The sequence below is a fragment of the Eulemur rufifrons genome, chromosome 15 (assembly GCF_041146395.1).
Source record: "Eulemur rufifrons isolate Redbay chromosome 15, OSU_ERuf_1, whole genome shotgun sequence".
In the NCBI taxonomy this organism is placed as follows: domain Eukaryota; kingdom Metazoa; phylum Chordata; class Mammalia; order Primates; family Lemuridae; genus Eulemur; species Eulemur rufifrons.
The window spans coordinates 109,101,928-109,243,933 of record NC_090997.1 but is presented as its reverse complement, the minus strand read 5'-3'; the positions used below and the strand labels follow the sequence as shown (position 1 = coordinate 109,243,933).

Here is a 142,006-nt window from a genome sequence, read left to right as displayed (position 1 = left end):
CCACTGCCCACCCCTGGTCTCCAAGCGGGTCTGAGGCCACACCTGGTTCTGGCGAGCAGTGGGGTCCCGGGGTGTGCTCCCTGGTGAGGGCTGTCGTTGGGCGTGTGCAGACGTCCTGGGGACACCTGCTTGGGACACCAGCTCCGCCCTTTCCCTCTCACTTCCTCGGGAACAGTGAAGGAGACCTGCGGGGCTTCGTCCCTTCCAGCCTCCAGGTTGCCCGAAGGAAGGGCAGGCACACCCGGCACCCTCGCAGGGCTGGGGCCTCACTGGGGTCCGAGACCCCATCCCAGCAACCTTCTGAGCCAGGGAGCAGCCGGAGGTGCGTGTTAGTGTGGCTGCAGGAGGCTCCCAGGGGGACGTGCAGCTGCGAGGGGTCTGGCCCCACGGTGCTGGGACGGGTGGTGCCATGTGGCTCAGACACGCAATGTCGGAATGAAGAAAGGGCTCCCCGAGGCCCTGCGGTGATCGTGTCGCCCCTGAGTGGGGTCAGAGAGCAGCCCCCAGCTCCACGGGGCAGAGGGCCTTGCCGCCAGTGGAGCCCCTCACGTGCTCCAGCCACCCCCAGCCCAGGCCTGGCCCCTCCTAGGCCACCATGGCCTCCCCAACACCCCCGTCCCTCCTGGTGGGTGTGACAGGCCGTGTGCAGAGTCACACGGCTGTGGGGACCCGCCCCCCACTGGCACAGCCGCCTGGGTCCTGCCCAGCCCCTCCACGGGGCCCTGGCTCAGGCTGCACCGCCGCATGCCCAGCGGGCACCAGGCGGGCTCCGCGGGAAGCCAGTGCGGCCGTGGCTGGGCCTCGGCTGGGGCGTGGGGAGCCCAGGGTCCTCGCCCTCGGCCCGGGCAGGGCTGTGGCGGAGCCGCCCCAGGATCCTCCCTGGTCTCACCTCTCGCAGTCATCCAGCACTTTCCAGACATCTCTGATTTCCTTCCTAAGCAAGAGGGGTCACTTCAGACACCTCATTTGCCCAAGCCAGGTGCCCGGTGGGGACGGCCACGCATCGGTCCTGGCCACACGCACCCTGGCATGGCTCACTCGCCACTTGGGCCGGCCTGGCCACGGGCACTGAGGCTGGCTGCCCCTTGCCCCCTCGGAGCCGTGACTGCTCCATGAGTGGTCCCCACGCTGCCCCGAGGCAGTAGAGGGACCGGTAGTAGCCGTGGCAGCTGCAGCCTCTTTCCTGTCACCACGCGCTGGGGGCCAAGCCCAGCCGGCGTCGCGGGGAAAGGAGTCAAGAGAGCACAGCCGGGACTGACACCGCAGGGCTGGGCCAGCACCTGGGGCCAGCGGGGGACAGGACTGGGGTGGACAGGAAGGTCACCTTGCTGCGCCTCGGGCAGGTGTCTCAGGTCTTGGTCTTGGTCGGTGCCTCCCCGGGAGGAGGCCGCTTTCCCAGGCGGCTGGAGGAGCCGGCGGGGCCACGGGGGCAGCGGGGTCTGCTCCGCTCTGACCGTCACTCCGGCACCAGCACACACCAGGGCTCGGGTCTGCAGCAGCTTCAGCCTGCGATTCCTCCTGCACCTCGGTTTCCCCACGTGTAAATCCGGGACCACGGCAGAGCCAGGTGCAGTCTGGGGGTGAAGTGGGCAGGTGTGGGCTCTTTGTCCCTCCCGGGACCCGCAGCTGTGGGCAGGAAATGCCACCACTGGTCACATGGGCCGAGATGGGGGCTCCTCTTCTCCTGTGTGCCAGAGAGCACATGTGAGTAGGTGAGGGTAAGCGTGAAAGGGTGTGAGCACGCGTGGGCGGTGTGCGTGTGTTTGAACACGCGTGGGCGGTGTGCGTGTGAGTGAGCACGCGTGGGCGGTGTGAATGTGGGGGGGGCGGTGTGCATGTGTGTGTGAGGACAAAGGACAAAGGTTAGGGGCGGGGTCCTCGGGGGCTGGGTCCCTTCCCCTAGGGTTACCTGCCCCACACTCCCTGACCTGAGGGGCCTTGCGGGACCCCAGCTGTGCAGTGACAGCTGTTATCTGGTCTGCTCCTCAGAAGAGTGCCCACCTGGCATACCTGCCCCGTCAGGGGTCAGTCACTGCAGCCCTGAGTGGCCGGCAGAGCCCCTGCCCCCCACACCCCTGCGGCTCCTGTTCCTGTGGGGGGAGGTGCTGCCCACACTCGTGAGTGTGTCCACGAGGCAGCGTCCTTGGCGGGAGAGCAGCCACCACCACATCCTCATGAAGGGGGCTGGGATCGTGAGGCCCCGTTGCCCTCACAGGAGCGCGATGGCCCTGCTGACGACTCCCTTCCCCAGGGTCCCAGCTCTGAGCTTGTCCTGAACGCAGGGCAGAGGCTGGGCCCTGAGCCTACCACGAGGACCCACTGCCTCCAGGTTGGGGTCTTCATCCAGCCCCCCGTTGGCCCCCCAGAGCAGAGCAGACGGGCCCAGGGCAGGGCACCGAAGGGGCAGGGCCCAGGTGGGCAGAGCTAGGACGTGCGGGGTTGGGCCCTGCACAGCCCTCTCTGGGGGCCTGGAGCCTAGAGGGGAGGGGGAGGCTCCTGGGGAAACAGGGTTGGGGACAAGCCCTGAGCCTCGGGTCTCAATGAAGTCGAAGGAGAGTGCCCGCCCCGAGGGCCCTGGCGCAGGGTCCGCCCAGGATGCTACCGGGCTGAGGGAAGTGGGGGGTCTCCCCGGCTGCCCAGCCCCTCCGTCATGCTGGGCTCTGCTCCCTCTCCACCCCTCAGACGCCCCCGCCCCCGACAGGCCCCTCAGCTTCTCCCCCGCCCGGCTCTCGGTGCCCGAGGGGGCCAACGCCACCGTCACCTGCAGCTTCGCCAACACGTCGGAGAGCTTCGTGCTGAACTGGTACCGCATGAGCCCCAGCAACCAGACCGACAAGCTGGCCGCCTTCCCCAAGGACCGCAGTCAGCCTGGCCAGGACCCCCGCTTCCCCCTCACGCAGCTGCCCAAAGGAGGCGACTTCCAGATGAGCGTGGTGGCCGCCCAGCGCAATGACAGTGGCATCTACCTCTGTGGCGCCATCTTCCTGACCCCCAAGACGCAGATCAAAGAAAGCCCCCGCACAGGGCTCACGGTGACAGGTGCGGCCCCCGAGACAGGGCCGCGGGTGGGCAGCACCTCCCCCCGCAGGAACAGGAGCCGCAGGGGTGTGGGGGGCAGGGGCTCTGCCGGCCATTCAGGGCTGCAGCGACTGACCCCTGACGGGGCAGGTATGCCAGGTGGGCACTCTTCTGAGGAGCAGACCAGGTAACAGCTGTCACTGCACAGCTGGGGTCCCGCAAGGCCCCTCAGGCCAGGGAGTGTGGGGCAGGTAACCCTAGGGGAAGAGAGCACGCAGAGGGTGCCCCCGAGGACCCCGCCCCCGAGGACCCAGCCCCCGAGGACCCCGCCCCTAACCTTTGTCCTTTGTGCCCTTCCAGAGAGAGCTGCGGAATCTCCCACACCGCACCCCAGTGCCCGCCCAAGCCTGGGGGCCAGTTCCAAAGCCTGGTGGTCAGTGTCACCAGCGTCCTGGTGGGTGTCCTGGTGCTGCTGCTACTGGCCTGGGTCCTGACCGCTGCCTGCCCCAGGGTCCCTCGAGGTAACAACTGCCACAGCCCTGCCTGAAGCATCAGTGCACAGTGGTGGCGTAGGAGAACAGTGATGGGTGGCCCTGGAAGCAAGCACCTGCAGCCCTGTGTCCCCAGCATGGAGGGACAGACCAGGGACAGCAAGCCAGCCTGGAGCCTGCTGCTGCCGTTCTGGACATGGGTGATGAGTTCACAGGGACACATACCGTGAGATGGGAGGACCGTCAGGGACTCCACCCAGCAGGGCTCAGTGGCCGGGGGGTGGGGGTCCAGGTGAGGGTGGGCAGGCTGGCGTGGGGCCCGCTCCCCCTGGAGACGGAGAACAGCCCAGTCAGGGCAGCACACACTGATGTCAGGGTGTTTGGACATCGAAGAATAGATTTCCAGGACAAAGTTGATATATTATTTAGTTACTGTTAGTTGCAGTAAAACTGCCCCAAAATGTAGCCGCTTAAAACTACACCTGTTCATTCCTCAGCAGTTTGCGTGGTCAGGAGTCCAGCACCGTGGAGCGGGGCCTTCCACACAGGGTCCCTTACGAGGCTTCCACCAGGTGCCCGTGCGGTCACCTTCTCACCTGTGGGTGGGGATCTGACCCTGAGTCCCCTCAAGGTGGGGCCAGTGCAGGTCCTCGTGGGCCGCTGGCCAGGCGCCACCTTCTCCTTCCACTCCGAGCCGCGGGGGCTCTCCTGGGGTGAGAGGCACCAGGGCGACAGCCCATCGGAGGGAGCGAGCGGGAGGCCAGAGAGCTCCAGCCAGGGCAGTGCGAGTCGGTCTCCTGGGCTACTCTCCCTCTAGTCCCAGCACCGCCTCTGTGTCCTGTTCCTGGGGCTGCAGTCGCTAGGCCCTGCCCCCACTCCAGGGTGTGGGACCACAAGGCCATAGCACCCAGGGTGGGCTGTTGGGAGTCACTGAAGCTTGGGGGACAGTCACCCCAGTGAGTCCTCAGCTCGACATGGTGAGGACCCAATCCTGTGGGATGGTGTGTGCCACCCCGGGTGTGTGCCCACCAGAGGAGAAAACCCGCTGGCTGAGTCGGGTAAACCCAGGGTTTCCCAGTTGCTGGAGCCAGAGTGAGCATCCAGTCACACTGGGGGACAGTCGCCCGGCTCAGCAGCGCTCTGGCCTCAGGTTCCTGCTGGAAGGTCTGCAGTTTTGCGGCTCTCTCTCACCCTCTGCCTAATCAGGTCAAGACACTGACTGCCATGTGAATTGTATTTAACTCAGGCTAGTTTTGAGCCCAGGTCTGTGTGAAGCAAAACCCTGCAGTTGGTTCACGAAAATCTTTTTTTCTTTTTTTTCTTTTTTTTTTTTTTTTTTGAGACAGAGTTTCACTCTGTTGCCCAGGCTAGAGTGAGTGCCGTGGCGTCAGCCTAGCTCACAGCAACCTCAAACTCCTGAGCTCAAGTGATCCTACTGTCTCAGCCTCCCGAGTAGCTGGGACTACAGGCATGCACCACCATGCCCGGCTAATTTTTTCTATATATATATATTTTTTAGCTGTCCATATAGTTTCTTTCTATTTTTAGTAGAGATGGGGTCTCGCTCTTGCTCAGGCTGGTCTCGAACTCCTGAGCTCAAACGATCCGCCCACCTCGGCCTCCCAGAGTGCTAGGATTACAGGCGTGAGCCACCACGCCCGGCCTACGAAAATCTTGATGTTCTCATTGTTACAACTAATACTGACAATTTAATTCAAAAAATGTGGGTTGAGTTGCATATAACCCATGCACAGAAAACAATAAAAAATAAGAAATTAGAATGGATCGTTTAGTTTTAATAAAACACCATGGCCCCAGGGAAATTTTTTTTTTAGTGTGGCAGTCAGGTGTTAAATGTTTCACATGGAACTTACCAGGCAGAGCACAGCATCCAGGAGGTTCCAGGGCGTCCTTACCATCTGGGTTTGATGGTATTTGTGCAAATCCAGGCACAAGAACGAATATTTTAAACAGAATATAAACAAGTGCAAGCTTACGTGCTCAAGCCATGACACAGGTTCTGAGGGGCTGTGGAAGAAATGAGAGCCCGGGAGTTAATCAAGACAGACAAATCAGGCCCAAGAACAAACCTTTGCAGAAACCCTCCAGGCCCAGGCTGAGCTGCTGGCCGGGCCAGGGCAGCGCAGGGCCACCTCCATCTGCTCCCTGAGCTGCAAATAGGCTTCCATGGCTGGCCCTCTTCACTATCTAGAAAAAATTATAAACCATCTGTTCTCACATTCGTTGGTGTTTAGGGGAAGAAAAAAGTTTGGCTTGTCCAAGGAAGCACATGGCTGCAATAGGCACAGGCCCATTTTTACCAACATTGCTCCTTTATTTATAAACACGTCTCACGCCCTGGGGTTCTTCTGCCCCTGCGGGACGCAGAGACCGAGCTGATGGCACTTTCCAGGGTCCAGACTCACCTCACGGGCCTGCGTCTGCTCTGCCACCAAACCCAGGGGGTCGGCCTGGCCTGTGCTGTCCACACAGAGAGCCGAAGAGTGGGGCCAGGAGCACTGCCGGGGGGGGAGGAAGGAAGATTTGATGCGAGTGATGTCAGCCGGAGCCGGGAGGGGAGGGGAGGGCGAGGGCATCTGCAGCGGGCCACGTTTCGTGGGGCTGGAAGGCGTGGGGTCTGCGGGCGTCCTGTTGGAGAGTGGGCTGCTGGTGACGGTGGCGAGTCGCCGGGGTCCTGTGCAGAAGTTGGTCAAGTCTGCTCTTTGGGCTGCCCCGTCTGAAAGGCTGAGGTACTGGGGAGAGAACAAAAAGTGCCTTAGGGAGGGGTCACTGTGCAAGGCCGAGTACACGAGCACCCGCAGGGGTGTGTGACCCGAGGACCCAGCGGTGTGGCCTCAGGCTGGTGGCAGCACCTGTGCAGCCAGCCCCACCCACACTCCTCTGTCCGCGCATCCCCGGTGCACAGCACGTAGTGTCCAGACGTGAGGACCCCCCACCGGCTGCCCAGACCCTCGGACAGAGGGGGGCCTTCCGAAGCTGCCCTCCAGTGCTGCCCCCCACACTGGCAATGCCCGTCAGGCGTGGCCCTGCGTGGGGCGGCAGGCACAGAAGAGCCCCTGCCCCAGGCCGCCCGTGTGCCCACTTGCCTACACAGATCGCAGCCAGCAGGGACCACAAGGCACTTGCACCCTGTCCTGGCCTCGAGGGGCCTTGCGGGGCCGCATGGCGGGCAGAGCTGAGCTGTCGTGTGGGTGCTGTACACACGGTTGATGACCCTGCCCCGTCCTCCTTCCCCTGTCTCGTGTCCAGGAAGTTGAGCACATTCGACTGTATCACCCAGAACAGCAGAAAAAAGCAACTGGAGAGCAGCAGTGCACGTGGAGGAAGGACTTCACCAGGTACTGCTGTCCCTCGGCCTCAAGTCTGTCAAGGGCTGGGGACCCCACAGCCACTGTCCTTTGCTTCTCTCCTGGTATGGCCCTAGGACTCTGTGATGTGTGTGCACCTGTCTCTGTGTGAGGCTGCGTGTGTGTCTGTGTGGTGTGTGTGGTGTGTGTTGTATGTGTGGTGTGTGAGGTTATGTGTGTGGCTATAGCAGTTTGCTGTGTGGTCACAGGGAAGACTGAACACTTCTCCTGGGACTGGGGACAGCGAGAGTGTGCCCTCCCACCACTTTTGATGTTGCACTAACCTTCCAGCCAGCACAACAGAGCAGGAAAAATGAAGGCATACAGAACACAAAGTAAAACTATGCTTATTTTCAGGCAATAAAATCCTGAAAAATAAATTTGAAAACTAGTTGAAATAATACATTAGATTAATAAGGTGCAGGGCATAATATCATGATACAACACTTAGTCATTTCTATACACTGGCAATGAAAAATCTAAGTTCTATTTAAAAGCTGTTCTATTCATAATATTACCAAAAGAATAAATTTAACAGCATTGGTGGAAATATATACCCTCAAAGCTGTAAACCATGGCTAAGAGAAGTTGAAGACAGTCTATTAAATGGAAAGATCTACAGTATTGTTAAGGAGCAGTTTTCCCCTAAACTGATCTACAGACTAACCAGGATCCTTACTGAACCCTCGCAGCGCCTTTTCTTAGTGGAAATCACAAGCTGATCCTAACGTGTGTATGGAAATTCAGAGCATCTAGACAATATACCAGCCGAAACAATTTTGAAAAAGAACAAAATTGAAGAACTTACACAACCAGACATCCAATTTTACTACAAAGCTATGGCAATAAAGACAGTGTGATACTGACATAAAAATGGACCTACAGACAAGTGGAACAGAATAGAGGTCCAGACTTAAACCTTTCATTTATGGTCAATCAATTTTAAACAAGGATATCAAGATAATTGGATGGGGAGAAATGACAGCTTCAACAAATGGGACTGTCTACAAAGGTCTGTTTGTATATCGTCCATAGTACCAAATTGGCTTATAAATAAATGAGTATTCATAAATTATGCAAATAAGCCAGGTGCTTTTCAAATGCACAGGACTTAGTAATCTTTTGGCAGATGATACTGGTCTAATATTGGTTTGATGGGAATGGCCAGGTCTTCAGCTAAATATGCATATATTTAACTTTAAGTTTCTTACTTTTATGATGCTTTCCTGGCATGAAAATTTAGCCTGGGATGATGGCTATATTTGTCTGATGTCTCATGAAATTTTCCAGGCATAATTGTTAAGAATGAATAAATTGGGTAGATGTGGCTAGGGAAAAAGTTTGTAAATAAATTTTTGATGATGGTTATATTTTGTAATATGTTTACTTGGGGAGGTTTCTCAAATATTTTAAGTAAATATACCCTTAGAGTTTTACTAAGTGAAGTTAAATGATGAATATTCATTGAATATATAGATATTACCCAATTAAGATAATTCTAAAACAGTAATTGAACATTAATTGAATAAGAGTTTAGACTCATATATTTTTGACTTCTTATTTCAAAGAAACAAAAGTTATCTGAGTCTGTTAGTGACCCATGACTCTGTTTAGTGAAGTACCTCAAACCTTATAACATCTTTGGCAGGTTTTCCTGGGATCAAAATCCTAAATTAAATCTTTTTGACCTAAAATTAACTTTGGGATTTTCCAGTTGGACCCCAGGAGAGCATCAAAGAATGTATATCTCTTCTTGTGGAGATATTAAACTATTAGGCTAATTTGGTAAATCATACAGGAAGCATTGCCAAATAAAAATGATATGTAACTTAGTCATATTTGTGTAAATGTGTTATTAAAATGTATTCCAAAAATATGTGATTCTGAAAATTCTAATGTGTTGTGTTATGTGCTATCAGTCATTATGATTACTATGTTAAACTGTTATATGCCACAGAAATACCTAAATTTTCTTGCCAATTGTAAACTCTCATTAGACTTTTGACCATGGCTGTTCTGGGTTTCCACAGTTATTATTTTAAATTCTTTGATGGAAGCATTTTCAATCAGCTATAGTCCAAAATTGTTAATCAAGATTGAGAAAAACAATCTTGATTACATGAAACTAAGTAATTGATAAGAATACTGCTTTTATGCCTTTATTTAAAATGTTGGTTCTTTACCTAAATGTTTTCCAGAGCCAAGGAAATTTTCTTTCATAAGCTCTGTATAGTCTGCAAGAATTTTGTAAAGTATCCTTTTGTGAACAAAGATGAAAGCTTTTGCTTCTTCTCCCTACTTGATTCCCTCAAAATTCCGGAAGTATTTGTGAATATCCTTATCTTTATTTATATAAGTTCAATAAAAATATGCTGTCTCTTTACAAGCAGGATACAATTGGAAACACTGGCCATATTGCCAAGGATTTGACTGAAGTGTCATATTTAAGAATATGCACAAAATGCCAGTGTTCCCAGCCTTACAGTGAATGAGTAAAAATTGTCACTTCCTGGCAGGTCCGAGAACCTTAAGACTATAAGTAAAACCTAAAGCCTGCCTTGGTTTGGCTTCCTCCTCTCAAGAAGTTCTAAAATCCAAGATTCCTGTATGATCAACGTGGACAGAGAAAATCATGCTTCTAAGGAAAACTAAAGCATACCTGCTAGTAGATTGAAGCCCTGTGCACTGAGTTCAAGTCCTTGTATCTACCTGTGGCCTGGAATGGATCCTAAATCCCCTGATTTCCTCCAATATTTGGCTACAACTAAATCCTGCTAAAGTCCCCAGGATCTTGCCCACCAGCAAAGCAGGGATACTCCAGGGCCATTCATGGAACACGACCCCTATCCAGATTAACCAACTAAGAGAATTAAATATTCAGATTGGAGAGGAGTTAGATATGAAGATTGGAGGTGTGGGTGACACTGGGGCTATGCTGTCTATCCTTAGCCCCGACACACTGTCTCTGTGCCCTCCCTGGGGTTCTGAATTCATCTAGATGGTTGGAGTGGCCAACGAATCTATGACAGTTCCTAAATCTCAACCTATCCTCCAACTAGGACCCCTTGTGACAGCCCCCATACATCTCCTGGACAGGGACTTCTTAAAAACCTACCAGGCCCATACTTCCTTCTCCCAACTAGGGGAAATAACGCTTGAGTTATTTTCACCAGGAGACTTTGCCACACAACGGCTTTTACCCAAATTCCCATCTATTCAGTTAGCCTCGCCACCACTACCCACCCTGCTCCGTAAGAGCTACGTGGGAGTCTGGGCACAATCCAACACCGAGGAAAACCCTCAGGTTGTGAAGATGACAGTTGTGTACACTCCCCAGGACGCGATTCACCCCAGGAGTCGACCCCAGTGAAGAAGCGAGATGGGGAAGGTTTCTGCGGTCCTGCATTGGACGAGGTTCTGCTTGGGATGACCGTGTGGTCAGAAATCTTTCCCATGCGGTGAACAGAGCTGCCGAAGCCACCAGGGCGCAGCGGCGGTTCCCAGATGCCCTCGCGGGTTGTCGCAGCCCCGCTGCCAGGTGACATCGCTGCCGCTGCCCACACTCCCGCCGCACCTGGGTCACGTGACAAACCTAAGATCTTGTGGCAGCGACGCTCTGACACACGCGTCTTCAGAAAGCCTCCCGGCCCTGGTCCGACGCACTGGACTCAATTTCCCGTCCTCAGCTGTTTCCAGGTCCTGTCCGTGTCCCACCCCTTGGGCCCTAATGAGTCTCCTGGCATCCGGGCTGGGCTCGGCGTCCTCCCCACCCTGCCTCAGCCGTTCTCACAGGCCTCTGCCGGAGGCCCCCGACCGCGCCGGCCAACTCTCCACAGCCGACCCACAGTGGACGCCACCCAGAACCGATCCGTATTTCACAGGCTCTTGGGCGCTTCCCAGGCACATGGCTCATGGCGCTTCCCGGCCCCCTCTGCTGCCCCTGGGGTCCCCCGTGGACTAGGGGGACTAGGCCGGCTGCAGCCGCTGCTCCGGACGGGTCCGGCTCAGAGGCAGAATGTGGACAAATTTGTGCCTGAAAGCCCATCCTTCAAGACGGACCCCAAGCAACTGCAGGGTCTGATTTTAACATGGAGTCCCAAGGCCATTTGCTGACTGGAGGCCGCGTCCGCTCTGTGCCCGCACCGTACCCAGAAACCTGAGCCTAGGATCAGCTTTAGCATGTCTGGAGCTCAGCTGCATTAAGCAATTAGAACTCAGCTGCACTGACCAATCAGACTCAGCCACACTGACCAATCACACTCAACTGCATTAACCAATCAGACTCAGCTGCATTGAGCAATAAGAAATAAGTCATACTGACCAATCAGACTCAGCTGCATTGACCAATCAGGACTCAGCTGAAAGGACAAATCAGGACTCAGCTCCATTGACCAATCGAACTGACCAATCATATTCAGCCACAATGACTAATCAGACGCAGCCACTTTGAGCAATCAGACTCAGCCACTTTGACCAATCAGGACTCAGCCGCACAGACCAATCAGATTCAGCTACGTTGACCAATCACATTCAGCCACACATACTACTCAGGAATCAGCCACACTGACCAATAAGATTCAGCCACACTGACTAATCACGACACAGCTGCATTGAGCAATCAGACTCAGCCGGATTGACCAATCAGGTTCAGCCGCACTGACCAATCAGATTCAGCTACACTGACTAATCAGGACTCAGATGCATTGAGCAATCAGACTGAGCCGGATGGACTAATAAGGTTCAGCTGCACTGACCAATCAGATTCAGCCACACTGACTAGTCAGGACTCAGCGACACTGACCAATCAGATTCAGCCACACTGATTACTCTGACTCAGCCTCATGGAGCAATCAGACTGAGCGACGTTGACCAATCAAGACGCAGCCATGTTGACCAATGAGATTCAGCCACACTGACCAATCAGATTCAGCAACACTGACTAATCAGGACTGAGTCGCGTTGAGCAATCAGACTCAGCCACATTGACCAATAAGGACTTAGCTACACTGACCGATGACATTCAGCCACACTGACCAATCAGAATTGAGCCGCACTGACCAATCAGACTCAGCCACGCTGACAGAGCACACTTGGCCAATTTGACCTGTCAGAAGTAAGCCCAATTGTCCAATCAGACTCAGCCACACTGACCCATCAGGGCTCAGCCTCACTGACCAATCAGGACTCAGCCACCCTAACCAATCAGGTTTAGCTGCATTGACCAATCAGACTCAGCTACATTGAGCAATTAGAAGTAACCCACAGCGACCAGCAGACTCAGCTGCATAGACTAATCAGACTCATCTGTATTGACCAATCAGACTCAGCCACACGGACCAATCAGCACTCAGCTTCACCAATCAGACTCAGCTGCATTATCCAATCAGACTCAGCCGCAATGACCAATGAGGACTCAGCCTCACTGACCAATCAGACTCAGCCGCAATGACCAATGAGACTAAGCCACGTTTACCAATCAGGACTCAGGCACACTGACCAATGACACTCAGCCAAATTTACCAATCAGACTCAGCTGCCCTGGCCAGTCAGAACTCAGCTGCACTGCCCAAACAGATTCAGCTGCACTGACCAATGAGACTCAGCTGCATTGACCAATATTACTCAGCTGCACGGACCTATCAGGTCTCAGTTTCACCAATCAGACTCAGCTGCATTAACCAGTCAGACTCAGCTGCATTATCCAATCAGACTCAGCTGCACTGACCAATGAGGACTCAGCCACACTGACCAATCAGGACTCACCAGCACTGACCAATCAGATTGAGCCACACTGACTAATCAGACTCAGCAGTACTGAGCAATCAGATTCAACGACACTTACTACTCAGGACTCCGCCACACTGTCCAATCAGATTTAGCCACTCTAACTAATCGGGACTAAGCCACAATGACGAATCAGACTCAGCCACATTGACCAATCAGGATTCAGCAGCGCTGACCAATTAGATTCAGCCATATTGTCCATTCAGGATTCAGCCACAGTGACCAATAAGATTCAGCCGCATTAGTCAATCAGGTTCAGCTGCACTGACCAATCAGATTCAACCACACTGACTAATCAGACACATCTGCATTGAGCATTCAGACTCAGCCACGTTGAGCAATCAGGACTCAGCAGCACTGAACAATCAGTTTGAGCCACACTGACTAGTCAGGATTCAGCCTCCCTGACCAATCAGATTCAGCCACACTCACTAGTCAGGACTCATCGACACTGACCAATCAGGTTCAGTCAAACTTACTAATCAGACGCAGCCGCATTTACCATTCAGACTCAGCCACGTTGACCAATGAGGACTCAGCAGCACTGACCAATCAGATTCAGCCACATTCAGTAGTCCGGACTCAGTCACAATGAACAATCAGATTAAGCGAAATTCACTGATCAGACGCAGCCACGTTGACCAACCAGGACTCATCCAATGTGACTAATCAGATTCAGCAACACTAACTAATCAGACGCAGCCGCATTGTGCATTCAGACTCAGCCATGTTGATCAATGAGTACTCGGCAGCACGGACCAATCAGATTTAGCCACACTGACTAGTCAGGACTCAGCCACACTGACCAATGAGATACAGCAACACTGACTAAACAGACGCAGCCGCATTGAGCATTCAGACTCAGCCACGTTCACCAATGAGGAGTCAGCACCACTCACGAATCAGATTCAGCCACACTGAGTAGTCAGGACTCAGCCACACTGACCAATCACATTCAGCCACACTAAATAATCAGACTCTGCCGCATTGAGCACTCAGACTCAGCCACGTTGACCAATCAGGACTCACCGCACTCACCAGTCAGATTCACCCAAACTGACTAGTCAAGACTCAGGCACACTGACCAATCAGATTCAGCCACACTAAATAATCAGACTCTGCCGCATTGAGCACTCAGACTCAGCCACGTTGACCAATCAGGACTCACCCGCACTCACCAATCAGATTCAGCCACACTTACCAATCAGATTCAGCCACACTGACTCATCAGGTTCAGCCGCACTCACGAATCAGATTCAGCCACACTGACTAGTCACGACTCGACTACACTGACAAATCAGATTCAGCTGCATTGAGCAATCAGACTCAGCCATGTTGACCAATGAGGACTCACCCGCACTCACCAATCAGATTCAGCCACACTGAGTAATCAGACGTAGCCGCACTGAGCATACAGACTGAGCCACGTTGACCATTGAGGACCGAGCAGTACTGACCAATCAGATTCAGCCACACTGACTAGTCAGGACTCAGCCACACCTACCAATCAATTCAGCCACACTGACTAATCAGACGCAGCCACATTGAGCTTTCAGACTCAGCCTCTTTGACCAATCAGAACTCAGCAGCACTGACCAATCAGACTTAGCCAAATTGACGAATCAGCTTCAGCCTCACGGGCCAATCAGGACTCAGCCAAATAAACCAATCAGACTCAGCTGAATTAGCCAACCTGACTCAGATGCATGGAGCGTTCATACTCAGTCACGTTGACCAATGAGGACTCAGTCTCACAGACCATTTAGAACTCCTTCGCAGTGACCAATCAGATTCAGCCACACTGACCAATCAGATTCAGCCACACTGACGAATCAGACACAGCCGCATTGAGCACGCAGACTCAGCCACGTTAACCAATGAGGACTCGGCAGCACTGAGCAATCAGATTCAGCCACACAGAGTAGTCAGGACTCAGCCACACCGACCAATCAGATTCAGCCACACAGAGTAGTCAGGACTCAGCCACACCGACCAATGAGATTCAGCCACACTGACTAATCTGACGCAGCCGCATTGAGCACTCAGACTCAGCCACATTGACCAATGAGGACTCCGCAGCCCTGACCAATCAGAATCAGCCACATTTACTTGTCAGGACTGAGCCACACTGACAAATGAGATTCAACGACACTCACTAATCAGATGCAGCCACGTTGACCAATCAGGACTCATCTAAATTGACCAATCTGATTCAGCTACACTGACTTATCAGGACTCATCCAAATTGACCAATCAAACACAGCCACATTGAGCATTCAGACTCACCCACATTGACCAATGAGGACTGAGAAGCACTGTCCAATGAGATTCAGCCACACTGACTAGTCAGGACTCAGTCACACCGACCTATCAGATTCTGCCACACTGATTAATGAGACGAAGCCATATTCAGTATTCAGATTCAGCTACGTTGACCAATGAGGAGTCAGCAGCGCTGACCAATCAGATTCAGCCACACTGACCAATCAGAATCAGCCACACTGACTAATCAGACGCAGCCGCATTGAGCATGCAGACTCAGCCACGTTAACCAATGAGGACTCGGCATCACTGACCAATCAGATTCAGACACACTTACTTGTCAGGACTCAGCCGCACTGACTAATCAGATTCAGCCACTCTCACTAATGAGATGCAGCTGCATTGCGCACTCAGCCTCAGCCACGTTGACCAATGAGGACTGAGCATCACTGACCAATCAGATTCAGCCACATTGACTAGTCAGGACTCAGCTGTACCAACCAATCAGATTCAGCCACACTGACTAATGAGACGCAGCCGCATTCAGCATTCAGACTCAGTCACGTTGACCAATGAGGACTCAGCAGCACTGACCAATCAGATTCAGCCACACTGACTAGTCAGGACTCAGCCACACTGACTAATAAGACACAGCCGCATTAAGCATTCAGACTCAGCCACGTTCACCAAGATGGAGTTGGCATCACTGACCAATCAGATTCGGCCACAGTGACTAATCAGAGGCAGCCGCACTGAACATTCAGACTCGCCACGTTAACCAATGAGGACTCGGCAGCACTGACCAATCAGATTCAGCCACACTGACCAATCAGATTCACCCTCACTGAATAATCAGACGCAGCCGCATTGAGCATTCAGAGTCAGCCACCTTGACCAATGAGGACTCAGCAGCACTGACCAATCAGATTCAGCCACACTTAGTAGTCAGGACTCAGCCACACTGACCAATGAGCTTCAACCACATTGACCAATCAGGATGCAGCCACACTGACCAATCAGACTCAGCTGCACTGATCAATCCGACCAAGCCAGTGAATCCCTGCTTTGTATAATGAACCTGATCGAAGCCTGGGTGGGAACTTCTGCTGTGTGACCTGAGCCTTCCCTGTGCTCTAGGAACGGCCACCCTATCACACGGAAGGCGGGGTCTCTGGAATGAGTCTCTTTCCTCCAAACTCCTTTTTAGGGAACTTCTGTTCCCGACACGCAGGGGTCCCACAGGTTTTCCCCCAGCTGTCCACACCCTCAGGCCCGCCCAGCCCCGCTCTTCACCCTCCCCAGGCCTCCCGCTCAGGCTGCAGATCATCCTTGGCCGGGCCCCACAGGAGCTACTGGAGCCCTGAGGGCACGGAACTCTCTCGCTCCGCAGTGGGCTGCACGGTAGCGGTGCCCGGCAGAGGCTGCTCAGCTCCCGCTCATCAAAGGGCCCATCCTCTGGCCCCCTGGGACACTGGGGAGCCAACACACTCCAGCTGAGTATACTTGCTCAAGGCCAGGGACCCTGAGTCCCCACTGGGACCCCTGCTGGTGGCCTTTTGAGATGCAGCTTGAAAGCTGCCAGCTGTGCCAGCTTCCTCTGCCACGTGGCGCCCCTGCCTGCAACCCGCACAGCTCCCCACTGCCTCCTGCCAGTGTCCTTGGCTGGACTTTGGAACGTCCCAGTGGCCACTTCCCCTTGCTCCCCAGCACCTCTGCTACTTCCCACCAGGACCCTGCTTGGCCAGGCCGGCGCTCTAGCATAGGTAGCTTCCTCTCCAGGGGCCTAGGCATCTTGAGGCTGGCAGGCATCAGGCCAGCTCGCAGTCCCAGCACGTGGGGGGCTGTTGGCCTGCTGTGAGCCTACTGCATGTACTCTGAGCCTTTCAATGTTGAGGGTCAGCTGTCTGCCCTGCTGCCAGCCAATTCTCACTAAGTCCCCGCCTGCCAGGGTCAGAGGCCCCCACGTGTGTCTCGAGCGTCTCCTGAGTTTGGCTTTTGTGTCCCTGGTGGATTTTGAGGTGCTTCGCAAGGTGCTCACAAGTGCTCACAAGCAGGAGCTTTGATCGCTGCCATATTGCCTCAGCTCCCCGACCCCCAGCAGCTGCCCACTCCAAACAAAATGATGGGGCATGTTGGGGAGACCCAGGAACACAGGCAGGGCTGGAACCAGGCAGGCGAGGTGCTGAGCTGGGTGGTCTGTGCCCAAAACATGAACTAGGTCGAGAGACCCCTGTTGTGGCATCTGGCTGCTCGATCCCCACGTGGCTCCAGTGAGAGGGCCCTGACACTGCCGCTTGAGGACAGAGCCTGCCCTGGGCCAGGACCCTGGGAGGGGCTCAGCAGGCCCCAGGCTGCGGGACGCCAAACCCCAGGGCCAGGGGCCAGGTGTGCTGTGGGCTGGGTGGTGTCCGATGGGCTGGTCCTGCCTTGGCTCTGCGGAAGGGGAGGGTGTGAATGGTGCTGCCTCTCCAGGGAGAGGCTGAACAGACGTCCAGGCGTTGCTGTGGCCAAGCATGACCGACCGCCCACTGCCAGCAGCCCCAGGCCACCTGGAATGAAACTCCAAACCCCGGAGCCCCCCGGTGGGGGAGGGGGGTGAACACTGAGGGAGGAGTCAGACCCTGCAGAAGGGACAGAGAGGGGCCTGCAGGGCCTGGGGGGTGGGCAGGAGCCCCTTAGCCCCTGCACAGTCCCATATCTGTGGATTGGGCACAGGGAGCTGCCCAGGAGCCCTGTGTCCCCGAGACTCCTGCACCCCACAGCCACACCCCACCCGCGCTGCCAAGTCAGCGTCCTGACACCCTCCTGGCCGAAAGCAGTAGCCCAGTGCCCGGTCAGCCAGAGAGGCTTCCAGGAGGGAGAGCTGCCCCCTCTCCACCCCACTGCTGCAGAGGGTGGAAGAGTAGGACAGGTGTGGACACAGGTCCCCCAGCTCTCCTCTCTGGGCTTCCCTGGGAGGCTTGGTCCCACCAGGGCCTGCCGCACACCTGGCTGTGTAGATCCTGCTGGTTCAGGAAGGCCCTGGGACTTTCTACCAGGTTCACATGGTTGGGGAGGACAGTGGGGCTCCGTGACCATCCTTTGGTCAAACTGAGTCAGTTCCATCCACGGAGCTCCAGGGCAGGTGGCACTCCCAAGATGTCGTGTGGTGTCTCTGTGCCACCCAGGTGGCCACACCTCCTACTTGCCCCCTCCCTCCTCTGCGTGTGTGTCCATCTCCGCCTCTTTGTCTCCCCTGCTCTCTGTCTCTCCCTGCTCTCTGTCTCTCTCACTCTCTTGTCTCTGTCTCTCTCAGGAGGTGCAAGGCCAGCCGCAGAGTCCAGAACCTGACAGGCGGGGAGTGGGCCCGGCCCAGCCAGCTCAGGTGTGAGCAGAGGGCAGGGGAATGGGCACCCTCGAGAGCCGGCCTCCTGCGGGGACCTCTGAGCTCCCAGCTGTGCACAGGGACCCTGGGCAGGGAGCTGAGCAGGGCAGTTGGGGACCTGGCCCTCCGATGAACACCCCTGGCAACTACTCGTGCCACTGGTAGAGCTGGTGTCATAGCATCCCCCAAATTCGCCTCCATAGGAACCTCAGGATAGGAACTTATTTTAAAATAGGGTCTTTGTAGAAGTAATTAAGTTAATCATCTTGAGATGGGGGCCCCTAAATCCAGTGACAAGTGTCCTTATAACAGACACCCAGGAGGAGGCCCCATGAGGACAGAGCAGAGGAGGAGCTGGCGGCCACAAGCCCAGGATGCAGGGAGCCACCAGACGCTGGAGACAAGGAAGGGTCCTTCCCTGGAGCCTCCAGGGGGCACATGGCCCTGGACGTCTGGCCTGCTGGCTGGAAGACAGGAAGCTCCTGTTGTTTAAGCCACCCGGTTTTCCAAACACAACTTCTGTGAAGAAGTTTGTTCACTGATGGCGAATCAGTCCTTAAAAACTGGAAGGTAAATCCGTGGACGTTGTCCAGGTCTTGTCAATGGACCAAGAGCCCAGAGCAGAGTCAAAGGGCGCACTGGTCCGGTGGCCATGGCTGGTGAAGGGCCACTAATTCCCAAACCAGGATCTAATTTTCCTAGCTGAGCAAGGCCCTATGCCACTATTTTAGGTGATTTTCTAAGTGCAGACTGAGCTGACTGCCTGCTAGGAAATGACACACCTGCCATCTAAAATCAATTCTGTTCCCAGATAGTCAGGACTGGTCTTCATGAGCTGGCTGCTCCTGGCGTGACACCGGGGCCCCGTCCGGGAGCGGGGCCGGGCTTTCCGGTGGTGCTGCATGGCTGGCCTGGTTCTCCTCTGGGCAGGGGACTCGCTTAGCTCCCTGGATGGCGACTGTCTGCCTGCCCTGGAATAATTCTGCTCCCGAAGCCAAGGCCACCTCTAGCTGTGATTCTACTGATAAAATCACTGAATTTATGTCAAGAGCATTTGTACTCGTTTTGAAAAATGGACCACTGAGTCACCTTTTGACTAAAATGGTAAAAGGAACACAACCAGGGTGATCTTTTCACTACCTGGTTTATAGTGTCAATACTAACTTCCAGAAGGCAGGTGCCCAGGGCTCCGTGGGCCATAAAGAAAGCGCAGCCAGCCACAACGGATGTAAAAAGAAACTGAGTCACAGGACTGGCCCGGTGTGACCCCACCCTCGCGTGCGCTCCTGCTCTGTGCCTTGCCTGCGCTCTGGAGGGGACTTCTCAGAACAGCAAGAGTTAGGGTCAGTCTGGGCGGCGGCTGCAGAAGTGACCCCAGAGGGGCTGAGAGGAAGCTGAGGCCCGGCCACTGTGGGGGCCATGCTGCCCCCAGGTTCCCGAGGCGTCAGTGCTGGTCCTCGCAGGCGGCACGGCCTGTTGGACGCCAGCACCCCTCACCCCTTCTCCGGTTCAGCATCCGATGTCCTCTGCTGCCTTTGTGGGTCTCTGAGCGTGGGGTCTGGGGCCGCGGTGCCACCTGCAGACAGGTCTTCGCGCTCTCTTGCTGCTCCGTCCCATCTCTGTGGCCGCCTAGTGATGTTAACTGGTGCTCCTGGGCGTCCCGGGTGCCCGGGCATCCGTGGGCTGGATAACAGGCCAGTGAGGACAACCTTGGTGGGTGACTCAAGTGCTGGAACGTTCCACCTTCCCATCCTGATGCTCCCTCACAGGGACAGGGCATTGCCATGTGACCTGGCAGGGTCTCCTCTCGGCCCCCACAACCTGAGAAGGAGCGGCTGTCCTTGCTTTCTCACCTTAGGTCTGGGTGCAGGTGGCTCCACCGGTCACCCCTGCCGTGAGCCTGTTCTCAGCCCCAAGTGCGGTTCCTGGGGACTGAGGGCGCCCAGGCGGCTGGGTACCGGGAGGCCTCTGTGGGCCAGGGAAGCCCTGCGCATCCATATCTCCTTCCGAGGGGCTGGGGGTGGAAGATGCCCACCAGCCGCCCCTGCCACAGGCCTGCCTTCCTGCCTTCCTCAGTTTCCCTTCCTGGAAGGCTCCTTGCCCGGACTCCTCTCTCCCACCTATCCTGTCCCGTCCATTACCCACCTCTGGTCTCCAATCAGGTCCGAGGCCACACCTGGTTCTGGCGAGCAGAGGGGTCCCTGGGTGTGCTCCCTGGCGAGGGCTGTCCTTGGGCGTGTGCAGATGTCCTGGGGACACCTGCTCGGGACACCAGCTCCTCCCTTCTCCTCTCACTTCCTCGGGAACAGTGAAGGAGACCTGCGGGACTTCGTCCCTTCCAGCCTCCAGGTTGCCCGAATGAAGGGCCAGCACACCCGGCACCCTCGCAGGGCTGGGGCCTCACTGGGGTCCGAGACCCCGTCCCAGCGACCTTCTGGGCCAGTGAGCAGCCTGATGCTGGGCTCCTGGGCTGGGCTAGAGCTCAGCAGCCTGGCCATGCCCGGCTCCTGAGTGGCCTGTGCCCGCAGGGTGCGGGGACAGCACTGTGGCTCCTGCTGGGTGTGCGGGGGAGGCACAGACAGCCAGTCCCACTTGGTGTCACCCTGGGAAGCTCTCCCTGTCTGGGGCAGCGGCCATAGCCATGACAAGTGGCCACTCACATGGAGTGTCCTGAGGAGAGGTGGAGGAGTGGCCTGCTGTGACGGAAACACAAACAATCGCCCCAGGCCCACTGTGCTCAGCTGGGCTCGGACAGAAGAGCTGAGAACACCCGGTGTGGGGAGCTTGGTGCCACCCGGGGCACCCACAGCCTCTGAATGGCCTTTGTTCCCCTGGGCCTGTTCACTCGGGCCCTGGGGACCCGGGAAGCGCTGGGCTCGGGGACGCAGCACGGGGAGGCGAGTTCTTCAGGGACGCCGGCCACTTCCTCCCACCAAGGGCAGTAGGGAGCCTCCCTTCCCTGACTCCAGACTGCTGTGGTCTTTGCATTTCACTGTCCCCAGGCCTCACTGTGATCACCAGGGTTCTCTAGAGCCCAGAGCAGCTGGGGCCCAAGCGGCTGGCAGGTGCCTCGGTGAGCAGAAGGACCTCCCCTTGCCCCAGGGCCCAGCCTCCCTCTCGGTGCTGAAGCTGGCTTTGGACTTAGCTGGGGGCTGTTCCCCTCCTGTCCCATCTCCTCTCCTCAGCCCCCTGTCAGCTTCCAGACCCCGCCTTAAGCCGCCACCGCCCACAGGGGGAAGTCCTGCCAGACCATCACCTTGGAGCTGTTCCAGGAGGCGCTGGAGGAGCTCGGAAAGAAGAGATTCAAAGACAGGAGCGCCCGGGAGGCGGTCTGCGAGGTGCACCGGCTGGTCGAGGGCAAGGCGCCGGTCAAAACACAGATCACTGCCACCTTGAACTTCCAGGCTGGAGAGATCCTCAGCCTCCCAAGTAGCTGCGACTACAGGCATGAGCCACCACTGCCAAATAATTTTTTGTGTGTGTGTACAGATGGGTCCTTGCTACATTGCCTCGGCTAGTCTTGAACTCCTGGGCTCCAGGGAGCCTCCTGCCTTGGCCTCCCAAAGTGTTGGGATCATAGGCATGAGCCAACATGCCCAGCCCAGCATAAGGATTATTTTGAGCTGATTATTTTGAGACACTGCAGACACAGGAGAAGCTCTGAAAACAGGCCAGAAGTTACCTTTTTGTCAGGGAAATTTACGTCTGTGAAGGAGACCTACTTCCATTTGTAAAGGTGTCTCCCTCTCATACCAAGAAGAGAAGGATGACTAAATCATGAGGGATTCTTAGCAATGCGGAAGGCACCACGTAAGTCTGAACAACAATGCTTGCTCTTGCTTACCTTGCTTTTCCTGGTTACCTCCCCACTGCCGACCCCCACCACACCCATTCTTTCTTTGTTTCACTTGAAGGTAGTATGTAAGCCTGAACTCAGAGCCACCTCTTGGAGATTTACTCATTTTTCCTGGCTGTTTCCTCCCATGCATACATAAGGAAAGCATTACTAAATTATACTAGTGAAAGCATGGTAATGTAAATTAAAATAAAACCCTAAGCCCCATGCCAACTGAATGGACCCCTCTTGGCCAAGCAAACCTCAGAGAAACCTTACAACTGAGTTTCAGGAGTTTAGATATTATTGACGAGTATCTGTGTTTAAAAACAAACCAAAAAAAAAAAACAAAAAAAACACCAGAGATCATAAGACTAACAAAACAGAATTCTTGTGACCATAAGATACCAAATTATTAGCAGGACACAATCCCAACTCTAACAGCAACCCTAACTCTAAAACCCTAACCCCTAACCACAGCTTTTGCCACTAAGATCAGGGACAAAGCAAACATGCTCACTTTCACCTCTGCATGCAACATTATACTCAACAACAAATCTGGAGGTATGACATTACCTGACTTCAAATTATACTACAAGGCCATAGTAACCAAAACACCGTAGTCCTGGTGTAAAAAACTGTGACTAATCCAAGGGAACAAAATAGAGAATCTAGACATAAAACCATCTACCTAGCACCAACTGATTTTTGACAAAGCACAAAACATACACTGAGGAAAGGAAGCCCTATTCAATCAATAGTGCTGGAAAAATTGGATATCCATATGAAGAAGAAAGAAACAGGATCCCTCTCTCACTATATACAAAAATCAATTCAAGATGAATTGAAGATTTAAATGAAAAGCATGAAACCATAAAAATTCTAGAAAAAAAGGAGGAAAAACATTTTAGGCATCAGCCAAGTCAAAGAATTTATGACTAGGACCCCAAAAACAAACATAGCAACAACAAAAATAAATCAATGGGAATAATTAAATTAGAAAACTTCTGCACAGCAAAGGAAATAATCAACACAGTGAATACACAACCTACAGAATTGGACAAAATATTTGCAACTATGCACCTGACAAAAGATGATATTCAGAATATGCAAAGACCCAAACAAATCAGCAAGAAAAAAATAACACCCTCATCAAAAAGTGGGCAAAAGACCAGAACAGAAGTTTCTGAGAAGAAGATAGACAAATTGCCAAAAAACATGCAAAACTGCTAAACATCGTTAATCACAGAAATGCAAATTAAAACTACAATAAGATACCATCTCACCCCAATCAGAATAGCCATTATTAAAAAGACAAAAAACAACAGATGCTGCCACAGAAGCATAGAGAAAGGAGTGCTGATACTCTGCTGGGTCTGCAAACTAGTAGAACCTCTATGGAAAACATTATGGGCAATCCTCAAAGAAAGAAATGTAGACCTACCATTCAATCCAGCAATCCCACTCCTGGGTAACTACCCAAAGGAAATGAAGCCATTTTATTCAAAAGACACATGCACTAGAATGTTTAGCACAGCACACTTCACAATTGCAAAGATGTGGAATCAACCTAAGTGCCATTCAATTCATAAGGGGAAAAAATCTGTGTGTGTGTGTGTGTGTGTGTGTGTGTGTAGACACATACATGTATAAATATCACGGTGTACTACTTGGCCATAAAAAGGAATGAAATACCAGCCTGAGCAAAAGCGAGATCCAGTCTCTAAAAAAATAAAAAAATTAGCCAGTCATGGTGGGACATACCTGTAGTCCCAGCTACTCAGGAGGCTGAGACAGGAGGATCACTTGAGCCCAGAGTGTGAGGTTGGAGTGAGCTATGATCATGCCACTGCACTCTATCCCGGCCACCAGACGGAGACTCTGTCTCTAAAAACAAAAGGGAATGAAATAATGTCATTTGCAGCAATGTGGGGGGAACTGGAGACCATTTCCCTAAGTGAACTATCTCGGGAATGGAAAACCAAACACCATATGTTCTCACAAATAAGTGGGAGCTACTGCATGGATACACAGAGGCATATGGCAATATAAAGGACATGAAAACCTAGAAGGGGGAGGAATGGACAGTGGGTGTAGGATAAAAACTTGCCCACATGAACACTATATTCTGATGATGGACACACCAACACCTCTGACTTCAGCACGACATAAGACAGCCATGTAACAAAAATACCTGTACCACCTTAATTAGTATTTTGAAAGAAAAAAATAAGATTGCACTGAAAGTTCTATACAGAACAATTAAAGAAGAACGGGAAATAAAAGGCATCCATACGTGAAAGGAAAGTAAATCTATTCACAGATTCCAAATCACATCACCTTAAATATAGAAAATCCCAAAGAATTCAAAAACATTATTTGAACCAGCAAACAACAACGGATAAGTAACAGAACAACATTTCAATACACAGAAATCCATTTTATTTCTGTACTCTGGTAATCAAGAACGTGGAAATAAAATGAAGACAAAAATTCCATTTGAATTATATCAACAAAAATAACCCACTCGGGAAAACAATTAACAAAGGTGCAAGACCTGTATGTGGAAAATTACAAAACATTATTGAAAAAAGCTAAAGCAAACCTAAACAAATATCGAGACACTCCACGTTCATCAACTGGAGACTTAATATGTTTTAAGATGGCCATACTACACAGGTGATCTCAAACCCAATGCAATCCCTACAAAAATCCAAAAAGGCCTCTCGGCAGAATATGGGCAAACTGATCCTAACATTCAGATGGAATTTTTTTTTTTTTTTTTAAGACAGCGTGTCACTTTGTTGCCCTGGCTTGCGTGAGTGAGTGCTGTGGCATCAGCCTAGCTCACAGCAACCTCAAACTCCTGGGCTCAAGCGATCCTACTGCCTCAGACTCCCGGGTAGCTGGGACTACAGGCATGCGCCACCATGCTCGGCTAATTTTTTCTATATATATTTTAGATGGCCAGATAATTTCTTTCTATTTTTAGTAGAGACCGGGTCTCGCTCTTGCTCAGGCTGGTCTCGAACTCCTGACCTCGAGCGATCCACCCGCCTCGGCCTCCCAGAGTGCTAGGATTACAGGCGTGAGCCACCGTGCCCAGCCTTCAAATGGAATTTTAAGGGAACACAAATAACCAAAACCTTCTTGAAAAAGAAAGACAAACTTGGAAGTTCACACTTCCCAATTTTAAATCTTAAATTGTACTACAAAGCAACAACAATCAAAACAGGATGATACTGGCATGAAGGTAAACATATACAACAACGAAGTTGAACTGAGGGTCCAGATATAAATTCATGCCTCTATGGTTAATTTATTGTGTGCCAGCCCCAAGGTCCCTAAATTCCACAAGTGACGTCAGACAACTATCCACATGCACAGGAATGAAACTGTACCCTGACATCATACCACACAGAAAAAGTGAACTCAAAATGGTCCACAGGCCAAAATGTAAGAGGTAAAAACACAAACCCTAGAAGAAAACATGGAGAAAAACCTTCATAACATTGGGTGTAAGAATGGTTTCCTAGAACTGACACCATAAGCACAGCCAGTAAAGAAAATTTCCTCAAAATTAAAAACTTTTGGAAATCCAAAGACACCACCAAGAAAGTAAGATGACAACCCACAGAGGCATGTTATATATCCGATGAGGGTCTGCTATCCAGAATATATAAGTAGCTTTGAAAACTGAACAGGAAAAAGACAAACAACCAAATAACAAAATGGATAAAGAGCTTAAAATACACACTACACACACACACACACACACACACACACACACATAAGCAATTGGCCAACAAGCACATAAGAAGATACTACACGTTATTAGTTATAATGGAAATTCAAATTCCAACCACAATGACATACCCACTCTCACACACTAGAAAGACTATTGTTAAAAAAAAAAAATTAAAGATATCTGTTGGCAAGGACACAGAAAACCTGGATACTCTTAAACACTGCTTGTAGAAATATAAAATGGTACAGGCTGTGTGTAAACTAGATGAATCTTCCCTCAAAAATTTACATGTAGAATTACCATAGCTCAACAATTCCATTCCAAGGTATATACTCCAAAGATTAGAAAACAAGTGTTCAAACAAGATCTTGTACATGAACATCTATAGCAGCCATGTTCACAATAGCTGAAAGGTGCTATCAACCCAAACCTCTGTCAACAGATGGATGGATAAGCAAAATTACATATATCATAACCTGATATATTATTCAGCCATAAAAAGGAAAGAGAAAACTGAAATGGAGCAGTTGTTATGGAACACAATATGGCAGTACCTCAAAAATTAAGCGTGGAATTCACTTACAACACGGTGATTCCACTCCTGGCTATATACTGAAAAGAACTGAAACCAGGGAATTGAACACCAGCGTTCATGGCAGCATTACTCACTGTGCCAAAAGGTGGAAGCAACACAAGTGTCCACTGACAGATGAGTAGATAAATAAAATGTGGTCCATCCACACAGTGAAATATAATTCAGCCTTAAAAATGAGGAAATTCTGACATACGTAACAACATCGTGCTAAGTGAAACAACCCAGGCACACAAGGACAAATAGAGTATGCTCTACTTATGAGGTACCTGGAGTAGTTTCCAGGGCTGGGGAAAGAGAAAATACAAAGTGGGTGTTTAACAAGTACAGGGTTCCACTTGGGGAAGATGAAAGAAATTCTGGAGACGGATGGTGGTGATGGTTACACAAAAACGTGTATGTGGTTAATGCCACTAAAGTGTGCACTTTAAAATGGTTAAAATGGTGAATGCTGTATGTCTTTAATCATGCAGAAAAAAGGAATGAAGCGCTGATGTATATTGCAACATGGATGAGCCTTGAAAACGTCCTAAGTGAAAGAAACCAGGCACAAAAGGCCACATATTATATGAATCCATTTGTATGAAATGTCCAGAGCACGCCAATCCACGGCAATGAAAAATAGATTAGTGCTTGCCAGGGGCTTGGGGGACCGGGAAAGGAGAGTGACTTTGTAATGGGCTCTGAGTTTCCTTCAGAGGAAGAAAAAAACATCTGGTACTATTAATAAATAGATGGTTGCACAACACGGCCAACGTATGACATTCCATTGAATTATATACTTACAAATGGTAAAAATGGTGAAATTTTAACAGGTGGTTTCCAATATTTATATACATCGTCATAGTATGGACTAGGACTTTGTCACATTGATTGGTGATGTAAACATAAGTGTGCAAACCTGAGGTACCTCGCAACCAGTGGACACACATGTGCACACACGGCTGGAGAACACAGCAAGGTAACGTGGCTCAGTAAATTCTTACGAAATTTCCATGACCAATTAGGCCACTTGCCTTTCATTTGGCAGTGAGATTTAATTTTTCTTTACTAATGATCTAAACTATAAACTGTTTTTAGCTACTATTTCCTTGGTCTACATATAAATCAAAGGTGAGTCTCACAAATGATACACTAAATAATGGATTTTTTTGTCTTTTGAAAAATCACATTATCAACTTTTCTACTGTTGGATACTACAAACTGCTGTGACTTTAAGGCTCTCGCTGGGCAAACCCTTGGAAAATTTGCTAAGGGTGTCCACTGGGTGGATGCGTTGAGGGAACCTGAATAAAAGCCCTGAGACACCAAAACCCGGCTGTGTCCCTGAAAGTGAGAGCAGGGTAGACTGCAGGCAGCTGGGGTAGAACGAGTGGGAGAGAGGAGCAGGCAGGACCGCTCAGGGTCTGGAGGCCATGGTCAGGCCTGTGTTGTCTCTCCAAGGCCAGTAGGAGACCACTGGCAAAGTTATAAATCAGGAGAGCGACATGACGAGACTTGAGTTTGTGAAGCGCTGTTTGCCTTTGTCAGGTTGAGACCCTCAGTGAGGGGGGATCTGCGCTCCCCCTGGGGGGCTGCGCTGAGAGAGCAGGGCATGAACAGTGGGTGCTCCTGCCGGGAATGTGGGGTCTGCGTCTGCTCAGGAGGAAACACTGCCCACACCCACCTTGGAGTCATCTCTGCTCTTTAGCTCTGCCAAGGCTGGGAAACTGAGGGACAATCTCAGAAATGGTTCCCGGAAAAGAAAACTGGAAAGGAAGGGAAAGACACATTTTTGTCCCAGTTCGGGAAGGCAGAGAAGCGGGCCTGGTGGATGGGACGGTCAGGGAGGAAGGTGTATTTCCTGATTTGGGGTCAACGGTGACGACCTGGGAGCGTGTGGCTGCTGCAAAACACACGTCAAACACACGGGAGGACTTACCGTGAAGCAGCGGACCTCACACGGCAAGGACGCTGGAGACTCTGAATGCGGGACACAGAGGACCTTGCGCGGCGACGCCACGTTCCCTGGAAGGACGAAATTGCTGTAAGGAAACTGTGTTCATGAGCAACCACCTGAACACCCTGCCAGTGACACAGAGAGGACAGTGACCTCCCTCACAGAGGCTGAGCCAGACCCACGTCCAGCTCAGAGGCTGCTACCCCATTGGGGCGGAGAGGCCACCGCGTGGACGTCACACCCGTGGCCACCACGTCCTGGGCGTGGGGGACCTCGGTGGGGTGGAGACTGCGGGTGCCCCGTTTCCACATGTCCCCACGGAGCCCCTCCCGGGTCTCTGAGGACCGGCCGCCCCTCAGCAGGCGGCTGCGCACGGGAAGGCGGTGCCCGAGGGGCTCAGACGGGAAGGTCGCACTCACCCTGGGGCCACAGGTCTGGGCACGGGAAGGTCGCAGTCACCCTGGGGCCACAGGTCTGGGCACGGGAAGGCCTCACTCACTGGCAGCCACGTCCTCTCACGCAGGGTGTGACGCCAGAGGGCAGGAGCAAACAGATGCTATATCTGATATACCATCAAAACAGAAATTAAAATAACTTTTTCAGACCAAAAAATGAAAGAAATTATCACCACCAGATTCTCATTACCAAAAAAAAATTAAAAGAAATTCTTCAAACAAAAGGAAAATTAACCAGCTGGGAAGCTGGATCTGCACAAAACAACGAGGATGACCAAGAACGACGCCCTGTCCCCATCCAGCGACCCTGCGTTTTCAGACCGACTCACAGATTCCCAGAGGCGACGGACCGGCTCGCCCACGCGCGCAAACACCCACCTGGGTGAAGGCTCCGCCTGGTCCCCCACGACACGGGGCCGACGCAGACTTGGCAGTCGTGGGTCAAGGCAGGGGCGGCAGTTCTGCCCGGGCACCTCAGCCCTTCCCACGGTCACAAGAACACGACCTCCCCGGAGCCCAGGGGGAGTCCGGGCTTCACGGTGTGTCCCCACACCTGCGGGGCCGCGGGCAACGCCGGCTGAGCCGTGGCCGCCTCCTCCCGGGACGCTGTCGCTGTGGCCCTCTGGGAAGCGACACCACAGCCACTGTGTGCAGAGCGCGAGAGCGGAGCACCGTCCGGCCACTGCTCCCCCCACGCCAAGCAGACAGGGAGACTGAGTCAGAAGCCAAGGAGGGCCTTGCTCGCCCCTGGTCACTCAGCAAGAGGGGACAGCTCCAGGGCAGGGACTTGTTGATCCAGCAGCTGAGGCCCCAGCGGCAACGCCCTCTGCCCCCAGCCTGGCGCCATCTGCCACCTCATGGCCAGGCCGCGGCATTCGCCCCCCCCCACTGCCCGCCATCGGGCAGACGTTACCCGCACTGCAAGGAGGGCAGAGGAGACCACAGCCTCTCAGCAGCCACTGCCGGCCGGTCACACACGGCTGTCCCACGAGTCCCCCCCCCATGCTGCCTGTGCCCGACGCCTCCAGACCAGAAAGCGGCCTCCCAGCTGAGCTGCAGGTTTGCTGTGCTGTTACCTTCAAACGCCAGGGAGAGGTTCACCCCCTCAGGTGCCTGTTTGTAAGAGGAGTTTGCGCAAACCTGGTGAGAAACTCCCCAGGTGACCCAGTAGTTCCCCCACAGGCTGCTCAGACCTGGGTGCCGGTTTCTGCTGCGTCCTCCTCGTCTACGGCCCAGGTGGAGCCGACAGGCACTGGAAGCTGCTGTGTGATCAGCAATCGGCTGGGAGAAGCCCCTGGCACTGGAGCTTAACAAGCCCCGGGACAGGCAGGGCCACACCAGGCCTGCCTCTTCAGGAGGATTCGGCACGGGCAGGGGCAGGGCCAGGTGCTCTGTCCAGCCCTGGCTCCCGCTTGCCAGGACCCCCAACACAGTGTGGAGGGCGCCCCCCTGCGCCCAGGGAGGGGAAGGAACCCACAGTGCAGCCGGTCAGGGTGGCCTCTGCGCACCGGGCTGAGGCATCAGCACCCAGACGGGCTCTGGGGAGGCTGAGGGAGGGTCCTGCCATACCCTGACCTTCGCCCCTATGTCACCAAGGCTGCAAAGGAAAGGAGCAGACACATGACGCCAGAGGTGAACAGGCAAGTCATCCTTCCAATGTCGCAGAGCACATGATGGGGACTCCTGGGACTGCAGGACACGGTCTGCCATAAGTGTCCAGGATGACAGGGTCAGACAATCGGGGGAAGGCATCTTATTTCCAAACGCCTTTTACTTCGGGGACCAGAGACCAGGCTGTCAAGAACCTGACACATTATTAAGAATGTGTCACCCACCAGGGGGCTGCCAGGGCCTTGAGAAGGGGTGGCAGGTCCTTCAGGCGTGGGGAGGCGGCGTGGGTGCCCATGTTCATGGCCCATTTGCTATTTTAAAAACTACCCGTGAGAGGAGCCCCCAGCGCAGAGCAGCACCCCTGCCGCCGCTCTCCTGCAGAGAGACTCGCCCAGGGCCCATGGGTGTCTGCAGGTGAGCCAGGGGCGGGGTCTGCCAGTCACCTCGCGCTGTCCTTGCAGGAACTGCTGCGGGACCCTGGTCCCCCTTCCCTGGGTGGGCTCTGGGTCTGGAAATCAGCTTGGGTTACAACTGGGTGTGAAAAAGTCATTTTCCACTTGCCCCCAGTAAGGCCACCTCGGGCAGAGGAGCGGTGATGTCCTTTTGCTGTCAGATGTGGGCCCCAGGGTGCCCTCACTCTCCCCAGCACTGCACCACCTTTTCTTCCTTGTCCACGGCCGTACCACCCTGAACACGCCCGGTCTTGGCTGATCTCGGATGCTAGGCAGGGTCAGGCCTGGTTAGCATTGGTGACCCCAGCAACCCCAGCCTGCTGTAAAGGCTGCAATTGCCCCACCCTGTGGGCGAAAGTCCTGTGCCAACCCCACATCCACAACCCTCGCTGCGCTCCCTGACTGCACCTGGACACACACACGGCTGGTCCTGGGGCAGGACCCCAGGCACAGGCTCTCTGAATCACCTCTCGGTGTCTGGAATAGCTTCTCTGCTCCGACCTGCAGGGCATTCACACTCTGCTTCCCGAGGTCCTGGGTGCTCATTGCCCACAGGACTGGCAAATAGTGGCAAAATACTAAAATTGTCACCAACAGTTACATCTGTAGTCAAGTGTAGGCGGTCAGCAGCTGATTCTAAGCGTGCTGCAGAACTTGGGGGAACAGGGGAAAGCCCCCAGTTTAGCACCAAAGGTCCCAGGCAAACTGGGACAGTTGCCATAACAGATGGAGACACTCCTCCAAGACCCAGGAAGCAGGCTGGGGGCGCCCGAGTCCCAGCCCCTCTTGGTCTCCTGCACACAGGTGCAGAGTCTCCAGGCCCCAAGCAGCCCGGGGAAGGAAATCCCTGCACCTCCGCTGCAGCCAGGCCTCTGGCCCAGGGGGTGTGACCCTCAGTTCTCTTAGGCAACAGACCTCCAGCCCGCCTGTGGCAGGGAGCAGGCCAAAGCTCTGCCCACCCCGCTCCCCGCAAGGACTTATTTGGCCTCCGTCCCCCTCAGCGAACGCTGCAGATGGAGCAGCCCCTACCAACCAGGGTGGGCTGCCCGCTCCCGGGAGGTGGGGGGCACTGTCCCAGGCCAGTGCCTGCCTCACCCCCTGAATGACCGCAGGGCCAGCACGGATCCCATCCCCAGGGTACAGGGGTACCAACCTGGCCCTGACTCCAGCCCTGCAACGGGCACACACGTGGTCATTTAGGGCTGCACTGGCTCTTGTCCCCAGCAGTGACAGAACCTGTGATCGAAGTTCTCGCCAGACGCGTCCAAGGCACCCAAAGCCCGGGCTCTGTCTCAAGCTCTGAATCGACTTGGCTGACCCTGAGCAGGCTGATCCCCCGTCACTAGGAAATTTACCTAAAATCAGGAGCTTGCTCACCACTTTGAGTCCCCTCAACGTTGGCTAAACTAATAGTAATTGCGTTTAAGAAACGTGTCTGCCTTTACTCTTACCTGAGACTTTGACATTCCAAGTGTCTGTCCGTTTGGTCGTCAACAGTAGTTATTGCTGCGTCACATTTAGGTGGGTCTAACCTGACATTCAGACCGGACGAGGGTCAGGCGAGGGCTGGGTGAGGGCTCAGGCCCAGCTTTGGTTTATGCTGTCCAGGCTTTGAGTCCCAGGCCTGCTTTGGCCTTTTCACTGGTTTCTGTGCCTCAGTTTGCCCACAAGGACGACCGGAATAGCCAGTGCGTGTTAGCGCTGTCCCCGCGGACCACGAGCACGCGCTGCATGATCTGTTTCGGCCAGCGACGTTCAGCGACTCATTACAACGACCGTCAGGATGCTGCTCGCGGGGAGTGTCAGGTTTCAGCCGAGTCGCCCATCGGGCGGAGAAGCCGGCAGCCCGCCCTGGACTGCGCGGTGCCCCGTCCCCGCCCGCACTCCCCTCCCGTGTCCGCCCCCGCCCCGCCCCCACCGCCGTTGACCAATCTACTCAGCCACGTTGACCAATCTGGACTCAGCCGCCCTGACCAATCAGATTCAGAGACACTGACCAATCAGGACTGAGCCACTTTGACCAGTCAGGACTCAGCCACCTTGGCCAAACAGGACTCCCCCCCCCCCCCCCCCCCGCCCTGACTAATGAGATTCAGCCACACCGACCAATCAGGACTCAGCCGCACTGTCCACATTCAGCCACACTGACCAATCAGGACTCAGCCGCCCTCACCGGTGGGATTCAGCCACACTGACCAATCAGGACTCAGCCACATTGACCAATCAGGGCACAGCCACCCTGACCAATCAGATTCAGCCACACTAACCAATCAGGACTCAGCAGTACGGACCGGAGTCAGCCACACTGACCAAGCAGGATTCAGCTGCACTGACAAATCAGGAAGCAGCCGCACTGACCAATCTGATTCAGCCGTACTGACCAATCAGTCGCAGCCAAATTGACCAATGAATTTCAGCCAAATTGACCAATCACACTCAGCCACGTGGACCAATCAGGACTCAGATACACTGACCAATCAGACTCAGCCGCGTGGACCAACCAGGACTCAGCCACACTCACCAATCAGACTCAGCCGCGAGGACCAATCAGGACTCAGCCGCCATGAACAATCACATTCAACCACACTGACCAATCAGGCCCCAGCCACATTGAACAATCAGGACTCCGCCGCCCTGACCAATCAGATTCGGCCACTCTGACCAATCAGGACTCAGGGGCGCTGACCAGTTTCAGCCACAATGACCAGTCAGGATACAGCTGCACTGACAAATCAGGACTCATCCGCACTGACCAATCAGATGCAGCTGCACTGACCAATCAAGACACAGCCGCCTTGACCAATCAGCTTCCGCCATATTGACCAAACAGGATTCTGCCGCACTGAGCAATCAAGCTCAGCCAAATTGACCAGTCAGACCCTGCCGCGTTGACCAATCAGGACTCAGCCACACTGAGCAATCAGACTCAGCTGCGTTGACCAATCAGGACTCAGCCGCCCTGACCGATAAGGTTCAGCCACACTGACCTATCAGGACCCAGCCACGTTGACCAATCAGGACTCAGCCACCTTGACCAAGCAGATTCAGCCACCCTCACTGATGAGTATTCAGCAGCACTGTCCAGATTCAGCCACACTGAGCAATCAGGATTCAGCTGCTCTGACAAATCAGGACTCAGCCGCAGTGACCAATCAACACTCAACCGCACTGACCAATCAGGACTCAGCCGCACTGACCAGATTCAGCCACACTGACCAATCAGGATTCAGCTGCACTGACAAACAGGACATTTCGTTGGATGCCAGACCGTGTGGATTTTACCTTGTTGGGTGCCAGGTGTTCTTATGAGGCTACGAGGACCCCTCAGTTTGCTCTGGGATGCAGCTGGGCTTCTTGGAAACAGTTGGATCCTTTGCGATATGTTAGGTGGGGCCCTCCCCTGGGGGGTTAATCGTCTCCACGCTCAGGCAGGGTCTTCTAGGCATGTCCGCAGCGCTGTGCATCACGTATTCTCCTCTGTCTGCCTGGTGAGCGTTGCCTCGTTACTGCTAATCCTTCCGGGTGGGTCTTTCGCCATCACGCCAGATGCTCAATAAATATCAGCCTAATAAATACCAAAGAATAAAGATTAGACACCATTTTTCTTAGGATCTTAAAGTCAAATTTCTTTTTTAGAATGACATTCTATCGAGAGCTTCCTCCTCCATCTGCCCTCTTTAACTTCAGGTATTTTGTCAAAAGTCCTGGTCACTAAACAAAGCTGAACATGAGCTATTTAATGACACATGAATCGCCGTGAGGTGGCCTCAGACGGCAGCGTAATGAAATGCCATCAGCGACCAGATGTGGCTCTTGCATCACCTGCGTTTTGGGGCCACGGAGGCATCTGTGGGACCTGTTATCTCTGCTCCCCAGCACGGGCGAGTGTGTGTGACCCCACACGCAGCGGGAGCAGGAGAGAGACCTGCCCGTGGCGGCAGCCCGGCCACGAGGCAGCCGTGCGCTGGGGATTCTTTTTCTGACTTTTGATTCTTTGTTTCTTCTTAGCTCCGTGCCTGACCAGGAGGCCAGTCAGCCCGGATGCCCCTCTTCAAAGAAGAAATCACAAGAAAAATTAGCAAATAGTTCAAATATCAGTCAAAATACATAAAATTTGTGGCATCATGTGAAAGGAAGATTTGTCACTTGAAATACAAAAGGGACTGCAAAAAGAAAGTATACAAATGGCCGATCAGCTCAGGAACAGCTGTTCAACTCAGTGGTCACTGAGGAAACGCAAACTGAAGCTGACAGGCTCCGGCTCCAGCACCGGGTGAGTCGCAGGCGGGCAGGGGCCTCTGTGGGGAGCCAGGGTCTGGATCAGAGGGGCTTCTGCGTATTTCCTGAGCAGCTGCTTCCAGCGCAGCTCCCTGGCGGAAAATAAACACAACTTCTCCAGGGCAGGCTATGATTGTGTCTTGTGTGGACCAAGCTCCCCTGCAAACGCTAAGTGGACATTAGCAGAAATAAGGAGGCTCTCGCGGCCCTGCGGGATCCCGTGGCCCTGGGCGATCCCGGCGGGCGGAGGAGGAGGGGTCAGATCCGGGGCGGTGTGCGGAGAGGGCCAGCCGAGCTGACGGGGCCACTGGCCCCCGGCCGGGGAGAGCCCAGCGGCGGCTTGCAGCCTCCAGCAGCCGCGTTCCGGGTCCTGGAAGCAGCCCTCCTCCCACCTGCCGGCCGAGGCTGAGACCCGCAGGCCGGCAGAGCAGGGGAGCCGGGAAGCGGCACCTGCTTCCTGCCACGGCTAGGCCTGGAGAAACCCGAGCGCCTCAGCTGAGGAGCAGCCCACTCAGGATGGTTCTGGGACCGTGTGGGACTGGGCTGCCGGCACCACCCAGCACCCGGGACTCTGCACCGCAGCTGGTCCCGCCTCAGCCCCCAGCCTGAAGGATCCACCTGTGCCTGCTGTGTGCAGCCTGGTCCCCTGCGGCCCGGGCGGGGGCGGGTCCAGGTGCTCTGTCCAGCCCTGTCTCCCGCCTGCCGGGACCCCCATCCTAGTGTGGAGGGCGCCCCCCTGCGCTTCGGGAGTGGAAGGGACCCGCAGTGCAGCCGGCCAGGGTGGCCTCTGCGCACCGGGCTGAGGCATCAGCACCCAGGCAGGCTCTGGGGAGGCTGAGGGAGGGTCCTGCCATACCCTGACCTTCGCCCCTATGTCACCGAGGCTGCAAAGGAAAGGAGCAGAAACGTGACGCCAGAGGTGAACAGGTGAGTCATCCTTCCAATGTCACAGAGCACATGATGGGGACTCCTGGGACTGCAGGACACGGTCTGCCATAAGTGTCCAGGATGACAGGGTCAGACAATCGGGGGAAGGCATCTTATTTCCAAACGCCTTTTACTTCGGGGACCAGAGACCAGGCTGTCAAGAGCCTGACACATTATGAAGAATGTGTCACCCCCACCAGGGGGCCGCCAGGGCCTTGAGAAGGGGTGGCAGGCCCTTCAGGCGTGGGGAGGCGGCGTGGGTGCCCATGTTCACGGCCCATTTGCTATTTTAAAAACTACCCGTGAGAGGAGCCCCCACAGCAGAGCGGCACCCCTGCCGCCGCTCTCCTGCAGAGAGACTCGCCCAGGGCCCATGGGTGTCTGCAGGTGAGCCAGGGGCGGGGTCTGCCAGTCACCTCGCGCTGTCCTTGCAGGAACTGCTGCGGGACCCTGGTCCCCCTTCCCTGGGTGGGCTCTGGGTCTGGAAATCAGCTTGGGTTACAACTGGGTGTGAAAAAGTCATTTTCCACTTGCCCCCAGTAAGGCCACCTCGGGCAGAGGAGCGGTGACGTCCTTTTGCTGTCAGATGTGGGCCCCAGGGTGCCCTCACTCTCCCCAGCACTGCACCACCTTTTCTTCCTTGTCCACGGCCGTACCACCCTGAACGCGCCCGGTCTTGGCTGATCTCGGACGCTAGGCAGGGTCAGGCCTGGTTAGCGTTGGTGACCCCAGCAACCCCAGCCTGCTGTAAAGGCTGCAGTTGCCCCACCCTGTGGGCGGAAGTCCTGTGCCAACCCCACATCCACAACCCTCGCTGATCTCCCTGACTGCACCTGGACACACACACGGCTGGTCCTGGGGCAGGACCCCAGGCACAGGCTCTCTGAATCACCTCTCGGTGTCTGGAATAGCTTCTCTGCTCCGACCTGCAGGGCATTCACACTCTGCTTCCCGAGGTCCTGGGTGCTCATTGCCCACAGGACTGGCAAATAGTGGCAAAATACTAAAATTGTCACCAACAGTTACATCTGTAGTCAAGTGTAGGCGGTCAGCAGCTGATTCTAAGCGTGCTGCAGAACTTGGGGGAACAGGGGAAAGCCCCCAGTTTAGCACCAAAGGTCCCAGGCAAACTGGGACAGTTGCCATAACAGATGGAGACACTCCTCCAAGATCCAGGAAGCAGGCTGGGGGCGCCCGAGTCCCAGCCCCTCTTGGTCTCCTGCACACAGGTGCAGAGTCTCCAGGCCCCAAGCAGCCCGGGGAAGGAAATCCCTGCACCTCCGCTGCAGCCAGGCCTCTGGCCCAGGGGGTGTGACCCCTCAGTTCTCTGAGGCAACGGACCTCCAGCCCGCCTGTGGCAGGGAGCAGGCCAAAGCTCTGCCCACCCCGCTCCCCGCAAGGACTTATTTGGCCTCCGTCCCCCTCAGCGAACGCTGCAGATGGAGCAGCCCCTACCAACCAGGGTGGGCTGCCCGCTCCCGGGAGGTGGGGGGCACTGTCCCAGGCCAGTGCCTGCCTCACCACCTGAATGACCGCAGGGCCAGCACGGATCCCATCCCCAGGGTACGGGGCTACCAACCTGGCCCTGACTCCAGCCCTGCAACGGGCACACACGTGGTCATTTAGGGCTGCACTGGCTCTTGTCCCCAGCAGTGACAGAACCTGTGATCGAAGTTCTCGCCAGACGCGTCCAAGGCACCCAAAGTCCGGGCTCTGTCTCAAGCTCTGGGTCGACTTGGCTGACCCTGAGCAGGCTGATCCCCCGTCACTAGGAAATTTACCTAAAATCAGGAGCTTGCTCACCACTTTGAGTCCCCTCAACGTTGGCTAAACTAATAGTAATTGCGTTTAAGAAACGTGTCTGCCTTTACTCTTACCTGAGACTTTGACATTCCAAGTGTCTGTCCGTTTGGTCGTCAACAGTAGTTATTGCTGCGTCACATTTAGGTGGGTCTAACCTGACATTCAGACCGGACGAGGGTCAGGCGAGGGCTGGGTGAGGGCTCAGGCCCAGCTTTGGTTTATGCTGTCCAGGCTTTGAGTCCCAGGCCTGCTTTGGCCTTTTCACTGGTTTCTGTGCCTCAGTTTGCCCACAAGGACGACCGGAATAGCCAGTCCGTGTTAGCGCTGTCCCCGCGGACCACGAGCACGCGCTGCATGATCTGTTTTGGTCAGCGACGTTCAGCGACTCATTACAACGACCGTCACGATGCTGCTCGCGGGGAGTGTCAGGTTTCAGCCGAGTCGCCCATCGGGCGGAGAAGCCGGCAGCCCACCCTGGACCGTGGGGTGCCCGGTCCCTGCCCGCACTTTCCTTCCTTGTCCTCCCCTGGCCCCGCCCCCGCCCCCATTGACCAATTAGACTCAGCCACGTAGACCAATCTAGACTCAGCAGCACTGACCAATCACATTCAGGTGCACTGAGCAATCAAGACTCAGCGGCACTGACCAATCAGCTTCAGCTACATTAACCAATCAGGATTCAATCGCACTGACCAATCAGGCTCAGCCAAATTGACCAATCAGACTCGGCCTCGTTGACTGATCTGGATTCTACCACACTGTCCAATGAGATGCAGCCGCATTGACCAATCAGGTCTCACCTGCCGTGACCAATCAGATTCAGCCACACTGACCAATCAAGACTGAGTGACACTGACCAGATTCAGCCACACTGACCAATCAGTATTCAGCTGCACCGACAATCATTAGTCAACCTCACTGACCAATTAAACTAGGGTGCACTGGCCAATCAGGACTCATCGTGACTAATTATACTCAGCCTCATTGACCAATCAGGACTCAGCAGCACTGACCAGTCAGGACTCAGCTGTACTGACCAATCTGTACTCAGCTTCACTGACCAATCACACTCAGCCAAATTCACCAATCGGAGTGAGCCTCATTGACCAATCAGGACTCCATCTAACTCACCAAAGTGGACTCAGCTGCACTGACTGGATTCCGCCGCACTTCCAAATCAGGATTCAGCTGCACTGACAAATCTGACTCAGCTGCATTGACCTATCATACTCAGCCACATTGACCAATCAGGATTCCGTCGACCTGACCAATCAGATTCAGTAACACTGACCAGTCAGGACTCAGCCACGTTGACCAATCAGGACTCATCCTCTCGAACCAATCCCATTCAGCCGCTCTCGCCAATCAGCACTCATCTTCCCTGACCAATCAGGACTCAGCCTCACTGACCAATCAGGACTCAGCCGCACTGACCAATCATAACTCAGCCACACTGACCAATCAGGACTCATCCTCTCGGACGAATCAGGACTCATCTGCACTGACCGATTAGACTCAGCCGCACTAACCAATCAGACTCAGCCGCACTGACCAATCAGGACTCAGCTGCCCTGACCAATCGGAACTCAGCCTCACTGACCAATCACACTCAGCCGCAATGACCAATTAGGACTCAGCCACACTGACCAATGAGACTCAGCCGAATTCACAAATGAGACTCAGCTGTGTTGACCAATCAGGACTCAGCCGCACTCACCAATCAGGACTCGGCCTCTGTGACCAATCAGGACTCAGCCTTACTGACCAATCATACTCAGCCTCACTGACCAATCAGGACTCAGCTCCACTGACCACTCAGACTCAGCCGCATTGACCAATCAGACTCAGTCGCATTGACCAGTCATGACTCAGCCGCACTGACCAATGAGAACTCAGCTTCACTGAACAATCAGACTCAGCTGAATTTGCCAAGCAGACTCAACCTCACTTTCCCATCAGGACTCTGCCGCACTGACCAATGTGACTCAGCCAAATTGACCAATTAGACTCAGCCGTATTGACCAATCAGACTCAGCCATATGACCAATCAGACGCAGCCTCACTGATCAATGAGATTCAGCCTCAGTCACCAATCAGGGCTCAGCAGCACAGATCAATTAGGACTCCGCCACTCTTGCCAATCAGATTCAGCTGCACTGACCAAAAAGGACGTAGCCTCACTGACCAATCAAACTCGGCTGCACTGGCCAATCAGGACTGAGCCTCACTGTCCAGTCAGACTTAGTTGCATTGACCCATCAGGACTCAGTCACGCTAACCAATCAGACTCAGCTGCATTGACCAATCAGAATCAGCTGTTGAGCAATTAGAAGTAAGCCACAGTGACCAATGGGACTCAGCTGCATTGACCAAGCAGACTCATCTGTATTGAGCAGTCAGGACTCCTCTGCAGTGACCAATCAGACCAAGCCAGTGAATCCCTCATTTGTATAATGAACCTGACTGGAGCCTGGGCGGGAACTTCTGCTGTGTTACCTTAGCCTTCCCTGTGCTCTCTGGAATGGCCACCCTATCACACGGAAGGTGGGGTCTCTGGAATGAGTCTCTTTCCTCCAGGCTCCTTTTTAGAGAACTTCTGTTCCCCTCACGCGTGTCCCGCACACTTTCCCCCAGCTGTCCATACCCGCCCTCCCCACACCTCCCGCTCAGGCTGCAGCTCATCCTTGCCCGGGCCGAGCACCGAGGGCACGGACCTCGCCCACTGGGCAGTGGGCTGCATGGTCGTGGTGCCCGGCAGAGCGACCTGCTGTGAGCCTACTGCATGTACTCGGCGCCTTCCGATGTCGAGGGTCAGCTGTCTGCCCTGAGACCAGCCAATTCCCACTAAGTCCCTGCCTGCCAGGGTCAGAGGCCCCCACATGTGTCTCGAGCATCTTGTGAGTTTGGCTTTTGTGTCCCTGGTGGATTTTGAGGTGATTCGCAAGGTGCTCACAAGTGCTCACAAGCAGGAGCTTTGATCGCTGCCATATTGCCTCAGCCCCCCGACCCCCAGCAGCTGCCCACTCCAAACAAAATGATGGGGCATGTTGGGGAGGCCCAGGAACATGGGCAGGGCAGGACCAGGCAGGTGAGGCACTGCGCTGGGTGGTTCTGTGCCCAAAACAGGAACCAGGTCGAGAGGCCCCTGTTCTGGCATCCGGCTGCTCGATCCCCACGTGGCTACAGTGAGAGGGCCCTGGCACTGCCGCTTGAGGAAAGAGCCTGCCCTGGGCCAGGACCCTGGGAGGGGCTCAGCAGGCCCCAGGCTGCGGGCAGCCAAACCCCAGGGCCAGGGGCCAGGTGTGCTGTGGGCCGGGTGGTGTCCAACGGGGCTGGTCCTCCCTTGGCTCTGCGGAAGGGGAGGGTGTGAATGGTGCTGCCTCTCCAGGGAGAGGCTGAACAGACGTCCAGGAGTTGCTTAGGCTGAGCATGACCGACCGCCCACTGCCAGCAGCCCCAGGCCACCTGGAATGAAACTCCAAACCCCAGAGCCCCCCAGCGGGGGAGGGGGGTGAACGCTGAGGGAGGAGTGAGACCATGCAGAAGGGACAGAGAGGGGCCTGCAGGGCCCGGGGGGCGGGCAGAAGCCCCTTAGCCCCTGCACAGTCGCATACCTGTGGACTGGGCACAGGGAGCTGCCCAGGAGCCCTGTGTCCCCCAGACTTCTGCACCCCACAGCCATACCCCACCCCGCTGCCAAGTCAGTGTCCTGACACCCTCCTGGCCCAAAGCAGTAGCCCAGTGCCCGGTCAGCCAGAAAGGCTTCCAGGAGGGAGAGCTGCCCCCCACACACACTGCGGCAGAGGGCAGAGGGGTAAGACAGGTGTGGACACAGGTCCCCCAGCTCCCCTCTCTGGGCTTCCCTGGGAGGCTTGGTCCCACCAGGGCCCGCCCCACACCTGGCTGTAGATCCCGCTGGTTCAGGAAGGCCCTGGGACTTTCTACCAGGTTCACATGGTTGGGGAGGACAGTGGGGCTCCGTGACCATCCTTTGGCAAAACTGAGTCAGTTCCATCCACGGAGCTCCAGGGCAGGTGGCACTCCCAAGATGTTATGTTGTATCGCTGTGCCACCCAGGTGGCCACACCTCCTACTTGCCCCCTCCCTCCTCTGCGTGTGTGTCCATCTCCGCCTCTTTGTCTCCCCTGCTCTCTGTCTCTGTCTCCCTCACTCTCTTGTCTCTGTCTCTCTCAGGAGGGGCAAGGCCAGCCGCAGAGTCCAGAACCTGACAGGCAGGGAGTGGGCCCGCCCCAGCCAGCTCAGGTGTGAGCAGAGGGCAGGGGAATGGACATCCTTGAGAGCCGGCCTCCTTGCGGGGACCTCTGAGCTCCCAGCTGTGCACAGGGACCCTGGGCAGGGAGCTGAGCAGGGCAATTGGGGACCTGGCCCTCCAGTGAACACCCCGGCAACTGCTCGTGCCGCTGGTAGAGCTGGTGTGATAGCGCCCCCCAAATTCACATCCACCAGGAACCTCAGAATAGGAACTTATTTTAAAATAGTGTCTTTGTAGAAGTAATGAAGTTAAGGATCTTGAGATGGGGGCCCCTAAATCCAGTGACAAGTGTCCTTATAACAGACACCCAGGAGGAGGCCCCATGAGGACAGAGCAGAGGAGGAGCTGGCGGCCACAAGCCCAGGATGCAGGGAGCCACCAGACACTGGAGCCAAGGAAGGGTCCTTCCCTGGAGCCTCCAGGGGGCACATGGCCCTGGACGTCTGGCCTGCTGGCCAGAAGACAGGAAGCTCCTGTTGTTTAAGCCACCCGCTTTTCCAAACACAACTTCTGTGAAGAAGTTCATTCACTGATGGCGAATCGGTCCTTAAAAACTGGAAGGTAAATCCGTGGACGTTGTCCAGGTCTTGTCAATGGACCAAGAGCCCAGAGCAGGGTCAAAGGGTGCACTGGTCAGGTGGCCATGGCTGGTGAAGGGCCACGAATTCCCAAACCAGGATCTCATTTTCCTAGCTCAGCAAGACTCTATGCCACTATTTTAGGTGATTTTCTAAGTGCAGACTGAGCTGACTGCTAGGAAATGACACACCTGCCATCTAAAATCAATTCCGTTCGCAGACAGTCAGGACTGGTCTTCATGAGCTGGCTGCTCCTGGTGTGGCACTGGGGCCCCGTCCGGGAGTGGGGTCAGGCTTTCCAGTGGTGCTGCACAGCCGGCCTGGTTCTCCTCTGGACAGGGGACTCGCTTAGCTCCCTGGACGGCGACTGTCTGCCTGCCTGTCCTGGAATAATTCTGCTCCCGAAGCCGAGGCCACCTCTAGCTGATTCTATTGATAACATCACTGAATTTATGTCAAGAGCATTTGTACTCGTTTAGAAAAATGGACCAGTGAGTCACCTTTTGCCTAAAATGGTAAAAGGAACACCACCAGGGTGATCTTTTCACTACCTGGTTTATATTGTCAGTAGTAACTTCCAGAAGGCAAGTGCCCAGGGCTCCGTGGGCCATAAAGAAAGCACAGCCAGCCAGAACGGACGTAAAAAGAAACTGAGTCCCAGGACAGGCCCGGTGTGACCCCACCCACTCGAGCTCTGCTGCTCTGTGCCTTGCCTGCGCTCTGGAGGGGACTTCTCAGAACAGCAAGAGTTAGGGTCAGTCTGGGCGGCGGCTGCAGAAGCGACCCCAGAGGGGCTCAGTGGAAGCTGAGGCCCAGCCACTGTGGGGTCCATGCTGCCCCCAGGTTCCCGAGGCGTCAGTGCTGGTCCTCACAGGCGGCATGGCCTGTTGGACGCCAGCACCCCTCACTCCTTGTCTGGTTCAGCATCCGGTGTCCTCTGCTGCCTTTGTGGGGCTCCCTGGCCGGGCTGCACTCCCGGGAGGGTTGGGGTCCTGCGGCCAGGAGACAGGGGCAGCGCCTGGGGCGGACTTGGGTCAGCTGGACCTGAACAACCGCAGCAAAGCTGGGAGTGACCTAAAGGTGACCTTCACCCCTGGGGGAGGGGCTGCACACCCCTCCCCCCCAGCAGCCTGGGGAGCCTCCTCCAGGGTGGGGGCCTGAGGCTGGAGGGGACCCTCTGTGCCCCACGTTCCAGCACCAACACCATAGTAGCTGCCTGTCACCACAGCCCCAGCACCTGCGGAGCAACCCGCGGTCAAAGGCCGGGCACGGGCAGCAGGTGTCCCCGAGAGAGGACAGAGGGGAAAGGTGGCAGAGGCCGCAGCAGTGACAGCCTTCAGCCTCGGGGAGGGGCCGCTGCGGGACGCTGGGCGGGGCCGGCGCAGACCTGCTCCCGGCCGCACCCTCCGCCGCCCCCCAAGGCCGCGGGCTTCGGGAGAGCAGGACTCGGGGGACGGTCGCCCGCGCACATCCGCCCGCCCCGAGGCCGCGGCCACGCTCGCGCATCCTCCCGCAGCGCCGCACACGCCCGCGCCTCCTGCGGGGCGCGGAGACCGAGGTCCAGGCGTCCCGGTGACCTCGGAGGGCCAGGTGCGGGCGCCACCTCCCGCCCGCCCCGCGCTCCCCGCCTCGTGGTCGGCCGCGCCCTGCGCTGAGCGGACCTCGTAAGGCAGAGGCGGCTCGGCTGCCGCGGAGCGGGGTGGCGGTGCGGGGCGGTGCGGGGCGGGACCGGCCGGGCCCGAGCTCCGCGGGACTCCGGATCGCGCGCGGCCGAGTCGCCGAGGCGCCGCCGCTGCATCTCCGACGTAAGCGCGCGTGGGGCTCGGTCCTGCGGGCGCGGCTCGCGCCGGCCCCCGCCCTGGGGCTGTGCCAGACACCTGCGCCGGGGCCGGCGGCGGCGGGGAGGCTGCGCTGGGGGCGCGGGCGGGAGCAGCTGCAGGGGCGCCACGGACAGGCTTGTAATTGGGCCCCACTGTGGCGCTTGGGCCTTTCTGGGCGACAAAGGACGCCCCCTGCAGCCTCTTCCCTCCGGGCCTCCCCACGCCCCTTTACCGGTGCCCAGGCCTAGGGGAGCCGCAGCCAGTGTGAGGCGGGACATTTGGCGCAGAGGGTTTGAAATGAAGCCCGTCTCCTACAGGCAGATTTGGGGAGCTCCATGGCCACAGAAAGAGCGTGACCCCCGGCAAGAGCTCGGATGCCCGTCTCGGGACCGCAAAACCGCAGTCCTCGCAAGCAAGAGCGTCACCCTCGCGCAGAGGCGGAAGCTCCCGGGTGGGAGTCGCTCCCCGGGTGGGAGTCGCTCCCCGGGTGGGAGTCGCTCCCCGCCGAGCCGAGAGCACCGCAGAGAGCCAGGAAAGCAGAGCTGCAGCTTTTAAATGTTCACTATCAGATGTGTCACCGTCATTGTTGTCATATTTACAAACTTGTAATGGAAAATAGGGAGGGATTAAATAGGTGTCTGTTGCTCACCTGCTGACTGCAGAAAGACAGAAGGGACTCGAGGATTAAGCACGGAGGCATCCCAAAGTCGGAAAAGGTTGAAGAGATGAAAAGGAACCAACAAAGGAGACTGAGAAGGAAGAATACGTGTAGCAGCGGACACCAGTAGATGCAGACGTGGAACAGTGGAGGACAACAGGAGAGGGTGTGGAGAGGAGGAGGGGATGGTGACTGCGGGGACTCGTCAGCGAATTCGGCGGCACAGGGGTCGTTATAACCCACAGAAACCGACTTGGTCAAATGATGGGAACGAACGCCTGTTGGGAGGAGATTCACAAGAACTGGAGACAGTGAGTGCACACAACCCATTCAAAATTTTTTGCTGTAAAGGGAAACAAAGAAATAAGGAGATGCCGGGTGGGGTGGCTCATGCCTGTTATCCTAGCACTCTGGGAGGCCAAGACAGGAGGATTAATTGAGCTCAGGAGTTCGAGACCAGCCTGAGCAAGAGAACCCCATCTCTACTAAACAACAAAATTAGCCAAGCATGGTGGCACCTGCCTGTAGTCTCAGCTACTCAGGAGGCTGAGGCAAGAGGATGGCTTGAGAAAAGGAATTTGAGGTTGCTGTGAACTATGATAACGCCACGGCACTCCCAGCAGCGGTGTCATTGTAGAAAAATACACAATGAAATATTCAAGGAGCAACTGCATGTTGTACGAGATGTATTTACAAATATTCAGGAATGTATGTGTATTTTCCGTGTGTGGGGTGGGGGAGAGAGGGACAGAGAAAGGGAAGGAGGGACGGAGAGGGACAGAGAGGAGAGAGATCACAAATGGGTCAAAATGTTAAAAATAGGTAAAGGGTACACTGTTGTTTACCATCCCTGCAACTTTTCTACAAGTTTAATTACTTTCAAATTTAATACATTTTAAAAATGGACCATTGACTATATTGTCTTGAGTTTTACATAACTGTTGAGATTTTTGGCTTTGATTCCCACAGTTGCCACACCCAGACCCCAGCAGTGTGAAGCCAACTTTACAACAATGGTCTCGGCTTCTGTCCCAGGCAAGAACCTGGGATCCTACTAGAAAAATTGAAAAATAAATTAAGTGATATTTTTAAAATATAAAATAGAAATGTACAGCATTTCACAAAAAACCTCAATGAATTATTTTATTTTTGACAATGACCACAAAAGCTCAAAAAAAATATTTTTAAAAATCAAGATATGTTCTTGCCATATAAACAGAAAAGGGAAGAGAAAGAAAAAAAAATCAAGATATGCATACCTCAATTTACTTTCCCACGTGTGTTTGTCACCTGGAGTAAACCATTCATGACTGTTCATCTCCATGAACGCAGCCCTCCACCACGCCACCGAGCTCCAAAAGACCAATAGGAGGGGGATATGCTGAGCAAGTGCTGATTTTTCCAATTCTATTGTTCCCTTTAAAAAGAGAAAAGGAAGAAAGAAAAACATAAATTGTATTTATATATTACAGGAAATAACATTTTAAGTTTGTTTTAGATTAAGTAACCCATTATAGGATTGTATACAGACATAAGCCAACAATGGCCCATCAGAGCAAGATGTAAAAGGACCTCACACACAGAACTAGGTACAAAAGTAGCTGTACAGAATGAACAAGTTCCCAAACTGACTAACCTACCCCTACATCTTGCAGTGAAACCCTTTCCTACCGTCCCTGGCTACATGCCACAAGGACTCAATTTCAAAGTGAGGATCCTCTGTTAAGAGAATTTTTTGAAAATGAGAACTAGCCAAAGATCCATAATCAACAGAAAATGCACCCACACATCAGAAATGCTTAGGGCAGGAGCAAGTTTGCAGGTGCTGAGGCTGCCAGGACATTCCCAGGCTGTTCTCTTCCCCTTCGCTGCAGACTCCTGCCATTTCCTCAGCTGTCCGGATCCTGTACCTTTTGCAAACCAGGGCGTTTTCTAGAATGAGGTTTGAATTTTAAAATACATTACCCACTTGTTATGTTTTATACTCAGAAAAATACCTATCAGTTTGAAGCCATTATATTCGAAATTTCCAAACAACTTTCAAACATTTAAAAAAGACTGATCATTTCAAAGCGGAGAGTTTACGAATAATTCATTCTAACATTTGGTAAACAGTAGCATACACGCACACATTATGATAGTGGAAAGGTGAAAAGGCAAAACACCAGCAAAAGCGCTGGCTGTTCACCATCAGCCGTCTAGGAAACTCTCAGGGAGGCTCCAAGCTGGCGGCACCGGGTCACCGCGGTTCCTTAGCTCGCTCTGGCGGGCTCCAAAGCACGTGACTGCTTCGGCCCATCCAGTACTTCGGCGTCCTTGTCTTCTCCCACGAACACGGAGCCTGACACCTGCAACTCGTAGACAAACGTTACCTAGTTTCAGGGCTTTAGAGTTTTGTAGTTATTATTGTTAAAGCCCACTGGGCACACATTCAGTTTTGTGTGTGGTGTGTGCGCAAGATTAACCTACGTCCTGCACGCACGGGGAACAACGCGCAATTCAAGCAGTTCCCTCTCCCGAGTAACTTTTTTATCATTTACTACTGAAATGACCATAAGGAACTTCAAACGCTGGCCTGGCAGCGCGCACACAGCACGGCCCGGCGCTGCCCGCCGCGGACCTGTGCGCTCCCGGCCGGCCCGGCTTGGCCCGAGCGCCCCTGCACCGCCGCCTTCGCCGCCCGGGGCCCGCGCCCCGTCCCGCCCGAGGGCAGGTTCCCGCAACCGCCCAAGAGCGTTTCCCCGCCCCCACCCGGGTCGCCCAACGCCTGCCCGGGCCCGCGCCCCGTCCGACCCCCGCCGGCCCCACGAGCCCGTCAGCGCCCGGAAGCGGGTGCGGCGCGGGCTGAGCCCGGGGTCCTCTCCTCCCGCCGCGGCCCCCAGCCTCCCTCCCCCCGCGTCAGGGGCGGGCGGACGGGGTCCGCCGTCGTCGTTTGGGCGTTGGAAGCGCAGCTCCCTCGCGTCTGTCCCTCGCGCCCCTTTAGGTCAACCTTTCCCGCGGGGCTCTGAGGGCAGCGGCTGTGCGCACGCGCGCCCACGGGTCAGGGGCCGGGCCTGCTCCCCACGCCTGAGGTCACTGCCGTGGCTGCCGCAGCTCCGCCCGCCCCCCAATTCCTGTCCCGCCCCCCGTGCGCGCTCTGGGGGTGCGCTGAGGGTGGAGGCGGCCCAGGGCAGTTGCGGGAACGTCAGGGCCGGTTATTTGCCTTCGGACTGGGCGCCACCGGCTGGACTCCAGCTCCTCCGTGTCTCCGGGTGACCGTGGGCGCCCCTTAAACACCGAACTGAATGTCCGGGTAAAGTGGGGCTGGTCGGTGAAACCCACCGCTGTGGTTCCAAGGATTGAAAGAGAGAAAGTGGAAAACGCACATGGTACATCCTAAATAGTTGGTTACTATGTGACAGGACAACCTTGCCAATAAACTAACACAAAAATTGGCTTGTCTCTGATAAATGGCTCCTTAGGTTAAAACATTCCAAGCCTTCAGACAAAGCTTCATGTCTTTAACCAATTACAAGCCAAAGAATCTTTAAACCCACCTATAACCTGCAAGCCCCCCCTCTTCCAGATGGCCCACCTTTTTGGGCCAAACCAACCTATGCCTCCCGCATATTGATTTACCTGTAACCCCTGTCTCCCTGAAATGTATAAAACCAAACTGTAACCCAGCCACGGTGAGTCCACCTGCTCAAGGCTTCTTTGGCGTGGCTCCAGATCATGGTCCTCAAATTTTAAAATTACTTTACAGAGTTTGGCTTTTTTTCTGTTAACAATCTGAACAGACAGGAGTGCGATGCTCCGGCCCCAGCTCTGGCCAGACCAAACTCCCAGGACCCTGATAAGCCCCTCACAGAGAAGAGGAAAAAGGGAGGGGTGGAACAGATGCAGCCATTTTCTGCTATGAGCTGGCAACAATCACTTTTTTCCTTCCTTTTCTTCCCCATACAGACTCTGAGCCCCTTAACCTCAAGGGCCGGCACTGCTTTCTTTCCTTCATGGCGAGCCCTTCACCCCCTTGGGAAGAAAATAAACTTTATTTAAAACTAATCTTTGGGCCAGGCGCGGTGGCTCACACCTGTAATCCTAGCACTCTGGGAGGCCGAGGTGGGCGGATCGTTTGAGCTCAGGAGTTCGAGACCAGCCTGAGCAAGAGCGAGACCCCCGTCTCTACTAAAAATAGAAAGAAATTATATGGACAACTAAAATATATATAGAAAAAATTAGCCGGGCATGGTGGCGCGTGCCTGTAGTCCCAGCTACTCGGGAGGCTGAGGCAGTAGGATCGCTTGAGCCCAGGAGTTTGAGGTTGCTGTGAGCTAGGCTGACGCCACGGCACTCACTCTAGCCTGGGCAACAAAGTGAGACTCTGTCTCAAAAAAAACCAAACAAACAAACAAAAAAAACTAATCTTTGTGTCAAGAATTCTTAGCCTGAGCTACATGATGGGGTCCTGGTTTTCAGTGGTCTTGGCTTCCCCAAGTTCATGCGCTGGAAACTGAATCCCCGAGGCCATGGCGTTGAGGGTGGGACTTTTCCAGAGGATGAGGCGGTCAGGGCGCTGTCCTCCGAAAGGGGTCAACACCCCTGCAAACGGCTTGGTCGGTGAAACAGCCCTTAAATAACAGGGTGCAAGACAAGAACCTTGGTAATGGCCTAGCTACAAATAATGCACAGGCCTAGCTACAAATAATTAGTAACTGTCCTGTTATTGCCACTCCAGAGCCACGCAGCTGGTGGGCATAAACACTCTTAACTTCTCCCCATAGCAGGTGTCCATAAAGATTCTTAACTTTCTCCATAGATGACATCACCTTTTTGAAACCTAAAGGTAGTTTTTAAGATATCTTCCAAGCCCAGCATTCTAGTGGATTGATTAACACACCCAGACCAGGGGCCCACAGCAAGAAACTGACTCAACTGGAATTAAGACCCCAGGGACTAAAACAACACAAGATGATTTCTACATCCCTATAATTTTGCCCTAATTTACGAACCTAATTGCCTAATCCCTTGTCTGCCAAACTATCCTTAAAAGCCCTGTCTCGGGAATCCTCAGGGAGGCGGATTGGAGAAATTTCTCCCGTCTCCCGCTTAGGTGCACGGACTAAAGACGCTTTCTCGGCCGTAAAACCTGCTGACTCAGGTCTCCTGGCCACCGGGCAAGTGAACCCGGACGGGCAGCAACACCCGCTCTCCCACCGCGGGATGACGCCCGGGAGACCCGACAGACGGCGGGCGCCGCCCACGCCTCTCCAGCCCGCGTCCTGACCCGGACCCCGACCGCGACCGCGACCCCGGCCCCGACCCGGCCCCGACCCCGTGCAGTGCGGCGGCTCCGCACGCGGCCCGCGGACAGGCCTCAGCTCCCCCGCCCGACAGCCTGTCTTCTCCCGCCGCCCGCTCCTCGCACACGACCACCCGGCTCCCGGCGTCCCCCGGCCCGGGGCGGAAGCGCCGGCGGGTTTGACCGGACCGCCCCTCTCGGCCCCCCGCCCAGCACTCGCCCCGCCCCCGGGAGGCACGCGGCGCGAACCGGAAGTAGCGGCGCGAGGGCCGGGCCGTGCCCCGTGGTGCCCTTTGTCCCCTCACCTCGTCCTCCAATCGCTTCTCGTGGACGCCTGGCCCGCCTCCCGCCCTCCTTTCCGGTGGCGACTTCCGCCTTCCGGCCGGGCGGTGGGCGGCGGCCCCATGGCGGCGGCGTCCTCGCGCGTGGAGCTGGGCTTCGCCGAGGAGGCGCCGGCGTGGCGGCTGCGCAGCGACCGGTTCCCCAGCAAGGTGGGCGGGCGGCCGGCGTGGCTGGGCGAGGCCGGGCTGCCCGGGCCCGGGGCCCTGGCCTGCGCGCGGTGCGACCGCCCGCTCGCCTTCCTGCTGCAGGTGTACGCGCCGCTGTCCGGCCGGGCCGACGCCTTCCACCGCGGCCTCTTCCTCTTCTGCTGCCGCGAGCCGCCGTGCTGCGCCGGCCTGCGAGGTGCGCCGCGGGCCGGCGGGGGCGGTGCTGCCCGACGCGTGCTCGGGGCGCGCGGAGCCGAGGCCCCCGCGGCGGGCGAGGGCGGGCGGCGGTGAGCACAGCTGCCGCCCTCCGCGCGTCCCTCCCCGCGGTCCCCGGGAGCGCTTCCTCCCGGGTCCTTGCGGGGATGCCCTCGGTTTCTGCTAAATAGGCTCCTAGCGATGCCCACGCTCCTTCGTAGCCTGCGGCGTTTTGATGAATCGATTGGTACTAGGTTTGGTTGGTACAGTCGGAGAATACAAATTCTTTTTTTAGAAAGAGAGGCCCCAATAGCATTTTTAAATTTTTTGCAGTCCGTCTTAACGATTATTCTTGTTTGATTACCTGGAACCAGGTCCAGGAGCCAGTTCAGTTGTGTGTTCCAGACAGAATCTAGTTTCTGGATTTTAAAAGCTTTTCTCCCTTCCGGAAAATAAGCTGCCTGAAAGCAAAAACTTTCGTTTCTTTCCTTTTTTTTTTTTTAATGGGTGTCTTTTCAGTCTTATGTGAAGTAGAAGCTGAAATATTTGAATTACTATTTTACTGCAGGTATTTATAGTTTTTCTCTTCGTTCTTAGTTTTTAGGAATCAGCTACCCAGGAAAAATGACTTTTACTCATATGAGCCACCTTCTGAGGATCCTCCCCCAGAAACAGGAGAATCTGTGTGTCTCCAGCTTAAGTCTGGCGCTCATCTCTGCAGGGTTTGTGGCTGTTTAGGCCCCAAAACATGCTCCCGATGCCACAGGGCGCGTTACTGCGGTAAGGTGCATCAGGCTCTGGACTGGAGGTCAGGACACAAGCAGGCGTGTTCACAGCCAGGTGAGTCGCTGTCTGATCGTCTTTCCTTAGTCGCAGCTCAGTTTCATAGCTTCTGTCAACCCAAACGTTTTATGTCCAGGTTAACTTTAAAGTTAAAATTAGGAAAGGTATAATACTTTTTGAAATTTTCCTAACTGGCTTTATGAATATCTTTATAAAAGCGAGGCTGTGAGGTCTGAATCACCCAGTTATGCCACCAGCCTTGCTTTAATATAGGCTTTTAATTTGATGCCATTTTTAAGTGCCAGAACTACATGTATTAATGATAGGGAAAACGGTTGCTGTATGGAATATACTACTTTCGAAATAGAAAATTATCAGCCCATCTTCACATCTAAATGATTACTAATGATGCCAGTAACTTTTTTTTGTTTTAGGTCATTTGGACCATGCAATTCCAGACCACAACTTCCTTTTTCCGGAATTTGAAATTGTAGTAGAAACAGAAGATGAGATTATGCCTGAAGTTGTGGAAAAGGAAGATCCTGCAGAGATTGTGGGCAGCATGGGTAAGCAGTTTCAGCACCTCATTCCCCGAGGGATTAAACACAATGCTTGGGAGAAAGGGCTCCTTGTGTTGAGAAGAGAGGGACTGAGAGGAAAGGGTTCTCACTTTGGAGGCTGTAGTTTTCAGATACTGCCTCAGGTGAAAACGTGCTTCCTGGCTCAAGTCAGGAACTCTGCTCCCTGCAAGGACTGGGGGAGGAATCCAGATGGTCCCGAGGGTGGGGCTGCACAAGACGCTGGGAACGTGGTGAGTTCCTCTGAGCCTCAGGCCTGTTTCTCAGCTCAGGGGAGTGAATGCCTAGCATGGTGTTTGGCGTGCAGCAGGGGCCCTTTAAAAGTTGCTCTTTTAACTTCTCTTTCAACTCAATCAACAGTTTGATTTTGCAGTTTACCTAGAATTTATACTCTAGGGTAGTACCTGTGCTGACCAAATACTTAAGAGACTTATTTTATAATAGCCAACATTTATCCAGCATTTACTTTATGCTGTTTAAGGACTATTTGTGCATTAGCTCATTAAAATCCTGACAGCAGCCCTTTAAGTCAGAAACTCTGCCCCATATTGCAGGTGAGAAAATTGAGGTTCTGGGTGTAACTTGCTTTGGTCACATAACTGTTAAGTTTTACAATTCAAGTTTGAGCCTAGATGTTGCTGACTCTAGAACTAGAGCTGTACACACACAACCACCACAAAATTAGATTTATAGAATCTAAATGAAAATGTCAACTTCCTGGTTTGTAGTTCGTAGCAGTCATACATTGCAAAACACAGATCTGAGAGTTTGCTTCGTGCCTGACTGTGCTTGATCAGGGAGACACAACGGGAAGCAGCGACACTCGGTGGTCAGGTGCTCACGGTCTCGTGGAGGAGCCCAGATGACACTTGGGGAAGTTAAAGTCCATGTGATGACGATAATACGGGTGCCAAGGGAAGATGTGTGACATCACTAAAAATCTCCTGGCAGGGGCTGTGCACGCATCTCCATGTGCGTACATTGTTGCTTGTTTTTAAAAAGGTCAAATAATGAAAATGCTCACCTTCAGGAGAAGGGAGAGCATAGAGTAGGAGGGTTGAGGATAAAAGCCGGACTTTGAACATGCCTTGTTTATGTGGATGTGACTGTGGAACCATGTGTGTGTTTTGTATGTGTTTTACAGAGTAAAATTAAGTTTTAAAAATCAGTTCTGAATCATCAAAAGTAAGTGAAATTGTATCGAATTAGTTGGATAACCACACAACTCTTCTAAATGACTTCAAAAAATAGGACAGTACATCCTTAGTGTAGTATACCTCAAGAACGAAAAGGACTGAAAGAAGATGTTAGTATTTTCAATAAACTTGTTGCTAGAATGTTGCTGTTGTTGCTTTGGGGTGGTTGTGTGTGTACTGGGTGCTAAGCAAAGGAGTAATTACGTTGGAGTTACTGAGAACTGAGGTGCTGGGTGTGGTAGACGATGTTGATGGATAAAATTAAATACAAACCTATAGGTCTGACTTTATACTGCAATTACCAGTTATGAACTTGCGATGTATTTAATCCACTGTAAAGGCATAGAAATAATGGCCACCTCAGTACCAGTTGGGTATCCCTGGTGGCCAGATGGTGGTGTCTGAATACCATTTCTCTCTAAATGGAACTCCAGGCTCTTTTGGGAGGTGGTGATTCCAGAACTGGGTCAGGAAATGTTCAAATAACATTGGAACGTGGTCATACCAGAGATCTGGGAAGCTACCAAAGGTTAATAGGCTCAGTCAGAAGGACTCAAGAACCAGTGTGAAAGGCTCTTATTGGCAAAAGATGGATAATTTGAACATCTACTAACTGCAGTGGATTGAAACATGTCGAATATATTTAATGGGTTTAAAATGATTAAAAAAAAAACCTCAGTGATCATCTTTGTAGGATACTGGGGAACAAACTCATTATTTTGAAAATTGGTAAATAAAGGGAAAGTTTGTCTTTTAGGAGTACATACCTCAATTATTCACAGATGAAGTAACCTGGGCTTTACTTCAGAGTAATTGAGTTGGGGGAAGCGGTAGAGACAAGAAACGCTGGACTTGATAGCGGTGACGCTAATTGGTACATGAAGGTTCATTACAGTATTTCTATATATATGCTCAGAATTTTCCAAAATGAAAATTACAAAGAAAACTCCTTCCTGGAGGTAGCTGTGTCCCGAGACTTAAGTTTGAGTCCCCAGGAGAAAGGTTGGCAGGAGGCCACATGGCCTAGGGAACCGCGTTCACAAAGCCCTGAAGGTCGCACTGAAACTGCTCATACGCGTGATGGAACATGAACCTGAGGCGTTTTCTGTTTCTGCCGTCAGACCTGGCAGGTGCCAGTGAGCAGCATGAATGCCTTCCCAATGCCATCAGAGCAGCGATTTCAGCTTATCTGACTCAGAGTCTGTCAGTTATATTTTGATCAGTGTTACAAAGACTAAAGGTTACACTGGGAAACACTGGCCTGTTGGGAACAGCAGTGGCCCAGGGTGGCAGGAATTCCAAGAGTTAAGGTGGAGATGGAAACATCTGATGACCAGGTGAATGCGTGTACTAGCTAGGAAAAGGAATGTATGAGACATGAAGAGACTGGAACTAAGTCCAGTAGCGTCAGGACAGCGTTCTGTTGGGTGTCCTGGGATGTGCTGGGCACGGTCCTAAGCCCTTGACTTGGCCATTCTGTTCTTTCGAAGCTTTAGGGCAAACTGCTGAATGGGAGCTTAAAAAGTGCTGCATGGAGCACCTGGAAATTCAGATGGTCCAACTCTAGTGAATAAGCAGGGAGAGCTATCTGATTAGCACAATGCTGGCTTCCCTCAGCATGTGTGGATCGTTAAGTTGTGGGGACTTTTCCTGTTTTCTATAATAGTTATGTTGATTTTTCAGGTGAAGCACTGGAGGAAGAACTAGATTCCATGGCAAGACATGAATCCAGGGAAGATAAAATTTTCCAGAAGTTTAAAACTCAAATAGTCCTTGAACCAGAACAGGTAAAGTAGAACTCATACCTCCCACTGTATTCTTTTCAGGCCATGTTTTATGAGTATAATCTCTGAGAGGAAGTAACTCGGGTGGGAGATGAATGAGATGTTGCCTGACATACACAAGAGCTTTGGCATCATTGACAAAACAAAAAAAGTTATTTTTGCCCATTTTCCAATAGGTACCTTTGGCTAGTAAAACCAATACGACGTGCTAACATTATTCCCATTAACTTCCCTTACCATAAGCATAAATCACTAAAGAAAACTCAGCTACATAAACTAGTCATTGGGATTAAATAAATACCCAGGGGCTTATAGGAAGACTAGATCTAGGTCCCAAACACTAAGAAGGCAGTTCTTAGCAATGCATACGCTTTTTAACAAAATACAAGAAAACCCTTCAGTTGTTATAGCAAGCTTATTACGATGAAATTTACCCATGTTTGTAATATTTGTCAAAACACCATGTTTCACTTGGCGTTTGTCCCTTTTAATTTTTAACTAAGTTTCCTTATAGGTGAGTGAAGGTGAGCAGATTCTGGGCATTTTGGATGCAGAACCTGGTGACGGGAAGCCTGGGCTTGTTCTTGGTCCCTTTGCCATATAGTCATAGGAGTAAAATTCTGATGTTAGGTAGTAAAAAGCATCATCTAGCAAATGTAATTTGATACTCTCTGAGTCGCTTTGGGAAACTGAGAAGGCATCAGTGGTGCTCACTGATAGAAGTGAGACGCCTTCCAGCTCAGTGTTCCGTCAGGCGTGGAACACGTGCGGGGTTTCCCTGCACGATCGTCAGCATGCCACCGATGGAAACGTGGGTAAGGCGCTCACAATTCCGGCACGATCCTTGTTGATTTTAGATTCTCAGATATGGCAGAGGTCTTGCACCCATCTGGATTTCTGGTGAAAATATCCCTCAAGAAAAGGATATTCCAGATTGCCCCTGTGGTGCCAAGAGGATATTTGAATTCCAGGTATGACCTTAAAAAAGGACTGTTTAGTGTGTAGTCACCATGATTTATGTTTTTAAACATTAAAAACTTTACCAAAGTAACACGTGCACATGGCAGCAAGGAAGGTGCCCTGTAATGAAAATCTGTTTTCTCTCCAACCTTGGGGATTGTTCCCTGGAGGGAATTGTCATTCACTGCTTTTTCTGGTAGTTTGTCTCTTTAGCTCCCTTTTTCTGATATCTGTCCGTTTCTTAGCGTTCGGGCTTTGTAGACTGACTCCTGTGATGCGGATTTAGATGGAGTCACCGTAGCCCTCTGCCTCCAGTGTGGTTATTTATAATCAGAGTCTTTGCCTTCATACTTCGTGAGAGGAGTATTTTAGGGCCTTTACTGTTTAATCTTGGTTTGTGGATTTGTTAGAACAATGGATATAAGCATTAAGGTAAGTGTTTTTTACAAAGGAGTTGTTAGCATTAAAGTCTATTTGGGGACTTGGGTGGACTTTCCACATTTGGTGGACATGCTCTTGAGCTTTGGCTTCACTAACCTTACACAGTTGTAGGTAATGTTTGTTTCTTTGGATTAAAGAAGAAAGAATCATGAGGACCACGGCCAAAACTGTTTACTTCTTAGTGCCAAAGCTTTTGGTGCCGAGGATGAGGTGACAGGGTTTGTATGAAGCAGTTTCGAACCATGGTGGCAGTTTTGCTGCTTCATGCTTTCAGATCAGACTACTTGACTTCAGAGAAATCCCTTCTAGTCTGTACAAATGTCAGCAGGCGTCTTTATGTATTCATGACTAGAAGTTAGGGCCAGGGTTTCTTGAGTCAGAGTCACAACATCTGCTCTTCAGGTTTTACACGATACAAAATAAGATTTGCCCAAGTAGAAGCTTCAGGAGTATTTTGTGGCATAGTGGTAATAGATAATTAGTAATAAAAACAGTTTAGCAGCCACTTGTGAACTTCTTTCTGAAATGGAAAAGAGACACTAAACAGAAGGCCAGATGAAGTAGAGAGGGGCTTTGAAGTTGCAAAATGTTTTTAGATTATTGCATATGTTAACTGTATAGTGTCGATAATCCTGTTGAGTAATGCCAGGATCCCAATAATCACCCTGGTGGAGACAGTCTATTGAAAGCAGATGGTGCTTCCCACCCTGAAGCAGCATTCTAACTTTGTCACCTTGCTCCCAGGTCATGCCTCAGCTGCTCAATTACCTGAAGGCCGACAGACTGGGCGCGAGTGTGGACTGGGGCGTCCTGGCTGTGTTCACCTGTGCCGAGAGCTGCAGCCTGGGGACTGGCTATGCAGAGGAGTTTGTGTGGAAGCAGGATGTAGCAGACACAGCTTAAAGGCATCTTACACCTGCAATTCCGTTTCTAGGACTTTATCCTAAGGGAATAATTATACCAGAAATAGAGGCGCAGAGATGCAGAGCTGTGGCTTGAGGTGGTGTTTATGGTGTCTAAATATTAACAATACAAAAATGTCCAACGACAGGGATTAAATGTTGGTGATCTGCGGTGGAAGGCTACACAGTCTCGATGCCACCCACCTATGTGCACACCAAATAAGATACAGATCTAAATTGACATTAGACGCCATCATGGGTGGTATTCATCGTATTACCATATTTTTGTAAAAATATGTATACATGTAGATGTGCACAGAAATCTGGAAAGACACTAAGTGTGAACTGGCTACCTGTGAATGGTGGGAATAAGTAAAATTATCTTTTTACTTACATGTGTATTTCTATAATAAAAATGGGTTATATGCCAAGTTAAGTCAAACCACTCTTTAGAGCATTTCCCCCTTTAAGTTTACAAAGCTAAAGAAAAACAGGTGACACCCCAGCAAACTGTTGTCTGATCGTCAGCTGGTGTCCCACTCTCTCCTACTCACTGGAAGCCAGAACATGAGAACAACGCCGCACTGCACCAACTAAGCCGGTGGGTCTGGTGAACAAGATTCCCGACAGTTCTGAAGTAGCAGTACCACAGTTGGCGGCATCAGGAAAAACGGTGGATTTGGGGTCGTAATACGTGAATCTGAAGAGGGTCTGCCTCAGTTGGTCAGCCCGTGGCCCTGCTGACAGGTGAGAGACTGAGCGGCAACAGACCATCTTCATCTTCCATCTCAGCGCTGCGCACCTGGCTTCCCGCCCTCACGGGCCGTGGGATGTGAGCAGAGGAAGGGCTGGCCCAGGAAGCGGCCCGGCCAGGGAGGGCAGGCCTGCCATCCGCTCTCAGTGTGGGACCTTCTGTTTCTCTTCAAGCAAGTGGCTCCTAAGTTGATGCTTCTGACCTCGCTAAGGTTTCTTCTGGCCCCTACCAGTTCACAATTGAGAATTCCCAGTTCCCTCAACACCAGTGACGACAGTTCGTTCTGGTAACTTTCTTATGCTTGTTTCTTTAATCTACGTGGACTCAAAATTCCCCCATGAAACGTCCCTGTTAACGTGAAATGCGTTGGCCACTATAAATCCTCTTTTCTTTTCAAAGGTAACATCACTTTCTAAAGTCATTGGCTACTTGGCTATTTCACTACATTTGTATATCAGAAAGTCCTGGCCCATTAGACTATACTGTGTGTGTGTGTGTGTATAATTTATATTAGTAGCAACGTGTATATAGGTACACATAGCAGCCTATGGGTGAGTGCAGTATGGCATTCCCATGGCTACTTTGTAATGAGTAATGAGTCCTGGCCCATTAGACTATACTGTGTGTGTGTGTGTGTGTGTGTGTATAATTTACATTAGTAGCAACGTGTATATAGGTACACAGCAGCCTATGGGTGAGTGCAGTATGGCATTCCCATGGCTACTTTGTAATGAGTAATGAGTCCTGGCCCATTAGACTATACTGTGTGTGTGTGTGTGTGTGTGTGTATAATTTACATTAGTAGCAACGTGCATATAGGTACACATAGCAGCCTATGGGTGAGTGCAGTATGGCATTCCCATGGCTACTTTGTAATGAGTGAATGGCATTAGTTTTGAACCTGGGGTGGCTGTCCATGGGAGTCACCCATAACTAGGGTATGTCACGGGTTATGGCTCCTGGAAGGGAATTTTTTATCATCGCCTAGTGGCAAGAGCTGGTCACAACACTCAGTGGGAAGCACAGCAGCTTTAAACTGGACCAGTGGGGCCTTCGTGTCCCAAATTATGAATAATTCCTTGTACGCAAAATGTGTACATTCTGCCCAGTGAGGGCTTCTAAAGCAAACACATCTGGGTCTTTCTATGGTAAAAGCTGTCATGGGGACATCGCAGGACGCCCGGGCATTCTTGCAGGCTTGTTGGAGCAGCCAGCCCAGCTGTCGGTGCCTGTTCCAGTCAGCTCCGGAGAGGACGGGCCTTTCTGCTTGGAACAGGTGGTATCAAAAGAGAGAGACAGGCTGGTCCCCATCGGCACCAACTTGGCAACTGTGTTAAAAAAAAAAAAAAATGGCAACTCTACTATTAGCAATACAACATAAAAAATACATTAAGCAACTCAGTTGCCTCTAGACATGTCGAGACACACTGCAAAGCACGAGACGATCAAGTCGGGAAGTCGCACCCACACAGCCATAGCTCCACAGCCGTGTCGGGGCCAGTCCTTGCGCTCCGCCCTGCACGGCTGCGGTCTGCTGGGCTCCCCGTAGGGAGCAACGGGCAGCTCTCTTCACTCCCGATACTGAGTGCTGTTCTCACCCTTTGACAATTTCAGAGATCACAGCAAAAAACTAATGTTTAAGTGTTTTTGGCAAATCACAACGGTGGTAGTATTTTGTCACTCTTAAGAATGTTGCATGTAGGCCCGGCGTGGTGGTTCACGCCTGTAATCCTAGCACTCTGGATCCACCACCGAGGATGGTGGATCACTCGAGGTCAATTTGAGACCAGCCTGAGCAAGAGCGAGACCCCGTCTCTACTAAAAATAGAAAGAAATTATATGGACAGCTAAAAATATATATAGAAAAAAAATTAGCCAGGCATGGTGGCGCATGCCTGTAGTCCCAGCTACTCGGGAGGCTGAGGCAGGAGGATCGCTTAAGCCCAGGAGTTTGAGGTTGCTGTGAGCTAGGCTGACGCCACGGCACTCTAGCCCAGGCAACAAAGCGAGACTCTTGTCTCAAAAAAAAAAAAAGAATGTTGCATGTATAATAGAGATTAAATTAGTGATTATGGGATATTCTAATTCATCCCCCATGTTCTCAAAAATTAAGTATTGTCAGTGTAAAAGTATATATGATATAGAATTGGCTAAATAAAAATCTTGTAGTTCTGAATTTGAATTAGGGAAAGAAGCAAACATTTGTGCCAACTTGCAGGAAGACACAGTCGAGGGACACACTGAACTGCACCGTGAGTTTGTAACTCTGAGAAGCTCCACCCACTCGGTGGCCTGCAGATTTGAAGGCAAAGAGATGGAGGGAACTTAAAGATTAAAACACGTAAAAACACCAGTTACCTTTAAATGGAAGACTAACCCAGGTCAGTGTGTGGCGAATCACTACAAAGGTTGGGGTGCTAGTTCCTTTCTGGGGGAGGGAGGTGTGGCGGCCGGCAGTCCAGGGGCTTCTGGGGCAGCAAGTCCTAGTTCTTGACCTGGTAACGCTGCAAGGGCATCCACCTTTGAGTCACACGTTTGCTGGGCTGCCTGCATGTGCTGTCTTTTACAACTCAAAGTTTAAGGAAAGATTTCCAAAAAGTTACACACATTAAAGTCCTACCCACTGAGATAAGAGAAAGGAATACTGGAAAGGAAAAAATAAAAATTACTATTTACAGATGATTACGTGCCAGAACTCTCAATACAGTCAACTAAATCAACAGCAGTAATGAGTTCAGTTAACTGGGAAAAAGACAGACAACAATAAATTTTAAAGTGAAAATTAATGAAAAAGTTCCACTAATAAACCATAATATACTTAGGAATTAAGGAATTAACTTTTACAAAATGTAAAAGCCTTGCATGAAACAAATATAGAACTTTACTGAGGAACATACACATATGGACCTGCATACATGAAAAGACACTTCCGGCCGGGCGCGGTGGCTCACGCCTGTAATCCTAGCACTCTGGGAGGCCGAGGTGGGCGGATCGTTTGAGCTCAGAAGTTCGAGACCAGCCTGAGCAAGAGCGAGACCCCATCTCTACTAAAAATAGAAAGAAATTATATGGACAGCTAAAAATATATATAGAAAAAATTAGCCGGGCATGGTGGCGCATGCCTGTAGTCCCAGCTACTCGGGAGGCTGAGACAGGAGGATCGCTTGAGCTCAGGAGTTTGAGGTTGCTGTGAGCTAGGCTAACGCCACGGCACTCACTCTAGCCTGGGCAACAGAGTGAGACTCTGTCTCAAAAAAAAAAAAAAAAAGAAAGAAAAGAAAAGAAAAGAAAAGACACTTCCTTCGGGGATAGCAAGAATACGGGAACATCTTTCCAAACCCACACGCTGCTGGCATCACTAATGCCTGGGAAATGCAAGAAAGGGCAGTCTGCATACCCTGCTCTTTGGACCGCAATGTGGTTATCGACATACCAAAACCTAGAATGCATAGTCTTTAGTACGGCAATTCCTCTTCTAGAAAAGTTTACTACAGAAATACCAGTACTTATCCACAAAAATACACATACAAGCCTGTTCCCTGCAGTACTGTTCATAATAGTGGAAAACTGGAGATAACATGTACTACCATAATTAAGGGAATGGTTCAATAAATGAAGGTATATAAGAGTACCTTAATTCCCAATCATGGAAATAGTAATACATTTATGATATACTGACTAAAAAAAGGGAACGCTGTAAAATTGAACATATTCTTTAGCATTTTTTTCAAAAAATGGGATCAAAAGCAAGCCCAGAGGATAGAATTTGCACAGAACAGGGCTTGGAAGACACGTACTAATCTGGTGGCTGCCTTGGGGAAACAGGTGGAAGGGAGGGAAGGAAAGCCCTCCCCCTTCTGATTATATACCTGGAATGCACTGAAAATGTGCTTTTACAACAGGAACAACAAAACCCTAACGATGAAACCTAGGAACCTACAAAAGTCCACCTGATACTCCACGAGGAAAATGACAGCAAACCCAAAAAACTCTCACCAAAAAAGTTACACCGGAGCACTGGCAGCCTGGACAGCACTTCTGCCACTCACTGGCCAGTGACCTCCGGCAGGTCCCTGCAAAGAGCAGCAACAGCTGCAGCTCCGTGAGGACGCCAGCGCGGTGCGCCAAGTGCCTGGGAAACAGGGGTGCTCCAAAGGGGAGGCAGGAAGGACGTGTTTCTGGAGCAGCCGTGAGATCTCGGATAGTTCATCCGTATTCATGAACACTGACTGAAGCAAACAACAAGCACACACACACCAGACTGGTTTCAGGCATTGTATCTAAAATACAACTTGTTTTAAACAGTATGCTCACATGACTCTTACAAGGTATTAGTTATAGCAACAATCTAGCACTTTTATAAACTGCATTTATTGTACAGAGTACTCTGAAGAAAGAAAAATATGTACAGCCATTTGTTTTCCTTAATACACCTACTCTGTCCTGCAATACTGGAAGGAGGAATGTGTCTGGCACAGAAGTAACCCATAGGAGTTAGAAATTAGAAAAACAATACTTTTAAAAAAGATTTTTACTTTTCTGATAGAAATATAAAAACTGTGGTTTATGGGGAAAAAAATTAAAAAGTCCAATGAATTGCAGAGGTGGCTTTAACACTTGAAGTTCTGTCCCTTAAACCAACTTGTCAACAGCAGTGTCTAGGATCTAAATATAAATAAACGGGCAGCAGGGCTCTCGGTGACCTGTGCGGTGTTCTCAGCGCACAAGTGGCCCCCGGCATCCTGCAGCAGGGCCGATGCCGCACAGACGGGCACCGCCTGGAGCCGCCACCTGCCACCGCAGGTCCACCTTCTCACCACGTCCACCTTCTCACGACATCACCACTTAAAGGTACCAGAATGCATTTGTTTAGAACAAGAGGGTGAGGGAGGCGGGGGTCCGTGACAGCCATTACGTTGTCTTCCTGAATCCCTTTAGAATGGGGTAGATGTTTTCAAATGCTTCGTAAATTTCTGCTCTGACTTTAGCACCTGCGAAGACAAGTTGGAGTGGAGACGTGAGTCTGAAACGGTGTTTCTAGACATGCTAAGGCAAAAGTGTGACCTTTACACGAAGCCGCAAGTACAACTCTCTCCATACCCAAACTAACAGACACAGGCACCCCTTGTCACAATCCTGTTTTTGTTTTTAAAACACTATTTTCTTAGAATGGTTTTTTAAAGTACGAAAGCACTGCACCAGGTGGCTCCAGCCTCCCAGGCCACCGCTCGGCTCTCCACCACGGGCGCGTCCTCACAGCCTCTCCCTGGTGCCGAGCCAGGCCCTGGCCTGACCGGGCAGCAGAACGCCTGGTCCTACTGGTCCTGCTCTTGGACTGCTGCCTCCAGCTAAGCTCTTCTGAGTCCTCCTGGTTGTGTCGCGACAGTGCTGAGAAGCCCACAGCGTCAGGGGACTAATCCCAACCCAAACAGCGCCCTCCCTCCCCTCCGGCTCCCTCTCCTCCCCTCCGCGCTTCCCCACCCTCTCACTCCGGCCCCCCGGGGGCATGTTTCTCAGCAGAGCGTCAGGGTAGGAGGCCTCTGTAGGAGAAGCCAGCCCACTGTCCAACACTGAGAAAATGCCCTCCTTGACATTCTTTCAAACTTTAAGGTGCTACTTTCTGTTATAACTTACCTGTTAATACAACTTTTCCAGAAACAAAAATAAGGAGAACAATTCTGGGTTTGATCATTCTGTAGATTAAACCAGGAAATAACTCTGGTTCATAACTAGAAGGAAAATGGCAAAAACAGTTTAGAAATTAAGAGCTTCCCATACTTTTAGATAAAATGAGGACCTGTATGAGGGAAAAATGCCAAATAAACAAGCAAACTAATCACTAGGTGAAGCACAGCTCTTCAGACAGCATCAAAGCAGAAACTCCACAAAGCCAGTGAGGCCAACTCATAGTCGACACTTGACCAAACAGGCGACAGGAGGCTGGCTGTGCTCTCACCTTACCCCATTTCTACTGAATCTGAATCTTCCGACATAAGAACAAGAGCTTCGTATTTACGCTCTGCAGTTTCTGATTCTTGTCAAGATTCATCATGGACAAGTTTAGGTATAGTGACTTAGCCCAATAATGTTAATAATATTTCTAAGATCTGACAGTGACTGTTTACCTTGTAATCACATTCCACCTCCTTAAACTGAAGTATTCTCTAGCTGTCAATTGTGGTTGGGTAATTTAACCAACGTGGTACTCCAGAGACCAGCCTGAGAATGAACCTATCCCCATTAAACTGTCTGACCCAATGGCTGCTGGTCATTACTCTAACCCTAGCGATCTCATTTTTGTCAGTGCGGAGAGGCTGACAACAGGGTGTGTGTTTGGCCTGGCAACCAGGACAGGCTTCTCGGAGGAAGAGTGGCACAGGCGGACGTCCGCAGCTCCAGTGGGAGCCTCCCAGGTGGAAGGTGAGGCGAGCGGGCCAGGCATCCCAGTGGCATGAGCGCAGGCCCGGGCTGAGAGGGCACCGCGGGGCCCCGCGTGGGCAGAGAGCACGAGCGGACGGGGCACGAGGCTGCATGGCAGGCGGGGATCTGCCCCGAGTCTCCCCGGGCAAGTCGCAGGGAGACAACTGGAAAGAATGTTCCTGCTGCTCAACCTTACACTTTGCTGGTAGATCTGCCATAAACTAAAAAGATTCAAACAGGGCAAGAAACTGATGCAAGAGGTTGTAGGTTCAATTCATACATTTAAAGTGTATTTATTGAGCAATAAAATGACAAAACAGAGAGAAGGGGAATCAAATTCATTCCAGCAAAGGGGAGTTCTGGGTGTTACCAAGTGGCCCGGGAAGCCAGGAGCTGGTGAGGATGATAAACACCACTGGGGACAAAGGGAAGAAAATGCGACAATACATGCGACTGTGACGTCATTTGTTCCTACATGCTCAACATTTCCATGTGTCTTCTCCTGAGCAATGTTTCAATGGGTCATCAATGAACTGCTGCCAAAAGCAACTGTAACACACGTCAGACTCACCTGCTGAACTGCTGGTGGGTGAGCACGAGGCCTTCCAGCCTGATAGGGAACTTCACGTCACAGCTGCCCACCATGTTCTGAATCTTGAAGTCCAAGAACTTAGCCGGGAAACCCAACTTCTGTACAACTCTGGCATATTTTCTTGCTGCTAGTCTGGACTGTTCTTCACTAGAGAAAGGAAAAAGATGAGTTATTTGTACTCAAATCCAGCTAAAATAATTATTTAGCTAAGTAACTTATAAAAAGTCCATATTAGAAAATTAATAAACAGACCATAAACTGGTCAACTCCCTTCCAATAAGAGAAAAGAATGGCATTAACAATTTTACTATTGAGTATTCCTTTTTTGAGACAGAGTCTCAATCTGCTGCCCTGAGTAGAGTGCCGTGGCGTCAGCCTCGCTCACAGCAACCTCAAACTCCTGGGCTCAAGCAATCCTCCTGCCTCAGCCTCCCAAGTAGCTGGAATTATAGGTGTGTGCCATGACGCCTGGCTAATTTTTTATTTTTAATAGAGATGGGGTCTTGCTCTTGCTCAGACTGGTCTCGAACTCCTGAGCTCAAGCGATCCTCCCACCTCGGCCTCCCCGAGTGCTAGCATCACAGGTGTGAGCCACCGCGCCCGGCCTAGCAAGTATTCCTGTGTCCCTGACAGAAGACTGGGGACCTACCACAATGACCACCCTTTCAGTTCACCAAATTGATAGCCTTCGATTTTAAGGATGTGAAGTATGATGTCATCATTATCATCATTACTGCTTTTATATTTTAACTCATAAATTTCTACTGAGATGAAACTAACAGGCTTCATTTTTGACAGGAAAATATTAATGAGACTTATTATTGGAGAATGCATTCACTAATTCTATTGTCTTTTATATCAAGTCTCCCTTCACCCATTCCTATGATGTCATTTGTTGGACAAAACCATGACTTAGCAACTTAGAGCTTATGTCAGAAAAGCACAACGCAAGAGTCACATGCAAGGGATCAGGAAGGACAAGAATTAAGCACATATACATGCAGTGCCTTCCGCCCCACCAGGAAAATTAATTTATTTGTGGTTTCTTGTCTTGATAAAATCATCACCCAACTAGATATACAACGGTCAGTCTGCAGATGCTCTGGGACAAAGGGCTGAATGCTGCATGAAAGGCCTGTTTTGGGCACAAACAGAAACATCTGGCATCCATTTATAAACCAAAAGTTTCTGATGTTCCACCCAGGGGAAAACAAGCAAACACAAAGGCTCGTAAATAGTTACTACTGCATGTTGGAGCCAAGGAGGAGGAAAGACCCATGTCCTGCTTTCTGGAAAAAGTCAGAGACGGCCGGGCGCGGTGGCTCACGCCTGTAATCCTAGCACTCTGGGAGGCCGAGGTGGGCAGATCGTTTGAGCTCAGGAGTTCGAGACCAGCCTGAGCAAGAGCGAGACCCCATCTCCACTAAAAATAGAAAGAAATTATATGGACAGCTAAAAATATATACAGAAAAAATTAGCCGGGCATGGTGGTGCATGCCTGTAGTCCCAGCTACTCGGGAGGCTGAGACAGGAGGATCGCTTGAGCCCAGGAGTTTGAGGTTGCTGTGAGCTAGGCTGACGCCACGGCACTCACTCTAGCCTGGGCAACAGAGGGAGACTCTGTGTCAAAAAAAAAAAAAAAAAAAAAAGAAAAAGTCAGAGACCAGGAGCCAGAATGTCCACACCAATGGCATTCCCTTCATTAAAAGATAGTTTCAAAGTTCAGAAAAAGTAAAACATCCACAGCCTCTCTATGTGTTGACACCTCCAAGTACATTTTAATCATCTTTTATTTAAAGAGTTTTCTTGTTTGTTCAAGATTTATGATGCTAAGGCTACTAACTTTCCCCAGTTTTTGACTGCAGCCAGGTACGTGAACTCCGCAGAGTGCGACCTTCAGACAGGGTCTCTCCGCACAGATGCAGAACACAGGCCCCAACCTCTCACGGGCAGGGTGCACTCCTAGGCCCTACGTAGCCCTGACACGCGTCACTAAAACTGGCTCCGAGAGGGCGGCAGGTCTCTGCGACCAGCAGACGTGCTGCTGTGGCGCTGTCAGCGCCAACAAGGTCTGCAACCGCCTCACACCGTCAGCGGTGACGTTCTGTGATTCTTGATCAATTTTTTTTCACTTGGAGATGAATCTACGTTATATAAAAATTTTCTTTTACATAAAAGGATCTTTATTAATAGTTCTGATGTTGTATTATATCAAACGTATATAAAATGCAACTGAATTGTATGAATAAGCATTGTAATACATGTACAAAACTCATGCCTGATTTTATGAGAATGAAATCACTGCTGTCTAAAGTGATTAGAATCAACCATTTTTATAAGAAAGCAAAAATAAAACGTTAAAGTGCTAGCCTAGTAACCTAGAAACCACAAGATATCACCTTTTCTTTCATAACCCATAGACCAGGAGAATGAATTCCTTACGGCTACCTCTTGGCTCCTGTGCACACCATTTTCCCAGAACTGAAAATCAGCGCCGTGGTCCGTGGCTCTCTTATTCTCATGATTACAGCAGCAAACCGCTAAAATGGTCAGAGAGAATCATTAGTGAGGTCATGCCAAACTGCTCAATTTTGTTAGAACTAGACATTGACAAAGAACATCACAGCTAGTGGGAAGAACCTAGTGCGTAGCTATCAAAATCCTTGTCCTGCACTCCTGCACGGGATTCACTTCCGTCACTCCTAACAGGTACCCTCTGCGTGGGGAGCAGGAGAAAACCCCAGTGGTACCTACGAAGGAAGTTACACCGAGATCCGCGTACACCTTCTCATGAGCATTCCAGCAACAGAAGATAAATCACGTTTGTAAAACTTGGTTTTCTAATTACATTCTCATTAAAAACCAGTACCTCTGTTTCCACCTTATATTTGCTGCTTATCATAACCAGCTTCTCTAACTACACATTTTCTGTATTACTTTTAGGCAAATAAACTGATAAGCCTTAGCCTTTTCTACCTGAGGGAATTATTAAATCAGATTACAAGCATATCAATATGCAATGAAATAAAATCCTACTTCCAACTGGCCTTTAGGAACAACATTAATGCAGTAAATACTTACATAAATGCGAAGTAAGAGAAAAAAATCTAAGTTTTAATTTTTTTTCCTATTTATGTCTGAAACATAAAATAGCAGAAGTAGCTCTTTGAGAAATTTTTTCTTATTAAAATTGTAACTGAAGGGGAAAATATTTCAACTGTGGGTTGAATTAATGGCCTCAGTTACTAGGTACATGATAAAAAGCAAACATTCTTTCAAAAAACTTAAAAAAAATTTTTTTTGAGACAGGGTCTCACTTTGTCACCCAGGCTAGAGTGCAGTGGCATCATCATCCTCACTGCAGCCTCCAACTCCTGGGCTCCAGCGATCCTCCTGCCTCAGCCTCCTGGGTAGCTGGGACTATAGGGGCACACCACCACACCCAGCTAATTTTTTAAAAAAAATTTTTTGTAGAGACAGGGTCTTGATATGTTGCCCAAGCGATCCTCCCACCTTGGCCTCCCAAAGTGCTGAGATTACAGGCAAAAATTTAAGATATGATCTTTAATTACATAAGAAAAAAATCCATATAATATTTCTAATCAAGATGACTGACAGATTGCTTTAACAATTTTAGTTGAAAAACTGCTTTGATTTTACCACCATTTGAAATGTTAGCAGTATATTCTAGTTCACACAAGCCTCAGAAAAAGCCTAATTATTTTGAATTTCCTAAACAACTTCTACTATTTTTATTGGCTAATTAATATCACTTCATTAAAGACCATGAAATTATAACATTATGTATTTAACTAAACAAAATTATGACAGATGAAAGATTCTTATAAAGCTATTAATATATGCCATTCAGACTCATTATGGGTAGTTACATGGTGACTTGCGGACCCTTAATTACCTTTGAGCTCTTAGACAAATATTACCAAATCTTGGCATATTTGGACAATTTAAGGTAAAGGAAACAACAGTGGTCACTAAGCAGTTTCTATTCCTGCCTCGCTCTCCTTTTCATAGTGTGTGGCGCCCGTGAGGCTACAGAAATGCGTCTGGATGCTGTTAGGGTCCATGTTCATTTCTGCCATTTGACATAATTACAAACAAGACATACAATGTGCTCTGACAGACAGACAGCTAGACATTTCCCGGTCATTGCCTTCTAATAGTTTTCCTTGTGTCTGGAGAAAACACAACTAAATTGTTTGGCTAAAGGCAATAACCAGTAATAATGGTTGAGACTGCCTGAGGTAAAATAGCCAAAGAGAAATATATATTCTGTCTCCTTATTAAGGAAATTGCTAGCTTATGAATATCATAAACTGAACATGATATATACATTGTTGTATTTAATATGCCAGTATTATATTTTACCGTCAAAGGAAAAAGCTTTAAATGATGAAAAAGATTCAAGAATTCTGACAAATCTTTTTTCCTCCTTAAATTCTCACTTTCAAAATAATGAAACTGTTAGGTCTCTTCTACCACTAAATACCTTGGCAGTTACCTAAATAGCCATTGGGTAACCACAAAGATTTATTCTCTTAACTTAAAGGAAAGGCCTCTTAAATAATTACCTATATTTGATCTTCTCCATATTTCAATTAGCTCGACCAAATAGACTAAAACATCTCAAAACTAAATGAGCCATTTTTTTTCTTAACTAGCATAGCAACCCTGACCTTGTACATTTCTACGTATGCTAAGTCTTTCTCACTTGTACGTAAAAGACAAGGTTATGTTTTAGGGATTTAGAAATGCCCCCAAATCCATTATTTAACATTCCTCTCAACACACAGCTAATGTTTATACAAATTACTTACCTGCTATATCTGCCAAACACCATCCCTACACACACATAAAATTCTTTTGTCTTCTACCTATCTGTTTACTACTCCAATCTAAATCAAGCTACTTTAATTCCTTTCCCTTTAAAAAAAATCTTGACTATCAAAATAAATCTAAGCTTGCCTCATTTTGTTTTGCTTTGATGATAAATCCTAATATGAATAACTCAATAATGACTCATATGCTTAAAATAAAGAAGGTATACTTTATATTGATATAGTGTGACTTCTAAGTATCGTTATAAACATTGTTATGATAGCTCATTCTAAGATAGTCATCTCACTAGATGTTCAAAAATAAATATCTGAATTAACAGTAGATAATCTTTCGGGGTTCATCTCTTTAGGAAAATAGAAAAGTTTTCTATCTTTTGTGGTTACTCCAATTAAAACATTAAAAATTAATCTATGACTTTAGGAAATCAGACTTCTGAAACAAATATCAATTGTAAGATTAAAACCCCTTAGGAGCGGCCGGGCGTGGTGGCTCATGCCTGTAATCCTAGCTCTCTGGGAGGCCGAGGCGGGCGGATCGTTTGAGCTCAGGAGTTCAAGACCAGCCTGAGCAAGAGCGAGACCCCCGTCTCTACTGAAAAATAGAAAGAAATTATCTGGACAACTAAAAATATATAGAAAAAATTAGCCGGGCATGGTGGCGCATGCCTGCAGTCCCAGCTACTCAGAAGGCTGAGGCAGGAGGATCGCTTGAGCCCAGGAGTTTGAGGTTACTGTGAGCTAGGCTGACGCCACGGCACTCTAGCCAGGGTGACAGAACAGGACTCTGCCTCAAAAAAAAAAAAAAAAAAACCAAAAAACCCTTAGGAGAAAAGCAGTTTCTCTGGCTCATGCAAACGAATAGCTCTTAATAGCTTTTGCCACCATTGATATTACAAAGATGATATATATAATTTTTTTCTAGGTTGAGGGAGGAGAAACTTAGTTATCATCTTTTCTCTTTATTTTACCTTAAATATCTCAAAATGGCTTGGTTTCACCCAAAACTATCTTCAAATTTGATACTTATGCATGTGCAAACACACACATACACAACAAAAAGCTACCACTACCAAGAAAAATGACAGAGACAGTACATTCAGACTTCAAATACTGGTGGGAAAAGTTTACTTGAGAACTCACAGGGTTCCTGAGAATTGCCTTACTTTAAATTATCACAAGCCAGGAGAAGGCAAGGCTCTAGGCTCTAGGCTCCCACTTAGATTTCATTAGATACACGGTCACGTATCGCGTAACAATGTTCTCAGAAATGCATTGCCAGGCAGTTTCATCGCCGTGAACATCACAGGCTGTGTGTGCACAGACCTAGACGGCGTGGCCCACTACACGCCTAGGCTGTGGCGCAGCCTGTGGCTCCCGGGCTGCAAACCTGCACAGTGTGTTCCCGGGACGAAGACTGCGGGCAGCTGTAACGCTGTGATAAGCGTGTGTGCATCTAAACATAGAAAAGGCAACATGTTGCACTAGGACATCACGATGGCTATGACTCTTACATGACCACCATCATATATGTAGTCCATCGCTGACCGACATGTTATGTAGCAAATGATTACCTAGTGATAGTTCATAAATAATTTTTCTGGTTGACTGAAGCTTTCCTTTGTTAAAAGGGCAATGCTAAAACAGTCCATTTTCCAGAAGGAGCTGTTTTCCTTGGTGTGAAGTCTTACTCCTGCCCTAAGGACAAGGTGAACAACACCTCAAAACCCACAAATTCTCACTGTCTGAGAAGTGACCTGGCTCCTTAACAGTCTCAACCTGTCACACCCTAACCTTGTCCAATACCATCAAACTAACGTCCTGTACACTGCCACGTGTCCTGTGCTGTATGCCCAACGGGTACAAGCTACATTTCCAAAGGACACACCACAGCACATACCTCCACATAACATACAGCAGCAGACAGTTGATGGAAAAGCCACCCACGGAAGTCAGCCTCAAAACTGCCTAGAATAAAACCTGTCAGATGCTCATAACTAAAATCCAATTTTCAGGCATCAGGATACAGATATACGGACTCCTGCCCCAGTTTACGTGTCCTCAGAATCCTCCGACCAGGTATCAGTGGTGCCTGGAGACAGACGCCAAGTCTCGTGACAAGGCCTCCAGGAAGCCGGGTGTGGTGGTGGCACCTGCAGTCCCAGCTACTTGGAAGGCCGAGGCAGGAGGATCGCTTGAGCCCAGGAAATCAAGACCAGCCTGGGTGATATAGCAAGACTCCACCTCTTAAAAAATAAATAAATAAATACAATACGATAAAATAAAATAAAAGGTCTCCAGAAGGTGACGACTCCTGAAAATACAGCTTTCTCCCAACACCTTCGAAACAAGACCCAAGACAGAACAGACTTAAGTTTCATTATTTACAGCCTCTTCTTTCTCTCACTTCTTCCCCTTAAAAAAACCCCTTTTTGCTGTTTGCTCCCCCATTAAATTTTTTATCCAGGTTTCCCGAGCTTTCAAAACAAAAATCTCAGGCAATACACCTAATTAAGACACTGAAATGGAAACTTACCAAAAAAGATTACAAGAATATGGATTTCAATGGTTTGTACAAAAATTTCTACCCTGGCTAGGAGTTCCTGTACTAAAATATGTGATCTAGACTATGGCTCACAAGGCAAATGGAACAGCTCAAGCTTAAGAAGCCCAAGAAATTATCATAAATGTATTGGCTAAAAGAGTCCCAGGTAACAGGACCATCCACAATTATTTACTGGCCAGCCTTGTGAGAACTGTATAATAGTTAACTCATCTTTTAATGCCTGGATAAATATTTTGTAGACAGAGAGAAAAAAAGTAGAATAATCAGTCAATTAAAAAAAAAATTTTGGTTAGCTAAAAGTGACCAAGCTGATGCTTGGGAATTATGCTCCTGGTTAGCCTTGAGCAAATTACAAATGAAGCGGATTCCACGTTTCTTACGATATTCAAGACTATTCTTGTTTTCTCCTCCTCTACTGTCTAATATCCCGGCGCTTAAATGTCCCTACACAGCCAACACCTCAAAACGGCATTGAACTAACAAAGTTATGTGAGAAAGGGTGAAGCCCCCACGGCCAACCTGCACTGAGAGTTTAACCGCAAGGGGGAACTTGGATACACTGGCAAGGGAATGGTGTTAACTGGGCGAAACCAGGGAAAAGGCCCTAACACAGACACTGACAGACATATACAGAGGCAGCCTGTCACATAGGACTCACGGGTAAATTCTCAAGGTTTCCAGAGAATCCAGAAATACCTGCCCCAGGGCAGAAAAGCCCGACCGGCCTCTCTGCCAGCTGCCAGGGACAGCAGCTTACTCGAGAAATGAAAAGACTATTTTAAAAACTGTCCCTAGTTTTTCCTTATGCTTTCTTCCCTTTTCCTTAAATAGAATTTATTTTTCCTTTGTTAGATGGAATCAATTTAATGTTGGTTTCCCATGTATAAAAGTTAGTATGTGCCTGAGCGACTCTTTGACAAACAGCCCCCACGGTGGGAGCTGTCTTCTGTAGGGTGAGCTCTTCAGCCTGACCTTCCTCAGACTCAGATGCCTCGGTTCTGACTGGGCCTCTAAGAACGTCCACTCGTTTCTTAATGCAAATGTTTTCTATTTTGAAAAAAAAACTTTTCTGCTGGTGTAAGTGCAAAAGCCTTTAATACATACTCAGGCTGCTATCTTAAAATTAGAAATTTTGTGGAGTTTTTTTCTCTCCTAATCTTTTTATTGTAAAAAAACTTAGAAGTTATACAAAGGTAGAAAAATAGATTATAATAAAACCTCCTGTACTTATTATCCAACTTTAACAATTATTAACTCTTGGTCAATCTTGTTTCATCCATGTTCCCTTACCAATTCTCCCACAGGGTTATTTTGAGGTAAATTCCAGATACCATGTCATTCTATCCTATAGTTCTCAAATCATAAACAGGTCATACTATAGAATCTGTTCTCAAACTTCACATGATCCCCATTACAATGTAGAGATAAACTTTAACTTGTGGACTGCTATGTTCCTAGGGACTCTTCCATTGTAGGTACTCAATAGCATACGAGTTGAATAAATGAAATTGGTCTATTCGCTAAATATCCAAGATAAAAAACAATACACATTTTACTTTAGATCCTCATTTTGTTGGTATCAAGAAACTTAAGCATAACACAAACTCTTTAATCTAGGAAATTTCAGAAGTAAATTCCTTTTTCATTATATAGTTTGAAATACATTAAAATAGATCTGACCTTGGGATTATATTCAGCATTTCGGGCACGAAGTGCAATGGTCTTTAGGTCAAGTTTACAACCAAGATTCACTGTAGATACAATATTTCTGCAAGAAATTTAAAAAGAAAACAGGATTATTTAAATCATTTAACTTTTACACAATGAGGTATTAGATGATTACCTCAAAATCTGATTCTTTCACTAAGCTTTCATTTTTAAAAATTGCTGACATTAAGTGTTCAAAAAGTATCACACACCACACTGAGAATTTTTTTTTTTTTTTTTTTTTTTTGAGACAGAGTCTCATTCTGTTGCCTGGGCTAGAGTGCTGTGGCGTCAGCCCAGCTCATAGCAGCCTCAAACTCCTGGGCTCAAGCGATCCTCCTGCCTCAGCCTCCCGAGTAGCTGGGACTACAGGCATGTGCCACCACGCCCGGCTAAGTTTTTCTATGTATTTTTACTTGTCCAGGTAATTTCTTTCTATTTTTAGTAGAGATGGGGTCTCGCTCTTGCTCAGGCTGGTCTCAACTCCTGAGCTCAAACGGTCTGCCCGCCTCGGCCTCCCAGAGTGCTAGGATTACAGGCGTGAGCCAGCGCGCCCGGCCACACTGGGCATCTCACGTAGACGGCCTCACTGAACACCCGCAGCACACTGCGAGGGCGTGATCACTCGTACCCCACATTTGGACACACGGGCTGAGGCCTCGAGGCAGTGCAACTCGCTCAGGACACACCGGGCCCCTCAGTGAGGGAGCCGTGCCGCCCCCAGCCTTCCCTGAAACCAGCTCAGCTCTCTCCTGGGAGCTCTCAAAGTGCCCCCCCCCCCCCACGGCACCCTACTCCTAAGAGTCACGATTTATAATGAAAACCGGCAGGCACAGACTTCAGCAGTCCTCTAAAAATAAGTATCTTTCGAAAGAAAAAGACAGTAGTATCTTTGGCAAAGGAAAAAAACCTGCTTCTTCTTCTGATTAACCCTCAGTAAATCAGGATAAACAGATACCACCTTTAGCCATCTGGGTCCAATGGACCCTTTTCATATTTTAGTATTCTTAAATTATTTTATAAGTGACTTATAAAACAATTAAGATATAGTGAAAACCAAATTTATTAAGAATTTTAATAAAAATTTAAACAAACTCAAATTTTTATTCTATATTTTTCTGGTTTTGAAAGTATATGTACTTGAAATGGGCCAGTTGCCCTGAATGCAATTAACTGCTCCTCAGCTGTCACTTGTGGAGCGGGAATCTCGCCATCCTGGGAATGCTGACTCCACACCTCACACACATGGCTGGTAGGTTCTGGCTCATTGCTGCCTCTGGTTCTTTTTCTTGTACTGTCCAAGTGCAATACTTTTGAAAACCTGATGGCTCATAATTTTGTGGAAAAGAGAATGGCAGTCTTCTTTAATACACAGCTGTAAAGCAATTGGGTCGATCAACCCAGCGAATGTCTCCAGTTCTACATCATCTATTTCTTTGGTAGACACACCTGCCTTTAGCATCTGCCCACTTATGAACTGTACCAAGTAAATTTTGATGTATCTACCACAAATTTATTCACATAACTGTTAAGTGTATTCCTGTATATTTTCATTAAGTATTAAATATTTATGTTAGTTACCCAAAAGCCTACAACATTTAGAGGGCACTGAGTTACCACCCAGTGGGGCTCTCAGTAGACAGTGGACCCTCCGGAACGTGGCCGACCAGATGGGTCGTGGGCACGGCTACGGCACTGGGAAGGAAAACACCTGACCGCACTGATTTAAAGCAATGTCAAGTGCAGACGTAAACATCCTTGGAGTCGGATGAGCACACAAGGCAACTGGAAGTGATGGAGACCAAGCTGAACTAACAAGTGCATCTCTCTCTAAAATCATTACAACTAAAATTATTTTGCTTTTAAAATAGTGTGTGGGGGTCACACAAAACCGGGGAGGCCAGATGGAGGTCTCTGGGCAACAGGATCCACGACTGTGCATCGCTCAGTTCCAAAGACGCCGGGAGGTTTACAGATGACAACCGCAAGCTGACAAGGTGACCGTGTGCAAACGGGAACTGCCAGATGGAAAGGGAGGAGGAAAGGAGGTGGCTGTGCGAGGAAACTGGGGCGGTGCTGGGATTACAAAGAACCCTTTACTTTGCTCATAAACTCCCTGAAAGTAAAAGCTATATACTTCTCATGGACTAGTATCTGGAAATATCTGCCTGTTTTTCAGAAGAAATTTTTTCCTACCCCACTACACAGGACCCACTTCATTTAGGTAGAAAAACCCATTTAGGATAAGAACAGCCATCCTCACCTGTGGGAAGGACACAGACCTTCCAAGACTGACTTCCACTCGGCCCCCACAGTAAAAATGAAGAAAACTAAGAACCACCATGACCCACACTGACGATGCAACTGCAGACATACGCCATCACCAGGGAAACAGACTACGCAGTCATGACCTGGCAAACCTGATACATAATGGTAACGAAATCCAGAATAAATTTCGTTGGTCCAAGGGTATAAACACTATTGACCACAGTTCTGAAAACGCTGAGAGTCTTTCCCTGAAGGCACTGACTCATGAGACAGCCTTGCGTCCCCTCTCAAGGGAGAGAGAAAGCCAGTTGTTACACAGCTAGCCCTGGTGCCCCTCCCTCAAGTAAACGGACCCGTCTGAAACCAAAGCCCAAGCACCGGCTCCGAGGAGCCCCCTGCGGCAGGAGGACATCACCCCAGGTACTCACTGCAGCTGAGGCACAATCCCAGAGCTCTCCGAGGCTGGTGTGGCGGGCGTGATGGGGGTCATGGGCGTCAGCGGGGAAGGGTACAGGGGTGTGGTGCCCGGCAGGGGTGCCGTGGTGAGAGTCTGCGAGTGGAAGAGCTGGCTGGCCTGGCCCGAGGCCACCTGCGCGGCCTGCTGGGACGTGGACTGCTGGGCCGCCTGCTGCTGCTGCTGCTGCTGCTGCTGCTGCTGCTGTTGTTGCTGCTGCTGCTGCTGCTGCTGCTGCCTTTGCTGCTCTTCCAAAATAGACAGACTACTGGTGTTCTGAATAGGCTGTGGGGTCAGTCCCGTGCCATACGGCATCATCGGACTAAAGATGGGGATCCCAGGAGTCATGGCACCCTGCGGAGAACAAGGAGAACAGTTAGGCTGGCTGAGCTGAGTGGTGTGGGCCTGGCCTGGTGGAAGAGCAGGTGAGATGTGTCTGAGTATAATGAGGGTTTAAACATTATTAGGGAAGAATTTGCTATTCTTATACATGTCGCTTTCTCCTTTAACATAACACAGTAGGATAACCATGAAGAAAAACTGATAAATTTGACCTCAGAAAAAATTAATAACTTCCACTCTTTCAAAGACACCATTAAGAAAATTCAAAGATAAACCACAGATTGGGAGAAAACATCTATAATATATACACCTAAGAAAAGCTGGTAAACAGAATGCATAGAGAGCTCTCATAAATCAATAAAAGAAGATGAACAAATAAACTAATAAAAAATGGGGGCTGGGCGTGGTGGTTCACGCCTGTAATCCTAGCACTCTGGGAGGCCAAGGCTGGAGGATCGCTCGAGGTCAGTTCGAGACCAGCCTGAGCAAGAGCGAGACCCCATCTCTACTAAAAATAGAAAGAAATTACATGGACAGCTAAAAATATATATAGAAAAAAAATTAGCCAGGCATGGTGGCGCATGCCTGTACTCCCAGCTACTTGGGAGGCTGAGGCAGGAGGATTGCTTGAGTCCAGGAGTTTGAGGTTGCCGTGAGCGAGGCTGACTCCACAGCACTCACTCTAGCCTGGGCAACAGAGGGAGACGCTGTCTCAGAAAAAAAAAAAAAAAAAAAAAAAATGGGCAAAGATGTGAAGGACATTTTACAGATGAAGACTGACGCATACCTCAGAGATACTGCTGGTTCGGTTCCAGACCACCGCAATAAAGCAAGTCACACCAATTTTTTTGTTTCTCAGTGCATATAAAAATTGTGTTTATGCAATACTGTAGTCTGTTAAGAGTGCAACAGCATTGTCTAAAGAATGTACTATCTTAATTGAAAAATCTTTAATTGTTCAAAAATGCTGACCATCATCTGTGCCTTCGGCAAGTCATAACCTTTTTGCTGGTGGAGGGTCTCGCCTCGATGTTGACGGTGCCGACTGTTCAGGGCAGTGGCTGCTGAAGGCTGGCGTGGCTGTGTAATTTCTCAAAATAAGACAATGATGAAGTTTGCCGCATCATTTGCCTCTTCCTTTCAAAAACATTTCTCTGAAGCATGTGATGCTATCTGATAGCATTTTACACACACTAGAACTTCTTTCAAAATTGGAGTCAGGCCAGGCGTGGTGGCTCACGCCTGTAATCCTGGCACTCTGGGAGGCTGGGAGGCTGCTTGAAGTCAGGAGTTGGAGACCAGGCTGAGCAACAGTGAGACCCTATCTCTACTAAAAATAGAAAAATTAGCTGGGCATCGTGGTGTGTGCCTGTAGTCCCAACTACTCGGGAGGCTGAGGCAGGGGAATCACTTCCAGGAGTTGGAGGTTGCAGTGAGCTATGATGAGGCCACTGCACTCTACCCAGGGCAACAGAGGGAGATTCTGTCTCAAATAAATAAAATTGGAGTCAATCCTCTCAAACCCTGCTACTGCTTTATCAACTAAGTTTATGTAATATTCTAAAACCGTTGTTGTGATTTAACAATGTTCACAGCATCTGCGGGAGTAGATTCCATCTTAAGAAACCACTGTCTGTGCTCATCCATAAGCAGCAACTCCTCACCTGCTTTAAGTTTGATCATGACATTGCAACAATTCAGTCAACTTCTTAAGGCTCCACTTCTAAATCCTAGTTCTCTTGTATTTCCACATCTGCAGTTACTTCCTCCACTCAAGTCTTGAATCCCTCAAAGCCATCCATGAGGGCTGGAATCAACTTTTCCAAACTCGTCTTGATATTGTTATTTTGACCTCTCCCATGAATCGTGAATGTTCCTAATGACATGCAGAATGGAGAGTGCTTTCCAAGTTTTCAATTCACTTTGCCCAGATCCATCAGAGGAATCACTATCTATGGCAGCTAGAGCCTCATGAAATGCATTTCTTAAATAATAAGACTTGAAAGTCAAAACTACTTCTGGATCCATGGACTACGGAATAGATGTTGTGTTAGCAGGCATGGAAACAGCAACAATCTCCTTGTACATCTCCACCAGAGCTCTTGGGTGACCAGGTGCATTGCCAGTGAGAAGTAATATTTTGGGTTTTCTTTTTTTTTTCTTTTTCTTTTTTTTTTTAAGAGAAGGGGTCTCACTCTGTTGCCCAGGCTGGAGAACAGTGGTGCAATCATTGCTCACTGCAACCTCAAACTCCTGGTCTCAAGAGATGCTCCTACCTTGGCCTCTCAAAGCACTAGAATCACAGGTGTGAGAAACCATGCCCAGCCACGAGTAACATTTTTTTTTTTTTTGAGACAGAGTCTTGCTCTGTTCCCTAGGCTAGAGTGCCATGGCGTCAGCCTAGCTCACAGCAACCTCAAACTCCTGGGCTCAAGCGATCCTCCTGCCTCAGCCTCCCGAGTAGCTGGGACTACAGGCATGCGTCACCATGACCGGCTAATATTTTCTGATATATATTTTTAGCTGTCCAGATCATTTCTTTCTATTTTTAGTAAACACGGGGTCTCACTCTTGCTCAGGCTGGTCTCAAACTCCTGACCTCAAGTGATCCTCTCGCCTCGGCCTCCCAGAGTGCCAGGATTACAGGCGTGAGCCACCACGCCCAGCCTCAGGAGTAACATTTTGAAAGAAATTTTTCCCGAGCAACAGATCTCAACAGTGGGGTTAAAATATACAGTAAACCATACTGTAACCAGATGTGCTGTCACCTAGGCTTTGTTGTTCCATTTAGAGCAGTGGTCCCCAACCTTTTTGGCACCAGAGAGAGGTTTCATGGAAGACAATTTTTCCACTCAGAAGGTGGGGTGGTGTGTGTCAGGCCGTGATGCAAGCGCTGGGCAGTGGCTATAAACACAGATGAAGCTTCACTTGCCCACTGCGCACCTCCTGCTGTGCGGCTGGTTCCTAACAGGCCACCTACTGGTATTGGTCCACAGCTCAGGGGTTGAGGACCACAGATTTAGAGCACAGGCAGAGTAGATTTGGCATAACTAATTTTTCTTCCCCCGCCCCCGCCCATATGCAGCACTTGTGTCTTAAGATTTAGTGTAATTCATAAGGGCCCTATGATTTTTGGGATGGTGAATGAGCATCGGCTTCAACTCAATGTGACCAGCTCCATTAGCCCCTAACAAGAGAGTCAGCTTGTCCTTTGAAACTCTGAAGACAAGATTGACTCCTCCTCTCTAGCTATGGAAGTCCTAGATGGCATCTTCTTCCAGCAGAAGGCTGTTTCATCTACGTTGAAAGTCTGTTGTTTAGTGTAGCCACCTTCATCAATGATCTCAGCCAGGTCTTCTGGACGACTGGCAGCGCTTCTCCATCCATCAGCACTTGCTGCTGCACCTTGCACTTTCCTGTCATGGAGACGGCCTCTTTCCTTAAAGCTCACGAATCAACCTCTGCTAGCTTCAGCTTCTCTTCTGCAGCTTCCTCACCTCTCTCAGCCTTCACAGAAATGGAGTGTTAGGGCCTTGCTCTGGATTAGGCTTTGGCTTAAGGGAATGTTGTGGCTGGTTGGATCGTCTATCCAGACCACTCCAACTTTCTCCATAGCAGCAGTAAGGCTGTTTCAATTTCCTATCATCTGTGTGTTCAGTGGAGTAGCACTTTTAATTCCCTTTAAGAAATTTCCTTTGCATTCACAATGTGGCTAAGGGTTTGGCACAAGAGGCCTAGCTTTCGGCCTGTCTCAGCTTTCAATATGCCTTCCTCACTGAGCTTAATCATTTCTAGCTTTTAATTTAAATGAGAGAAGTGTGATTCTTCCTTTCACTTGAACACCTAGAGGTCTTTGTAAGGCTATTAATTGGCCTAATCCCCATCAGGGAATAGGGAGGCCTGAGGAGGAGAGAGATGGGGAAACAGCTGGTTGGTTGAACAGTCAGACACACACAATATTTATCGATGAAGTTTGCCATCTTATATGGGTGGGCATGGTTCGTGACACCCAAAAACAAGTGTAATAGTAACATCAAAGATCACCAAAAGAGATATAATAATAATGACAAGGTTTGAAATTTTCTGAGAATTATCAAAACGTGACAAAGAGACACAAAGTGAGCACACACTGTTGGAAAAATGACACCCACGGACTTGCTGGATGTAGAGTTGCCACAAACCTTCACTTTGTAAAAAACACGTTACCCGTGCAGTATAATAAAATGAGGTGTGCCTGTGAATAAATGGCCAATAAGCACTTGCCAAGATGCTCAGGATCATTAGGCATCAGGAAAATAAAAACTAAAACAATAAAATACGACTAAGCATTCACTAGAATGGCTGAAAGTAAAAATACTGATAGCCCAAAATATTGGTGAAGATGTGGATCAACTAGAACTCTCTTATTCTGCCGATGGAACTGCAAAACGGTACAGCCATTTTAGAAAACAGTTTGGCAGTTTCTTATAAAGTTACACAGATACTGACATATGACGTAGCAATCCCACTCCTAAGTTTTTACCCAGGAGAAATAAAAATACCATGTACACAAACATTTATAGTACCTTTATTCATAGTAGCCACAAACTGGACACAACCCAAACGTGAGTACCTGGAGAATGGATAAACTGTGGAACAGCCACACAATGGAGTGCTACTTGGCAATAAAAAGGAATTAAGTACTGAGTTATACTGGGTTAAGATAGATGACATATATACACAAAAAAGCATACACTGTATGATTCCATCTGTACCAATTTCTAGAATGGGCAGAACTAATCATTAGTGTTGAGAAGTAAATTCAGCAGTTACATAGGGCCAGGAGAGTGTCTACAAAGGGGCAAGAAGGGACTTTTTTGGGTAATTGAAATGTTCTATAACTTAAACAGCTTTATTAAAACATATACTTAAAATAGACATTTTTATTGTATATAAATTATACTTCAGAAATTATTGAAAAATTTTAAATTAGATCTGTGATTTATAACTTTAAACATAAAATGGAAAAGATAAAACTAGAAAATGATTTGGTGAGGGTGCTTTTCAAAATCAAAGACCATATATAATCATTTGGAACATCCTCGTGTTTATCAAAAGATTGAGTGTTTTATAGACAAATATAAAATATAGCTTCCAAACTAACCCCCCCAAATAAAATACTATCTTGCCTATTCAAAGCCTAATGGAACTTCTCAACATAATAAAGGAGACTTAAGAAAATCTATAAAATCATTTTCAATAATAGATTGTTAAATGCCTTCCTTGCCTTCGACCCCGTGACACTGTCGGTCACAGTGCAGATGGGTCTGCCCTCCCTCGGTCCTCCCTCCGGCTGCGTTACCTGAGGGGAGGCCAAGCCCTGAGCATAAGGTGGCAGGCTGTTGTTCTGATCCATGATGTTCGGTTTCTTCCTGGACAACCCAAAGCCCCGGGACTGGAACTTGTCTCAGCATCCAGTCTTTGCCTAGAGCATCCCCAGCACACTCTTCTCAGTAGCTTTTTCAGTTCCTCAGGCTGTCTTCACACACCAAGAAGCAGGGATGCTGCTTTGAAAAAAGTCTAAGCTTAATGTAAGGACCCAGGTAAACTGTATAGTCTTAATAAGCAAGTTCCACAGTTACACAAAACACAAAAAAGAAAACCAATGAAGCTATTTTGGAATACATCTCTTTTTACCTTATAATCCTAAAGCTTTGTTTCTTCCATGTTTCCTGTGATTTCAGGCAAAATTGCCCAAAAAACCCAAAAATTGCTTTGCTACATGTTCAAATTAAATACTCTGATAATACTCAAAATTAAGGTGTCATAACCTGCCCTAAAAAATTTTGCAGGGGCCGGGCGTGGTGGCTCACACCTGTAATCCTAGCACTCTGGGAGGCCGAGGTGGGCGGATCGTTTGAGCTCAGGAGTTCGAGACCAGCCTGAGCAAGAGCGAGACCCCATCTCTACTAAAAATAGAAAGAAATTATATGGACAGCTAAAAATATATATAGAAAAAATTAGCCGGGCATGGTGGTGCATGCCTGTAGTCCCAGCTACTCGGGAGGCTGAGGCAGTAGGATTGCTTGAGCCCAGGAGTTTGAGGTTGCTGTGAGCTAGGCTGACGCCACGGCACTCACTCTAGCCTGGGCAACAGAGTGAGACTCTGTCTCAAAAAAAAAAAAAATTTTGCAGGAAAACATCTAGAGAAATTGAATTCCTAAGCAAACTGTAATATCAGAGCATTTATTAAGCACTGTGTACACAGCACTATTAGGCCAAGTTCAGGTTTTTAAATATTCCATTCAATTTTATATCCACCACAATGTCTTGGGCATAAATTTCAACGAATATTGAATTGAACCCAATATGCTTCAGTGTGATCATTTCTTGAGCTCCTGCTATCAGGAAAGACTGTGAATGAAGCTATACGGATACACAATAAATAAAATATTGTATTTTTATAAATGTAACGACCTTACCTCTTTAGAACACATTACTGCAAATTGTGCCTGTATTTGGCTTTTCTTAAATCACCATCTCTTTACTGGGGTACACATCTGAAACTACTTTCCCATGAAACAACCGAGAGACTGCTGACAGATCTTTTGTTCAGTTCAGACAGACCCATAACTTGCTCAGGGTTGCTGCGAGAACTGACTGAATCAACATAGGGTCAGTGACTGAGTTACAACAAAAACAGTGTCTATTTATTATATAGCAAGTATAGGACAAATATTAGCTATTATTAGATTTCACTTCAAACATTTTTTATCACCTAATAAAATATTCTCACACAGAACTTACAGATCTTGAAGTTACAAGTCATATGACCAAAGACCCAGATACACTTCAAGAATGTGCTGGTACAGAGTAGACACTCAGACATTTGCTGAATGAATGGAAGAATCTGACAATCATTTTGAGAGGGCAAAAGACCTCAAAGACTATCTATCCTACATACTTATCACTAAAAAACAGACCGGAAAAAAAAAAAAAAAAAAGAAAGAGAAAAAGAAAGCTCTGCTTCTGAAAATATACCAGAGACATAAGAAAATTATACTTTGACATCCTATAACAATAGAAGTGATGCAGACAAAAAGATGAAAAGGCATCAGAGAGTTCAACTGAAGAGTATGCAAATAAGTACTATAAAACATGGTAAGTGCCATAATAGCAGGTATGCACTGAGCTAAGCTCCTTAAGTGAAGAAAACAGAATACATATCTTTGTGATCTCTGCACCTAGCACCATGCCTGACGTACACTATGTGATCGCAGTATGAATGCACACATACTGTGGACGAGAAGGTAATATAGACTAATGGCCAACTACTACGAAGAGAGGACAGTGTTTTCACAAAGCAGGTTAGGCCCATCTAACTTGGGTTTAACAAGGTGAGTAGGAATTCACAAATCAGAGCTTCAGGCAAAAGAGAACTCAAGCACAAAGAGACAAAGACTGAAAGAGCATGCAGGATGCAAGCGACATGCTTAGTCTGGTCATACGAAAGATAACTGCAAGAGATGAGACAGCACATACAGGTGGGGTCGTATCAGCAGGAGTTTTAGATGTTATTACATAGGCAATAAGAACAGTTACAGAATTTCTGAAGTGCAGTATGAATAAATCGAATTTAGCAATACTGTACGTGAATCTGAGGGGAGTAAAACTGGAAGATCAGTCTAAGGGGTCACTACTATGGTTGAAGCAAGAGATAAAGAGGGGAGAATATAAAGCATCCATAATTATGATCGGAAATTTATCAGACCCTTTAGGGGCACCAGACTACTTTTTGCAAACTCTGAGACTACAGAAGAAACCTGGTTGGGTTTACATCAAGCTGGGGCCTTATGTCAGGCTATTCTGAGCTCATCTCTCACTTCCACCAACGGCCCAGACCATCTTTCCTCACCTATATCATGAAACCTCAACAGTCCCTCAGAAAAGAGAGTTGTTTTCAGAGCGTCTCCATCTCTTGGAAACTGAAGCATCAAATTAACTCTGCATGGCCTTCTAGCGTCTGCGTAACTCAACGAAGCATAATCCTTCACAGAAAAACCTACCTGGAGTTTTGGAACCACACTGGCATGAGCCTAGAGATGGAGGCCTTGTAAATAAGTGTGTCTCTTAACCGCCACCGTGCCAGAAGCCTCAGGTTTTTGACAAAATGTTTAAAAGTCGCAAACACAACTTTATAATAAAACTACCCTTGTTGGCAGCAAAACAGGCGGGCACAGGCCAGGGTGAATCTGCTTTCTGACATGGAGAGGCGGGCAGCAGGACAAGGCAAGCTCCGGTCTTCGATGCGCCAGACTCTCCGGTCCCGGCCGCTCCAAGCGCCCTGGACCCCGCACTCGCAGGACCGAAAGGCCCCTTCGAACCGCAGCAGCGCAGGGGACCAGCGGGGGCTGCGGCCCAACGGCCGGTAACAGGCCGCAGCGGCGGGTGCAGGCCGCAGCGGCGGCAGCACGAGCGGAGCAACGTCCCCCGCGGGCCTGCGCGACCACTCCGCGTCCCCTCCCGTCAGCGCCCCCAAGCCTCGCTGCAGTGGCCGCCTCTGCCTCGGCCCTCAGAAAAAAGGAAAACCGAAGAAGTCGTTACCTGGAGTCACCGCAGAGAGCACTACTGGCGCGAGGAACGAAGTTAAACCGCAGGCGGTCCAGGCGCCCGCCACGGCGACCCTGCCCGACCCCACTGAACTCCCGGCGCGCGTTGATAATGTCACTTCCGCCAGTTCTGCACTGGGCTTCAGCAGGTTGCCCGCGCTGAAGGCGCGCCCATAGGAAGTGTGGGCGCGCAGTGGCTTCCTGTATTTCCCTGGGCGCTTGCATTATGGGAAACCAGGGGCTTAGCGCTTCAGGAGTTCCGGGGCGGGGCCGCCTTGCCATAGCCTTTTCTAATTGGTTCTTTGAAGACGTAGGCGAGATGATGATTTTTAAATATTGATTTTTTTTTTTTTTTAACCAACCAGCGGTTTGGTAAATTATTTGACAATTCAGCTGCGATTTCTATTGTAAAATTGAATAAGGATAATAATAGTGCTTATACCTGAGGGATGTCGGGAGACTGATGAAGCAAATGCGTGAGCACTGCCCGGCACGGGGTAGCAAGTATTCCTTATCATGTTAGCAATGAATGTTGTTGGCTGATCTTCAAGCATGCAGAATGAAAAGAAACACAAAACAAAAACAAATGGCCTGTGTTTATAGATTCATTTATGCTAGTGTTGCTACTGCCATCTCAGACACTTTCGTCACAGACACTATCTGTAGCTCTTAGTCTGCTTCCCGGTGCTTGACTGGACTCCAGCAAGCCTTGATCTCTCCCTTCTACGGTTCATTTAGCCGTAGTCATAGTGTTGTGCTGTTTGTTTCCTTTGTATTTTGCATTATCAGTGAGGTTGTGAGCTTCTTCAGGATAAGAAATATTCTATACTTTTTTGTATCCAGAACAGTATCTTTCACCTTATTAACCTATGGAGAGACCTGAATAAGTACTGTGAACTAAAATAAAATCTTAAGGCTCGCCCCCACCTGCTGACTGAATGGACCCCATCCTAAAACTGAGTTGATGGTCATGAGAAGGGAGGTCAGCCATGCCTCATCATGCCCCCCTCCCTTCTTTCAGATATCCTTCGTAACTCATTAAGGGGCCTAAGGCTGTGCAAGGCAAAACTTAAACCACGCCTTCAAGTCATCAATTTACTTAGTAGATCACTTGAGTCTGAGTATATGTCTGACGGCTTGTCTCTGATTAACAGACTTCCTTGAATTAAAACATGCCAAGCCTTTAGATAAAGCTTCATTTCGTTAACCAATTACAGATCAAAGAATCTTTAAACCCACCTACAACCTGTAATGCCCTGGTTCAAGATGTCCTGCCTTTTGGGGCCAAACCAATGTAAGCCTTCCATGTATTGATTTATGACTTTATATGTAATTCCTGCCTTTCTGAAATGTATAAAATCAAACTGTAACCCAACCACAGTGAGACCACTTGCTCAAGTCTTCTTGGGTGTCGCTCTCTGGGCCATCGTTGCACATGTTTGGCTCAGAATAAACCTCTTTAAGTTATGTTACAGAGTTTGGGTTCTTTTCCATTGACATTGTATACCCCTAAGTTATGTAATGCGTATTCTTTTGCTCAACCTTATGTTTATAAGACTCGTCCATGTTGATGTATCCTCCCTGTGTCTCCTAGCTAGTTGTAGTTGGTTAATTTTCTTTGCTGTGACCTATCCCATTGTATGTCTATACCTCAATTAATTTATCCTCTCTGCTCTTTATGGACATTTGGCTCATTTGCAGTTTGGGGCCACTAATAACTGTCCTGTGGACATTCTCGTGCACGTCTTCTGGGTAGAGTATAAACCCCGGGTGGAATTGCTGGGTCATAAGGTATGTACATGTTCAACTTTGCCAGATGATGCCAGTTCCTTTTCAAAATGCAGTACCAATTTACACTCCCACCGGCAGTGTATTCGAGTTTCTGCTGCTCTATAGTTCTGTCAATTTTTGGTATGGTCAAACTTTAAAATTTTTGTCCATCAGGAGTGAATATCAGTGTTTTCTTAGGGAAAGAACCCTTTATATCTCTCTGTCAGCTTCCTTGGAACAGGCACCCGGATAGCAACCGGCCAGGCGGGGGTGCTGACCTCCAGGAGCAACGACGAGTGCGAGATAGAGAGGCCGGGGGGGGGGGGGGGCGGAGCCGGAAGTGGCGCCACGTCCGGCCGAGCCGCCATCTCGGCGTGAGACAGCAGGAGCCTCCGCCGCAGCCGCGCGATGTTGTCCCCTGTAGCCACGTACTCGGGTCCCGGCAGAGACCGGTGGATGGAGCCGCACGGCGCTGCGGGCCCTTTGCAGCTGCGCTTTTCGCCCTACGCGTTCAACGGAGGGTAAAAGCCCCGGGGAGCCGCCGCTTTCGTTTTCGCCTTCGCGCTCCCGCCTCTCTTCTTGGGCCCGGGGGTCGCGGCGGGGAAGGCGCCGCCTCGTCCCCCGCGGGCCTCGGCGCCCTGAGCTGAGTGGGTCCGCGCGGGGCCGGCCTCGCGCCGTCCTCCCTCGCCTGTGTTCCCCTTGTCATGCCCGCCTCGCTCGGGTTCGCTGCTGACAGATACACCTTGGTCTTCAGGGCGTCGCCTTACGGCCCCGGCGTTGGGATTTGTCTTTCTGCGGACCCTGCGTGCGTAGCCTGCTCCCTGCTGCGGGGAGACGGCGCGGTAGGGATTGGAACAGCCTCTGCTCTGTGGACGACCTTTAAAAGCGGACTTTGCCTTTTCGTAGGGTCTAAACATGTTGTGCCACAGCAGGCGAGGGGAGAGGTTTAGCATCTGAAACTTAAAAGTTAAGATTATTTGGTCCATGTTGTTAGATGCATAGTTGTGTCTGTAGCCGAAACGTCTGATCAACCAGCTTGATTATATTCTGTTATTTCAAGTAGAAATAAGGTGGGATTAGTTTGCCAGATTTAATTTCATTGATAGTGCTTTTTTTTTTTTTTTTTTTTTTTTTGAGACAGAGTCTCACTCTGTTGCCCGGGCTAGAGTGAGTGCCGTGGCGTCAGCCTAGCTCACAGCAACCTCAAACTCCTGGGCTTAAGCGATCCTACTGCCTCAGCCTCCCGAGTAGCTGGGACTACAGGCATGCGCCACCATGCCCAGCTAATTTTTTGTATATATATTTTTTAGTTGTCCATATAATTTCTTTCTATTTTTAGTAGAGACGGGGTCTCGCTCTTGCTCAGGCTGGTCTCGAACTCCTGACCTCCAGCGATCCACCCGCCTCGGCCTCCCAGAGTGCTAGGATTACAGGCGTGAGCCACCGCGCCCGGCCGTTAGTGCTTTAAAAAAAAAAAAGTTTAGCTTAAGGTCAGAAGAAAAATACTCAGGGAACTTTTAATATACGTGTTTTTGCATGGTTTTGTTTTTTTTTTTTTTGAGACAATCTCACTCTGTTGCCCGGGCTAGAGTGAGTGCCGTGGCGTCAGCCTAGCTCACAGCAACCTCAAACTCCTGGGCTCAAGCGATCCTCCTGCCTCAGCCTCCCGAGTAGCTGGGACTATAGGCATGCGCCACCATGCCCAGCTAATTTTTTCTCTATATATTTTTAGTTGTCCAGCTTCTATTTTAGTAGAGACAGGGTCTCGCTCTTGCTCAGGCTAGTCTCGATCTCCTGACCTCGAGCGATCCACCCGCCTCGGCCTCCCAGAGTGCCAGGATTACAGGCGTGAGCCACTGCGCCCGGCCCAGTTACTGGCTTTATCTTAAGTAAGGCTTTTCCTTGGTAGTACACTGAAGAATTAGGGTTGTACAAAGATGCTCTGATTAAGACTCTGGACAATGAAGAGCTATAAATTGAAGTAGTGGCTATAGTTTACCAGTCAAACTTTGTACATTAAAACATGCACACCCGATTTTAACAAACAGATGGTTCTTTAAGAAAACCAAAAGTATTTATCAGGTCATTATAAATTTGAAATTTTAATGCAGGTTTTTGGAGTATGTTAGAGAATGAAAGACAATTGTAGCCTTGGTTCTGTCACTAAAGGACAGTGTGGTCTCTGGGCATCTATCAACATCTTGAACCTAAATTTCCTTATCTTCATAGTTTTGGGAAAGAATCAAGAGACACGTGTATGCCATTGTCTTATTTAATCCTCACATTAGGTGAATGTTGATCTGAGAGGCCTGAGAGCCTCAGAGGGCTCTGAGGAGTTAAACTGTTCTGGTCACAGAGCTGCTGTACAGTTGAGCCAGGCCTTTGATTCATAGCTGTCTCTCCACACAGTCTGTGTGCGTTTCCACTGCAGTTCTTAACACTTCCTGTGCTAATCGAGTAGTTACAGTGTAAGGTGGGTTATTAGACCCACTTCATAAGGCAATTCCTAATAACAAGAATTTTTAAGCTGTTCCGTATTGTGTACTCATTACTCACTTTTTAAGCCCTTGTAATCCAGTTTAAGCCATTATTGCCCTAAAAATTACTTACAACTTTCTGATTGTTTAGTCAAGTTCCCTTTTTTCCATCTTTGTTCTTTTTCTTATGTATTTATTGCAGCTGGCTCTTGGGCAACCTTTGTTTCCACAAAATGAGGCTTAGTTCTCTTCCTTTTTCTCCTCTAATTTTTTAAATGTGGTTAAACACCAAGTAACCGCCTCCATTTTTATCACTCGGCACTCTCATCTGTATTATCCCTGGGAGGATAATTCCCAAATCTGTTTCCCCAGTTCCACCTCCCATGAGTCCCTTAATTCTAGCTGCTTCAGTAAAACGTGTCCTCCTGGATTTTCTGCTCTCACTGTTTCTCAAGATAGTAAACAAAGCAAAGAGCAAGCTAATTATTCCTCCCAATCTATCTATTTCTTTAAAATACTCCACATAATTATGCCGTCATTCTACTCATCCAAGTTTATAATCTTCGATGTTATAATTGATTTTCCCAGTTCCTAACACATTTGAATAGTTACAAAACCATGTCCATTTTGTGTGTTTGTGATGATTTTTGGATTTACCTGTTTCTTCCTGTTCACCCTGCTGCTTACTATGGCGTTAGTCTTGTTGGGACAGTGTTTCCATCCCATGTCACATTATGTCATTGTCAGGGTAGGCTTTTTGGGGAGGGGGTTAGGTAGTGTGCCGGGGCATCATAGCTCACTGCAACCTCAAACTCCAAGGCTCAGGCGATCCTTCTGCCTCAGCCTCCCGAGCAGCAGGAACTTACTACAGGCGCTCACCACTGCACCTGGCTAATTTTTCTATTTTTGGTGGAGACAGGGTCTTGATCTTGTCAGGCTGGTCTTAAACTCCTGACCCCAAGCAATCCTCCCGCATTGGCTTCCCAGAGTGCTAGGATTACAGGCATGAGCCACCGCACCCAGCCCAGAGTAGACTTTTTAAAACCCCACTTTGCAAATGGAACCTTTCTCATTGCTCAGATAACTTTCATGGTTCCTTGCTAAAATTCCAAAATCTTCAGCTTGGCATTTGGGATCTTCTACAGTAGGAATCCTGTACCTCACATAAGCCTATGTCCCTCCACTTGTTTACCCAGAAAGGGCTACTTGAGTAAGTTGCTTAAAGGTACTATTTGAATTATTACCTGTTTCTCTTGCTCTCTGTCCATTTACCTGGAATGTCATCCTTTTCTGCTTCAGAGCTTTAGCACAAATCCCACCTCAGTAAAAGTAGCAGCTAAAGTTTTCTGAGTGCTTAGGTTCTGTGAGGCACTGTGCGTGGTGCTTTATGTGAATTATGTCATTTAATTCCCACAGTCACCGTATAACACAGGCACTTCTGTTATCATCACCTTGAACTTGGAGAATTTGTCCAAGGTCACACAGCTATTATATGTCAAAAGTAAATCTTTGGCTCAGGTAATGCCAGAGCCCAGGTGCTTAGTCATCACACTGCAAAGCCACAACAATCTAGAGGACCACACTTACAGTGCCACACTTACTGGGGGACCAGTTATGTGCCAGACACTGTTAGAAGGGCTTTACTCGTGTAATCCTTGCCGCACCCTGCGGAGGTGGCTGCTGCTAGGATCTCTGCTGTATATAGGGAACTTGAGGCCTTGAGAAGGAGCTCACCCACGGCCTCATACCTGCTAGGTGGGAGAGCCAGAGTTAGCACCCAGGCAGTCTGCTTTTGGAGTTCATGCTTGAGCCTCTTTAGTGAGTGCTCATAAATTGTACAGTCACACAGGGAAAAGTTTGCTCTTTGTTCACTTGTCAACAGATACTTGAAAGCTAGACATTATACAAGGACTTCCACATAAAGAACTGAAAAAAAAACTGATCTCCTCTTTTCTGAACTCATGTAGCTTTCCTTGTACCACTGACTGTCTATGCCTGGTCCTCAAGGGCATGGACATGGTTCTGTGTTATCAGAACTTTGCACAAGTAGGTATTTAATTTTTGTTGATAATTGAGTGGCTTTTCAGTTTTCTTTGCCCTGATTTAGGCTTATGTTTTTTCCTGGATGACTTGTGGCCAGGGGTCCTTCCTCTCCATTTGAATCCTGTTCCTGCTCATATTGAGTATATTTCATTCTAGTGTTTTCTCTGCAGCGTTCTCTTATTTGGAGGGAGAAGATTGCCTTCCTGAAGAATTAATTGTTTTTCTTTCTCTTTTCCACAGTACTGTATTGGCAATTGCTGGAGAAGATTTTTCAATTGTTGCTTCTGACACTCGATTGAGTGAAGGGTTTTCAATTCATACCCGAGACAGCCCCAAATGTTACAAATTGTAAGTAAACATTTCCAAGTGTGCATTTCACAGTGCCTTTCTGATGAGTTAATACTGCAAGAGATTCCAGTCCAATTCTAAACAGTTTGTTTCATGAGCTTTTAGGTTGTCTGTTGGGAGCTTATCTTGCATTTTTGCTATAAAACCATTTTCTAAGTTAATGTTTCCTAATAATTTAGTGTGCAGTCTTAATAATATTTGCCATATCTGGGTACTAGCAGGGCTTATGATAACCTAAATGTTTTCACCCCATCATTTTATCATGAAAATTTTCAAATATACAACAATAGATAAAAGAACAGTGAACACTCCTTTGCCATCACCTAGATCTTAGCATTAGCATTTCACTATAATCACTTCATCACATCTCTCCATCCTTCTATCCGTTTGTGCTGCTGTAACTGAATACCACAGACTGGGGAATCGATGATGAGCAGAGATTTATTGGCTCACAGTTCTGGAGGCTGGGAAGTGCCAAGATTGAGGGGCTGGCATCTGGCAAGGGCCTTCTGGCCGTGTCATCACATGGTGGAAGGGCGGGAGAGCGAGCGAGAGGGAGAGATCTCGAATAAGAGGGGCCCCACTGCCTGGCTTTTTGATCTACCTATAATTCATTTGATGTAAGGAGTGAGCTGTAGGAACACACACACACGCACACACACACGCGCACACACACGCACACACACACGCACACACACGCACACGCACGCACGCACGCACACGCGCACGCACGCACACACGCACACACACACGCGCACACACACACACGCGCACGCACACACGCACACACACACGCGCACACACGCGCACACACACGCGCACACACGTGCCCCACTCTAAAAGCGCCGGCCAGTTGTATTGCTGTTTAGGGAATAATGATAATATTGTTAAATTTAAAATTGCCCCAAGACATGTTTTACTTTACTGTCTAACCAACTCAATTTCCTGAAATGTGCTTGTTACAGAACAGACAAAACAGTCATTGGATGCAGTGGTTTTCATGGCGACTGTCTTACCCTGACAAAGATTATTGAAGCAAGACTAAAGGTAGATGCTTTTGTACATGACTACATCACTGAAAATTAATAGCAGACCAGGCACAGTGCCTCATGCCTGTAATCCTAACACTTGGGGAGGCCAGGCCGGGAGGACCACTTGAAGTCAGGAGTTTGAGACTAGCCAGAGCAACAGTGAGACCCTGTCTCTACAAAAAAATAGAAAAATTAGCTGGGCGTGGTGGCAAGCATGTGTAGTCCCAGCTGAAGCAGGAGAACGGCTCGAGTCCAGGAGTTGGAGGTTGCAGTGAGCTATGGTGATGCCAGTGCACTCCTGTGGGGTTACAGAGCAAGACCCTATCTACAAAAAAAAAAAAAAAAAGTTATAGCAATTCATGAGGTTCTGTTGCTCTTTTACGGCCTCAGCATGACTGTTGCTCAGAATAATTGGAAAGGCGCTAAGTGAACAGGTGAAATACCATCACTGCGGGATCATTTAAGCAGCATAGTGTGAAACTGCAGCACGGTCCCTTTGTTCGAGTCTCGGCACCGTACACAGAGTTCTCCACCTTGCACAGGTTGCCTGAAGGGAGCTCTTCTGAAGATACTCTTCCCTCAAAAATGGAGCGGCCCATTTCTGTGGCAGGAGGCAGCCCAGGTGGGCTTGTAGAGCCGTGCTTGGTTTGCCGTGGTCAGCTGGCGGTTCCTTTCTGCAGCACTGTGCTCGCAGTTGGCAGAACCCACAGGAGGGAACAGGCCAGGGGAAAAAGGCAGAACAGAAACCGCTAACTCCCATCGCCAGACAGGCCTCAGCCCGCACAGAGGGCCAGCAGGCTGGTTGTGTTGTGTTTTGCCTATTTGTGAATAACACATGAGGTTGTTTACACTCACAGGTGATGTCATAGTCATTGGAGTATGTAACGCGTTTATTTAACTGACACTTGGCTTTTGGAACGTGTGGAGATGATTTCACTCCATACTTATCAGTTGTTAGTAACTTTTTAGAACATTTACTTACATTGGAAAATTTAGTGACTTACATTTATTGGCATATTTATATAATAATTCCGAATGCATATTTTATAAATAGGAATTAGAAGACAAAAATACACTTCTTTTTTTAATTAATTTATTTTTAAAGCAGTCTGTCTTGTGGAATAGAAGACAAAAATAAACATGACATTGTTAATGAAATAAGTAACAGTGAGTCCAGCATAATACACACCATTCCTAAAATGTTTCTTTCCTAGATTATGGCTTTAGTGAATAAATGCTGGTGCTCGGTTTTGAAACGAAATGATATCAGTATACTTTTGGTTGGGGGGTTGGGGGGTAGACAGTGTCTTGCACTGTCACCCAGGCTACCGTGCGCTGATGTACCCTGTAACGCCTGGGATCAAGCGATCCTCCTGGCTCAGCCTCTGGGTAGCTAGCACTGTGGGCTCCTGCCACCATACCTGGCTGATTTTTTTTGTTTTTGGTAGAGGTAGGGTCTCACTATGTTGCCCAAGCTGCTCTCGAACTTCTGACCTCAGATGATCCTCCTGCCTGGCCTCCCAAAGTCCTGGGATTATAGGCATGAGCCACCATGCTGGCCAAGAATTTTTTTATAACTCTTATCTTGGAAAGAATTTCCTCTGTAAATCAATTTATGCATTACATGTAATAATTTTTAATTATTTTTTAGTATTTTGACTGTCACTGTTTGATTTCATAGTACTTCTTAGGTTTCTCTTTAGAGATGCTTGCTGTGTGATTAACAAAAATTGAAGAACTTGAATTTATTTCATGTTTGTAATTTCTGTAGAATTTCTCCATCAGTTGGATAATTTAGTTATTCCCAAGGTCTGATAAATCTAGGGTTGTGAAATGACTGTATTGTCCTGAGACCCTGTTTTGGATACTTGTGTTTTCCACTGTAGGTGCTTTAAGGAGCAAGACCACTGCCCTGTGCTAGAGTCTCGCAGAGTAAGGGGCTGCCCGCGCGTCTCTGTTCTCTCAGAGAGCTGCTCTGCACAGAGAGGGACTTAGTCTGGGTCCTAACGGGGGTCAGCAGACTTTTTCCTGTAAAGGACCAGATAGTAAATGTTTCCAGCTTTGTGGGCCGTTTGGTCTCTGTCACAACCGCTCGTCTCTGCCGACATAATGAAAAAGCAGCCACAGACAGCAGGCAACGTGTGAGCATGTCGGTCCCACTGAGGCTGCACTTACAGACTCTGGTTGCAGCCTGGGTTTGGCCCGTGGACGGTAGTTTGCTGACCCTGTTCTGGACGAGGGAGGGAGACGGGCTTGAGGCGTCTTCCTCAGGTCACCCCATACGCGTTTACTCTCTCGTCTTTTTTTTTTTTTTTTTTGAGACAGAGTCTCACTCTGTTGCCCAGGCTAGAGTGAGTGCCGTGGAGTCAGCCTAGCTCACAGCAACCTCAGACTCCTGAGCTCAAGCGATCCTCCTGTCTCAGCCTCCCGAGTAGCTGGGACTACAGGCATGCACCACCATGCCCGGCTAATTTTTTCTATATATATTTTTAGCTGTCCATATAATTTCTTTCTATTTTTAGTAGAGACGGGGTCTTGCTGTTGCTCAGGCTGGTCTCAAACTCCTGACCTCAAGCGATCCACCCGCCTCAGCCTCCCAGAGTGCTAGGATTACAGGCGTGAGCCACCGTGCCCGGCTTCTCTCGTCTTTTTTGTTTTTAATTTCAAAATTAAGGGGGTACCAACGTTTTTGTTACATGGATACGTTGTATAATGCTGAAGTCAGGTTTTAGTGTGCCTGTCACCAGAATAGTGTTCATTGCGCACCCAAGGTAGGTTTTCATCCCTCCCCACGTCCGCTGGTTTTCAGTGTCCTTTACGTCTCTTTGCTCCTGCGTGTGCCCAGCGTTTAGCTCCCACTTACTAGTGAGAACATGTGGTATTTGTTTTTCTATTCCTGAGATCCTTCCCTGACGATAATGGTCTCCAGTTCCATCCAAGTTGCTGCAGAAGACATGATTTCCTTCCTTCTTATGACTGTGTGGTACCCCATGGTGCATATATACCACGTTTTCTTTGTCCACTCGTGAATTGATTAGCACTTAAGGTGATTCCGTGTCTTTGCAGTTGTGACGCATTTACTCCTGAATTAGCGGTGCCTGAGATAAGGGTGGCAGGGAAAACAGGGTCTTTAAACCTGAGGCCTGAGGGCTGACTTGCACTCTTTCACTTAAAATTTTTACAGCCGCCTCAAATGATAGGGTGTGGTAAGTTATTTTATCTCAGTAATACTCTGATCATGACAGAGACAGGCGAGCTCCCCTTCCACTGAGGGGTGCGTTTATTCTCTGCGCTGTCGATGGTTGTCGTCTCTAACCGATCCTGCCTCTACATGCCTGTTATTTTTACCGGTAATTGCAGATGTATAAACATTCTAACAACAAGGCCATGACCACGGGGGCGATTGCTGCAATGCTGTCTACGATCCTGTATTCCAGGCGCTTCTTCCCCTACTACGTTTACAACATCATCGGCGGACTTGATGAAGAAGGTAGGGTGGTTTCTCTCTGGGAAACGGGGAGGGGGTGTTTGCGCTTCCCAGACCTGCGAGTCTCCGTTTAGAGTTGAGAAGAACCGCAGACGCCCTCTAGCCCAACGGCTTCGTTGTCGGATAAGGAAAGTAATGAAGAAACTGAAGCTAAGAGGAAAACAGGTGCCATCCAGAGGCACAAAACACGTAGGGTGTTAACGCTCTAGTAGCGAACGTTGAGCAGCCAGTTATTTTACCATTTTTTCAGGGTCTCATGAGTTAGAAGTAAATAATTAGCATTCTTATCTTACAGAAGGGAATCCGACATTGAGAAACTTGGCCTAAATATGATTCTGAGTATTGACAGTTTCTTAACAAATACACATCAAGAAGTTATTTAAAAATGGTGTCTGAGAAGTCATTTGGGGTAATTAGGGGTTTTTTGGTTTGTTTTTTTAAAGATAGGGTCTCACTCTGCTGCCCAGGCTGCAGTGCGGTGGCACGGTGGACCGCAGCTCACTGGAACCCCAGACCCCTGGGCTCCAGCCATCCTCCTGCCTCGGCCTCTCCAGCCGCTGGGACCACAGGCCTCACACCACATCCAGCTCAGAGCATTTGTGAAACACCTCTTTGATTTTCTGTCAGAGTCAGACCAGGAAGGCCTGAGAAAATTAGTCTTGTTACCTGACATTTGTATTCTGTGTTTGATCCAAAGCTACGTTACCCCACATGGCTACCAGTGGTTTCCACCCGGTCTGATTGGGATTGGCTTTTGTTTGCTTCCGGAAACCAAGGACAGTCTGCCAGGACGGATCTGTGCCCCACGTAGAGTAGTCCATTGCGATAGGAAGTTGCAGAAGTGTCTGGACCGGGATATCGTTGGACTAAGTCCGTCCTCTGTGTTCAGTCCAGCTGAACCTGTGGCTGGAGTGGCCCCAAAAGTGGTGGCGGGGGAGTTCACACCAGGGGCCTCCCCAGACTTAGCTGGGATCCAAAGAAGGAAGTGCTGGATGCCAGGGTGATCCCTCCGAAGCAGTCACTAGGGAAACTGACGTGCCGAGGCTGCAGCAGTCCCGGGACAGACAGCGAAGAAAGGGGATGCTCTACCTAAGTGTGCTCACTGTGAGAGGATCTGCTTACGGAGTTTGTGCGAGAGTTTGAGGAATTCGGTTCATACCCGGGGCCAGCTGCTGTGTGTTTCGCAACAGGGTTGATCTCTCTGTTTTCAGGCCACAACCTGAACAGCTTTACTGGGTCCTGGGGATGTTCAAGCCTCCAGGGGAGAACATGCAGCTGGCTGGTCGCGGAGTGGTCGTGGCACTGTGTGCTTCTCAGTTGACACAGAAAGTGGGGGACCGGGGACCTGCCTCCTGCCAGGGACAGTTCTGTGTGGGTCTTGGCTCCCCACCTCCCGGAAATTCACTCCTGAGCTTTTTCTTTGTTCTCGCCCTCTGACCCCTAACTCCACCCCGTGTGGGGCCTTGGGCATTCTGATCATTCCACCTGCCGTGTTTGGTGAGTGGGCAGATCAGGCTGGCACAGTTTCTTTTTAAGGCTTTCAGCCTCACTTGAAAACTAAGTATAGAAATGGTAATTAGAAACAAATTACCCTTGACCTGGGTCATTAAACTCTAGCCCTAGGTCGGTTTGCCTCACTTAGCCTGCTGGTCGCAGCTCACGCCTTGGGACTCCCACATGCCTCCATGGACGCTCGAGCCGTAGATTCGGATTTTAGCAACACAAAAATAGCTGCCATTGAATTTCCACAGGCCACGCACTGTCCTTTGGGTTTTTCTGAGCATCAGAGAGGCTAATCCAGATTTGGGTTTGGGTACATTTGACTTCAGAGCCCTGTTCTTTAATTTCCAGTACTTTTAGTAGCATTCTCAGATGTCTTTAGAACTATCTTTCTAATCTTTATCTGGTTTGCTTTAATTGTTCTTTAATTTTTATTTTGTAGAAGAATTTATGTGGATATTGAAGCAATCCTGCTTTCTTTTTCCATTGCCCAAGACAGTTTTCAGCTCTTTTACCTATATTTTCTTCTGGTACTTACCTCCATTTCCAGAATACTGTATTTATACCGTCATTTGTTGTTGGCCTATCTGTTGATTTCTCTTCTGGTAGATGATGGGTCTTTAGCCTTTTCCTGTCCTCTCTGTCATTAGCGTCCTCCCATAACACGTCACACTTGTGACAAAGCACGTATTTAGTGTTCTTACTGTAACCAGGTAAATATTGATCTTTGTTGTGCCAAGTATAGTAGTATGCTATGATATTTCCTTTGTCATACAACAGTTTTACTGGGAGGTAACGCTCTTTCTAATTGGCTTGGACTTCTTTGAACCTTCTGAGTGCAGGTCATCCGAGGGTTCCTCTGCGCCTCACGCCAGGAGGGACCGGTCGCTGGGCCGGCTGCCCGCCGCCACCCTGGGCCCCTGGGCCACTGGGCCACCACTGCAGGGGTCCCTGTGCCTCGCTGCTGGCTTTGGAATCCCTGATCGCTGGACCCTGTGCTTTCCTCTTATTTGGGAGGCATTTATTTCTGAGAAAAGTAATCAGGAAACCTTTTTGAGACTCGGCTTGTAGGATCTTTTCTTTGCTCTGGTGTTGTGCAGCTTCATAGTGATGTCCTTGTCTAGGGCCGTTTCTCTTTTCTCCCCCTCCTCCTCCCCACCTGCTCCACAGCCACCTGCACTGAGACCCTTGGCCCTGTGTTCATCGTTGGCCCACATGCTGTCCACCTCTTTGCCTTTTCATCCTACTCTGAAGATCTCCTCAACCAGCTTTTCCTACGTCATGGATTGCTTATATTTCTGGTATCATTAATTTCTAACAACTTTTTCCTATTTTCTGGCTTTATTTTTTTTTAATTATCCTATTTTTGTTAGATATTTTTGTACTTTCTTTGATGTTTTCCTGTGTTCTCCGCATTTCATCAGATTGCTTTTTTCATTTTGTGTGTTTACTTTTGGCCTCTGTCTTCTGTATTAGAGGCTTCCTTCAAATTTCTGTAGATTTTTGCCTGTCCATTCATACTGGAGAGTGATATACCCAAATCTGATGGTGAGGGTCGGCGTCGTCTTCTGATGAAAGTTCCTTAAGTCTTTGGCCTGGGGTGGGTGGGGCTGTGGGAGGGTGACTGGCAGCTTTCCAGGCGGAGGAGGAGGACGAGGGTGCGGGCTCTGTTCTGCGTGTGTCAGCTTCCCTGTGTGACAGTTTCCCTGTGTGAACAGTTTCTCTGTTCTGCGTGTGTCAGCTTCGCGTTTCCTGTGCTGTGCTCCCCCTTTGCCGCTCTCGAGCCTGGTCTCCCCAAATCCAGGGCCTCTGCCGACATCGCGAGAGGCCGTGTTTTCTCTGCTGTGTCGGTGCGGGTGGGTCCTGGAGAGCCGTGCTCCTTCCCGAGACGTCAGGGCGGTGGGGCCACAGCTGTTCCTCAGTGTCAGCCCCTGTCTGCTCTGACCTCTGCGTCGCTAACCTCCCAGCTGCTGTCGTGGTGGCCTCAGCTATTCTGCAGTGAAGACGAGCACATGCTTATGCACACACTCAAGCAGTCTTACTATGTCAGTACGACAGGAGTATGTATGGTTTTCTGTCACTGTACTTTGGATGTATTGTCATGGAGAGAGTTTTAAGCTATATGCATAATGATTTTTTTTTAAACAGACAGGGTCTGACTGTCTCGCCCAGGCTGGAGCGCAGTGACACGATCATAGCTCACTGCAGCCTCGGACTCCTGGGCTCAAGCGATCCTCCTGCCTCAACCTCTTGAGTAGCTGGGACTACAGGCGTGCACCACCATGTCCAGCTGATTTTTTTGTTTTTTTTTTTTTTTTTTTTTTTTTTAGAGATGGGATCTCACTGTGTTGCCCAGGCTGGTGTCGAACTGTGGGCTTCAAGCAGTCCTCCCACCTCAGCCTCCCAAAGTGCTGGTACTACGGGCATGAGTCTCTGCACCCAGCCCATAATGATTTTTAATAGCTGAATTAGACAGTGTGTCCTGTACCATAATCCTCTAAAGGGCATTAATTTGGGTTGTTTCCAGTTTTCTTAATATAAATAATATGTTGAACTTCCTTGTACATGCGTTTTGTGTACTTCTCCAACTACGCTTATCTTCCTGGAATAAATTCCCAGTCGTTGAATTACTGGGTCAGGGATTTTTTTTGTTTTGCGTTTTGTTGATTATTGGCCTGTCCTTGAGAGATGCGCACCAGCCAGTGCTCTGTCCCCGCAGGGCGAGGCGCCTCCTGTCACACGCCCTCCCCAGTGTCGGAAGGGACGTCGTGAGCGCACCTTTGCCCGTTAAATGTTTTATTGTTTTACTTTATGTGTGTACATTTGGGGGGCACCTTTTCATGTACTGTTTGACTTTTTTCATATCGTCTTTAGAAACTGGCCCATATATTAACTTTTGCTCATTTCCTTATTTGCAGTTTAGTTTTTTCTAACTGATTTTCAAGAACTTACATTCGACGTGTCAGCTCTGTGTCATGAGTATCTAGATGCCCCCCAGAATGTTCTCTGCCTCTTTTGGGGGTGTCTTTTGCTATACAGAAGTTTCTGCGTGTCATATAGCCAAATCTGTCCGTGTTTTCTTTACAGCATTTAGTTTTTTACCTTGTTTGAAAAGCCTTCCCCATCCAAAGCTTACCTGTATTTCTTTATAAGACTTGTATTTTTTTATGTTGAAATCATTAGGCTTTTTGGAATTTATTTTGATGAGGAAAAACGATTTATAGTCAAGATTTATGCCATTCTGCACTGATTTTACAAATGTGTCTCATGCTCTTTCTAGAAGGTCTTTGAAACTCTGTTCTTGGCACATAACCCACTCTTTCTTTTTGTTGTGTGTGATTTTCTAAGATTGATTCTACCCTTGGGTAAAGCCTTTGGGCCTTGTTTTACTGTGGCCTGTCAGCCTCACAAGAGATGCGTTGGTTCCTTTCACCTCACATCCTTTCTGTCTGTGTGCGTTGAGGCGAGTGGGCAGCCCACAGTGACCTCGTGTCTTGTCCCACCCTTGCCTCCAGCAAAAACGCTTCCCCAGATTCTCTTAGGTGACCTCAAATGCTGCCTTCTTCAGCAGGGAATTCAGTCTACATGATTCTGCAGTGGAAGAAAGACACAAAGCTAACAGTGGCAGTTGTCCACGGATAACAGGGAGACTGTCCCTGCCTCACACCTCCCAGGGAAACTACCGGAGTGTTTGAGTGCTGGCATATCATGTTCTCGGAATCGGTTGTATATATATTTTTTTCTTATTTCACATAAGAAGTTGTATCGTTTTTAAGTCATACCTTGTGATTTTTCACATCCAGAACACAATTGTTTCTAAAAGGCCTTTTTAAAAATTGCAAAGTTACATATGTCATTTGTAATGAACTCAAATAATACAGAAACACACGAAATGAATCCCTTCTTTTCTTGCCCCCAATCCCACACTCAAAGATAACGAACTACAGTTTGTTATTTATCATTCCAGACTTTTTTGTAGAGACAGGGTCTTATTATGTTGTCCAGGCTGGTCTCAAACTCCTGGCCTCAAACGATCCTCCATCCTCAGCCTCCAAAGTGCTGGGATTACAGGCGTGAGCCACCATACCTGGCCTCCGTACTTTTTTTGTGCTTATATTAATATAAACATATATACAGTTTTCTGAGGCTTTTAAACAAAAGTTGGGTTGTACTGTACATATTGCAGCACTCTCTTCAGTTTACTTTGTTTCGTGGACGTGTCCCCAAGTCCCCACGTGCATGTAAGTCTTCCTCTTCCTAGGCTGCCAAACAGTAGGAATGTGCACATCCGACATCCAGGGAACACGCCGGTGTATCAGAAATTACTTCATGTTATGCAGGTTAACTTAGCACTCTACAACCCTCTGAGGTGATTGTGTTACATATCATTCTTATTCCCCAACTGAAAAGGCAGCCGCAGCAGGCCTCGCGTTGTGTGGTGGAGCGGGATTTGCTCCTGGTTGGCTGCGGTACCTTCGCACAGCGCCGGGCCCCCAGCGTGTGGGGGTGCCGCTTGTCACTCGTGGGTGTCAGGTTGCTTATGATCTTTGGCTCTTTTATATAATACAGAAATGTTCTCCTTGTTCATACTGCTTCATGTGTTTACGTAAGCATTTTTGTAGGGTAAATTCTATTCCATAAGTGAGATCATTACTGGGTCATAAGTACTTTTACATTTTGATAGATTCTGCTGCTTTTAAAAAAGCATAACTTATACTTAATTCAGGAGAGTCCGAGAGATCCATTTCGCCAGCAAAACCAAGTTCTCTGTTGAGAATGGGTGAATTCAGATCCTGTTTTTCTTACCAAAAAAAGTAGTGACTCTTTATAATTCTGGTAGCACAAAGCAACCGGTTACATTTTGGGCAAAGCTGTTCTTTCATATGTGGCATTTTGTGGGGACGCAGGACAGTAATCGGTGACATTAGCTTTAAGAGAGCGTGGAGTTTCTGGGGGGCAGGTGGGCCGTGGTGTTTGCGTGACGGGGTGCGGAGCCTCGTGCCTCTGAGCACATTCCCAGCTCCAGTGGGTGGTGAGGAGCAGCCCGCGGAGCCAGGCCGTCTGCTGGGTGTCACCTGTGTCGCAGCGACTGTTCTGACCGCTGCTGAAACCGTAGCACTTGGTGTCATTGTGACTGGGTTTATTTTGCCGTGTTCGGGGATGATGAGCAGGGTGCCGTCCTCATGGAGACTGTTTTCTTCTTGAAGGAAAGGGAGCTGTGTACAGCTTTGACCCGGTGGGGTCCTACCAGAGAGACTCCTTCAAGGCCGGAGGCTCGGCCAGTGCCATGCTGCAGCCCCTGCTCGATAACCAGGTAACCGATAACCAGGTAACCGATAACCAGGTAACCGGGCCGCGTCCCGACGCCTGTGTTCGAGGGCGGTGCTTCCTCCACGTCCTCTTGGGTCGGTTGGGAGAGCAGAGCGAGAGATGCTTTCTCGTGAAGGGCTGCCGAGTTTGTTCCGCTGACCCGCCCGTCCACACCCGCCCGTCCACACCCGCCCGTCCTGTGTGTGCTCTGCCTGCTGTCTGGCGGGTCCACCCCGGCTCCCCGGGCTTGACTGTTCCCGTGTCCTCCTGACGCTGGGTCTCTCGTGGCTGCAGCAATTGGTCCGTGTGTTCAGGTCTCCTCTTGCCACCTGTATGACCTTATGATGAAGGCCATGAAAATACCTTTCTCCCCCGTAGCGTTTCTGTGTTGCTTAATTTTGTATTTTATCGTCCATGTGTACAGCTGACCCTCGAACAGCGCAGGGATTGGGGTGCTGACTCCATGAGCACTCAAAAATCCACCTATAACTTTTGATTCTTTAAAAAGTTACCAATAACATAAACAGTTAACACATATGTTGTATGTTACATGTATTACGTACTGTATCTTACAATAAGATGTAAGAGAAAATATGTTATTAGGAAAACAATAAAGAAAACATTACAAAAATCGTAAGGAAGAGAAGCTGTATTTACAGTTCTGCCTTGTGTTTGTCGACACAGTAAGTTTACGCCATCTGTTTACAAGATGAATTGTCCTCAGTGGGCCTCCGCAGCTGCGGGCCTCAGTTTACAGAGCACATCAAGCAATTCAGCTTTTCCTTGTATGACCATGACTTCTCTCTGGTTCCTGGAAGCACTTCCGGTGTCACAGGTACCGCAGCGTAGGGGTCCCGGGCTGGTACTCAGCACTAGCCATGATGGAAAATAGGTGAGAACCGCGAGCGACCACGGTGTACGGGAGAGGTGAACCACTGTGGAGACGACAGGCGTCACGTGGCCTTTCCGTGCGTGCCGGCCACCCGAGGTGGCCGTGAAACGGTGACAGGGCGCCGCGTGCGGCAGCTCATCCTGTGCAGTTGTGTGTTAATGCTGCCGTTTGCTTGCGTTCCTCCCCACGGCCAGTGGCGCCACGTACAGTCTAAGTGCAAGTTTTGATAAGTTTCAACTTTTTATAATTTGTGCATGTTTTGTGGTAGTAAATGGTAAAATAGACTAGTACGTACATATATTTTATGCATTCACGACATACCTGACTTTTTCTTAATTTTTTTAGATATTTCTAGGCTACACTATGAGTTTTTTCAAATTGTTGCAAATTTCCAAAATGTTTTCCTATATATTTATTGAAAAAAATCCGTGTATAAGTGGACCTGAGAAGTTCAAATCCGTGCTGTTCAGGGTCAGCTGTATTTTTGGTTTGTCCCTCTCCCGTTACTGCTGGCTGGACTCGGGCCTGCATCGCCGGGTGACGGGCCGTGCCTGCTGCCTCCGCGCCTGCCTGCTGCCTCCCGCTCGCTTCTCTAGGGTGTCCGTGTCGCTCCCCCCTCCGTCTGCCGTCATCCCACACTGCCTGGGGACCTGCTCTCCCCGGGTGGTCGCTCTCCCGACTCCACCCCGGCTGCTCTGGGTGTCTGTGCTTCGCTGCGGCCCGTCCCTGCCTGCTCGGCACCTCCCTGCCAAGGCCCCTCTCCCCGCAGACTGCGGGGGGCTGTGCGGGGGGCTGTGCGGGGGGCTGTGCGGGGGTGCGGGGGGCTGTGCGGGGGGCTGTGCAGGGGTGCGGGGGGCTGTGCGGGGGTGCGGGGGGCTGTGCGGGGGCTGTGCGGGGGTGCGGGGGGCTGTGCGGGGGTGCGGGGGGCTGTGCGGGGGCTGTGCGGGGGTGCGGGGGGCTGTGCGGGGGGCTGTGCGGGGGTGCGGGGGGCTGTGCGGGGGGCTGTGCGGGGGGCTGTGCGGGGGTGCGGGGGCTGTGCGGGGGGCTGTGCGGGGGGCTGTGCGGGGGGCTGTGCGGGGGTGCGGGGGGCTGTGCGGGGGTGCGGGGGGCTGTGCGGGGGGCTGTGCGGGGGTGCGGGGGGCTGTGCGGGGGTGCGGGGGGCTGTGCGGGGGTGCGGGGGGCTGTGCGGGGGGCTGTGCGGGGGGCGGTGCGGGGGGCTGTGCGGGGGGCTGTGCGGGGGGCTGTGCGGGGGGCTGTGCGGGGGGCTGTGCGGGGGGCTGTGCGGGGGTGCGGGGGGCTGTGCGGGGGGCTGTGCGGGGTGCGGGGCCTCCTGGCTGCTGCCTGGTCACGGCACGTCGTCTTCCAGCTCCAGGTCGTGTGTCCCTCAAGAGGTGGAGCTTTGCCAGGGAGCACTTGTCAGACTGCTGGTGTGTGTGTCTGAGTCCTCAGGCATTGGAGGGTGTCTGGGGGGACTTGAACCTTCCTTTGTGCGTCCTGCCTCGTGACCCCTCACCCAGGTTTCCTGCCCCCCAGGTTGGTTTTAAGAACATGCAGAATGTGGAGCACGTGCCACTGTCCTTGGATAGAGCCATGCGGCTGGTGAAGGACGTCTTCATTTCTGCGGCCGAGAGGGATGTGTACACCGGGGACGCGCTCAGGATCTGCATCGTGACCCGAGACGGCACCCGGGAGGAGACGGTTCCCCTGCGGAAGGACTGAGCTTCGTGCAGAGCCGGCTGCTGCTGCTCCTGGAATTTGTTCATTAAAAAGGCCTGACGTGCTCGTTTTGTTACAATGTGTCTTCCCTCTGCAAGACGGTCTCGGAAGTCAGACTTTTTTTCATTTTCTTCATTCTTCCCACTTTTCTTTCAGAGGCATTTTTGTATTTAAGGGTGAAAAACAGGTCATGTTGGTTTTTCCTTACACTTAGGAGCAAGGAATTTATCTGGAAAAGCTGACCTTTTTGGCAAACTTATTTACCCCACCAGCTTGCCTAAGGGACCTTTCACCCACCCAGATGGGGCAGTGTTTCCCAGGGTTTTATTAAAACTTTAGTGGATATAAATGGAGTATATTAAAGATTTTTCATTTCCTGGACTGTTAAACAAGCAGTCTGGAATAGCTGTTTTGGAAAAAAAATCTTCAAATTAAAATTGTAAAAGGAAATAGCCCTTTACATAGGCATTAGGCAGAAACCTTGGTTAATTTTTATAAGCACTTCAGTAATGTTAAAACTGAGACCTACATATTGAAGAATTTTTTGTTTTAGAACTATTAAATACAGTTTAACTCCATTATAATATTTGAGGAATCTTGTTGGTGTTGAACAGGTCAGATTACACGTGACCTAGGAGCTGTGATTTGCTTCCTGGCAGAACAGCCTGTGGTCTGATGGAACCACTTTTGTTTATTTTGCCTCTTGTTAAAAGGTATTGAATTCAGATTATCAAAAATTCCTAGTAGATACACGTAACAATTCACTTTACAGACATCTGTCAGACGCTGTCACGGGCCCTGGGGCAGCGGCAGGACCGTGTTCCTGTTTCTCCTACAGAGACAGGGCTCGGAGGCTCTATGGAGAGGTGATGGGAAGGGGCTTATGGGGGAATTGGCCACTCGGTGGTGGAGGCTGAGGAGTCAGCCCAAGACCGGAGGCCTGAGAACGAGGGTGGTGCCCGCCAGGTGCCCGCCAAGGAGTGGCGACCTCCGCGGGCAGGAGCAGGTCCTCTTTCCTTTGCCTTTTGGTTCTGTCTGGGCCCCGTCCTGCTGGGCGGTGCCCTCTGAGTCCGCCAGCTCTCTGGCTGATCTCTGGGAAAACCCTCACAGACGCACCCAGGAATGACTCTTTAGTGGCTGTTTTGGTGTCCCTTCACCTGGTCATACTGATACCTAAAATTATCACAATGTCCTAACTCAAAATTGTAGACTATCCCATTCAAAGTGTACATTTTTCATCTTTGTATAGGTAAATTTATTCTTGAGGATATCTCATTGATGGGGGATTCAAGTTTTCGCTATTTTAAATTATATAAATCTGTGTGTCTAGAACTTGGTCCCAAGCTCTCTAGGGAAGTCTACAAATTGAGTAATGATTGCTGGCACATGACTGGTGTTTCATGATGTCTCTTCCTCACCTTCAGCTACACTGATTCCCCGCTGGTGTTGCTGTGGGCAGCACCGCCCAGTCCACAGGGCCCCGTGCGAGGCTCCCGGAGCTCGCTTGGCCCAGTTATTTGTGTGGCTTTTACCGATCCTTCACCTTCATTCCTCGCCTGAAACAGGAGCCTTTTAGCCTTGATAAAGATGGTGATAACACTTGGATAAGGTACAATTCATGTTTGCTCTGATTAGGAAGCTGCCATTGTGCAGACTTCCTTCCCCTCCTACAGCAGGTCGACCTTCCCGCCTGCGAGGGGATCGAAAGGGTCCCTGAGTATTCAGAGCGGTCGAGGGAAAGAAAGGTGCTCTGTTCACTGAGCAATGGCTCACGCACACGCTGGCTTGGGATGCAGCAGCTGCTCCTCCTTAGTCCTCAGACCCGTGGCGCAGGGACTCACGCGGCCTGCCCGCCGAGGCTGCTGGGACGTGGGAGGGTCAGGGTGCTGGGAGCCTCCGTCCTGGCCTGGGCACGGTGCCTTACAGGCCTGCCTCAGAGGAATGTGGACAATTTAGTAGGAAGATGGTCTCCTTACCAATATCACCCTGGTGGTTTTCCTTTTCCTGCCTTTCTGTACCTGTTCCCTGGGTGAGCCTTTCGTGGCCAGAGCGCGTGTGTAGTGACGCCTCCTGGCTCGAGCCTCCCATCCCCGTGTTGGTGATTTTCAAGGTGTGACTGGTAGGTCGCCTGTATCAGCATCACGTAGGGGACCTGTTCACAGCTAACTCTTGGGCCCACCCTAGATCTAGTTTCCCAGTCTCCGGGCTAGGGCATGAAAATCTGCATTTTTTTTTTGAGACAGGGTCTCGCTCTGTTGCCCAGGCTAGAGTACAGTGGTGCGTCACAGCTCAGTGCAACCTCAGACTCCTGGGCTCAAGTGATTCTCTGATCCTCCTGCCTCAGCCTCCCGAGTAGCTGGGACTACAGGCATGTGGCACCATGCCTGGCTAGTTTTTCTATTTTTTTGTAGAGATGGGGTCTCATTCTTGCTCAGGCTGGGCTCGAACTGATTTCAAGCGATCCTCCCTCCTTGGCCTCCAAGAGTGCTGGGATTATAGGTGTGAGCCACCTGAGCTGGCCAAAAATCTGCATTTTTAAAATCAAATACCCAGGTGATTACGCATACACAATTTGAGAACTCCTTTAACGCCTCAGCAGACAGGTTCGATCAGAGAAACAACCCCTAGCAGACAAAAAAAAAAGATTATAATGAGTTTGACCTCAATTAGGAGGAGCTGGTTGCACCTACGTGAAGCTGCTGTTTCTGTTTTAGGTGCTCGAGCCGGAAACCCACAGCACAGGCTGTCAGGAAGGGGCCGTGGGTGTGGAGTGGGGGATGCTGGGACAGACCAGATCGATTGTGACCTGGGACCATGTGTACCAGTCTCCCTGCCTCGGGTCACCCACTTCCTGGTCAGGTGTAGCCTCCTTTGTTCTGGGCTAAACTCTGGGGAGAAGCTGGGGAAGGGTCTGGCAGGACTGAAGGAGCTGGGAGCCGCCAGGTGCCTGCAGGTAAGGAGCACGCGGGAGCCGCCGGCCCCACAGGTCAGGAGCACGCGGGAGCCGCCGGCCCCACAGGTCAGGAGCACGCGGGAGCCGCCAGGTGCCTGCAGGTAAGGAGCACGCGGGAGCCGCCCGCCCCACTGAGCACAAGAGCAGAGGCCTCGCCCGGCCGCCTGCATCGAGGGCCGCACGGGTGGTTCAGTGCTCACCAGAAGTCTCATCTCCGCATGAAGGTCAAGTCTTGCTTCCTGGCTTTGTGAAAGTAAATAATTCGACCTGAAAGCTGTTGGAACTTTAGATTATCTGGAGCCTTAAGAGGAATGTGGCCGTGCAACCTGAGTCTCGCAGCCTGCAGCTGCAACTTGTCTTTTTTTTTTCCCTGTAAATAATTAAGACCAAATGGCGCCAGAGATAAGACCCCCTCAGATCACGGCCCCTCCTCATGGAGTAATAAAGTCATCTGCCCTGGGACGAAGCCGTCTGCAGCCGATCGGATCACTGTGGTGGCTGCGCTCGTCTTGTGAGGAAAGTGTGATCCTGCTTAAATCTCTGTGTGAGCGAACCCCTAACTTCTCCACTTTGGAACGCTGACCCCGTTCTTTTGGACTTGGTGTCTCCACACAGCCATCCTCAAGCTTTGTGTTCAGATAAAATCGATGCTTAATGGTAACTTCTGAATCTCGTTATTTAAGGCTGACAGCTTCCAGTCACCGCGTGGGTGGTCCCTGCTCCGTACCCAGCTTCCCACCTCTTGGACGCCCGTGTCCCAGCGGGGCTGCCTCTGCACGTGGGCGTGATGCTCTCACTCTTGGTGATTCCACTGTTCATATTCTCTGACTTCGTGTAACGTCCCCTTGAACTCTGCAAATCATACCCTGTAAAGTCCAGATACAGTTTTATTTTTTCTACTGAGATTTTCCCAACTATTCTAGATTTTGTAAGTTTCTTCCAAGTTTCTATGCACTTGATACTTACAGCTTATATTAGGTGTTAATGCAATTATTAGTGCAATTGTTATTTCTTAAATATTGTCCCTTCCCCACTACTTGTTTTCCTGTGTGCCCAGTATACAAGGTTTGCACACATGGGCGGCACTTAAGCCTTTGAAAACCCGTCCTGCTGGCTGCTTCTGGTTGCGAGAGAAACCTTAGGTCTGTGAGTAACTCAAACTCCTTTCCCCCCTCTGGAGTCCTTAGCAGCAGGGCTGGGTCCAAACTTGGGAAGGAGCTTCAAGTTCCTTTATTTTAAGTTGTCCCTTCTACGGAGGGGGTGGCAGCTGTGTCCGTGGATGATTTGGACGGTGGGGGACACAAGCACCTCCCCCTCGAGGTGTGCTCACCAGGTAGAGGGTGCGAGAGTCTTGCTTCACCCACGGGACCAGCGTTGGGTCATCTGTTACCACCCTGTGCCTGTTTTCGAGACAGGGAGTGTGTCTGTCTGCATCTGGAGGTGGCAACTCTGTACGATCACGCCTTCCCTGACGAGAACTCCCAGCTGCTTGGGGTCCCACACCCCGTCCCGACGGGGCCTCCTGTGCACGGGCTCCACTCTAGAATGTTCAGCTGCCAAGTTGTTCTCCCTGGTCGCAGTGGCTCCTGGGAGCTTGTGAATTATCTTTGAAAAATATTTCATCTATAATGGGAAAATATTCGAGAAACAGTGGGGGTGTGGGTTGATGTACACAGGGCCACTTGTTATTAGCTTGATGCAAAAGTAATTGCGGTTTTAGCATTTTTTTTTTTTTTTTTTTGCTGTTTTAAGACAATTTATTAGAACACAGTCCCTCATTCAGAAGCCAGTGAGACATCAGGATAGCAGAAAGGAAGGTGGGGAAGGAAAGGAAGGCCCTGTGAGGCACCAAAGAGAGAGTAGTAGCCTCAGTTAAGAAACTTCATTTTGCCCTAATGAAGACTAATGCATGCCTGATAATCTAGTGCTAATTCATAACGTTTAGTGGTTCACAGGATTTTTCGAAAACACGTAATATTAACATTCAAGTAAGGCATTATATAAAGTTTTATAAAGAATGAAATGTTTACTGAAATCCTTTGAAAAAGCCGTGGTCCATTTTGAAAGGTCAACAATAAATTTTTGAAAAATCAAAGGAAAAGGAAGATAAGTTTTTTCCCCCAGGATACACAAGAACTACTTGCTGGCATTTGTATGCGCCTGGAATAGAAGGGGCCCCGTTTCCAAAGGCCGTCAGTGACAGCAGGTGCAGGGCTGGTGTCATCCGACGCGGCACCAGTGGAGCGAGTGTCCTGCGGAAGACGCGGCCGCCTGCGTCTCCATCTCGCCCCCCTCCCGCCCGGCCGCAGCACGTGCGCAGGCGTCCTGGCTGCCCCACGCCGGAGTCGACATGGTTCATACAGATAAACGGCTGCTCACGGGACACTGGCCAGCAGGGTTCTTTCTCCCCAGGGCAGGGCCACAGCAAAAGCCAGCAGATCCCGATTCTCTGGGAATGAAGAACTTTCAGGAAACTCAGTTACTCTCCTGGTCCTTGTTGCCCTGTCATGTACATTCTTTGTGCTGCTACACCTGTTTACTAATTACGATTGCTGTTCATGCCAAGGGAATATCCCCAGGCATGCTGGTCTCTTTCCTAAGGACAAGGCTTGCTCACTTCACATGGTGCCGTGGGGGGGGGGGGGGGTTCTCTTTTCTTTTCTCCCTCCCTCCCTCCCTCCCCCCTTCCTGCCTGCCTGCCTGCCTTCCTTCCTTCCTTCCTTTTCTTTCGCTGTATCTTAGATTTATCAAGGCGGAACATGTTTGGATCAAAGAGAAAAACTGGCAAGTAGATCCTGAAACACACATTTCTTAACCTGAGTTACATCTAAAAACAAGACTTTAATGACATTTTCTGTTGAAAATTCATTCAACTTTGGTACTTATCCAAGAATTTGCAATGTCAATTTCTGACATAAATCATAGCCCTCAATACATACACATTTTGAAAAGAAAACAAGTCATCTTAAAGTAATATTTCCCTGTATGGTAATTTATACATTTTTATAGCAAATTGAAATTCTGAGTAAACTGAAAGTATGTTTAACAACAAAATACAGCGTGCCTACCTTAGACACTTATTTTTATCTTGCAACAGATCTGTAAATCCAGTTGCTTTTTTCCTGGAATTTCATAGATACGATATCTCATGAAACCATGTTCCACCATTTAGAGATGTCATTTTTGGCATCAATCTATGCAGAAACTTTGAAGACATATTTTCCTCAAATGACAGATGATTTTTTAAACTTTTCCAGAAAAATATGGAAATCTTATCTACCATTTATTCTTACTGAACAAAAGGTTATATTACTACCAATTGCTCTTTTAATTTTGCTCTAGCAGATGTTATAAAACTTCAGACATGTTTGATATTTTTGAATTGCACACGCATGGACGATAACTGGATAGAACACACTAGATGATTTCAAAAGCATTAATCTTAGTATCTGACTCATTTGGCACATCCTTAGTATCCAGTATATAATCAGTAGAAATAAAAGTAACAATTTTAAAAGAATATTCATACAAGCTGGAGTCTTAGGAAAAGAAGCCTCTAAATGCGAGGACAAGGAGGTTTTGCTCATCTTGCTAGTTATATGCATTTCTCCTCTCGGAGTGACTGAGGCTTCCTGGTTTGTTTGTGGAACTGTAGTTTGCAGGAAAGCATACACGTGGGGCCCAATCTTGTCGGTTTCTGTTCCGGAGAATGTTTGCAACACTGCTGTTTTCTGGGAATATTCCAGGACTGGCTTCGTTTGGGCTTCATAAGCCTTCAGTTCCTTGATAACTGTCTCTGGTCGGTCATGATCTCGCTGAATGAGAGGCTGCCGGTCACATCGTCAGCGCCTGCGGTTTGGGGAGGGTTGAATTCAACATTGTAGACTCGGCCACTGCTGGATGACCCCCGAGAGCAGCAAGATGTTGTTTAATGACCTCAGAGGGCACGTTCAGGTTATCACTGCGTCTGTCTGATAAGCTTTATCTAGGGCTTCTGCCTGTGGAAGTGTCCTTGGAAAACCACCAACAGCTCAGGAGGGGCCAGCCGGGTCATGACACTGCCTGGGACGAGGTTCCCTTGCTCAGTGACGGCCTTGGCCGACACACCAAGTTGTGCCCCGCAGCATGTGGTCCGGGAGCAGGTCCCGCTGGAGAGGAGCTTCAGCTCCCAGTGTTGGGTGATGCGCGAAGACACAGCCCCATGATCACTGCGCGCAGGAGCCGCGAGGACGCCCCCGTGGCCGCAGACAGGCCCGCGCCCGCCGACAGCGGAGCTCTGGCCTGGCCTGCGCTCTCCCGCTCCACAGCCCCGGGCGGCCGGCGGGCGTCGCTGCTAGCGGGCCTCGAGGGCTGCGGCCGCGGTGTCTAGCATTGTTGAAATTGGCTGTTTGATGTTGGAATACATTCTTAAATGTGGTTATGTTATACGTCATTTTAATGCGCATTTCTCGCTTTATGTTTTTTTGCTAATGACTTACTAGTTGCTGTTTATTTGATACTTATTTTAGACTATGGAAATGATGTTAGACAAAAAGCAAATGTGAGCGATTTTCTTATTTGAGTTCAAAATGGGTCGTAAAGCAGCGGAGACAACTCACAACGTCAGCAACGCATTTGGCCCAGGGACTGCTAAAGATCGTGCAGTGCAGTGGGGGTTCAAGAAGTTTCGCAAAGGAGATGAGAGCCTGGAAGATGAGGAGCGCAGTGGCCATCGGAATTTGACGAGGACTAAATGAGAGCAATCATCGAAGCCGATCCTCTTGCAGCTATATAAGAAGTTGCCAAAGAACTCAAAGTCGACCCTTCTACTTTCGGCATTTGAAGCACATTGGAAAGGTGAGAAAGCTCGATAAGTGGGTGCCTCATGAGCTGACCGAAAATCAAAAAAAAATCATCATTTTGCAGTGTCATCTTCTCTTCTTGCACGCAACAACGAAATGTTTCTCAATCAGATTGTGGTGTGTGAAGAAAAGTGGATTTTATACGACAACTGGCGAGGACCAGCTCAGTGGCTGGACCGAGAAGCTCCAAAGCACGTCCCAAAGCCACACTTGCACCAACAAAAGTCCTGGTCCCTGTTTGGGGGTCTGCTGCCAGTCTGATCCACTACAGCTTTCTGAATCCCGGTGAAACCGTTACATCCGAGAACTATGCTTGGCTAATTGATGAGATGCACCAAAAACTGCAAGGCCTGCAGCCCGCAGGTCAACAGAAAGGGCCCAGTTCTCCTCCACGACTGCACGGGGCACAACCAGCGCTTCAAAAGTTGAAGGAATTGGGCTACGAAGTTCTGCCCCATCCGCCACAGTCACCTGACCTCTCGCCTCCCGACTCCCACTTCTTCAAGCATCTCGGCAACTTTTTGCAGGGAAAACGCTTCCACAACCAGCAGGATGCAGAAAATGCTTTCCAAGAGTTCGTCAAATCCCAAAGCACGGATTTTTACGCTACAGGAATAAATTTATTTATCGTTGGCAAAAATGTGTTGATTGTAATGATTCCTATTTTGATTAATAAAGATGTGTTTGAGCCTGGTTATAATGATGTAAAATTCATGGTCCAAAATCGCCATTACGTTTGCGCCAACCTAATAGCATAGGTGACTGGCAGCGTGGTCCCCGCTCTTGTCCCCAAGCAGACCAACGGCCTGACCTCTTCTGCAGTGAGACGCTGCCAGAGTTGGCTGAGGGCCCCTCATTCTTCAGTGGACGCCAGAGCCCGTCACTCTCCCAGAGGCCGCCAGGTGGCAGTGTTCACCCGCCAGCCGGCCGCCCGGCCTCTGCACAGACCCGTTGGCTGCCCAGGTGTCCCCAGCGCTCAGACGTCACTGTGTTCCTAGGAGGGGCTCTGAGCCTGATGGCAAATCCCGTCTCACACCTGGACGGAGGACACCTGTTGTCCACCAAACCTCAGCACGTCTTCAGATCGAAGTGGAAGGGACAGAGAGAAACCCAGCAAACTGGCCGGGACCTGCACGGGGGTGTCCTGGGTGTGTGGCTGGGGAGCAGGGCAGGGGCCGCGGGAGAGGAAGGCTGGAGAGGAGAGGGGCCGCGGGAGCTCAGGGAGACAAAAGTGAGAACACAGTTTTGTGGAGCCGTATGCTTTTGTAAGCAGGAAGCTGATGACTAGAGAACACATTGAAATGCTCTGTTCAGGCTGCTGACGAGTGGCGGAACTGAGATTGACTTGGTGTCCGTTTTATTCTGCTCTTTCTCTCTCTGTGTGTCTCTCTCACCCCGTCTCTCCTCTGTGTTTCTGTCTCTCACCCCCGTGTCTCTCACCCCCATGTCTCTCTCCTGTCACCCCCATATGTCTCTGTGTCTCTGTCTCTTTCTCACACTCCTCGTGTGTGTGTGTGTGTGTGTGTGTGTGTGTCTCTCTCTTTGTGTCTCTCTCTTTGGGTTTTCTTCGTTTTGTGCTATTGAGTTATTTTTATCTCTTGCATTTCAGTAAATTCCTTTCAAATGAACCTTGATACTGTGGTGATCTAAGGACCCAAGTTGATGAATGCCCTTGAGATTCTTGGGTGAGAATTCTGTGCAGGTGGTCTTAGTAAAAATAGCCACACAGTCATGAAGCAAAGTCTCTGATTAATGACATTCTGGGTCCCAGTGGGCAGGCCATTTGTTTTGAGTAGAGTTCAGTCAACTGAACTCCATCAAGGTGCAAGGAGAGACTCGCGTTTGGTTCGGTGCATCTTGCGTTCCCAGGCGTTGGCCTGGGCTGCCCGCAGGTGCTGCGAGCCGGAGAGACGCCTTCCCTCGCACGTCACAGGTAGTTCTGCGGTTCTGCTGTTGTGCTCTGAAGAGCAATCACGTCCCAGGCAGACCTGCCGCAACTGGAGAGAAAAGCAAAGCGTCGTTATGGTGACACCATTTCCTAAACCGAAGGTTAGAACAAGCTGCCACACAGGGTCTGAACAAACACTGGACTCAAGACAGTCCTTGAAATACCAACACTTATGATAGACTTGTTTAAGAGTTCCTATTTAATTTTTTCTTTTTAAATATTTATTTTTAACTATTTCAAGAGCTATAGCTGGATTCTATTTTCTTCCACATTCTTGACTCCCGCTCACTGGACAGTTTTCGTTTGCTTTTAGAATGGGGTGTTGGGGGCCCCCGAGGGACCGGCAAGCGAGGAGACTGCTGATGTCTGTGACGGCTGGTACTTTTCCTCGTTTAAAGTGCTAAGAACTTTCATTTGTGGCATCCCCAGGACACTGGTAGCGTCTACAGAAGCCACCTGTGGGCCTGCACCAGGCCTGTTCTTGCAGCTTCCTGGGAAGTGCTGCCTGCAAACTCTCCGGAATCTTCTGTGGCTCTTCTGAGGCAATACCTCCAGGTGACCTGCCACCCCCGGCTCTGAAAGCCTTAAGAGCCCGGAAGCATTTCCAGGAAATTAGTGGTTTCCTTGTGAAACTGCTCACAAGGAACTTTTTCTGGAAGCTGCTCACAGACCTCACTGAGGTCAGCGCTGCTGAGGGAAGGCGCAGGGGCCGAGGACAGGGACCAGGCGGCCTGCGCCGTTCACGGCCATCTTTGGAGGGCTGGGCACCGCCCAAGTCGAACCTGGCGCGTCACAAGACCATTAGACACTACAGTGCGATTTCCCAGAAATGGAAATCTGCTTATTTCTGTTGCCATTTAGGAGCAGAGTTAGAAGACTTTATTCAGACACTGGGTGTGCTCATTTTTCATTCTTTCAACAGTGTTCTTTGAGCTCCTCTCACACTCCAGGCACTAAGTCCTGGGGACACAGCAGGGACAGTGAGAAAACCGCAGAAGCAGACAGATCCAGCAGGAGACCCCGGAGGGCTGCGAGGAGGTGGGCGTCTGCTTCCGTGTCAGAGGAGCTGCGCTGGGACCTGAGGGACGAGACAGCCGGTGCACGAGTCTCGGCCGGGCCCTGGGGACACAGCAGCAGACTGCAGGCCAGCCCCTCCCCGAGGTGCCCGCGTTATGTCACAAGGGACAGCCGGACAGCAAGAGCGACGTGTGCACAGCAGCGCGTGGGGGGCAGGGTGGGTGGCGCTGGGGGAGGGGCGGGGGCTGGGGGGACACAGCCGGGGCTGGGGGACCGGCAGGGGCTGGGGGGACACAGCCGGGGCTGGGGGACCGGCAGGGGCTGGGGGGACACAGCCGGGGCTGGGGGACCGGCAGGGGCTGGGGGGACACAGCCGGGGCTGGGGGACCGGCAGGGGCTGGGGGGACCGGGAGGGGCTTCCTGCAGGCAGAGCAGATGAGACGACGCTTCCGTCCTTTCTAGACCAACCACCTCGTGGTTCTCGCGTGTGCGTCAGCCTGAGACTGAAGTCCTGACCCCAGTGGTTCTGTGGGAGCCTCAAGCTCGTCGGGAGAAGGGCGCGGCCCCGCAGAGCTGTTGCTGGGCGACCGCGCACAGCGGGTTTGGGTCTGTGGGAACCTTGTCACGAGGGTGGCGTTTCAGTTTCAAGTTCTTTACATGACAATTGGGCAATGGTTCGGTAATTAATGAAACAGTCACTACACGGAGCATTTTCCGGCTGTGGTGACTGTGACGCCCTTGGCAGAGCATGAGAGCAGAACATTAAATGCGAGTCAGAAGCGTGCGGAGCCGTGTGCGGCGATGACAGGCGTGTAAACGCGAGAACACGAAGACGTAGAACAAATACATCCAGATTAATCGTGGCCCAGTGTGTGTGGCTAACCATGGGCCTATGGTGGGCTTTTGTCATTTTTTTAAATTTTAGGACAAAACTTCATACATTTAGAATTCTGTATTTAATAACTCCCTTAAATTTTTGCATGATTCCAAAAGAACCAACCAAACTTCAGATGACACTTTATTTTGACTGTGGCTGCCATCCAGTAACCAGCCTAAGGACAGGACTCTAGCTGCTGACTCAGCGTGAGCTGGTGAACTCTGTCTGAGAGAGTTTGGCTTCCAGGCAGCCCCGCTGCCATCGCCAGATACTCGCGGGCAGCTCTGCCAGTCACGGCAAGGCCTGCGTCCCCAGTGCCGGGCTGTGGCGGCAGGGGGGTCGGTTTGCCGAGGGGCCGCCTGGCCCGGACGGCGGCTGTGCCCGGCAATGTGCCGACTAGTCCGTTAGATTGTGAAACTGCAGAATTAGCAGAACCCTCGACTTCCTGGACTGACGTGTGCAAAGCCTCCGGGTGGCCTGGACAAACCGTGGAACGTTCTGGGTCCTCTCAGGGTTCCCGAGGTGAAAAGTTTTGTCCTCTAGCACCCGTTGCAACGTTCTGATAATGCAAAGGGTATGGAAGGTGTGGCGTTTCACTTAAAAGTATTGGGCTAAAAAACGCTTACAGCCACCATGTTCCCATAAAAACCCTGAGGAACACCCAGTGGAGATCGACCGAGGCCTCGTCACTGCGGGGGAGCTGCGCGATGCCGGCGCCGGGCGGTGAAGGAGCCACGCTGGCGCCCAGGGCCGGCACAGACCTGAGGGGACGGTCGTCAGCCCAGCCTGGCCCGTGGGTTCTCTTTTCACTTCAGTGGACTCCCGTGGCCCGTCCCTCCCAGTCTATGAGAAGAGCAAGTCTGCAGTGTCAGAGCAGAGGACCTGTGGCCGCCGAGCGTGGTCGGCCGGGCGGGGAGGGGCCCAGCACACGCTTAGCACCACGGTTCTGTGTCGACACACACACAACACACAGCACGTGCTCGTGTCTGGGGCACGCGTGCCGCTCGTTACCTGCACAGAAGGGGCAGTGGTCGAGTCCGGGCGTCTCTCCGTGCACCCTCCAGCTGCCGTGAAACGCACGGCACACCGCCCCGGACCACCCTGCTCCGCTCTCGGGGGCTACAACTCATTCCTTCTTTTATTTATTTATTTATTTATTTTTGAGACAGGGTCTCGCTCTCACCCCGGCTGGAGCGCAGTGGCGTCATCACAGCTCACTGCGGCCTCCAGCTCTGGGCTCCAGCGTCCTCCTGCCTCAGCCTCCCGAGTCGCCGGGACTGCAGGCGCCACCACCACACCCTGAGTTCACGTAAGTCTCATCGTTGCTTAGACGAGCAAGTGAGACCTGTTTCTATGCGTGTTGTGATGGAAATCTTTCTGTGATATGACATGTCTCCGAGTATCAGTGATTTCTGAATTCATGCCAATGTGACATAAAGTTCAGTTTGTAAGAAAAACGACAAACCTTTTTTAGATCAGAATCACAGAGTAAACGTGGGCAGGATGTGAGGCTTTCGCTCACGTGGGACCCCCGTCTGCCCGTGGCGGGCGCCCGGCCGGACGGGGCCCTCACTCGACTGTCTGCTGCTTCACCAGGAAGCTCACGGGGTTTTGGCTTCTCCTTCCAGGCGATGCATTTTTCTTCTAAGTTTTGTTTGTTATTTGGTTTTTCTTTTTTAAACCAGGTTTCTATTCTATCATGTTCCCCTGCTCTGTGACAATAACGTAACTATCACTTGCTTTCTCAAATAGCAAATTTTCAAGACTATCTGGTCCTTTAACTGCGGGATTTTCTGCCTGTGCTTGCGACTCCCGTTACAACTTGGCCCCTGCACTCTGCGTCTTTGCTGTTGCCGGGTAACACCTGATTCACACGCCTTATCCAAGGGTAACGGCAACAGCGCGGGGCTGTTAGTCTCCGCCTATCTTTGCCGGCGAGCGGCTATTTTGGGCAGCGTGCTTCAGCGACAGCTGTGAGCCGCATTTAACCCACCGCTGAAGGGCCGCGTGGTGCCGTCCTGTTCCGCCTGCACAGGTGGCCCTGCCTGAGGCCAGCGCAGCAGCAGTGTCACTGCGGCGTCTTCTGGGCAGGCTCAGGTGGTCCAGGTTCCCTTTTAGAAACTTCGGAGTCAGGCCGCTCGCAGGGACGACTCGCGACACTGCAGCTGCCCCCCGGCCCCGCCCGTGGGCCCCCGTCCCTGATGGCCTTAAAAGGAGAGGACTTGAGAAATGCCACCCTGAGTCAGGGCCAGCAGCCTGTCTCTGAGCGTGATGCCCAGGAGTGGGCTGTGGGAGAGAGGGGGTCCTGCAAGACACCGGCCTCAAAATAGCCGGGCCGCCCCGGACTTCCCTGAATAGCCTCCCACGGGTCGCCCGGCAGCCCTATTTATAGCCGCGGTGGGGCCACTTGGAGAGTAATCTGCCGCATACTGTTCTCTCGCATGTCCCTAAAACTAAGTTATCGTGAAGTTCCGAGTGTCTTCAGCCTCCACGCCCGGGAAAGGGCAGAGTGTGGGGCCCACGCCGGGGGCGCCTCGGCCACACCAAGATGTCCACCTGTTGTCACTGTCACCCTCAGCCGATACATTGTGGCTCCACATGGTGCCCAAGTGACATCAGTTTCTAGGAAGAAGCTAAGTGTCTTGCCTTCTGCAGCAGATTTCATCTCAAAGAACTGTCTAGAAAAGGAGAAGCCCGTTTATCCCAGTTTCCTCCAGGACCACGTTCCAAAGTAGAGTCCACAGGAAGGACATTCCACGCAAGCGTCGTGGTGGCAGCTTACGCCACAGCCGTTCTCTCTTCCTGTGGGGCAGGGCGGCCGTGACAAACGTCCGTGCCGTAGACTGGATGAAGGAAGACGCAAGACAAGGTCTGGGTTGGAAGAGAATCCGTGTGAATTTCCACCTGGAATAGCGGGAGCTGGGCTCTCAGCAGTTAGGTGGGACTCGGGGCCAAGGGAAACCCGGGGTTTTCCAAGGAGCCCTTGGATGTTTGCAAGATAATCAGGTTAGAAAGGGAGTCTGGGGTGACACATCGGAAAATCTAACAAGAATCTGTTACAAGAAATAAGGGGCCAAGGGCCAGGGAGCCTCGCCGAGCCTCTGCCTCTGTAGGGTGGCCGTGCGCGGTGCCTGGGTGGCTCCCGTGCACAGCTGTGCCCTCACGCGGCCACAGTGAGCCGCGAGTCATGGCCCACTCTTGTCCCACACGGCCCAGACTGCCGTGTCCTGCCACGGCCACAGGCGCGTCGGGCGGATGTCCTGTCACTCTCAGGCGCGGTTCCCTCCCTCACCTGGTCGCTGTCCCTCACCTTCCTGGCAACACCCGCTTGCTTATCGTTGCAGGGCTGGCTGCAGGCTCTTGACTCCGGCAGGCAGGGTGAGGCCCGTGTGGCCCCAGGCGCAGTGTCGGGCCCCTAGGCAGTGGCTTCCTCGCAGGGGAGGCGGGTAACAGCCCGCAGCCCACCCCTCGGCCTCGAACTCAGGCTCATCCCTCACGGCTGGCTCAGGGGCAGCTCTGTGGCGAGCTCAGGCCCCCCACACCTCCCACTTCCGAACCACAGCGTGTTGTCCCCGGGGGGCCAGGACCTCGCCACGCACCCCTGCGCCAGCCCCAGGCCACCATTGTTGCTCAGTAAGGGTTTGTTAAAATCATTAAGTGAATTCAGTGGTTTCTTGTGACTAAAACTTTGGCTGGCAGCTATAAATGTGTTGGATTCTTGAAGAATTCATTGCTACTAAATGCAGTTTTGTAGGAAAAACCTTCCAAACACAGGTGGGGTCAGGGAGGGGGTGGAAAAGATAAAAAGAATTCTCAGTAAAAAGTTGGGTAACTGCGGAGCTAGCATCTCCTCCCCTCCCAGCGGGAGCTGGGTCTCCATACTGAGCATTTGTTTTCTGAGCTTGAGACAGCAGCTGCCAGCGGGTAGGACGGTGCTTTGCAGCTGCCCCGTGCCAGGCCTGGCCTGGCCCCGCCTGGCCTTCTCAAGCCTCAGCCCTGGCCACTCCCCGAGGTCCCTTGGGGTCACTTTGCTGCAAACAGCCCTGAGATTTGGGAACAGCTTTTCTCATCCTCTGCCTCCGTTTTGCAGTTAAAATTCTACATGTGCAAAGTTCTGTAAATGACCCAGCACGATACGATGGCTATATTTTCAGACCTCAAAGCTGGGTTCACCAATCAAGGACTGATTTCTGATTCGTGAACCAGCTTATATGAGAACAGTTATGAAGTTATCAAATACTGATGTACTTTAAAAAATAGGCCGGGCGCGGTGGCTCACACCTATAATCCTAGCACTCTGGGAGGCCGAGTCGGGAGGATCATCTGAGCTCAGGAGTTCGAGACCAGCCTGAGCAAGAGTGAGACCCCCGTCTCTACTAAAAAAATAGAAAAAAATTAGCTGGACAACTAAAAATATATATAAAAATTAGCCGGGCATGGTGGCGCATGCCTGTAGTCCCAGCTACTCAGGAGGCTGAGGCAGGAGGATCGCTTGAGCCCAGGAGTTGGAGGTTGCTGTGAGCTATGAAGACACCACTGCACACTAGCCTGGCAACAGAGCGAGACCTTATCTCAAAAAAAATAAATAAAAAATAAAAACCAACCCTCCCCTCTGAGACATACCGGCCCCGTCGCTCCCCGTCTGAGGTGCAGTCCCGCTGTGAGCGGCGCAGCACCGCCCGGCGTGAGCCCTTCGCTGTGTGTTAGCGGGTGTCCCCACGGTGCTGGTTCTCTGGACAGGCCCAGTTTCCTGCTGGGATCAGATTCCTCTATTTCCAGGTCTTGTTTTTATCTTTTCCTTCCCCGTAGTAATTGAATAGACACAACAAGTCAGCAAATAAATATGTTATGGAGCGGGTACCACGTGCAGGGTGTTCTGCTGGGGAGGCTGGAGGGCGCCAGACTGTGGAGAAAAGGTCCCTGGCCCGACAGAGCTCATGGTCTACAGAGCGGGGCAGACACGGCCACGACCCACACCGGTGGCCAGTGGGGACGCGCAGCGGATGCGCCCTGGGAGCCCGAGAAGGAGCGCGCTGTGGCCAGCTCAGGTCTGCCGAGGGATCGGTGTCGTATCTGAGGGCCCGTGTGCCGCGGGCCCAGCTCTGTTCCGGGCACTCGCTTTCGCGCTCCCATGAAGCTTCCTTTCCTCCCGGGAGGCCCGCGGGGCACACAGACAGTCAGGGGCAGGAATGTCTGGGCACACGTGTGATTAGGCCACGCCAGGTCCCTTGATTTCCTGCGCTCTGGAGGTTTTAATATAACTGGCCGAGCATCAGACGAGCAGAACGTTTCATTCAGTCGTCCAAGACCATCCTGCAAATTCAGCTCCCGCACTTTACAGTCTCGTGAGAAAGCGCCGTGACGTAAAACTCCAGCAGAAATCCAAGTCCTTGCCCTTGGCCTGGATTTCTTCAAGGACAATACAAGACCAGAACGTGTGCATGCCGGACTCGAGGACCTGTTCATCAGATGTGCCTCCCAGCAGGTTGTGCGAGCAGGTGGACTTCGTTTATCCTTCCCAGGAACCGGAGCTCCCTCTCGTACACACACTGCTGCTCAGCCCGGCAGAAGCTGGGACGAGGCGGGAATGCTCTCCTCTGTACCAAAGGAGCTGGAAAACATTTGCTGAAAACTGAAACAATTTCCCTGACAGATACGTGCCCACAAACGGCTGCTGCCGCCCCTGAATCATCCTGGGCTTCCTGAACATGCCGTGGGGCAGACCCTTCCAACGTGGCACTCCCTTCCTCCAGCAGCGGAAGTCGAGGTTTCCGAATTTGGAAAGGGCCGTCCACACCGCCCTGCCTCCCGGCCCCCTCTTCAGTGGAATGTTTGAACAGGCACCGATATCTCACTCCCTAACAGCCCAGGTAAGGTTTTACAAGGAGAACAGGTGGGCCCGCACAAAGATAAACTTTTCCCAGAGCAACAGGTGATCGGAATCTTGTGATTTAGTTAAAGTTTGTCTTGTCCACTTGCCGCCGTCTCTCCCCTCACCGCAGTCGGTCGTCAGCTTCCTGGTCTGCGCTCCAGCCGCAGACCTCCCCCTCCCGCCGCTGCGGCCCCAACTGCCAGGGCCAGATTCCAGGGACACCTGGGTGCACCCGGCCCTGTCTCCTCTCCGTGGACGCCTGGGTTCCCAGTGACTTGGGGTTGGGTGTCTGGCAGCCCTGGGAGTCAGTCCGTCGCGTTCCCCAGGAGGGAAGGGGAAGGACTCCTCCCAGCATCCTGTTTCGTCCTCCAGCTCATGACGACAGCTCCGGCCGGGGACACGGCCCAGCTGTGCCCGGTGCCCCTGTTCATCCACACGAGCATCAGCATTTCCTCTTCCCTCAGGCTTTGCCAAGAGTGCCGTCCTGGGCTGGCTCCGCAGGGCGCACCGGCTCCTGGGCTCAGGGCAGCCGCACCTCGGCGTGGAGGTAACGCTGCCCTCTGGCCCCAGCCCCCATCGGGGCTGCACCCCTGGTTCCGTGGGCCACCCTTGCCTAGCGCTGGGCCAGAGAAACAGAAACAAAAGCCACCTGGTGGGGCCAAGGAGGCAGGATGCTTTTCACTTGCGGTGACACGTGGCATGGTGTGTTCGCACGGGCTCGTTCCAGCAGAGCAGAGCCCGGAGGGGCAGGGCGGAGCAGCGGGTGCTGGCGCAATGGCGCACAGTTGTCCTGGCGGGACCTTTGCTCTTCGCTCAGGGTCTGGTCTTCCTGAGAGGAGCCGCAGGCTGTGGGGTGCCGCGGGCTCTGGCTGCGCACAGGCTGGTCTGACTGCGGACGCCGACCAGGCCGCTGACTCACGTGCTTCAGCTGTCTTCAGACTGGGCAGCCACCGTCCCAGCCCAAAGGGACGGCAGCTGTGCCGGCTGTGGCAGCCTCCGTGCTGGTTTCAAAAGTGTCCCCTGTGTTCTCAAGGGAGGAGGGATTCCACAACCCCGTGGGCCGCAATGCTTCCTCCTGCGGAAGGAGCCAGCCCTGCCCGAGTCCTGCAGGCCGCTGCTGTGCCAGCCAGGAGGAGGCAGCCGTTGGGGACCAGCTCCCGCCAACCATGGCCGTGGACCCCCTGGCTGGACACAGCGAGGCGGGAGGCTGCCCCAGAAACACTCGGGGCTGCAGGAGGTGTGAGGTGGGCTTCAAGGCTGGCGTTTCTGCGGCACAATCCCTTGCAGGTCACGCTCTGCCGCGCTGCAGTCAGTCTCCCCAGGAACCACGCAGCCCCTGCCCACCCAGGGCCTTCCTCCCCCAGGTGGTTTGGTTTGTAGTCACCTACTCAGCTGTGCCCGGCACGTCCTCCTCAGTCACCTTCCCGGCACACGAGGGTCCCTCCTTCTCGGTAGTCTCCACCTCAAGTGAGCGCCGCCTGCCACAGGACACAGGCGACTCGAGACCACTTTCCTGCCCACTCACAACGTCGCGCTGAGGCGGGTGCCTCTCTGCAGCGACGGTGCCCTGCTATCGCCCGGCGCGCTGCACCCGTGTGAGATCGTCCCCTGGGAGGCGGGGCCGGGCCCCACACTCAGTCCTCACCCCAGAGGTGGCTGCCAGGCGGCGACCGTCCTCTCCACCGAGCAGAGGGTCGGTGACAGGCAAGAGCTCACTGCTGCTTGGAGGGCTCCTCGGCGGGCACTGCCTTGTACGCAGCCTTTACGCAGTCCTGCCGCACGGGGCCACCAGCGCTGTTGACACTGCCCTGAGTTCAGAGGGTCGGCACAGTGGAAGTTTACCTCTCGCATTGCCATCGAACGCCGATTCCAGGGCCTCGGGCCTCGTCTGTCTCCAGCCGCTCCCTCCCCGAGGGCGGGGCCAGCAAGCATTTCCCACAAAGGGCCCCACGATCGTGCTCTTCTCTGCCTGCGTGACAGCAGCCACGGTGTGTCCGCACGTGGGCTTGTCTGTGTTCCGACAGAACCGCACTCAGTGCGGACGGTGGGCCGGGGCGGGCTCCGTGGCTGCGTGACCTCTCTTCTATTGCGTGTCTCTGAGAATTCGCCTGCTCTGGGGACCTCGCCTACGTGGAGTCACGCGGTATTTGTCCTTCTGTGACGGGCTCATTTCCCTGAGCGTGATGTCCTCGAGGTTCCTCCTGTCACAGCAGGTGTCCGACGTTCTCTCCTTTTTGGCTGAATAATCCCCACTGCGTGGACCGACCGTGTTGTTTACCCTCCCTCTGCGGACGGCTTGGTGCCGTCCCACGTTTCTGCTGCTGTGAAGATGCTGCCGTGGACGTGGGCGTGTGGCACCTGTGTCCCTGCCCTCAGCTCCTCTGCGTGGACCTAGGAGCTAGTGTTGCTGGATCACATGGTAGTTCCATGTTTAACTTGTTGAGGAGCCGCCCAGCGTTTCCACAGCTGCACCATTTAACATTCCCTTAAGTGACATTCCCATCCACATCCTCACCAACACGCGGTACCTTCCATTTGATGTGCTCACTGGCCATTTGTATATCCTCTTTGGGAAAGGGTCTATTCAAGGTCTTTGCCCATTTTAAAATTGAGTTTTATTTCTGTTGTTGAGTTGTGGGAGCTCTTGATGTACTCCGGATATTAATCCCTTATCAGATATATGATTTGTAAATATTTTCTCCCAATCCGTAGGTTGTCTTTTTGGTTTCTTGATAGGTTCCTTTGATGCACACAAGTTCTTAATTTTGATGAAGTTCAATTTTTATATTTTCTTCTTTTGTTGCCTTTGCATTTTGTGTTATATCAACACTACTTTTTTAATAGTGCATTTTTCCTCCCTGTTTGTATTGTCACCTCTGTCATGTATCAAAACTCCGGAAACGTGTGTGTCTGCCTGTGGGTTCTCCATTCTGTTCCACCCTCTCTTTGCTTTTCCCTGCGCCACCCGTGTCACAGTGCTGGAGTTGGTCTCACGCCCTGAGGCAGGTGCCGTGGCCCCTCCACATCTCCTTTTCCTCCTTTAAAATGCTTTGTGCTATTTTTAACTCTTTGCTCTAATAAAATTCAGAGGAAGCCTGTCAAGTTCCATATAAATCTGGCAGGAATTCTGATGGGAATGGCGTTTAACTGACAGGCCATATTTACAATGTTAGTATTTACACCCATGAACGCAGTATATTCTCCATTTATTCAAATCTCTTCATCTCTTCAATGTATTAAACATTTCATCCTCAAAGATCTGGCACATCCTTTTTTAGATTTATTACTCTGTGTTTAAAACAGCATTTGTAGAATTGCTATCGATGTCTTTTATTCCTATTGCATTTTCTATTATTGGGTGTGGGGGACAGTACTAGCTTTGGTAAATAGATCTAAATAACTTCCCCCTTTACTTTTTTCTTTTTAACTTCTTTTCTTTTAAAATTTACCCTAAAATTTTAACACACATCTCACTGTAATTTTATGTTTAACAAATCTGAAATTGCTCAGTATTTCTCTCCTTCCAAACAGGAAAAGATCTCAGCATTTTTAAGTACCTACATTTAAGCGTGAAATTGGTTATTGATTTTCTACATTCGATACTTGATCTGAGTTATCGCCACGGATCGGTTTCTGTGCTCACTGTTGTCCTCACGTCACCCACGCTCCCTCAGGCGTCGCTTTTCTTCTTGTCCCAAACAGGTGACGTTAGAGCAACGGTGAGCACAATCCCTTTATGATCCTTCTGTGGAAGTTAGGAAGTGGGAAACACACTTAGTTTTTGCATTTCTGAGAATATCTTTACTTCGTCCTCATTCTTCAGTGGTAGTTTGGCTGCGTATAAAGCGTTAGGCTCACAGTTACTTCCCTTCAGCACCTGGGCGACCTCACTCGCCTTCCCCGCGAGTCTCTGCAGGGCGAGCGCCGCTGCCACCGCGATTCCCCGGGCCCTGTCCTCACATGCCACCGCGCACCCCCGGGCCCTGTCCTCACATGCCACCGCGCGCCCCCGGGCCCTGTCCTCACACGCCACCGCGTGTCCCCGGGCCCTGTCCTCACACGCCACCGCGATTCCCCGGGCCCTGTCCTCACATGCCACCGCGCACCCCCGGGGCCCTGTCCTCACATGCCACCGCGCGCCCCCGGGCCCTGTCCTCACATGCCACCGCGTGTCCCCGGGCCCTGTCCTCACATGCCACCGCGTGTCCCCGGGCTCTCTCCTCGCCGCGTGCCCGTGCTGCCCCGAGGGCCTCCGTGTCGTTTTCTTCTTGGTACTTGATGGTCCTGTTGGTCCAAAGACACATCTTTAACTATTAAAAATGCCCAGCTATTATTTTTTAAAATATTAGTTTATTATTCCCTAAGATGCATATCGGAATCTCTCACTTTTCCTTCATGTCTTTCAACAACTCATATTTTTTAAAATTGAAATTTTCCCATTTTTCAAGGTACTAAATTTCTCTCCGATTGTGTCCCCCTGAAGTGTATTCTGTCTATTCAGTTTTTTAAGGATTTTGAAGCTTACATTTTCAGTTCTAAGATTTCCAATTGGTCCTTTTTCCTCTCCACCTGCTTTCAAAAGTGTGTTTGTTTTTATTTAACACTTGCGCATTTTCAAAAATGGTTTCTGTTTCTTCCTTGGTATCTCTGGCGCCCTAAACTCACCACTCCACCCTGTCGGACCCCACAGCCGACGCGTCCCCGCGGGGTCGCGCTCGAGGCTGCCTTTGCGGCGTCTCCCTCGGCCTCCGCGTCCTGCGTGTCACTGGCCGTGCCGGTTTGCAGGGCTGCTGTGAGCGGGACTTCCCCTCCCCCTTTATGCCAAACAGGCTGCGGCTGCGGCTGCGGCTGCTCCTCCCCGGAAGCTCCCGCCGCATCCCCGGCGTCTGGTGACGCCCGTTTGCTCCGCGGCGAAGGCCGAGGCTCCGGCCGTCGTGCAGTCGGCAGCTCGGGCGCGCGTCCCCGCGGCGAGGCAGACGCTCGGATCTGCTCGACGGTCCGCGGCCTCACGCCCGCCCGCTGCCGCTTTCTGCTGCACTTCCGGTCTCCGGAGAAATTGTCTTGTTTTTGAGCCTGACTCCCTCTCAGGTTTTTTTTTTTTCCTTTATAATATTTTTTCTGTCACCCGGTTCGGGTCCCTGGGAGTGTGTCCGAGCACGGCCTGCGCACCCTTCTGACTGGAACCCGAGAAGCAGCCCCCTCGGGGGCACGGGCTGGCGGCCACCCCCTCGCGGCCACCCGAGTCCCCACGTCAGGTTAAAGTCCCCTTCCCACCCCGACCCGCCCGGACCGCGCACCCATCTCTCCGCGGGGAGCCCCAGCCGAGCCCTGGGAGCCACGCGGCCCCGCGCCAGCTCCAGTGGGCCTCACTCGCTCCGCTTCTCTCACAGACAGAACGTTCTGGAAGTGTGAGGAGGACGCCCTGTGGCCCGCGCGTGCTCCGGCGCCGGCTTCGGAAAGGGGAAGAAGAGGCGAGCGGCGGCGCGCAGGTGAGACGCGCCCTCCATCGCGGGCGGGAGGCGCGCGCGGCGGGAAGGTCGCGGCAGCCGCCACGGGCGAGCTCACGGCGGGGCGAGCGCGGCGGTCCGCCCGGGTTGGCCTGGGAAACCCGTTGCCTCTGCGCATGCGTGTTCCCGTCGGGGAGGGGCGTTTCTGGCCCAGCCCGTCCACTGTTTCTCTCTTCCTGGTCTCGGCTGTTTGGAGCGTCCGGGGCTCATCCCTCGGCGACGGCCGCGTCCGGCTCCTCGTTCCCGTGAGGTGACTCTGTGGTCTCCCGCGGCCGCGGCGTGCGGTGGGTTTCGGGCTTCGGGAAACAGCTCCCTTCCTCCCCGCCGTGTCCCGCCCCGCGGCATTCGGCCATTGGAACCGCGACCCCCCGCCAGGGGCGTGCGTCACCGCATCTGCTGCCGGGCCTCGCGCGCAGACTCGCGATGGGAACACGGCCGCCGAGGTGCGGGCCCCGCGTCCCGCGCAAACTTTCGAGACGGTTCCGTGAGTGCGGGGCGCCGCAACCGGCGTTCTCGACAGGCGGCTTCGCGACAGCAATGCCCAGAGTCGCCGCAGCCGCCGCCGCGTCGCCCGAGGCCTCGAAATGCGGCGGGTCCGAGTCGGGATGCGGCGCGGGGTGGGATGCGCTCTGCTCTCCAGAGACTCAGCTGGAAGACAGGACGGCAAAATGTTTCTTAATGATTGTTTCACGCTGGTCTCGTGTTGAAATGATAATAGTTTGGATACATTGGTTCAATAATGTTACTAAAATTAATTTCCCTTTTTAAATTTTTTATCTTTTTAATATGGTTCTCATTACATCTGCAGGGACCGTGCTGGGCTCTAGCTCTGCCCGGGCGGGGCGGGGCGGGGCGGGGCAGGGGGGGCGGGGGGGTGCGGCCCGGGGACGGGGCGGGGGGGGGGGGCCGGGGACGGGGCGAGGGGGGGTGCGCCCGGGGACGGGGCGGGGGGGGGGTGCCCGGGGACGGGGCGAGAGCGGGGGGGGGGGGGAGGCCCCCGGGGACGGGGCCGGAGCCGGGGACGGGGCGAGGGGGGGGGCGGTGCCCGGGGACGGGGCGAGAGCGGGGGGGGGGGGGGGGTGCGCCCGGGACGGGGCGGGGGGGGGGGGTGCGCCCGGGGACGGGGCGAGAGCGGGGGGGGGGGGGGCGGGGGGGGCGGTGCCCGGGGACGGGGCGGGGGGAGGGGGCGTTCCTGCACGGAGGCCCTGTGGGCGCAGGAAGCTCCCCAGCCTGCTGTGTGCGAGGAGGGAGGAGAAGGCCCAGGGAGCGGCCCCTGCTGGGCGGTCTCCCCGGGACGTGTCCTCCACGGCAGGCCGTGCACCGGTGCCCCCGACACGGGACTGTTCTCTGCCGGGCAGTGGCTGGAGCTGAGCCGACGACCCTCGAGAGGCTCTGACGCGGTCACGCACTGGGCGCAGGCTGGCTCTCTGCTCACCTGCCTCTGCTCAGATGGGCTCGCCTGAACGCGGCACACGGTGGCTCTCTGGGGTGCGTCTCCCGCTGGGGTGCGTCTCCCGCTGGTGGTACAACAGGCACAGCGTTCCGGGCGTGGTTTCCCCCAGTTCCAAGACAGGGGAGAAGCGGCCTTCAGTCAAGGACAGGCTTTGGTCTTTAGGGGTCCCAGGAGACGTTTCCCGCAGGGAATTAGTCTTCGGGCCTCAGGCCGTGTTATGATTTACTGGCTGGATGGTTAAGAGACCCAGATTCAAACGGGGCAGCTAAACCTTTGCCCCCTGGGAACAAAGGCAGGAGATTAGCTCCGTGTTATCAATCAGCACTGTCAGCACGGAATAAAAGGCTGACTTTAAAGGCCTCACCTGTTGAAGCACTCGTTAGAGCCTCACATGGGAACCAAAGGTCATTCCCGCCTTAGGTTTTGTGTCTCAAGTCCTCAGATGGGTGGCACTGAATTACCTTGAAAAGTGGCCTCAAAGGCCTGGAGATGAAGTGCAGATTAGTGTCTTAATCTTAACAGCGAGGCCTGCGGTCAGGGCGGGGGCTGGAGGGAAGGGGTGGCTTTGTCTTGGACTATGCCGGCCTGCAGTACTGTCGGGGCTGCGCTGGGCCCAGGGTGGTCTTTGTGCCTCTGGAGAGGTCCTCGGTCGGCTGTGGGGCCGTCTCGGGAAGCTTTGCCAGGACTGGGCCCAGCCCTCGGAAATCGTGATCTGTCAGGTGCCCTGTGGACTGGAGGGTGCCGGCTGCTGGTGTCCCTGGGAGGACACGGTGGTCCAGGCCCAGGGACGGGCGGAGAAGCCCCCGAAGTGCTGGAACCACCTGGTGTCTCTGCTGCTCCCCCTGGTTCAGAAACACCCAGGCGGCCAGCGGTCAGCGACCCTCAGCCAGGTGCCCGTCCATCCCCTGCAGAGCCGCCCCCAGAGAGGAAGGGGCCTCACAAATGGGAGGGGAGCACCTCTTCCTTCGTCTGTCTTTGCTCTCTCCCTCCCCCCCTGCCCGAGGGAGCTCCTCCTTCCCCCCAGCCATCCTCAGGCCCCCTTTGTGCAGAGCCAGAGCCGCACTGCGCTGACCCCAATCCAACCTCTGGGCCCTGCCCCGGGGCAGCCACCTGCGCCCACCTCCACCTGCCCCGCCCCTGCCCTGACAGGACGTGGGACCCCCAAGTCTGCAGGTGTCGGGGCCTCCACTTCCCCTCCCCGCACATCCGTGGCTGCCCAGGCAGGGTCGGCCTTCCTTATTGAGGCACGTCCCAACCCGGGGCCTGGCGTCCCACCCTCCCCCCGCGCACCCCTTCTGAGATGGCCAGGGAGGCTGCCGGCACTTGGTGTCCATCGGCAGAGGTCTGGTGAGGGACACATCGGGACTAGCTGGGACGTGGTTGTGGGGCGGCCTCACTCCCTCCTAGTTAAGCTCCTGCCGCTGTCCCTGTCCTGGGCAGGACGGCCTCCGGGAGCAGCCTCACCTCAGCATGTCGGAAGGTCCAGGCCGTGGTGGGGAGGCGTGGGGAGGGCGGGCGCCGGGGCCCCTGGGTGCCAGCTGCAGCACCCCGTCCTCCACTGCGCCAGGCCTGCAGCTCCCCTCCCTCTTCCGGAGCCTCCGGTCTTGGGTTCCTCGGATTCCTCCGAGTTAGCACCAGAGGTTCCTTTTTAAACACCCCCATCCTTGTATTGGGGCCCAAGGGCTTCCGTCCTGACTCCTCACCGGAGTCCCCCAGGAGATTTGCAGCACCCCCAAATCCAGAAGACCCCACTTCCAGAAACTGGTTTAATCGATCTGGTCCAATCTAAGGACCTGACATCGGTGATTTTTGTTTTGACATTAGTGATTTAAAAAAAAGAAAACTAGCCAGCAACTGTAATCTGAGGCCACTGTTGGGCGTCACTGACGGGGTCACCACTGGGGCCGGCAGGTGGGTGTGCGTGACTCTGCCCCACCCCCGTGTGCTCAGGGCCCACACGGGTGAACCCCGTGGCTCAAACGCCAGGAGGGACTCAGCGGTGACAGGTACCAGCCAGCTCAGGTCTGCAATGGATTTCAGCCCGAAATCTCCTGACCTTTAACATGAAATTTCTTTCTTTCTTTTTTAAAGTAACATTGTTCAGGCTCCCAAAACACATCCATAGGCCAAATAAGGGTTCTTGGCCACAAGTTTGCAACTTACCCTTACCCCTTCCCCACTCGTAAGTTCAACACCTTTATTTAGCACCGACTGTATACTAGGCACTGTGGTTGGCTCCTGCAGTAAAGCCGGCTGTGCTGTCCCCGACCTTACGCATGATGAACGGACTTCAGACCCTGAGTGCACTCACAGCGCGTGGGTGGGAGGGAGTCTGCAGGGCTTCAGGGAAGGCTCCCAGAGCAGAGCTGAAATCCGAATGAGGGGACAGGCCCCCGGGTGGGGCAGCCTGGGCGTCGGGGCACCTCCGGGAACACCTGCGCCTGGGTTGTCCTGGGCGGAGGGGGCAGAGGAGCCGGCAGGGCCCATGGGAGGAGCGCCCTGCTCTGTGGGGGTAAAGGCCTCGGAACAGCCCAGGAGGACGAGCGCGGGCGGTCGTGGCCGTCCAGGGAAGGGTGGCGCCGGCCGGCTGGGTTAAAGCTGGCAGACCATGAGGAACGTGAGGTGGGAAGGAGGAGCGAGTAACAGAGGGTGACCCAGTGTCTGGGCCCGAGAAACCGGGGTACCGAAGTGAGGCTCTCGTGCCCTGACCTGAGAAAGCAGAGAGAGGTGAGCGCGGGTTCTGGAAGGTGAGGCCCTGCTGACCTGGCTTACGGGCGGGGCCGGACGGAGGCATCTGGGGCCCTGACTGCGGGAAAGACCTTACGGCTCTCTCCCACGTCTAATTCAGATATTTTGCGTTTCCTTTTGGCAACAAGATAAACTTTAAATTATGATGAAATTTTTAAAAATTCCCCTAAATTTTCTGATTGCAAAATTTTCGATAAATTTGTCTAGACTGAATTTTTCTTCATCTCACTTTGCTGTTGATGTTTTAACGTGCCCCTTTGCACATGGTCAGTGCACTTACTGGACAACCAGCTCGTGCTGGGACCGCCCATGCTCTCTGCCCTGGACTGTGCTGGCAGAGCCGTGTCCAGGTGCCCCCGACGGCTTCCCCAGCCTGAGGCTCAGGCCCAACGTCGCCGAAGGCCCAGCCGGGTGCAGCTGCCTCAGTGTGTCCTTCAGCCCCAAAGGGCACAGGCCGGGCACCTTCCGAGTCTCTGTCCGGCGTCTGCAATGTCTTTGGTGATCTGAAGGAAGGAAGTTGGGACAAAACCAGAACCACGGAGCCGTGTCCTTGGGCAGCAGAGTCAGGGGCGGCAGGTCTGGTTGTCCCGGTGGGTTTAAAAACATGATCAAACATGTGGAATAAGAAGCAACATACACTCTTCTAAAGGGGGTTTCGAAGGACAGCTCAGTTTAAACAAAGCCTCCTTTTTTTTTTTTTTTTCCCCCAAATAAGAAATTAGGGTTTAAGGACGTGGGTTTCCTGGACCTGCTGGTTGTGTGTTCTTGGGAAGGTCACACAGACCTCGTGTGCTTCGCCTGCAGGTTGGGATTCTGACACTCATCTCCCCAGGTTGTCACCAAGGCAACGCGAGGGTGTGTGTCAAATGGTGAGAACAGCCCCGGCCGTACAGCTGCGCAGCCTGTCAGTTGTGGTGGTGACCGGTGAGGACACTAGTGAGGACACGCTGGGAACCCCCCACGGCACCTTGCACCGGATCCTCACACGGTCTTTCCTCTGCCATTAGCCCGGTTCACAAAAGTGACATGAAAGACCCAGGATTAAAACTCAGAGTGTTGTTTTCCCCCTTTCTCTGAAAGGATAAAGAGTAACGTTTCTTGTTTTCATTTCCAGTGGACCTATAGAGGGGGAAGGACGATATGTTACTCTTGATTTTCTGGTAAGTTACTTTTTGGGAAAAATAGTAACTTCTTCAAGACTCTAAGGTTCCCTTTAGGCAGCTGAGAGTCCCTGTGAGCCATCTAAGAAAGCGTGAGTGAGCTGTGTGTGGAATTCGCAAAGCCATCCCGGAGAGGGTCAGCTTACAGAACTGCACACCCAGCGACGGCATAATGAAACAGCTGAAACCAAAGACAAAGAAAAAATCTTAAAATCAGCCAGAGGAAACAGCACGTTGCCTGCGGGGAGCAGCGATCCCGATGCACTTGTCGCTGGAGGCCGTGGGCCACACGGACGCGGGCCGGGCTCAGGTGTGCAGGCAAAGAGCTGCTCACCTGGACTGTGCGTCCGGCAAACATCCATGAAAGCAAAAACAGACATTCTCAGGTGAAGAAAAACTATAAGAGTTTATTTTCAACATACCTGTGCTAAGAGAAACACTGCAGAATGTTCTTCAAACAGAAAGAAATAGTAACAGGATGATTTGGAAGACGTTCAGGCATGAAGGAAAAGCAAAAGAAATGTTAAGTATCTGGGTGAGTGCGGTGGACTGTTTCTTAGCTTCTGTGCAGTGCGCGGTGGTTGAAGGCAAAGTCTGCACCATCGCGGTGTTTGCAGGCAACATGGACGTGAGGCGAGAGGCGGGTGCAGGGACCTCTGTGGCAGGAGAGTGTCTGTGTTCCACAGGAAACAGTAAGATCCTAATTCCAAGCTGACTGGGAAAAGTTAAACTTGTAAATTGTAATTCCTACATCTACCACACGCCCATACAGCTATCGAAGAGATGTAGATTCTACCCCTGTAGAGAAATTAGCAGGGAATATAGAAAAATATCCTAATAATTTAAAAGAAGATAGAAAAGGGGAAATAGAGGAATAGAAAACAGGGACAAACAGAACAAATAATGAAACAGTAGACTTAATGCAGACACACCAATGATTACATTAAGTATAAATGGCTTAAGCGTATCAACCAAAAAAACAGATTATCAGATTGGATTAACAATCAAAGGCCCCACTAAGCAGCTGACAGGAAACCTACTTTAAATATAACAATATGGAGGCTTGAAAGATGCGCCACACAAACATTGATCAAGGGACAGCCACGGTGGCTGTGCAGAGACAGAGACGTCAGAGCAGGAAAATTAACCATCGGTAAAGAAGGATGTGGTGTCACAATGGAAGTGTCAACACAGCAAGAGGACACAGCAGTCCTAGTGAGTATGCACTTAAGAGAAGAATCCAGAATATGTGAAACATAAACTGAGAACCGAGAGGAGAAATGATGACTCAATAATTATACTAGAGGCTTTAGCACTCCTTTGTTGGTAATTGTTAGAACTAGTAGAACAGAAAAATGTATTGGATAAGGATAAAGAACTGAACAGCATCATCAACCAGCCGGGCCTGCCCGAGAGAGACAGACACTCTCCCCGGCGACTGCAGAAGGCAGGCCCTTCTCGGATGCACTGGGATACTTATCAGGGTAAACCATATCGTGGGTCACTAAAAACTTTCATAAATTTGGCTGGGCGCGGTGGCTCACGCCTGTAATCCTAGCACTCTGGGAGGCCGAGGTGGGCGGATCGTTTGAGCTCAGGAGTTCGAGACCAGCCTGAGCAAGAGCGAGACCCCATCTCTACTAAAAATAGAAAGAAATTATATGGACAGCTAAAAATATATATAGAAAAAAAATTAGCCGGGCACGGTGGTGCATGCCTGTAGTCCCAGCTACTCGGGAGGCTGAGACAGGAGGATCGCTTGAGCTCAGGAGTTTGAGGTTGCTGTGAGCTAGGCTGACGCCACGGCACTCACTCTAGCCTGGGCAACAGAGTGAGACTCTGTCTCAAAAAAAAAAAAAAAAAACTTTCATAAATTGGAGAGAGCTGAAATCATACAAAGCAGAATTTTGAGCATAATAAAATTAAACCCAAAAGTAATAACAAAAATATATTCAGAAAACTCCCAACTACTTGGAAATTAAATGACTCAGTCCATGGGCCAAAGATGACATTTCAAGGAAATTAGAGAACATTTTGAACTGTATGAAAATTGGAAGTTAAAAAAACAATAAAGAAATAAAATCAGTGAACTGAAAAGAGTTTCTTTGAAAATGTCAACAATCCCAGTAGGATTTTAATAATAGATATAGACAGGTTCATTTTGATATTTACATGAAAGGCAAAGAAACCAAAGTAGCTAAAATAATTCTGAAAAAGAAAAACAAAGTTGGAGGACTCATACTACCTGCTTTTAAGAGTTATCGTAGGCTGGGCACAATGGTTCATGCCTGTAATTCTAGCATTTTGGGAGGCCAAGGCAGGAGAATGACTTGAGGCCAGGAGTTCAAGACCAGCCTGGGTAACACAGCAAGAGCTCGTCTCTGCAAAAAATATAAAAATTAGCCAGGTGGTGCTTGTAGTCCCAGATACTCAGGAGGCTGAGGCAGGAGGATCACTTGAGCCCAGGAGTTTGAGGCTGCGGTGAACTATGATTGTGCCACTGCATCCCAACTTGGGTGACAGAATGAGACCCTGTCTTTGGAGAAAAAAAGACTTAATATATAGCTACATTAGTCATGACAGAGATAGAAACATATATCAGAGAAACAGAATAGAGAACCCAGAAATCAACACACACAAATATTGTCAACTGGTTTTTGACAAAGATGAAAGGCAATCTTTTTAGCAAATGGTGCCAGGACAGCTGGGCGTCCACATCCGAAACAAGAAAACCAACCAACCGCCTTGCTCTAAACTTCCCACCTTATACAGTGTCTCAAAGTGAACTATAGTTCTAAATGTAAAACATAAAACTCTAAAATTTTAGAAGACCTTGTAGGAGAAAATCTCTGTTACCCAGTTTAGGCAAATCACTCCCAGATTCAGCATCAAATGCATGAACTACAAAAGGTAAAGCTGATAAGTTGGTCTTCATCAATACATTAAAAACATTGCTCTGAGAAAGACACATTTAAGAGAAAGCTGGAAGAAAATATCCGTCGATCATGATATCCGACAGAATGCACCAGGAACTCTCAAAACCCAACAATATAAAAATAAATAACCCAACTTAAAAAATGAGCAGAACATTGGAGCGAACACTTCACCGTAGCAACCACAAGGAGAAAAGACCAGCATGTGAAAAACATCCGTCCTCAGGGGACACGAGGGCCAGGCACAGCCACAGGAAATGCCGCCCTACGCCCAACCCGAGGGCTGTGACAGGCCCAAACGCAGAACCAGAGAGCGGGGACGGCTCGAGCGGACGCGTGGAGAAGGGGCGTTCTCAGACTCTGCCGACAACGGCACAAAATGGGGGTTCCGCTCCAGAAGACAGCCTGGGAGTTCTCACACAGGTGAACACACAGCTTAGCCTACACCCCCAAATCCCACCCCTCCATCCCCACCCGAGAGGGAGGACTCCGTCGCTACTCTGAAAACCTGCACCAGCGTTCACGGCAGCTTCATGCACGACCTTCGGGGACTGGAAACAGCCCGGTCATTCCACAGCTGAGCGAATAAGCAGACGGTGACGTGTCCACACGGCACACAGCTCAGCGAGCAGAAGGCGTGAACGTGACACGCGCCGCCCCCGGCAGGTCCCAAGGCGTGGTGCCGACTGACCGGCCAGCCGGTCGCGAGAGGCCGTGAGCCGCGCGACTCAGCTCCCGCGGCAGCACGGAGATGGCGACCTTCAGGGGCAGAGGAAACACCAGGGCTTGGGGGAGGAGAGGCCACAGGGCTGGCACGAGGGACTGTTCAGTGTCTGTCGTCGTGGTGAAAACTCATAAAATTCCGTACCAAAAACAAAGAAAATGTTTTATTTTACTGTATGTATTAGTAAATTTTGAAAAACTTGGGGAGCACCTGCTTTAATTGAGCCAAAGGCATGTGTCCTGGTTTATAGTCATTTATTAACGTAGGAAACCTTTATCCTCGTTGCAGACCGTTGTCAGTTTGTCCCAACGCAGCAAGTCTTCACAGAGCACCTACTGTGCACAAGCACAGACTTCTTGGGCCAGTCGCATGAGGAATCCGTCCTTTGTGTCGCCACTGATAACGCTTTTCCTTTGCAATTTTAAAATCTTTCACCTTAAAATCCTCTTGGTGTGTGGTGGGAAGAATAAGGATCCCAGAGATGTTCACCTCCCGACCCCAGGTCTGGGCTCGTCAGCTCACGCAGCGAAGGGAGTCGAGGCAGGCGGGCTGATGCCACCGTGGCCGACCTGGGCAGAGGGGCGTCCCGGCCGACCTGGGCAGGGGGTGGGGGGGAGGCGTCCCGGCCGACCTGGGCAGAGGGGGGCGTCCCGGCCAACCTGGGCAGGGGGTGGGGGGGAGGCGTCCCGGCCGACCTGGGCAGAGGGGGGCGTCCCGGCCAACCTGGGCAGAGGGGGGCGTCCCGGCCGACCTGGGCAGGGGGTGGGGGGGGGCGTCCCGGCCGACCTGGGCAGGGGGTGGGGGGGGGCGTCCCGGCCGACCTGGGCAGGGGGTGGGGGGGGGCGTCCCGGCCGACCTGGGCAGAGGGGCGTCCCGGCCGACCTGGGCAGAGGGGGCGTCCAGGCCGACCTGGGCAGAGGGGCGTCCCAGCCGACCTGGGCAGAGGGGGCATCCTGGCCGACCTGGGCGGGGGGCGGGGCATCCCGGCCAACCTTGGGGCCCAGCGCGGTCCCAGGGCCGTAAGCTCAGAAGAGACGCCATGTCGGCAACGCTGGACCGAACGTCGCCGGCTCTGAAAACGGAGGATGGGGCATGAGCCCAGGAACACAGAGACTTCTAGAAGTTGGAAGACAAAGGGATTCTCCCCTGGGGCTTCCAGAAGGGAACACAGCCTGCCAACACCTTGACCTCAGCCCAGGGAGACACACCTGCAGAACAGTGGGACAAGCCCCCGCATTTGTGTCACACGTCATAGCAGCCATCGCAGGTGACACAGGCATCCCTGTGGCTGGGGCTCGGGCAGGGCTTCCCGAGCGTGGCCCCTGGGTGCCGGCGAGAAGGGGTCTCCCAGGCCCCCAGGCTCCCGGAGCTCCCCGTCCAGCCGCGGCCTGGGAGCACTGCGGCTCGCGCCGCCTCTGGGCCCCCGGCCAGCGGGCTCCCGGGAGGGAACCAGTGAGCTGGGGGCAGCGTTTGCCTCCCCGTCCTGGCTGGAAATGGGGCGTCGTTCAGGCCAGGGCCCGCGGCCACGGTCGTCCTGCCTTGGCGTCAGCTCGTCTGCATGAGGGGGTGGACGGAACGTGGGCAGCAGAGTCCCCACTGCCCCCGACAGTTACGTGTCCTCGGGTCTCCCGGAGGCAGCTCAGCGAGACAGAGCGCGCCTCACGTCACAGACACGCTCCGGGTTCCCCGCTGCCCCCTCTGTGCCCCAGACTGTGGGAGGCGGGGACGGCTGGGGCCAGCGCTGGCAGATGGTGACACTTGGTTTCTGCGCTGACAGATTAGGCGCGATCCTCGCTAGGAAGGACCAATTACCGCTCCACCCTCAGGGAAGAGCCCGTCAGCGCCCGTGGGACTCTTAATCAGTGAGTCGGGAGGAAGAGCCTGCGTCCCAGCACTGCGTCTGCTCTGCGTGTTGGTGTCGGCAGGTTGTAATTAGCTAATTAAATGCCTGGCTGACAGGACGGCCCTGCGGGGTGGCTGCCACGTCCCTGCTCCCGAAACAGGAGCGGGAAGCACCGGGTCCCAGGGCAGGAGACGGTCAGCGCCTCCCTCTGAACAGGCCCTTTCCTGGAAAGCACGCGGGAGGTTTGGGAAGAGTCCTTGCGGGACTCAGCGTCTGAAGTCACTGAGATGAAAAGGAGACAGAGACACCCGTGATCACAGAGCTCCGGCACCTGCTGGAGTGGGCGGCACAGAGAGGACGAGCCGGCCGGCGCTCGAGTGCCGGAAACACTGAGGCCGAGACGGCCCAGGCGGAGGAGCCGGCAGGGAAGAACGTCCCACGCTCGCCGGTTCTGAGGGTCGCGAGGGAGGCTCACGGCGCACTGCCGACCGAGGCGCTGTGGGCAGGGCTCCCCGCGGAGGGCAGCTGCCGCCGAGCTCACACAGGCCCTGGGGAGAACCCCACAGCCAGGCACCCCGTCCAGCTGCCCCGCGCCGGCCCCTCTGGACTCTTCCGGCACCTTCCCTGCGATATCACCTGGGGACATTACCTGCGGATATCACCTGCGGGAGTTAGGGGCACCTGGGCTCTCACTGTCTCATGCGGGAGCTGGGGAGTGAGACCCCTCGGCAAGGACGCCTGTCACATGCTCTCCTCCCTCCCCGGGGCCCGGACGCTGACACAGCCCAAGTCCCACTGCTGACACGCCGGGTCCGGCGCCACGTTCTGTGTGGACAGCAGCAGCTTCTGAGCGGTCCTTACGCTCCCCCCTCGCCCAGGTCAGTGGGTCCCCCACGCTGGTCACAAGGCTCTTGGGGAAGCAGTGTGTGGCCCCTCCCCTGCATCCAGTGAGTCCCCGTGTCCCCGTCCCACACCTCGCCCACGTCACACCCGCTCCGCTCCCCCTGCATCCAGTGAGTCCCCGTGTCCCCGTCCCACACCTCGCCCACGTCACACCCGCTCCCGTGTCCCGCCATTAGGCCGTCTTGGGGCTGGCTCGCGCCTGCCTGGCGCACTCGCCTGCTCCATGCCGTTGCTGACTCCCTTCC

At 51.2% G+C, this 142,006-nt stretch overlaps 3 protein-coding genes, 1 long non-coding RNA gene and 1 pseudogene across 5 annotated transcripts; 2 read left to right on the top strand and 3 right to left on the bottom strand.

The window, feature by feature from the left end:
- Positions 1-5,284: 5,284 nt before the first annotated feature.
- On the bottom strand, positions 5,285-6,275 carry LOC138395395 (uncharacterized). Its single transcript, XR_011235539.1, has 2 exons — positions 5,936-6,275; positions 5,285-5,537 (listed from the first exon to the last, which is right to left on the bottom strand). It is a non-coding gene; the product is annotated as an uncharacterized lncRNA (long non-coding RNA).
- Positions 6,276-50,903: 44,628 nt separating this feature from the next.
- PDCD2 (programmed cell death 2) lies at positions 50,904-59,002 on the top strand. Of its 2 annotated transcripts, XM_069488237.1 has the most exons (7): positions 50,938-51,028; positions 51,128-51,221; positions 51,818-52,060; positions 52,438-52,569; positions 55,461-55,564; positions 56,419-56,532; positions 57,707-59,002. In XM_069488237.1, the coding sequence occupies exons 1-7, from the start codon at positions 50,942-50,944 to the stop codon at positions 57,863-57,865; spliced, it is 933 nt and encodes a 310-aa protein (XP_069344338.1). In that variant the 5' UTR covers positions 50,938-50,941; the 3' UTR covers positions 57,866-59,002. The 2 variants fall into 2 exon arrangements, with proteins under 2 accessions (XP_069344337.1, XP_069344338.1); XM_069488236.1 differs by having other exon boundaries at positions 50,904-51,221.
- Positions 59,003-62,689: 3,687 nt separating this feature from the next.
- TBP (TATA-box binding protein) lies at positions 62,690-86,466 on the bottom strand. The gene is made up of 8 exons (XM_069488144.1): positions 86,404-86,466; positions 83,162-83,363; positions 77,453-77,832; positions 74,730-74,817; positions 68,079-68,170; positions 65,610-65,777; positions 64,253-64,347; positions 62,690-63,609 (listed from the first exon to the last, which is right to left on the bottom strand). The coding sequence occupies exons 2-8, from the start codon at positions 83,213-83,215 to the stop codon at positions 63,530-63,532; spliced, it is 957 nt and encodes a 318-aa protein (XP_069344245.1). The 5' UTR covers positions 83,216-83,363; positions 86,404-86,466; the 3' UTR covers positions 62,690-63,529.
- A 2,062-nt stretch (positions 86,467-88,528) lies between these two features.
- Positions 88,529-107,048, top strand: PSMB1 (proteasome 20S subunit beta 1). Its single transcript, XM_069489239.1, has 6 exons — positions 88,529-88,699; positions 92,939-93,046; positions 94,012-94,093; positions 97,438-97,567; positions 104,272-104,378; positions 106,800-107,048. Exons 1-6 carry the CDS (start codon positions 88,587-88,589, stop codon positions 106,983-106,985), a joined length of 726 nt encoding a protein of 241 aa, XP_069345340.1. The 5' UTR covers positions 88,529-88,586; the 3' UTR covers positions 106,986-107,048.
- A 1,601-nt stretch (positions 107,049-108,649) lies between these two features.
- LOC138396013 (GTP:AMP phosphotransferase AK3, mitochondrial-like) lies at positions 108,650-114,647 on the bottom strand (annotated as a pseudogene).
- Between the last annotated feature and the right edge of the window lie 27,359 nt (positions 114,648-142,006).

Coding starts and splice junctions, on each gene's coding strand:
- TBP (XM_069488144.1), bottom strand. CDS start 83,215: ATGGATCAGAACAACAGCCTGCCACCTTATGCTCAGGGCTTGGCCTCC. Junction 68,171..74,729: donor ATGCTGAATATAATCCCAAG/GTCAGATCTATT, acceptor TGACCATTTTAG/CGGTTTGCTGCTGTAATCAT. Junction 64,348..65,609: donor ACCCACCAGCAGTTCAGCAG/GTGAGTCTGACG, acceptor TTTTCCTTCTAG/TTATGAACCAGAGTTATTTC.
- PSMB1 (XM_069489239.1), top strand. CDS start 88,587: ATGTTGTCCCCTGTAGCCACGTACTCGGGTCCCGGCAGAGACCGGTGG. Junction 94,094..97,437: donor TTATTGAAGCAAGACTAAAG/GTAGATGCTTTT, acceptor CGGTAATTGCAG/ATGTATAAACATTCTAACAA. Junction 104,379..106,799: donor AGCCCCTGCTCGATAACCAG/GTAACCGATAAC, acceptor CCTGCCCCCCAG/GTTGGTTTTAAGAACATGCA.
- PDCD2 (XM_069488236.1), top strand. CDS start 50,942: ATGGCGGCGGCGTCCTCGCGCGTGGAGCTGGGCTTCGCCGAGGAGGCG. Junction 51,222..51,817: donor GTGCTGCGCCGGCCTGCGAG/GTGCGCCGCGGG, acceptor CTTCGTTCTTAG/TTTTTAGGAATCAGCTACCC. Junction 52,061..52,437: donor GCAGGCGTGTTCACAGCCAG/GTGAGTCGCTGT, acceptor TTTTTGTTTTAG/GTCATTTGGACCATGCAATT.